At 42.0% G+C, this 118,044-nt stretch overlaps 5 protein-coding genes across 11 annotated transcripts; 4 read left to right on the top strand and 1 right to left on the bottom strand.

Annotated features, from left to right (window-relative positions):
• Window positions 1-11,538: 11,538 nt before the first annotated feature.
• On the top strand, window positions 11,539-21,583 carry LOC135250288 (pantothenate kinase 3-like). Its single transcript, XM_064326428.1, has 7 exons — window positions 11,539-11,961; window positions 13,401-13,753; window positions 14,304-14,542; window positions 16,023-16,199; window positions 16,925-17,048; window positions 17,718-17,846; window positions 19,590-21,583. Exons 1-7 carry the CDS (start codon window positions 11,934-11,936, stop codon window positions 19,719-19,721), a joined length of 1,182 nt encoding a protein of 393 aa, XP_064182498.1. The 5' UTR covers window positions 11,539-11,933; the 3' UTR covers window positions 19,722-21,583.
• A 5,704-nt stretch (window positions 21,584-27,287) lies between these two features.
• Window positions 27,288-49,242, top strand: sncb (synuclein, beta). 2 transcript variants are annotated; one of them, XM_064326430.1, is made up of 6 exons: window positions 27,288-27,672; window positions 28,835-28,969; window positions 42,832-42,861; window positions 43,874-43,992; window positions 46,319-46,396; window positions 48,314-49,242. In XM_064326430.1, exons 2-6 carry the CDS (start codon window positions 28,849-28,851, stop codon window positions 48,347-48,349), a joined length of 384 nt encoding a protein of 127 aa, XP_064182500.1. In that variant the 5' UTR covers window positions 27,288-27,672; window positions 28,835-28,848; the 3' UTR covers window positions 48,350-49,242. The 2 variants fall into 2 exon arrangements, with proteins under 2 accessions (XP_064182500.1, XP_064182499.1); XM_064326429.1 differs by having other exon boundaries at window positions 27,290-27,672; window positions 28,783-28,969.
• Window positions 49,243-55,368: 6,126 nt separating this feature from the next.
• On the top strand, window positions 55,369-60,922 carry LOC135250290 (uncharacterized). 2 transcript variants are annotated; one of them, XM_064326433.1, is made up of 2 exons: window positions 55,369-55,852; window positions 56,659-60,922. In XM_064326433.1, the coding sequence occupies exon 2, from the start codon at window positions 56,903-56,905 to the stop codon at window positions 59,630-59,632; it is 2,730 nt and encodes a 909-aa protein (XP_064182503.1). In that variant the 5' UTR covers window positions 55,369-55,852; window positions 56,659-56,902; the 3' UTR covers window positions 59,633-60,922. The 2 variants fall into 2 exon arrangements, with proteins under 2 accessions (XP_064182503.1, XP_064182502.1); XM_064326432.1 differs by having other exon boundaries at window positions 56,777-60,922.
• A 1,292-nt stretch (window positions 60,923-62,214) lies between these two features.
• On the bottom strand, window positions 62,215-85,175 carry cdhr2 (cadherin related family member 2). Its single transcript, XM_064326434.1, has 31 exons — window positions 85,101-85,175; window positions 83,181-83,245; window positions 82,487-82,552; window positions 81,942-82,096; window positions 81,049-81,099; window positions 80,857-80,943; window positions 80,321-80,410; window positions 79,279-79,398; window positions 78,940-79,083; window positions 78,557-78,632; window positions 77,484-77,602; window positions 76,820-77,047; window positions 76,350-76,499; window positions 75,766-75,930; window positions 75,576-75,637; window positions 75,131-75,377; window positions 74,414-74,653; window positions 74,035-74,104; window positions 73,167-73,757; window positions 72,629-72,700; window positions 72,127-72,176; window positions 71,852-72,000; window positions 71,404-71,509; window positions 70,818-70,906; window positions 70,208-70,276; window positions 69,555-69,693; window positions 67,207-67,328; window positions 65,127-65,231; window positions 64,457-64,540; window positions 63,581-63,644; window positions 62,215-63,202 (listed from the first exon to the last, which is right to left on the bottom strand). Exons 2-31 carry the CDS (start codon window positions 83,221-83,223, stop codon window positions 63,062-63,064), a joined length of 3,894 nt encoding a protein of 1,297 aa, XP_064182504.1. The 5' UTR covers window positions 83,224-83,245; window positions 85,101-85,175; the 3' UTR covers window positions 62,215-63,061.
• Window positions 85,176-91,234: 6,059 nt separating this feature from the next.
• Window positions 91,235-117,016, top strand: rnf44 (ring finger protein 44). Of its 5 annotated transcripts, none has more exons than XM_064326437.1 (11): window positions 91,235-91,521; window positions 104,360-104,557; window positions 105,664-105,886; window positions 106,745-106,912; window positions 108,405-108,578; window positions 109,154-109,315; window positions 109,633-109,748; window positions 110,383-110,470; window positions 110,618-110,739; window positions 110,927-111,026; window positions 112,510-117,016. In XM_064326437.1, exons 2-11 carry the CDS (start codon window positions 104,451-104,453, stop codon window positions 112,570-112,572), a joined length of 1,323 nt encoding a protein of 440 aa, XP_064182507.1. In that variant the 5' UTR covers window positions 91,235-91,521; window positions 104,360-104,450; the 3' UTR covers window positions 112,573-117,016. The 5 variants fall into 5 exon arrangements, with proteins under 5 accessions (XP_064182507.1, XP_064182512.1, XP_064182508.1 ...); XM_064326442.1 differs by having other exon boundaries at window positions 91,239-91,521; window positions 106,745-106,864; XM_064326438.1 differs by lacking the exon at window positions 91,235-91,521 and adding an exon at window positions 101,362-101,969.
• Window positions 117,017-118,044: the final 1,028 nt, after the last annotated feature.

Below are 118,044 nucleotides of genomic sequence, written 5' to 3' on the forward strand. Positions count from 1 at the left end.
ATATATCTCCATTACCTGACTGTGCTTGGAACCTCTGTTTCTAGCAAGAGGGTTTAGTCACAGCAAGCAGATTGTTGCTGTCTGCAGATAATGTAGACATATTAATTTTTCTCAAGAAAAACTTGAAAATTGTGGCACAGTTGCCAGATAAATCTTTTGAACAATGCACTGTCGTTTGTTTAGCTGAGATGACATCTGTTTTTATCACCACATTTTGCTTTGTTTCATTAAAAGGCTACGCTTTTATTTTATGTTGATATATGTTGCCCCAAAAAGGCATTCTAAATGCATCAGACGAAACTCCCTTGTTAAATTACAGTGTCAAATATTCTACTTTTATCATGTCAAATGTTTAAATAAATTTTAAAAATTTAATTTAAAGCATGTTCTCAGACATTCCTTTTTATTTTCACTGTAAGGAAAACATCAAATCGTGAAACTACCATATTGTATCAAATCGAATACTGAATTTTGTGAATCATTACACCCCTATATATATATATATATATATATATATATATATATAAAACGGGTGTATTTGTTTTTGTTGTATGTATATTTATTAATTTTACGATGAACATATACTTCTCTTATTGACCTCCGTTAAGCTGTAAGTGTTAATGCTACATTGAGTCAGCATCACTCGGTGTGTTGCGGGTGACCCTGTGTGTTTGTGCCTGTAAGTTGACCCACAATTTGCATAAAGGGAAAGGGGGTCGGCTGAGGGACGGGCCGCAGCGGCGACTGCTTCGTTTCTCTGCGGTGTGCTCCGTAGCGTTAATGGCTGAATAGATGAGAACGGACACGGCCGAGGCCTGTAACCGGCCCGGAGGATCCCCGCAAGGGAGTCAGAGCCACACAGGCTCCATCTGTGCCTCAGACACACACAGGGCCTCGCTCTCTGCCGGGCGTGAAGGGTAATCCTGTCCGAGATTCTTTATTTTTCTCCCTCGTTATTCGGCAATCTTTCCAAACAATCCGTCTCACTGTTCTGTCCACAGAGTCCAGCAGGAGCAGGACTCACTTGGCACCCGGCCGGCAAGGGCGCCATGTTGGGAAAGATGCCTCTTACTTTAGCCCGATCTGACCCCTCATTTGCGGCAGTGGTTTAGCAGGCCGCATTTCATTGGAATTATGCGTCAGCACCATGACAATTTAAAGAAGGAAAAGAGGAAAATACTTGTGTGCAAACCCTGGCGCTTCTCTGGACCGGAAGGCTCCTCCCTCCAGGATCTCAGTTCGGCATTCAGTCTCTCGGGCGGAAAAGCCCAATGTTTTGCTTTAAACAACAACAAGCAAGAGAACAAACCCAGATTTCAAATGCTTACGATGAAAGAAAGTGAGAGAGAAAGAGAGAGAGAGAGAGAGAAGCACAAAGGGAAAAATAGCAAAGGAGGGATGGAGGGAGGAGGAGAGAGAGGTAGGATGAAGAAAATAGAGGGACGAGATAGATGAGCAATAGGCCTTTGGAAAAGATTTATTTATTCTTGGGAAGTTTTTTAAGCAGAACCTTTGAATTGTTACTGTGCATTGCACCATCTTTGCCATTGGCTAATGATATCCCATTGGAATGTTTTAAGAGCAGCATCCTTCTCAAAGTACCTCTTTGTCATTTTCATTTCTCTGCAACAGAAACCCATAATTCACTCAAACCCAGCTGCTTCCCTTGTCTTCCCTGTGCGAAAACAGTTTCATGGCTGGATTTCCTAATGATCGAAAAACTAAAAAAAGGGGGGAAAAAATTCTAGAAGAGTGCCATTAAGTGTATTTGGTGCAATAAACGAGGCATCTTGGCACTGGAGAAGGAACTGAGACAGACAGATCCAGACTTCATGGAACCCACCAGGGTTCTTAATCATGTCATATTAAGCATACCCATTATTGATGCTTTAATTCTGAATGATGTTTCAGATAATCTGGACTTTCAGCTCTGCTTCAACCACTGGGCCCATTTTATCACGTCTTCACACTGTGATGATGATGATGATGATAATGATGATGGAAGAAGAGTACTCAAACTCAGAATCCGAAATATTTGTTTTATGACAGAGAATCTTGATTTATTGCTGTTTGAGTGCTGTCCTCTTTTTCCACTCATTTGGGCACCATTCAAACTTTTGAATCTGATTGGCTTTGAGGAGCTGTGGCAGAATGCAGAACTAATCTGATTGGCTGATGAGGACCAGTGGCGGAACTAATCCGATTGGCTGTTAGGACCAGTGGCAGAACTAAACGGGGTCTCATTTGCAACGGGAAATTCACAGCAGGGCATCATGCGCAGTGTGAGAGAGAAGTCATTACTACAAAATAACTCTCAGCTTGACTGCAGTGGGAGCTCATTGTCTCCTGTAAATAACAAAAAAAACAGACTCTTTGTAGTGCAAATGATGCCCTCACACACAAATTCACTTTTGACTTATCACGAGGGTGCAGGCTGCTCCCTTACTTTCTTTACTCTGCAGTTTTTTGCAAGCCCGAGCAGGAAACTCTATCCCAGGGCCGTGCAAGAACCTACCTAATCTACCAGTGGCAAATTAACAAAGTAGCAAAGTCATTTCTGTTTATTTATTTATTTATTTGCAAATTCACAATTAAAGCCTGTGTCCATGCATGACCTATTTACAGTCCTTTATCTCCCTCTCAGGTATGCTTGCTGTTCATCCTGCTAGAAAATGTGTGTGTTTGGGAGGAGGGTGCTTCTCCCGATTAGAAATGTCATTATTTATTTAGTTATAATAGATTGCGGCGGTGTTCCACTCTTTGGTGCAGACTGCCTGCAATATGCAAGCAAAGACTTTCTATGTAGGAATTTGTTGAAACTCATAACAACATAAGTTTCTACCACCACTCTTGACTTGAGTCAGAGTCACCATCTATATTAAAATCTATTTTATCAGACAACCTTATCCAGAGTGACTTACACATATTAAATTCTTAATTAAAAAAAAAAAATTTTAAGCAGACAATCCATATATGCACTTGGATATTTACTGAAGCAATGGAAGTTATGTACCTTGCAGAATGGTACAATAGCAGTGCCACACCTGGGAGTTGAAACTACAGATTTCCAAGCCTGATTCCATAGCCATTATGCTACGCTGCTGCCCTTAGTGGCACATACAGTGGGGTGGGGGAATGAACCTGGTGATAAAGACATTTCTCTCTTATAAAACTGTATCATTTGGAGAAAGAATAGCTCATGCTGGTGGAAATTCAAACTACCAGCTTAAAACTGGGTATAATCTGTGCGACATTTGCCACAAGTTTGCAGTCGCAGAAAAATTTTTATCATATAAGATCATCGATCGCCGAAATCAGCCATCTTAGAGCTCCCACTTAGCCTCCGACGGAATTAGCTGCTACAACCACAGACTACGGACTTCTAATGAACTACCAATAGGAGCACATTCTTTTGAACTTATCGCACAAAAGTGAAAGACAAGATATTATTGGGACTACATTGCACAGTCTCACATAAATCAAACTCAAAAGGAGGCCTCCAGTGGCATAGCCCTTAGAGCGCTTTCCACATGCTCATTGCGAGCCGCGATGTCGGCGGTTTGAGTCCGACCCTCAACCTTTGTCGCATGTATTACCCTCTCTCTATCCTCCTAGTTCTTCCTGTCTCTCTAAACTGTTCTATAAAATAAAGCTGAAAAAGCCCAAAAAACTATTAAAAAAAAAAAATCTTAAAAGACAGTACACAGTACACACCCTGCTTAAGATGGAATCTGGCTGAAATCAGCTTCTGCTCCAGGTGGATACCATCTTGAATTTGGTGTAGGTCTGTTGTCTATACCAAGCTGGCCCACCAGCTGAACCTGGTCTTGCTAGCACGGCTGCTTTCTGAACCATCTTACTGCGAACTTGACCATCTCCAAAACAGCTATAAAACCGGCTTGGAACCATGCTAGAATTTCCACAACGGTACTGGTCTTTCCGCCCAACTGGCTCATGCTAAGAAGTCCCTTTCTGACAGTTCTGCTGCTCTTGTGTGGCTCCACTGCAGTGAATTGGGGACTCTACATGGACTGCTACGCCCCATAGCGACGGGTGAGTGACAGAGTTGAAATGGCAACCAGCTTACATCTAGCCCTGCCAGCCAGCAACCTCTTAGTCACAACATTGAAGAAATTCCAGCAAGAGACCTATTACCCCTGCATTTCAATTCCACAAATAAATGTCCTTCAGCATATTTCAGGAGTTCGGTATTTTACAACTGTGAAATTAAAATTTAAGTGTAGGCTTTTGGGAATATTACTGCAAGTAACTAGATATGCTTAGAAATCTACAGGGGCATATTCGGGGCAAAAAGCGAGTTTACTTGAACTTGGTTTGGAACACAGTTCAATAGTCTCTGAAATCATCGACCAACATACAAACATCAATGCAGACACAAACACACATTCACACACTCAGACATACATGTGTACAAACACATTCAAACACAGACGTGCTTCTGCAAAAATATGCACAAAACACACACAAACACACACACACACAGGCACCCACACATAAAAATATTCATGTGCATGTGCACACACAAACACCCACCCACACACACAAGACTACAATGCACCAAGCGATAAGATTATGTTCCCTATTGTTATAACTCACTGATCAATACTCCCCACCCCCAAAGGGTTTATCTCCTCTTCTTCTGCACAGATTTCAGGGACCATGATTGATGAGTGCTGGACTGTTTTGTACCAAACCCACAGTTTCTATAATTACCCATGATACACCTGAAGAAAAGGAATCGGTAGAAAGGAGGGGAAGAAGAGCAGATAAAATTGCTCCCTCCCTCTCTCTCTCTCTCTCTCTCTCTCTCTCTCTCCTCTTCTATAAAACAGAGGGTTCCGCCTCACTTCTTTCTTGGCCTTCAGCGAGAGATGAAAGTCGGGGACGTGTGTCTATGCATGTCTGACAGGTGCGCAGTAGGTTCATTCTAAACTCGCCATCAGCTAGTGGGTTTCCAAACAGACAGGCCAACAGACAGCGGGGTTCTTTCATTGTATCTGCAATGCACCTCTCTAACAACCTGAAATGAATCAGGCTTTCTGCTTGGGGCCGCAATACAAAGCAAACACCACCAAACGTGTGTTTGCTTTGTGCGCAGTCTAATCTAATGAAGAGCTACGAAAAGGATGACAGTTTTGTCTTCAACCCTCTGTTTTTTTTTTTTTTTGGGCATACAAGAGAATGCTTATTTTATGAAATAAAATATTTAGACAGAGAGGCTGAGGGAGCACATAAAGTTCCAGGCGTAGTGGGGCTTGCAGGAGCATAACACAGGCTTGTGTGTTTGATAGCTCTTGCAGAGACATGGTGTGACTTAATCACCAAAAGCAGAATATGAACAATTACCATGGTAACACACTGACAAATGGAACACCAAAAAGACTGGTCAGCCAGCTTCAAACAGACCTCTCTGTGGCTGCAGGGCAGACGTGGGTGAGCTACCGAACACGCCCTGCACCGCACAAACCCTGCGCTGCACACACCCCGCTCTCCAGATAAGCACTGAAGGCATACTGTCTGTGCTAAAAGGGCAGCAGCTCTACTTGCAAAGACGTATTTAAGCGAGTTAATCATGCAAAGGTGCGGACGCAGACATGTGCCGTGAGGACAAAGGCCAATCAGAGAGAAGGTTTTTTTGCCCGGGGCCCCTCTAGGTGCTTCTTTCCCTCTGACGCACGGATTGATTTTTGCGCTGGCTGGACTGACGCCCGACCCGTCTTCCTGGCACAAACTTTAAAGCCGTCAAGCCCGGATCCAAACCCCGGCCAGCCAATTCCGCTTTGTTTGCATGTCACTTTGTTCCTGTCAGATTACTTGTCAGCAATCAATCAGAACCCTTCCCTGAGCTGCCTGAGCCCGATCAGCAGATGCTGCCCATCAACTATTGATGTGGCATGTTAAATTCAGGCCTCCAAAGGAACACCCCCCCCCCCCTTTACTCAGCTGCATGGCAGGGTGTGAATTGGACACGGTGCATCATGGGACTAACACAGCCACCCAGGTCAGGTGTCGCATCCCGTCATTCAAAACTGCAAGTCATTTTGAGAATAGACCCACCCCCTCCTCCCTCCTACCCTGTCCCTACTCCTATAGGGGGTATGTACCCTTTTCCTGCAAGTATGCATGCATGCACAAACGCATTAAGATGCCACTTCATCTTCAGTACGCTAAATGTTCCCTGATGGCTCTTGTCAGCTGTCAGGAGGCTAAGCACTGGGACATCACTGCAGGGGAAACAGAGAGTGCATCTCCACGATGCGTCACACACATTACAAATGGACAGCCCATACTCCTGCAATATGGCAGTAATAATTTCCATGAAGGACCATTATTAGAATTAAGCCTCAAGGCCCAAATTCAATCTTTTTTTTAAATATATGTTGATTGTATAAGGTCATAGATGCCCTGAAGAAAGGCTTTCATATAAAACCCTCAAAAACCCCACACTCTGCAATGGCTGACTGCTGCTGAGAAAAGTACTGCTAATTGATATTGAGAAGAAAAAAAATCAAAGCATACGAGTTCAACTTGCAGAATAAAAATATGTTACATTTACATGTATTTCCAGAGTATAAGGTCATGTTTCGTGCAATAAATTTACTTGTCAAAAAGAGACACAATGGAGTAAAACAATTAAGCCTTTAACTATCCTGTTTTTTATATAATATTCAGCAGATTATTTTGCTCCATATCTCTGTTAGGTAAAATGAATGAATGTGATTTAGCTGCCGGAAACTTTATAAGCTCTCTGTACTTTGTACGCTTCTGTTAAATATCTGAAAAGATCCAAATGATTAATTTCAATATTTTTATTGCTTTTACAGAATTAATGGGCCTTCCATTTTCTCTGGCCACAAGCAGAGTTTTTTTTTCTCTGCATAAAGCATGTTATATCTGCTGACTTGCACTTTTGAGAACATAAAGTTTAAAAACGGTACTGCATTCCCCCATAATTTTTATTAAAGAGGAAATGTGTGGGTGGCATACATTATGCGGGAATGTAAGCATTAAGTTATTATAATAATTTAACAATATTATGTATTATCAGGGCTAGGGGACTCCTATACATGTTAGCATAAGAATTACCCAGAAATAAAACAAGTAGAAAGGGCTTCTTTCTTTTTTTTTTTTTGAATGGTTTCATACTGTTAACTTTCAACAGACTGCAGTACAGGCCTTTCCTCTGTTGTCCAAACTCTTGTATCATAGTATTTGTTATAAATAAATTTGTTTTGCTTGTTTCATTACAGATGATCTAGTTACCATTTTTATTACAGGAAAAAAGAGCTCCTGAACAGTTATCACATTGGTTCTGTTAGTCATACATTCATATATATATATATATGTGTGTGTGTGTGTGTGTGTGTGTGTGTGTTTGTGTGTGCGTGTGTGTTTGTGAGACCTCAAAGTTCCAGTCATTTGATTTAATGTCTGCCTTTCAGCCCTGTTAGAAGTAGGTGCCTTCAAAGGGCTTAATCCCAGACTTGACCATATTATTTCCAAGTTATTTGCACAGTAGATTTCCTTATCCAAACTGCCTCACGTGGCTTAGCTTTTGCACAAAGCCCAATATGTAAAGACAGATTTTTTGATATTTAGGCTATCTTAAGTGCTTTGAGAACTGAACCTGAAATCCACTGGGTGAGATGCCATTACACCAACTTTGTTACTGACTGGTGAAAAGTGTGTTTGTAAAACATCCGTCAAACTATCGGTTCTGACACACCACAGCTTTTAGGTCAGTTAAATCCTTTTATATCCTTTATGTCCTTTAAAAAAAGAATAAATAGGCACCTGAGGAGTAATTAGTTTGGTGTGAAGAAATTTTAGAATTTAAAAGTACTTTCCAAAATAATTTAATTTTGAATGGACTTTGATGGTGAAATTTGCTTTCTGTTACCAGAGGTTTGTAAACTGAAATACCTCGAGCAACCACTGGAGTTTGTGAGCTTCATAGAGAATGGCAATCCCAGGACCCCCGCCTGCAATATTGCGACACTGGAGGGAGGGAGGAAACAAGGTGGTGGTGGAGAAAAGGAGGATCCGTTTTTTGAATATTGGGACGCACCCCCAGAAATCTTTTTGGGCTGCTAATTAGTAGTCCGGCTGTCCAAATAAGGATTTAAATGTAAGCCTACAAGATGGTAGAGCTCCAGGAACAGGGTTGGTTACCACTGCCCTACCGCAATTCACCACCAGAACTGTAGCCCTGGATACAAATCACAACATAGCTATAACGAGCTATAATTTTGCTACATTGACAGGAGCACGTATATAATTTCGGACTGGCAGGATTAAGCGGTACCTGCATGAGAATGAATTTGTTCCTTAAATATGAAATATATTTCTTGATTCATTTTTGCGTTGATTTGCATTACAATGCCAACACTTGCACAAAACAGACTCCCCTGTTAGTTTAGATTTTCACCCTTCCAGACACACCACCCCATTCTGGACTGGTAACAAACTGTCGAAGGAATGTTAAAATGAAGCAGGAAAAAGAATAAAGAAGAACGCAAAAAGTGCGGTCTTTGTCTCCACCAAGTGGTTCTGTAGCGCCAATAATTCCTTCTATTTAAAATGGGCTACGAAGGCTGCATTTACCCTTGGAGTGTGTGTGACTGCGATTTTCCTGTTTGAGTAAGGCTGGCAGCATTCTCAAATCCACTCAGCACAGCATTCCCCTTCCTCTCACCCTTTTAAAAATGATGCGCAGTCTAATGTGTTGGGCACGCTCACGTCGCCGGAACCCACTCACAACCGAAAAGCCTGCATGAAAAAAACAGCTGTAAATATAAGAGGGAGTCGTGACAAGGTGTCAGGATTTTACAACTCAGATTAATGGAAATAAAATAGCGCCGGCTAAGCATGACGAGCACATTGGTGCAATTTCAAAAGTAAGCGGTGAGGCTGCCCTGGAAGATGTGATGATATTAGGTGCATTGGGCACCGAGACTCTCTCCAATGGTTCTGATAAGATTACCGCATATGCGACAGTTGCTGAGGAATAACGTTGTCCTATTCCTCGGTGCGGGTTGCAAGGGACTACCAAAAAAATGGCCATCGATTGCCATGAGTGGGTAAAAAAGAAGGGTTCTCTGGATCCCTTGCATATTGGCTAAATGATGTTCTGCTGCAAAATGGCTGCCTTGCATCACCCAGGAGGGTGTTATGCTTTGGTTGTGCTTTGAGTGGGTCACTCCCTTCCCTCCAATCCTACGGTTGCCAGACATTCGACTGAAATGTCCGGTTTTTTTAATGATTTGTACAGGTCCAGTTTGTGGTCTCGAATGATGGAAGAAATTTACCATTAGGTGTAGTCTTTAATGAATTTGTGTGCCTTTTTCTATGTCTGTGCAAACTGTTTTGTTTGATACTTGATACAATGTTTAGTTTGATCCTTATGATACAAATCTGATTCTGTAGCAGAGCAGCGGTAAGCAATGTAGTAGCCGTGACATTTCCCCTATGGGCAAACTACCTCCACCTGCGTTGCTTTCCTGTGTGCTGTCTGGGTATTACCTGCTTTAACAATGAAGTGGTCTTATACACTTTTCCTGTTTTCTATAGAAACTCTTTGTGACAATGCCTCAGAGACACAAGTGCTGAGTCTCCATGTCAGATCAGATCCCATCAGGGGTATAGGAGTGAGTCTGACAATGGGGAGTGCATTTGCTCCCCAGCCTCTACCACAGCTACCCAGTAGAGCTACTCTACACACCACCTCCCCTCCATCTCTCTACCCACCCTCCTTTCTATACCCACCCAAACGCTCTACTGACGCATATGGAGTCTATCAAATTTATCAAAAAACATTTACATCATTTGAGATCATGACGTAGAGAAATACAGAAAGAAAGATAGGCTGTATAACCATATGCAGACCTTGTTAATGCAGCGCCATAAATTGGACTTTTGTAAATTAAATCGGGCTGTTTTACAGCCTACTTCCATGGAGTAGGCCTACGCATAAAAAGGGTCTGTGTAGGTGTTGTGCAGCATGTGCGGCATATGCAAAGGTTGTCACATCAACCATTAGCTCAAAAGATCTATGAAGAGAGGAGAAACGAAAAATAAACGAAATAAACAAAAAAATCGATTATTCTTATCGATTGATTATAAGATCGATTTTTACCCATGTTTTTTTTCACATTTAGGAGATGGTATAATGTTAATTAACTTCCTGTTCCAAATTTTAAACAAGGACTAGTTTAAATACAGACTAGTTTGATTAAAGGTTAGCTGAAGAGGTTTGACGATACCAAAATACTTTATCAATATTTGAATATAAAAATACCAGAAACGTGATTAGGCGGCCTGCGCAACCTGTGCGACTTGCCGCACAGGTATGAATGCTTAGCCCGTTCGCGAGTGCCGCAAACAACACAAATCATGCAAACTATATGCACATTATGTAATAGTATAAAACAACCTTTACAATCACAAATCTATTACAAGACCTCATCTCACACCTGCAGGTGCCCAGAGCCGAGGAAGACGAGAAAAAAGAAAAAAAAAACATTGTTAGGGGGTTCAAATGGTAGATTAGCAAGCAGAGCAGGAGAGACCGAGGTGCCTGCGTGCGATAAGGAAAACCCCGGCAGAATAAGGCTATGGCAGCATAGCTAAGGGAAACAGAGGCAGGGGCCAACGCAGCCATGAGGGCAGGCTTGAGACAGTCATCACCAGACCATGACCGCTTCAGCTTAACACAGCACTACCAATGATGATCCAGTGACAGCACTAACCGTTCAGTCCACCAGAGACTCTATAGCTATGCCCGCCACCCACTCCTGCCCCTCAAATATGAGAGAGACTAAAAAGATATGTTTTCAGCCTAGCTTTAAATAAGGTGATAGTGTCTGTGCCCCGAACATGGGCAGGCAACTTGTTCCACAGGAGGGGAGCACGATAGGAGAAGGCTCTACCACCTATGGTACTTTTAGCTATTCTAGGAATAACAAGGAGGCCTGCACCCTGCGAACGGAGCGTTCGTGAGGGAATATAAGGAAGAGAGTGGTCAATGTGTGGACGTATTCTATAATTATAATATAGACTGCCAGTAGAGGCAGAAACTCAGGGGATTTTCAAGACCAGGCTTGATTTGGTGTTAAATACAATATAGTCCACAGGTAAGCAGAGCACTAGGTACAATTTAGTCCAGAAAATGGCGAGCATTGTTGGGCTGCATGGCCTGTTCTCCTCATTATTTTATATTATGTAATTGTATGTTATGTTTTGTATGTTTTATGTTGTAATACTGAAAGCACCATTGGCTTTCAGTATTACAAAGAAAATACTGTAGTCAATTCACTTACAGGATCCCATTCATGCAATCAAAATCAGTTTTAAGTATATAGTATGCCTTTAACTTTTGGATACTGGTGTCATTTTAAAGTAAAACTGCTAGCATCTCCGTCGCCAAAAATAAAAAAATGAAAGGCGATACTGGATTCCACAGCCTTGCTTTATCCCGCGCCTGATGTTAAAATCGAAGGGAGGTTCCATGAGAATAGATAGGGAGGGGCAGCCTCTTTCATCCCCGCTCCCGTTCCGGGTATCGCTGAGTCAAGTTTGCATCTTTCGCTCTCAGCTGAAACTTCAATAATTAACAAATGGGGGCAACAGTCACGCCTTTTTCACTCACCAGGAAAACCTGTTTTACAACGGAGGAGCAGAAATATATGTTCTGCATTTACACTGAACAACAGCAGTGGATACAGGAGAAATATATGGACGGAAAGTAACCCTGGCAATTCATCGAATTGTAAACGTGTTTACCAGATGATTCTGGTTGTTGTACCCTGTTAAAAGCCTGAAGGGAAATAATCGTGATAGAGAGCCAGATAGTTGCTGTAAGTTAAGTGCCATTGGCAAGTGCAGGCACGCTGTGTTCCATCCGACAGGAAAAAATGAAAATCGAGGATGGCAAAAGACCCTGTAAGTACCATTCTTTTTTTCTATTTGTAATTCATAGTAAACATAAGAGCAGACATTTTCGTGGGCGCATCTTTTCGTCAAGAGTGATGATGGCGGTGGCTAGCTAGTCTGCTAATGTAAACGATTCGTGTTCGGCTTATAGACTGAAGGTTCTTGTGCTTTGCTATCATTTGCCAGCATTGGCTAGCTCGCCTGTCATGCAGTCATCTATTATCACTAACGTTAGTTTTGTACACTACTGCGTCTAGCTAGCTTTAATCATGCGTTGCAGAAGGATGCAAGCTTAAATTGTTGCTTCTAATAGCTTCTGAATTTATTTTGCTCGTGAAATATAATACTTGATATTATACGGTCTCCGTCTAGCCATCGGAACAATTTAAATATTCCATTATTTTATTTATGCCAAAAAAAACCTTTATATGGTATTGCAAAGAAGAGAGGTAAATTGTGTAGGCTAATTAGCGTGTGAGCTAGATCTCAGTTTAAATCAGAACCCTATGGAACCACAATGTCACTAAAATGTCTTTAGACAGCTACTGTCGTTAGCTGATCCCTTCCATTTTGTTTTCTGACTTAGACTCCAGGTAACATTGACCAAGTAGTGTATAAACTTTGACCAAAATCATGTCACTGTGTTGTCGACATTACGAATGTTCACTTGAAAGTATTTCGGAGGCTTAATACGGCTTAATAGAACTGAAGAAACTGGTCAGGAATGGAAACAGGCAGAACCTTCCTTTTTTCCTGAATTGGTCACAATTAAGAGTTTATTCTGGCATACGCATAGCAGTTTTAGTTTCCCATTTCACTGATTTAGGATATCCAGATCAGTATTATAAACTCTGACACCCCTGGCCTGGGCCTGGATCATCAACCCTTGTTCTGAAGAGTTAAGCGGTCTGCTCATTTTTGTTCTTACAGGACTACAATCAATTAATCATAACAGCTGACGAACAGTTAACTTGCTGCACCTGTCTTTCTTGAGTCTAATTGGTTGTTGATTAAAAAGAAAATAATAAATAAACAGGCCCTGCATCTCTAGGATGGGGTATGGGCAAAATGGCATGCCTTGCTTGGCTGACCATGCTAAACTGCAATTATCTTCTTCACATTGGTGTGATTAGCTGTATATGGAGGGTACAGTCTTTTTTGTACAGCCTGTATATGAAAGGTCCTTAACAACGCAAATTCCTCTCAGGCCTCCAGGTTGAACCAGAAGTCAAATCCTGATCCTGATGTCACACTTAGTCTTTTCTCTGCTTTTACTAAGTAACTATACTTAGGATGTGAAAAGTAGCAGTACATTGATTGATTGATTATTGATGATGATGATGATGATGATGATGATTATTATTATTATTATTATTAGTGGTAGTAGTTGTTGGCTGGGGTGTTTTTTTCCACACACCCAAGACTAATCCACACCATTGTTTTGGCAGCTTTCCCCTGGGTTGGCATGGACATTGGGGGATCCCTGGTGAAGCTGGTGTACTTCGAGCCACTGGACATGACAGCCGAGGAGGAACAGGAGGAGTCAGAGTGCCTGAAGAGCATCCGGTGCTACCTGACCTCCAGCGTGGCCTATGGCTCCATGGGTATCCGCGACGCCCACCTGGAGCTCAAAGACCTGACCTTGCTGGGTCGCCGCGGTAACCTGCACTTCATCCGTTTCCCCACCCAGGACATGGCCACCTTCTTCCAGATGGCCCGTGAGAAGGACTGCTCCACCCTTCAAGCCATGCTCAGCGTCACCGGAGGCGGAGCGTGCAAGTTTGAGGAGGAGTTCCATGCAGTGAGTTTATTGTCCAAGCTTTTTTATGCTGGCTAACGAGATAACTTGCTATCTGTTTGCACATATCAAATGACAAGAATAGGCACTTAGCTATATGGATGGAGGAACTGAGGGGGCTACAAGGGGTAGGGCTGTCACTCAAAAAAAAGAGTTACAAAAATGTTTTTAATTTTCTAGCATCAAAATTTCAATAATACGTTGCCTAAATGTATAATTATTATGGCTCAGTTTTAGTTTTGCATTAGACTTGTAGCTACATAGCTTCAATATGTTATGCCATAACTAAGAATTAGGCCTAATGGCAACAGTGTTTGAAGTTTTTTGGAAAAAAAAAATCCAGTGCCAATGCCAATAACTCCGTAGATGAGCTGTTGATGAAAAAATAATAATAATAATTATAATGCTCAAGTATCTTGTTTTCTTTTAGTGGAAGGAACAGTTGTGAAACTGCAGAGGCTTCACTGACACGTGATACTTTGTGCTCATCTCTCACTGACCTGTGAAAATTGCAAAAAAAACAAATTGGTTCCTTGTTCTGTTCCCTCTCCAGATTGGGAACTTGCAGCTGCACAAAGCTGATGAAATAAACAGTTTGGTGCGTGGGGTGCTGTACCTGTGTGGCCAGATCGAGTGCTACTCCTTCCAGAATGTGCAGGACATGGAGTGTTGCCAGAAGGCTCCCTATGACCTGCAGGACCCCTACCCTCTGCTATTGGTTAACTGCGGGACTGGGGTCAGCATTATCGCCATCCACTCCCAGGATAACTATGAAATTGTGGGCGGCACCAGGTACCCCAGTCTCTTACTACCTGCTGTACTATATAATTATAATATTAATAATAATAATGGTAACAACAGTAATCATTTTACAGTCCCTCTTGCCTTTACCAGTCTGCCGCCCCCTTGGGTGATGCACTGTGGCCTCTATCTGGCAGAACTCTCACCAGATCAGCTGAAATGTGGAGGAAGAGAATTGCATTACATTTAAATGCTGAAACCAGTAAAATGGTTGCAGTTTATTGTGCTATAATGTATGACAAGCCTACCTGCATCAGTATCGGTACTGGTTGAATTGGCCATTGGTGTAAATATTGGTTGTTAATATCAGCCTAGAAATCCTCTATCTTAGATCAGTGCTTTATTATTATTGTTATTATTATTGTTATTGTAAGGAATTGGATTTAGTTGCAGGGAGGAAAACATGTTTATCTGACTCCATTAACTTCAAATCCTGTAAAGTGAAGATGTATGTGAATACAGGATCGCGTACACGTGCATTGGCTGCTCTGAAAAAGGAAAAAAACTTTATTATGACACAATATGATCGTTGGCAATAACCAAGGATAGGCAGTTTCAACGATGGAGAAGGTGAACACTTTAATTCACAAAGCAAGGCAAAAGACTGCTATGAAAATAAAAGACATACAAACTAACAAATTAGGACAAAGAAAAGGAACACAAAGTGAGTATTGATGAATGCCCAAATATTCTGTACAGCAAAGACTATGGTACCAGGAGAACTGCTAAGCAGATTCTCCTCGAATGTTTCTTTGGACTTCCCTTAAATCCAATCCTGAGAAAGCCTTCCATACCCCACAGCTCCCTGGGTTTGCTCAAATAAGGTTTGGACACAAATAGGCAGGTAACATCTGCCCCACCAAGAAACCCCCCTACTCCTCCAGAACGAGAGAAACTGCACTTCCCCCCCTACTCTGTAGACAAAGGAGAAGTATCAAAATCCAGTGACAGTAATAAGATAACTTTATAACTTTGTACGATGGCACGTGATCCTATGATTTTACCTATCAATTCTCCAAATACTTCTCTATGGGAATCAATGGTGGTGACCCATCTGTGACCCAGACACGTATGTAGGCATACCTATGTATAAATATACTATGCTTTATATACTTGTGATCATAACCCCACATACCATGTCATACCCATTCAGTGTGCTTGTCTATGTGCTGCTCTCCCCATCCTGGGGCATTTTATGGCTCCACTCATGTACAGCAGTGGAATTTTTACAACTCCACCAGTGTGCACGCCATGGAAGAATATGTCCCGTTGTGAAGGAACAACAGAGTTGATTGGGAAAACTGAAATTTTACCTTACATTATTATTATTATTATTGATTATATAGGCCTACTTCTGATGTGGAGTGCTTTGTGATTTGGCTTTAAATGAAAAGGGCAATAGTAATATTATATCATATACATTAAAATAAGTGTTAATGTGACATGTGTGTCTCACATCATGTCGTTTCAGCTACGGGGGCGGGTCCTTCTTGGGCCTGTGCAGCCTGCTGACTGGGTGCGAGACGTTCGACGAGGCCATGGAGCTGGCCTCCAGAGGAGACAGCAGTCGCGTCGACGTGCTGGTGCGCGACATCTACGGCGGGGACTACGAACGCCTCCACATTCCGGCATGGCTCGTGGTCGCCAGGTGAGTTTCGGCGACCGGCCGGCAGGATTTCGCCCTCCGGCGCGCGCCGAAGTGTCCGGAGATGCTGTGCATCGCCACTCCCGCTTTCGGCAGTTCCCACCTTGCGGCGACCCTTATTTTTCAGGCATGATTACCACACACGCAAAATCGATATGTCCTGTCGTGAGTATGTGACACTAAGCGCGAGAGTGCGAAAAATGTGGAACGCACCTGTGCTCTATCACCTTGCATAGAACTTTTAACTATAAGTTGTGTAGGACACCTTATTTGAAGTGGATTTTCGTGCGTACACCCAATTTATGCGTTTGAGCTTTGGAACAGTGATGAATCTGCCACTAGCTTCTATACTTGTAAGTGGTCAGGCATATTTGCCTTTTGGAACACCCAAGACCCTTGCTGAACAAAACCAGCGCAATGGAGGAGTGTGTGTTAGCATGTGCGTGCAGATGACAGCATGTGTGAGAGACGTGTGAGTGTTTGCATGTACGTATGCGTCTGTATGTGTATGTGGGTGTTAGTGAACGTGTGTGCGCATACAAGTGTGTGTGTTTGTGTGTGTGTGTGTGTGTGTGTGTGGGGGAGAATGGGAGGCAGGATAACCTTTCATTTACACACCCAGTTTAGTAATGAACCATTCACATTCTAATCCTTGTGTACCGATACACACTGTCTCCCTCCCTCTGTTCATAAGCCACTCAGCTCAACCTGTGCTTGTTTCTCTGAAGCTTTGGGAAGATGATTCATAAGGAGAAGAGAGAGGCGGCCAGCAGGGAGGATCTGGCGCGTGCAACGCTGGTCAGTGTCACCAACTGCATCACCGGGCTCGTCTGTTCCAAAGGCATCTTGAAGGTCAGGCCTCTACTATTCTTCTCTGCTCACTTGTAACACACACACACACACATGCACATTCACTCACATACACATACCCATACACAAACTCACACACGCACACCCCTAAACATTAACACACACACACACACACATGCACATTCACTCACATGCACATACCCATACACATACCCATACACAAACACACACACGCAAATTCACACACACATTCACACACACACACACGCATATACATTCACACACACATTCACACACACACAGACACACACAAACACGCACAGACACACGTTCACGCACACACCGGGCTTTGCGAGGATCTTCCTGCTGTCGGCCTCTTTACAGTGCTGCCTTGTGGCCTGTCAATCAAGCAGCATTGTACAGGGCTATGACTGCACGGAGAGATGGCCGTCTGCACAGAGGCTACGCACTCCTTAGGGCGGTGCCTCCCGGGCTAGGGCACGCACCCCCCCTTCCAGGCTGTAACGCAGCGTTTTTGCAGTGTTTTCACACCAGTCATTTCTCACCTCTTCAAAACCGATGTTGGTTTTGTCTGTGGGTTTGTGTTCGTTTGTGCGGGCAGGTAGGCGATACGTTACTCTGACCGATTGCGGCCGTAACCGCCCTCTGTCTAACGTCACCCGACTGGTGTTTGTGTCGCCCATCCTGCAGGACATCCTTGACCGGGTGTTGTTTGTGGGGAATTTACTGCGGGGGAACACTATCTCCAGGAAGCTGCTGGCCTTTGGAGTGCAGTTCTGGTCCAGAGGTCGGATGAAGCCACTGTTCCTGGAGCATGAGGTATTTTCACTCAACTGCACGCGCTCACTGTAAACACACTTATTACATTACATTACATTACATTACAGCACAGTGACCTACTTGAGATATCCCTTTCTCGTGCACAGCCTACTGTACATTCACACATGCACAGGCTCAGAAACTTTGACTCCGTTACTCTAAAACTCACCCTCACAGTCATTCAGTCTCTCTCTTCCTCACACACAGTCAGATTCACTCGCTTACACTCACATATGTTATTACATATATAATTACATTTTTTTCGAGCATTTATTTCTCAGCAAGCAGGAATATGATTGTGCCTCTCCTACTCCCAGCCACACAGCACTGCTGGTGAAGCATTCTTCTAATACACTCACGCATGAGCCAGAGCCATACCTGTCTACCCACAAAACTACAATGCCCACAATGCACCACTGTCACACCATCTCCATGGCAACAAGTTATCCTCCATCTCAAACTGGAAAATCCTGAAACAGATCCAGAGCTGTACACGCTATTAGTAGGAACATACAAGAGTGCACAGTAGCTGGCAGTATGATTACTGATGGATTCCAGCATGAATGTATTTTACCTATTTTTCTCATTTAGTAAATAACATACATTTTCCTGCAAAATGATCATAAGAAAAAGAAAAGGTTTTGTTACATGAAATTATGAGCGCATTCTGTCAAATAGTTTTTTATTAACACTGTGACAGCTGTAACACTTGACTGTCAGTCCATACACTGGATCCCCCATCTATACAGCAGTTCTTAATTCCACAGCGTCCGTCTGTTATCATTAAACATCTTATCAGTTCAGTTGTCCTGTTGCAGACAGACAGCTATGGTTGGGAATGTCCTGTTAGTATCGTAGTCTCTTCATTTGGTGGTCCGCTGCAGCACCCTATTTATATCGCACCACTGGCATTTACATATTCCTGTAATGCCTCTCATTCCTGAAGCGAAAATTGGCCTTCGTTCTTAGCTGAGCGATCGGCTGGTTTCGCTTGCGATTTTTGCGATCACTGCTCACCGTGTGTGTGTGTGTGTGTGTGTGTGTGTGTGGCCTGCAGCGTTTCAGCATGCGGCGGCTTTGCCAAAGGACACCTCAGCCCTGCTCTCTTATTGCAGTGATTCTCCGTCCGTTGCTAGGGACCTCTCTGCCGTTGCTAAGCTGAGAGTTATTAATCAGCGTGGTTTTTTTTTTTTCCCCTGATACCTGCCTGAGCCTTCAGTTAGTATTTATTTATTTATTTATTTATTTACTCATTTAATACTTTTAGTAATGGCTGTTAGTATATGGACCTTGAGTCCGAAATAAAGTTTGATTGATTGATTAATGAAGTCAACAGCTGGACTGAGTGAATAAACTGGGCTCAGTGAACTCAGATGTTACAGATGCTCTATGAAATGGAACTGAGAGAGAAGAGCAAACGTAAGGGTGCAGATGTTCCATAATAACAGGCCTTCTCCAAACCTTCCCAGCCTAAAACCAAATTGACCGTGTGGCATGTGGTACAGTATGTTATGGGTATGCAGTTGACTTCTTGTGAACATAAGCCAAAATGACTGCAGCCTCAAACTAGCACTGAGTATGTGACAGGCACAGTGTTTTACTGTGGCTGTGGTGTGTGTCTGTGGGAAAGGCATCCGTTCTGTACCGCGGGTATCTTGTGATTGTCCTGGGCCCCTGTTAGGGCCCTGTCGTAACGGATTCTAACTCTTACCCCCCCCCCCACTCCCACTCGCTTTCCTGCAGGGGTATTGCACCGCAGTGGGAGCGCTCCTCCATCGGCTGAACGGCTCAGCCCCAGAAGCCTCGGAGGGACAGCAGCCCGGGTTCGACACTGAGGCCTGCTCTCCTCGGGAGACCGAGGATGATGAAAATTAATTCATAATTAAAGGATCAGTGCTGATAGATAGATTAGTGGAGAGTGCGAAGCTCACATTGACAGGCACACACACACACACACACAGACACACACACAAACTGCACGGGAGGGGCAGGACCAAAAATAAGCGGTCTCCTCACAGTTTATCGGCGCGGAAACGCGCGCCCAACCTTTCGATCCGCAGAGATCTCCTTCAGTAGGGATGATCGACCGCCGCAGCGTCGCGGCGGCTTGGCGGCATTGTCCTGGCAACCACTCTGCACCACATAAACATTACGCTCCCAGCGTTTCTCTCTTGAGAATCCACAGAGCCGTACGTGGTTCTCGGCCAGAGCGTGTGTGCTCTGTAACGGATACTGTATCGGCTTGTAGAAGTGAATCCATGTTATTTATCTGTGCTGGGGGACTATCTGGCTGTTCATGACCTCAAGGGCGTGTTCCCGGTGATCAGCCGTTTGATCTTTTAGTATGTGTGTCAGAGCTGGCAAGCTACGTTTTTATATAGTCACTACGGTACTAAGGGAAGAGTGGAGGCACTACGGAAGCCTAATGGGGCTCCTAAAATTTGTAAAGTTTAAACAGTCCATGACAAAAAGGCCTTGCAAATGGCCCAACCTCTTCCCTCAATGGGAACAGTTATGCTGTTTTGACATTTCACTTTTTCCCTTTTCTCTAATGGTGCATTTATTTTGTGTATGGAAATGGTTTCTCAAAAAAAAAAAAAACAGAAAAACTTGAAGTTCTATTTTTGATAGCATATGTGCTTTAATGTATATCTTAAAATATGCTGATTGTACAAAAGCAGATCTGAAACCTAAAATGGTTGCTGTGCTCAGTAGCAGCCTGAAACTCATATTGAAATTGAATGTTTGATTAATCGCTATGAAAGAAGTGGTGCATGTACCTGGGTTGCAGTTTTGTCCATAGAATTGTGTGCACCTCAATAAGAAAAAAATGGCCTTTTAGAGTCCTTGTTTAGAGTCCACTGTTTAGAGTGTTATTAAAGCTGATAGAATAACAGCCTGCCTTTTTCACATCATTTTGATGCGACCGGTCCACTGTGCTTTGGTTCATTTCTGCTCTCCTGTCTGAAGGCTGTGAGCATGAGAATGGGTGGTAATGATGTGAATATTGGTGCACAAGTCAGTAGTGCCATAATACATCCTGCCTCAACAGATGCAGGCACCTTTAAAATTCAGCTCTAAAATGTTGCCAACAATATTTCTGCAATGCCTACCTCAGTTAAAATCCAGAATGACTGTTCATGAAGGATGTGTGCAACATTTTTAAGAACAGGCAGAGGGTGCTGTTTAACCTCCACTGCTTTCAATTACCAGTAGAGGGCAGTGTGTAGCCTGTACTTTGTGCAGCTGAGACTCCATTTTGCTCTCAAATTTGCCTTGAGTGTTTTTTTACTCTCTGAAAGTAAAACGATCATTTCCTCTTTACTTCTTATTTACTTCTTATAATTTACTTCATGTCCTCTTACATTTTTATATTTATGTGGATGTTTAGAAAGAGGTGACTCGTTTTTAAAAGGGGAGAAATTACAGAATATTACTGATCACTGTGAGAGTTTTGTTAATATATTATTTTTAAATGCTTTGATTTTTTTGTATGCATTCATGTTGTAATGACTTTCCTGTTGAGTCTAAAACTACAATCTAATGTATCAGATGTACAGGTTTGTTTTTTAAGATGCTGCTTTTCACAGTTTTTCACAGATAATCTTTCATTTTTGATTTGATTTCTATTATTAGTCTGTATTAAATACTGAAATTGCACCTGTAATTCGGATATCAAGTGTTTACTGTATAATTAAGTGTGAATGTTAACTTGAATAAATTAACTAAACTTTTAACTCTCTATACTGGATTTGTTTCTTCCAAGCATTACACTCAGAGGATTTAGAAGCATCAGTTAACGAAGGTCTGTTACATGTACATGCACTGGGTTGAACAGTACTGCTGTTAACCGATATGTGTCCACATTCATCAAGTTTCATTGATCATATCTTGTTGCTGACTTGCACCTGAAGATGGTGTTGGAGATGGTTCCATTTACTCGCTTTTGGTTATCACACTGATGAAAAGCTTAATAACAGATCATTGTAGAAGTCTGGTTGAATATTACTGATAGTCAGTTTTCTAGCTAGCTTACCACTTACCATTACGCTTGCTAATAAGTCCAGACAAAGGAATTCATGAGCTTGCATTGAGTTTTGTACACACAGCTGCAGACATGATTGGTGTGAAAGCTCCCTGGTTCCTATGCATACTAGGAACCAGACACGTTTAGTCAGGGGACTTTAGTCTCTGGCTGTTTGGCATGTTGATATCCTTGGGGACCAAGCCGCGTGACTGCATGTGTGCACCACATGACATAGCGCGTGGAGGGAGAAGTGGTTTTATGACACATGGTACAATCAGAGCGGAAACTGCTTGGGAGTCCTCAAGCTTCTGAACCCCATGTTGGATAACGGCATGCTTCATTTTATTGCACGGCTTGCATCTTGTCCCATGTGAGTCTGACTGATTTTGCTTACTCTGTTATGTGCATACACTTGGAAGGATGTGATTTTCCCTATGACTGAAATGCCAACTTGTATTTCCCCCTGTATACTGATTCTGAATAACCATTGTGTTTTCTAATGTCATCCACTTCTCATAGGTGTTTGTGTGTTGTATTAATTTTTTGAATAAATAAAAGGATCAATTTATCAATTTAATGGTACCTTGCTGAATGAAAATATCAGTTTCTTTCAAAAACATGAAAAGTTCTCAGTGATTCCAAACTTGTGAAGGGTAGTGTATGTAATTATTATGAGCTCACTGTGCAGTGTCATTGCAACAATACAACAGCAGAGGGCAGTTTGGGCTGAAATGTGACCTAGAGGCCCTACTGACATCAGCAGAGCGTACCGGAAACAGTGGTTTTAAATGGAGGGCTATCCAGAGACATATGCGCGAGACTAGTATATGGGAGCACAGCAAGAGCTGCTTAGTTCGGTTTAAAAATGTCACCTGCAACCTGCTCCTTGTGCAGCCAACCTGGGAGTCATCCTCTATAGAACGAAGCAAATGTTAAGAGGCAATCCTTTTAAGCACCTTTTCTGCCTCACGGATGCGGTAAAGTACACAAATGTGGTAAAGGAAACAACCTTATCTCACCCCCAAGCTTCCTGTTTGCAAGTACCCCACATCAAATGTCAGATTTCCTCTGTAGAGCAGAGGAAGCAACAAATCAGATCTGTTCTAAAACAACTATCAGATCTGCTCTCATCTCATCATTGTATCAATAATGATGATGATAATAATAATAATAATAATAATAATAATAAAAATAAAAATAAAAATAAAAATAAAAATAATAATAATAATAATAACACTTCAAGTGATCTATATCCTCTTGAGACCCAGCAAAAAAAAAAGGTTTCTGAATTTTGTATGTCTACTGTAGTGGTATAGTAGCATGCATGGCTATGTCAGAAAAACATGTCCTCTGGAGAGGACAAAATTGAATGGCCAGGTCTCAAGAAGATATAGCAACATTAAACATCAACAGAAAGAAATTATGTAATTTTAGCAATATGGTTGTCATGCTCATGGAGACAGGAATAAGGAATTTGATGTCATTACAGACAAACATCCCTGGGGGAGTAGCAGAAAGCTCCCATAAGGGAATATTTTGCTTTACACCCTGGTTTTCACTGACGGTATAGTTTAGAGCAGCCAAGTTTAATTGTAAAGGTGGAGGAGTAGTTAGGGTGTGGGGAGCATGTGGTGTGCAGGTGTCAGTTCTTCTAAGGCATCATGGTTGATTTCTAGTGGACTGGAGGTGAGGTTTGAATATTCCACAGAGATTTAATATTTCTGATCCCAGCTCCCTGGCTTGCAGTTCCGTCTTTCATGAAAAACAAACAAAAGCACTGTCCCACACACATTGTAATTCTGAGAGTGCTTACTACATTACTGTATACAGCATAACAGTAATGACATTCAGTTTCAAAGCCGTCTCATCTTTACCCCTGAACACGGCCGTCAACCACTTCCTTTCCAGCGCTCTACCACTGTCAGAAGAGATGAGCGACAGGAGACACACAAAAATGGACAAGCCAGAGCTGCATATGACATCCGACAGAACAGAGGCGGAGGACGTAGAGGGAACAGAGAGAGCTTCTGCGAGGAATACAGTCAGTTCCACACTCCACTAAGATACCGCACGGAGCCATTTCACAATGTCTTTGGGAGCACAACGGGGTTAGGACTGCCGTGGGTCTGAACCATGGCCTCCACCATCCACACAGGACAATTAGCCCACTGATTACCGAGGTGCAAAGGAACTAATCGCACTCTTAATTGAAACTGCGAGGTAAACTGCTGTGCGTGAGGGTGGCTGTTTGGAGAAGTCTTAAACCTTCCTCAGGAAGATATCCATGTATATTTGTAACATATTTCATTTTTAAAGGGATCCTAATAATTTTTTGCCACCCAGGGTCAGTTTCATAGTCAGCATTAAATAAGAAATGCTGCTGTTATCAGTGTGGATGGTACCACAGTGAAATACACCGGTCAGCCACAACATTAAAACCACCTACCTAATATTGTGTAGGTCCCCCTCGTGCCGCCAAAACAGCTCTGACTCGTCGAGGCATAGACTCCACCTCTGAAGGTGTTCTCTGGTATATTTGGATTTCTGTATATATTTGTATTTACTGTATATTTGTATCTGATATTTTGTATATACTGTAAATTTGTATCTGATTGTGTTACTTTGTTGTCTTGCCGCAACAGTGCAAATTCCAATAAAGTACACTACTACTACTATTTATTACATTATTGGTTTTTATTACATAAAAAATTTGAAATGGATGACATTATTGGGAGTTATTACACTATTGGTAGTTTATTACATTATTAGTTGCTACTGGGCTATAAAAAGCTAAGATATTGTTAGAGGGTGAATTATTTCCACATGATTTTAAAAACTCTCGATGGGTCAGAGCTGATTTGGCGGCACGAGGGGAACCTACACACTATTAGGCAGGTGTTTTAATGTTGTGGCTGATCAGTGTAGTTGGGTGTCAGTGCGGAAGGGTTGCTGAAGACTGTTGCGCTCTGCTGCCAGGGAAATTCTTCATATTGAGCGTAAGCGTATTGACTGGTCATAAAAGAGACTCCAATTAGACTAATTACGCACCAGAGCAGCCAGGTTAATTGCATCACAGATCCTCTGTCTCAGACCTATCACATTTAGCTGGTTTTTAAGACTGCGCAACTTTTGCGTGCAGAAAAGATGTTGGACTAGGTCGGTGTGGGATGCTTCGTATTACGAAGTGAGACATTTGTGACAGTGGAAATCATAGCACCTGATGGCCTTGGAGATTTTGTCTTAAGGCCTTCAAAGAAGAATATTTTTTTCAGACAGAGGTCGAAGGTCAGTCTACCATGTCCATTTTAAGGCATTGACAGGAATATTGGCCTGGTTCATAAGCAGCACATGAGATGGGTCTTTGAAGCTGTTCTACAGTGGATTCCAATTTAGGCTCACGGCAGAATCAATAGTCCAATAAGCCAGCATTTGAGGCCAGCTGTTATCTCTCTATACCCCATAGGATGATAGAACAAAGATCCACAAAATGGTGAATTGCAAATCCTCCCTATATCTTTCTCTTTCTCCCTTTCTCCCTTATTGTTAATTCTACTAATGATGCCCATATAAAACCATGAAAAACACATAAACACACTTAACTGCATTGAACTAGACTGCACACCTCAGATGTTACATTGTGGTGCAAAAAGAAGGGAAAGCTGGCTATGTGTGTAGGAGCCACATACAACCAGGGGCCACCCAAAGCCGCGGGTGTGCCATGAAAATGGCCTTGAGAAAGACATCAAGAGAATATAATTACTGTAAGCAAAACCACCTTGAATTATGTGTACCAAGGAAAATAATAAAATAACGAAGTCTAATGATGATAACTGCCATCCAGCCAATCTGCAGCCGACTGGTCATGTACTTGTCTCCAAAACAATTTATTACAAATACACTTGAATATGAATGTGTAAACCGTATTACTGCCCATTTACTATCTGCATTGATTCTCAAAAATGATATATATATATATATGTGTGTGTGTGTGTGTGTGTGTGTGTGTGTGTGTGTGTGTGTGTGTGTGTGATTCATATTTACAAATCCCAAAAGATACTGTCATTGAAGAAGCGCTCAATACCTGGGGAACAATCTGTTTAAAAACATAACGGTACGCGTCGTACAGCGAGCACCCTCTACCGAGGGCAGGTAGTGGCAAGAGTAATAACACTGATGCACAGTGTGTCTCGGTCAAACGGAAAATCTATACAACATAAAGAAGAAGGATATTATAAAATAATTGTTAAAACAGCATGAATGCGGACAGCAGGCATGTGTTGCGAAATTACTAATTATTAATGGGACCGGGCACAATCCAAGACATAACATGTACACTGTCGTGCCAGCCACAGTCTTACAACACTAAGGCGGAATGTGTGCGTAAAACACGCATTTACGCAGTAAATCTTGGACACATTTGTCCCGCTATAGACCTTTGCACGAACTATCCCTTCCTTGTTATAAATATTTTCTGAAAAATTATTGGATTTACGTGTTGATATGCATCTATGCTGTTGTTTTGTTTGGATTACTGAACACGGGGCGACATAATTGCGTCACCTGACATAAGTGGGTGTTAAGTTAGGCTAACAGTGGTATATTGCTGCTAAGGCGAACAAATCTCATTAGCCTTGTTCTACTTACTGCTCCGACAGCAGCTGTCATGTCGCCACACCATGTAATTTTGGAAGGGCGCGTCATGGATTCCAGGCGCACCTTGGAAAGGACTTCGCTCTGCTTTAATCATATGTGAATAGTTTTGAACGAGTCTGCATTTGATGAATTGAATGGATCGAACTCAGTTCGGTGCTGAGTGAGGTTCGGAAGAGTGGAACAATGATGTGTGGTTCAGACCCCTCTACCCCCCACCCATCTGTTCAACCCACCATTGCTCTCCTCTAAAAGCCAGCATCATGTGCTATGGGATGGGGATTCCTATTGCAGGGGCTTCCGTCCAACCCGTGCACTGTAATTCTTATTGCACATTAATTTTTTTCTGTCTTACTCCATCTGATTACCCCGATTGCTTTCCCGCTGTTTGTAGTTTGGCGGCTGACACCGTGTGTCTCCAAACAGACGTAATGAAGCAGAGATGGTTTGATTTACGCTTGGCCATCAAAATAAATAAATTAATAAATAAAAGCATTCGCAATACTCATGTAATTGCATGATGTATGCTATTCATTTGCATATATAATTGCATAAGCCTACCCTGTAATACATACATATCAGTACAACAATCAGTGCAACCATGATGTGAAAACGGGATGAAATTTCTCACTTATTATAAGAGTTGAGACTTCGGTATGACCAACAGGGATGACTTATTGTGGAACACTGGTTGGGAGGGGGTGGAAGGGGGCGGTGTACCACGTTCATAACGGAATGATGGCATCTCGCTTTTCGTAAACCTTGCACTGAAGCCCGACACTGCAAAAAGGTGTGGGGGTTGTGTTTAGCGTGCGGCGTGTCACTGTGTTAATTACGGGATTTGTAAGCCAGCGTTGATGAAATCCGCAGACTAAGCAGGGCGTTCGTCTATAGGGGGACGCTTCTTGCAACATTAAACAGACATAACAACATAGGTCCATATACAATCTGACATCTTCGGGAAGATCAATGACAGGGTCTGACTAACTCTCTCATCCACACCACGAGAAGGTCTGCAGCTATTGGCTGAGAACGGGGAGAGGAAGTTCCACCTCGTGATCATATTCTGATTTTACCCCCTTCGACGATATTTGAATCTACCGGAGTGCGATTGAACGACAAGGGAGTAGGTCTCACTGTTTCTGAAAGGTACGTTTCTTATATGAATTCGCTTTTCTGTGTGTTTTGCCAACGCTAGAATAGAGACCAAAACTGTATCGTGATGTAGGCTAGATATATACAACATCAATAGATTTTTTTTTTTTTTTTTTTACCAAACATGCCACTTAGCTTTTTTTCTAAAAGCAATAGAAATATCGGTTTGTGATTGACATGGATGTCTCCAGTAGCGGCATCGCAAGTGAAATGAAATGGATCCTCATCAGTCGACGCGTTTTGCTTCACGGGGGTCCTGTGGCCTGATTTTGAACACTTGCAATAATTCGTTAAATATTAAATTTTAATACAGTATTCATTTATATGTATCGATAAATGTCTTGTGCATTGCACGTCTCTCAAATGGACTATTCGTATAGTATACATGTATTAATGTATCTCAGCATATTAGGTTATGTTATGAATGAATATATCATTCCATTTTGGAAACAACACTACAATAATATAATTATGTACACTTCTCATGGGGGAAAAATGAATAGCAAGAGTTTCTTGTCAAGTTGTTTGTTTAAGCCTATTAAATCTCAAAATTCTAAATTTTAATTTTATTTTTGGCTCTCCCATTGTTTGTGTGTACCAATAAAGAAAAAAATAGGATATAAATAATGAAGTCACGTACATCCCTCTGTCAGACGCGATTTGTTTCAAACACGGGGTGCTGATTAAAGTAGTATTACTGGCATGCAACGTGTTCTTGGTTCGTGACAGAAACGTTACTCCATACAGTGAAATTACAATTCATGAGCGCGTGCACAGTTAACCCTTACACCCCCCAGGTTGTTGCTGTTCCCAATGCTTGATATCTAGCATTTATATGATAATTATTGCTGGGAGGTGAGATTTTTGTTCTTTTATTCGATTATTCATTTATATTTCGTGTTTGGGTGAATATACTGGCTTACCTGCAGGACAGCACCGTAGCCTATTCCTCCCTTCGTTAAGGGAATTGGCAAACACGGTAGCTAAGTGATTCCTCGCCTACTTACCCCCCTGTGCCGTGTGCAAATATCATATGGTGGGATAAATAAGGGCGTACATTTTAATTAATTAATTTATGTTTTCTTTTATATTTCCCAAACACAGCTTATTTCCCAATCAACGCATACCCGTGTTACTGAGTCGCTCTCTTCCTCAGCACAAGGAGCCAAGATGGATGTTTTTATGAAAGGATTGTCTAAAGCCAAAGAAGGAATGGCAGCGGCCGCAGAGAAGACCAAGGAAGGGGTGGCAGTCGCGGCCGAGAAAACTAAAGAAGGGGTCATGTATATGGGTAAGGTGCAAATCAAATTATGTTTCATATTTGTGTTAGCAAGAAAACGGCGTAATCTACGAGAGGACCATGAGGGAAGCGACCAATTGCTTGTCCCGGTTGTCGTAGCGCAGTGATGGAAAAAAAATCCTCCTACCTCTCCAGTTAGAGCGACGCAATAGGCCAGGGGATAGCTAATCGTGTTATGATTGTAGATTGGCTGGAATGGGGGTGGAGTGTTCATTATTTTACCATCATGCGTTCCCACCGAATCAGGTTCTCCCGTTTAAGGCTTATATAAATATGTTTAAGAAGCATTTATTTCAACGAAAGTCTGCCTGCAGGGTTATGACACCTTTGCTTCCTTTGGACGCCTGTGTGAGGTGTGGACTCAGCTGTGCTATTCAGCGTGTTGCATTCGGTAGCAAAGTGTTTAACCACAACTCTGTGTGGCATCTCAATAGGCTGCCTCTGAGCCATTTTTACAGAATTTGATGAAGTGGGAGAATTTCGTTAAAGATATTCCACTAAATAGTCGGTTATTTAATAATACAACAGTTTAATTGCGAAGGTATTTTTTTCGACAGGTGACATTGCTTTTATTTCAATTGTAAAATTAAGCGAGTATAAACCTATACCCCATGTACGTAAATCGCACCGTAGGCTCTTCTTGAGGTGCCCGTGCCCTCTACATGTGTGATATGAGTTTGAATAGACCACGAATGAGATCCTCTGCATTTTTCAGATTGTCGGGATGGATCGATTTGGACGATACACTTTTAGACCCTACAAAGATTATTCACAGTTACAAGATGGTGCGCTCTCCTCACCCTTCAGTGACATTTCAGCCTCTTAACGTTGCATTATTGGAGCTCGATGTAGCTACGTCCCCCGATTAACGAAGCACACTGCATAACGTCTTTTTATTGGACGTTTCATTTGTTCACGTTTTATTAGTTTTCATATAATTTTTTAACGTTTGCAAACTGTTGCTGAATCTTAATTTCAGGACACGGTAACGAATGTATGCTGAACACTTAGGAAGTCGCATTTAGAATTACGTGGAATTGTGTGCTCAGCAAAGATAGTGCCTGGCTACTGAAATATAATCGTAACTACGTTAATTTTGTCAGTAGACTATTTTGATTGATTGAGTCACTTACTCTCATCTTGTATTTTAAACACCTGTTCTTTTATCTTTGTTTTCATTCTGCAGTCAGGTACACTGGGCAAAGAATGCTACATTTGATTTTGTTTCTATGATTTATTTGAAGACAATGACCACGCGAACCCCTAGTCTAGGCCGAGAGGAAAGCAGACAAGCTTAATGCAGACTTCCTCTGCCCAGGTTTCAAAGCTGACCGACTTGGCAAATCTTCAGGATACCCGTGCATTATAATCTGTGCCTAGCGGTGCAGTGGGAAAGTGAATGTCTCAGAGCTGTGTCCCGGAATCGTGGCACGCTCTGTGCGTGAGCGTGCTCAGCAGTCTGCACTGTTTTTGTCAGCATGTACACACTGTTGAGCCTCACATACTTTATGAAGCCTTGGACTTTCCTTCACATTAACATAGCTCCAGGCTAGCGTACACTGGCTAGCTACCTAGAAGCTCTGGATTCTTTTAATATTTAAACTTTTCTGTTATTCAGAAATCTCCAGGGGATATAATTCCTTTTTATTAAAATTTGGCTGTATGCCAGGTAATTATAATGCCAGTGTCTAATGTTTCAAGTACATGTCATTTTAAAGGACTTCAGTTTTTCTCTACTAACCTGTAGCTTTCTCATGGCAAATTGCTGAAGTTAAACTGGGGTGGGTTTGGTTAGTAGTTGGATGGGAAAGTTTTTGCTGTGTGTTTCCTGGGCCATCTTCCCTTTTGGCCAAATTAAGCCCAGCGCAAAGCTGTAATGGCAACACTGTGCTGTAGGAGGCAGGGTCTTAGTTTTGGGTGAGACATTAAGCGGAGAGTAGGGGGTTCCTCATTGTTCTTCTCAACCTTCCACCTATTCACCCCCCCCACACACACACACACACATACAGATTTATTTGTTCAGTAATTCCTTTTTTCACTTCATCTGATATGTGATGAGCATTCTCATGCAAAATGGCTGTTGTGAATGATCCAGCTGAAGGCCATAAAGAGAGAAATGATGATGATATGGAGATGAACAGTTACCATCAATACCAATGTAATTATTATTATTATTATTATTATTATTATTATTATATAAAATTATCTTTAAAAATGACCAAACCAATCCAACTTTATTCAATTACGATTACATCACAAACACTGTCATTGCATATTGCTGTTGTAAGGTTTGTATTGACGTGTGGGGAATACATCTATGATCGTTCTCTCTCTCTCTCTGTCTCTCTCTCTCTCTCCCTCCCTCCCTCCCATAGCTTTGGGCTTGTAAATGCCCACCCCTCCCCCTTTACCCTGCACTGTCCAATCAGATGCAGGACACATTCACCATACAAGCCAGTTGTCTCCCAGTACACCCAGGGAGATGCATGTCTCCCATTTGGAGATTAGCACTGATGGTGGTGGTTAGGGGTTGTGGAGTTGATTGTTTTATTGTTTTATTTTTATTTGAATATATGAATTTGGGATTGAGGTAATATATTACTTTCTGTTACCGACACATATTAAGAATGCTCTATTGTTATAGACGGCAAGTGACCTGGGCTTGGGGTTGCGCAGAGAGGAACCCCCTGGTGTGATTGAGTCACATGCCCCCCTCCCCCCCCCCCTTTTCAGCACAGCCATGCACGAGCCACCAGCCTGCAGCATGTCTGCATCACACCACTCGGAAAAGGCTGTATTTCATTTTATTTCATTGTTTTTTCACCCCCACTTCCTATTTTATTATCTCCTGTCATTTGCATTCTAGGGATGCAGCACTACTACAGTCCTGCCCCCCCCCCCCTCCTTCCTCCAGCCACTCCCCCTCCCCCAAGCCTGCTCACACAGCAGGTGACAGTTGTTGGGGGGCTGCAAATTACCTGTAGCCACAGAAGAACAGGCTAAGGCCCCAGTGCACATGTCACATAATATTGGTGTCATCACAAGGCGCAGGTGAAATTTAAGATTGAAGGTGGGGTTTGTTTTTAATTTTGAATTTAAGTTTATGCTCACAAAATTATTATTATTATTATTATTATTATTATTATTATTATTATTGTGAATTTGCTATCTATAAGAACTTGGCAACAAGTAATAATTTTTCGATTATTTTGAATCTTCTGAAAAACACGAAAGAATCTTCTCAGGAACCTAACAACATCTCATTTCCCTAACTAATTTTGGCTGAATGGTGAGCCAATTTAATTGACCTATTTGGCCATGTCCAGTAAAATCCCTGTCATTTATTTCAGACATGGCCTTTGGCCTTGAAACATGTTCTGAATTGAAAGGCATGTCATCCTGAACTAGAGACATGTTGAATGATGTCAATAGCTTGAAAAACATGGTCGCTGTTAAAGAAATGTTATTTAGTATTGTCAGCCATTGTTCCATTGGAAAAAAATAATATTTAAAAATCTTCTCCTGATGAACCGTGCGTCTGATCGCTCTGCCATTTTGAACAAGGACACTTCAACTGCCTAAATATATTTTGAAGGAAAGATTTCTACATTCAAAGATGGTGAAATGACAGTCAGTCATATTTCAGTGTGTGAAAATTTGCATAATGCAATGTCACAGCTTTAATTCTTGGTCTGTTTAATTCCAGAATTTGACCTTGATACACTGAATTGAAGGGCAAATTCTCCTGTACAATGGAAAAATTGAGTGGCGTCAATAGCTTGAACAATATGGCTGCCAGTCTGGTTTTAGTATTCAACATGCATTGGCTGTTCAGGGTTGTGACAATTCATGGTGTTGTTAGATGGACATTTCTGATTTGCAACAAGACAACACTTGAATGATGATGAATATTCAGAATGTTAGGCCATTGTTCCTTTTGAAAAAATAATACTGAAAAATATTTCTCCCATGCAGCATAAATCAGATCAGATGAACTCTGTGTTCAGTGAGCATGGACATAGCTGATTGCAGCATCACAAGCCGCTCAAACTCTGAAATTGCTGCTATGTATTATTATTATTATTATTATTATTATTATTATTATTATTATATGTGCTGATTGCTTTCTGTAGTCCTTGTGCACTGGAAAGCTGTGCCACAAATTCTTCAGCTCACCAGATCCGCATGTGTTCCTTCCATTCTCCCTGCTCCTTGATATCAGGAGATTCCAGACGGTAAAAGGTTCAAAATGTTCAGTTCCACAGTGTTGTACTTGGTCAAGGCCTTTTTTATAAGGTGCATCAAATCACAATGTTTCACCATTGATGCAAAGGAGACAGAATGTTCAATGCTGAACATGTTCAGCATTCAAATAATGTAGAACTGTATCTGGTGAGTACAGAACTTGTGACTGCACTTTGACGCTCTCAGTCAAGAGCTGGAAAGAGGGCAGGGCCATATAGAAGGAGTTGTCAAGATGTCATAGAGTGCAAAGCCATTGGGTGCATTCCAATCACTTATGTTTTTAACTCCTTGCTTCCTTTCCTTGCGTCCTTTCCAACCTCCTTGCTCCACCCATCAGTGGATGCACGGAAAGACGCGAGGACGGAGGAATCAAGTAAACATGTATTCAGCAAATGGAAGGTCCTTGTTCAGACAAGTGTCAGTTCTAAGCCACGTCAATTACAAGTATGGCAAATGTGGAGAGGTAGATCCACAGGTTGATCATTTATATGTTGCACATTCTAAAGAAAATACTAATTAATGCACCCTTCGGGAGTCTCCTACCTCCTCGCTCCTAGCTCCTTCAAGGAGCATTTAACGGGTTGGAATATCCTTGAAGATGGCGGCCCTCAATCGATTTCTGTCAGGCAAGGACCGAGGAGGCAAGGAGGGATAAAATAAGGATTTGGAGAAGTAGCCCATGGAGAAAAATTTGGGAGCAGTTACAGAGAAGGAGGGGTCAAGGAGGGGAGAGGACAAGAAGCATCACATCTGAGGAATATGTTTCTTTTATTTAATTTCGGTTGCAATTAGTTTATTCTCAAATTTTCAATCTTCTCATTTCCGCCTGAGTGACTTTTATCTCAACTCCCGCTCGCACACTTCACTTCTTTTAAAATCTTATATTTATTTGGGGGAGAATGAGGTTAAAGATGTTGGCAGAGGGGTGTATGGAGTGCTTGAATGATGGATGTTACAAGTATTGCTTTACCGCACAAAAAAACAAAAGAAATTAAGTTTATGACAAGCAAAGCAAAAATATCATTCATCACTGTGACTTGCACTCTTATATATTCTTTCCCTATCATTGAAATACTAGTCAAAGTAGAACAAATCTTCCAGCTGTATGTAGCTTCCTGATGTTGTGGTATTGTGGCCTGCACTGATTGCAAAGCATTATGGGAAAATCCTGATGATGATTAAGTGAGGCTGACCAGCTGTCACCAGTTACTAAACGCCTATAAAACAAGTGCCTTTTATTTTCTTTTCTTTTTTTTTGGTGTATGGAAGCACATCTTATCTTGCTTGAAAGCGCATTTAAGACCGTATTCGTTTATTAGATTTCACCCCCTCTCACAAGTGATAAAAAAACAATGGGTCAGCTTTTAAAATATACATGTTTTTGTCTGTCTTTGGGAGTATTGCATCTTACCCATTTCTTCCACAGAGGTGGGGGAAATTTAGTCATTTACAGGCATGCACTTTTTGGAACTGGCAACCCCAGTTAAAAGCTGTGTGTGCTTCTGACATGTGTCTTGTGAGAGAATCAGCCAGGGGGTTCTGTGGAAGGGGGGGCAACTGGGTACATTGTCCCAGGCCCCAAAGGAGGGGGGGGGGGGTAGTAATTTTACCCAGCAGCTCTGACCATACTGCACACCTCCAGCACTGCCAGTTACTCAGTCACCCGAATAGCACGTCCAGTGCTTTGTGTCTGCACACCGGCCCCTCTGAACATCACGGCTGTGAGACCTGGACCTAGACCAGAAGACAACTCTCACGTGGTTTTTTTTATTAATCATTTTTCTGTTACCCCAAGAAAAGCTCCACCTTAACCCCCCACGTCTCCAGCCAGACCCAGCTAACTCTCCTACATCCGGCCCTCTCCGACCCCCAGCCCAGGCAACTCGTTTTCTTTGGCCTGTGCAGTGCACTCCCTCAGCTAATAATAATAATAATAATTGGTTCAGGGGAGAATTTCTTTCATATGATTGTACACTTTGGTTGGCAAGGTTTTTTTTTGTTGTTGAAATGTCTCAGGGAATCTGCAGGATTGTGTTAAAATGTTTCCCTTATGTAAAGAGTTCAGGACTATCACGTATGTATGCACCTGTCCCCATCCTCTCATGCCAGCCATGGAAAGCAGAGAAAAGGGGGGGAATCAAAAAGAGAGAGTGCTCACAAGGTGACTTCACCACAGAACAGGAAGCTCTAGCGAATGATGTGCTTGAGCCTGTGACAGGCATTTAAACTGTACTGCGCGTATGAAGAAAGAAAGGAATGTAAAACATGTGGGCCAGTCCTCTACAGTTCATTTTCTTCCACTTAGACTTGTAGATGTGCCAGGTGAGAATTTATGTTGTGACGTGCCATTGTATCAAGTATTTTGCTTCTGTCACATCCAGTCTGGATGTATTGAATCTATACTGAGTATACTGAAATTATGCTTATATAAAGGAAATAGCAACAGTAATATTTTTGTATATTGTCAGGAGCTGGTCAATATGAAACATAATCCATTGTTTTCAGTGGGTTAATATATTGCCCAATCTGATTGATCCCTCTGTGAGTCTAAGAATGGCTTTTAGCTTGAGCATCACTCTTCTTTTTAAATAACCAGGCCTCTTGCTTGAGTTGGTTATTGTATGCTGGATATGTGCTGTCAGGGTAAAGGTTAAAGAACAGGATTAAGGTTTGATCACAAAAGGGCATGGGTTTAGAACTTGGCATATAGACATGCACTGACTGTACTTTAAGTAAATGGACTGGCTGCACTGTAATTAGCTGCTGCAAGTTTTCAGTCTATGTTGCTTCTCCTCTGTGGATGGTCACCGTGAAATCAGTGTGTGCATGTTTGTCTGTGTGTGGGGAGGGGGCACTGTGTGTGAGGGGCTGTGTCTCCGAGCTCAACTGGCTGTAACTGTTTCCCCAGAGGTGACACTTAAATGAGCGGGGCTTTTTTTCTGGAGGGGGGATACTCCAGTGGTGGGGTCTTGGACTGAAGATCAGGGGTCTGACTCAGCAAGCTTCATCCCCAAGATCATTCCTTCCATAAAAAGCGTATGGCCGCATGTGGCTGTGTGTTCTAGGCATAGGCAACAATGGCGGGCGCTGGGGGTGGCAGGGGGTGGGGGGTGGGGGAAGGAGGACGGAGCCAAACAAAGGAGGAGCAGAATAAAGCTTCTCAGATACTGTAGTTCAGGTTCCGCCAGTATCTGATACTGGAGAAACACACATAGTTTGAATGATTCTTAAGTTCCATGGTTCATTCCAAGTTTGCTACACCACCGTAGAAAAGCCACAGGCTAGACTTTGTTTTGTTATGGAGCTGTGGTGATGTGGAACTTGCTGAGTAAGCTCTTTCCAGGAGGGAAATTGATAGCTATATGACTGATTAAATTCTCCTCTTTCTGGGAACCAAATAGCTAAATAGATATAGAAGGATTTAGATGAACCTGACTGAAATCATTGTGTGTCGGAAAAAAGAACAAATTGGATTATAGGCCTACTTGTTAAAGTTATGCATTACTGTCAAAACTAAAAACCTAGAGGCCCTTCCTGGTACCTCTCCCATATCTGACCCACCTGACAACTCAGAAAAACCAAGCTGAAGACTCAATGTATAGCCGTCTTCTCCGCCAAGAGCTTAGTTCAGTTCTGACTCAGTTCTGACTGGTGCTACTGCAAGAAAGTCAGTTACTCATAATGTTAGAAATATTATTTAGAGTAATGGGCCAAACCCCCTGTGGTTTTCAGCTGCAGTATAATGTCCCACTATTCTAAATAGTATTCCTTGTCCCATTTTCTCACTGAAGGACAAAGCTTGGGCTGTTTGACAGCTGTGTCTGTAACATGGAGCTGTACCTCTGTGGTAATTAGGTTATACCTCAGCAGTGATTCATTAAAGAGGCTCTCTCTCTCTCGTTATCGCCCTCATTATTCCTGGGCACTGAAGCAGTGGGAGGATTGGAACCCGAGCAGTTCTGCTGTGGGCCTGGTGTGAGTCCAGTCCAAAATCGCAATTTTATATCAGCCTGACTGCCCTGCTGTTTCCTGTAGCCTGCAACTTACCGGCTGGCTGACTGGCTGACAAACTGCTCTGCAGTATCCTGGAGCTTGCGGCTTACTGACTGATTGGGTGGCCAGCTGACTTACTGTCTGACTTACATACTTATTGGTTGACCAGCTGACTTACTGTCTGACAGACTGACTGGCTATCTCACTGAATCTGGCAGACTGTTCTGCAATATTCTGGAGTCTAAAACTGACTGACTGAACAACTGTTGGACTGATTGGGCTGAGTTACGGTCTGAGTAGCTGACTGACCACTCACTGTCCGGCTGATTGACTGACTGCTGCTTTATCCAGGATCATGCAACTCACCAACTGACTGATTGGCTGTACGGTTGACTTGGTGACTTGACTGACTGACTGACTGACTGATTGACATTTGTTTGTTACAGTAGATGACCGCACCGGAGTTAAGTGGGCAGGGACAGGCCGTTCCTGTAAACTCTCAGGGCTGGGCTGGTGGCTTGATTTTTAGCAGACAAGTCGTGAGAAGCCAAGCCTCAGATGCTGTACAAGTGTTAATCATCAACACGTCCCATTTCTCTCCAAAAAGTCATCCAGTCCCAGCCTGGGAGCCTGCACATGAAATGAGCTCAAGGTAGGTAAAGACACAGAGATTCACAGCACGGCACGGCACAGCACAGCACAGGGAGATTAGCTAAGAAATGCATTTTCATAGGTTTCGCATGAGCAAAATGCATTTGGCACATATACATAGACAAATACACACACACACGCACACGCCTATACATGTATGCACATGCACACACAAATAAACACACAAACTCACTTGTTTGTCGGATCAATACCCCAGCTGTTATACCTTTTGGCTACCATGAGGGAAAGGGAATTTTTAGGGAGGGGCTGTTGTTAGAACTGAGTGCGGAGCTGCATGAGAGAGACCCATGGGGCTTATGGGTGTCTCCACCCGTCCATTAGACACCCCCCCCCCCCCCCCCCCCCCCCCCGCCAGGTATCCCCATCCCACACCCAACACACAGGGGATAAGAGTGACCCATAGCAGGATTAGGGAGAAGAGTTCCAGTGACACATGCAATGCCCAGACTGTTAGGGGTTTACAGGTGATAAGTCACTAAACCCCTCCACCCTCCATTGCTACGCACACCTAGCTCTTGTCCCACTCTTGCGTCTGTCCCAGAATTCTAATTTTGTCATTTAGATTAGTTTCACCAGTGGCCCCGATTCAGTCACACAGAACACCGTTTAGTGATAAGCCACTACAGAGACTTCCCACCGGCCATTTTGCACACCCATGATTCAACTCTGATCCATTACTGTGCACATACTCTTGCCAATCATAGTAATTTTTCTGTGTTGCTCTTTGAAAAAATAATTAATGTAAGAGCACTGTGTACAGCGTGTGGCCAAATGTTCGCCTGATGTGTTTGTAAAAATAAGTTTCAGAGCATTGGACATAACGGCATCGTAACATCCTTTGCTAAATAAGTTATAAGGTGTTAGATGAGCTTTGTGGATTTATATGGCTGTTATGCCCTTCTCTAATGTAGCATATTGGATGTGCTTGTGTGCTTTATGAAACTACACTTAATGTAGAAAAGCTCTATGGCTTGCTCACTGAGTCAGTGAAGCATATATCCGCGATGCTATTTCCAAGGTAACAGGAAGAGGCAGTCGTGCACACTGGAGAGCGTATTGGAAGTGTGTGTGCCTGCTTGTTTTATTCCCGAAGACCATTCTCCCAGAGAAATGAAACGTTATTGTTCCCTCTCTTTTACCACCAAAGGAGAAGTACAATAAAGCTTGGAGCTGTCAGCCACAGGAAATGCGATAATTGCATAAATAAAACATGAGATGTATAAATAGGAGAAGCTTTTCATATACACTGTCTGAGCCTTCCCACTGCCCTGCCCCCCCCCCCCAACCCCCGTCAGCCACTTTTCCAAAATCCAGCGCCAGGCAAAACAACACGCCAACCCGCAAGTGATAAAACCTGCGACTGCACCTTAGCATTAGAAATAAAATACTGCTTATTTTAAATCATTGCTGCTTAGAAACAGTATGGTGCATCATGGTGTATGTTAATTCAAAAGTGGTGACTGATGACACAGATTCACATCACTTTGTCGGGGCTTAACCAAGGGAAAGATGGTAGGGCATACAGACTTATAGGGATGACTGAGTACAACAGGGACACCAGGCAGTGCACACAGAGGCCACAACACACAATGCTGTGGACATGGACTGATTGGACTGATTTGGCTTCTGTGTCCACGGTGCATTGATTGACAGGACAGGCACTTTGTCTTCATTGTCTGGTTTCTGAAGTTTGAAGTTTGTCCTATGCGGAACTGTAATTCTGTGTGTGTGCATTTGTGACCGCAATTGGGTCATCAGAAACCTCACCCAACTTTATTTTTTTCATTCTCATTGCTTACTCGTTGTATCATTGTATAGAGAGACTCTAGCACTGAACGGCTGTCTATCTGTAAGTGTTTGTGTGTACGAGTGTGTGTGGATATAAGAATGTGTATGTCCTAATAATTTCATAAGCCATCCTGCCAATTTAAACTTTAATATTGCAATGTTATAATATTTCAGGTGGGTATTTTCACTGCATATGAAGACTGGTATATGCTTTTTGGTTGTCCCTTGTGCTCGCATTGACTGACTATGGTGAATCCAGTTCATTCATTTAATCATTAGATGGTAAAAATGCATTAATAAGGGGATATACAGTGCCTGAAGAGTGCCTATCCCCTGCTTGTTTTCCAACAGGATTACAATTGATCTCTTATTACAGACAGATGATGGCCTTGAAAGCGTCTTGAACGGAGAGCTTAATCTGGGCCATGGTCCAAATGTACTTTGACTGTAAAAAATGGCTTAGCTCTAACTGAACCCCTATTAATCAGAGCCTCATCTCTGCAACTCCCTGAGTCAAACACCGTCTGGAGGAGGTGTCTCTGACCACATCCACTGTAAATCAAAATGGCAGTCCTTGGACAGGAAGTGGAACAACTTCAATCAATCAGCTGCTCGATCGGTCAGTTAATCAGTCAGACTGTGTTGCAGAGACCCTCAGAGATTTACAGAGAATTGCACAGAGACAGCATCAGTTGTTGCCAGTATGAACGGAGAGGAAGAGCGGTGAGCTTTGGTTGAAGAAGAGGAAGAGCGAAAGAGAGGAGCGTGAGGACAGAGTGTTAGCGGCAGAAGCAACGAGATCTAAAATGGTTGATTGGAGACAGAGAAACCATCAAAAAACCTTTTAATATAAAAGTGGAAAAAAGAAATTGCCCTCTGTGGCATAATAGCTACAGCATAGCTATTTCGCCTTTTTTCCCTGTGCTGCAATATAAGGCTTCCAGGCAGTTAACCATGAAATGGTTAGGTATGTGCACAAAGGTTAGGCATGTGAACACCAATGTGCACCCCCAAATAATAAGGATCCTCTTTACTTCTGATGCCAGAATGATATTCTGTGCCAGACCCACGAAATGGATGGATCAACCACATGTCAGTAATATCAGAGATGTTATTGACCATTTGTGGGGTATAGGAAGCCTCACTGTCCTATATTCCCACCGCCTCTTCGGGCTTCTAAGCTTGAAAACTCTCCTTATACCTGACAGTTTTCCTGAATCTTAGTTTGAAAACGTGTCTTTATTCCCAAATTTGGAATGCATAATCACATGTCCAGGGGTGCAACTCCCTTCACTAATCCAGCAGGCCTCACATGAGCCTTTATGTCGTAAATATGCACAGCCAGCCGCCATCGCTTCTCTTCACTGCAGTCTGTCAGTGGTACAGCTACAGTAGTACAGGCAAACTGCAGGCGCAGGAAATTAACCAGTGACATCGCTATTGTGCTGTAAGTTGGGAAAGGTCTTGCTGATTTAAACTCTCCCTCCCTGAACAAAGCGATTGGCAATCACATGCTTTCCCTAGGGTCTCCTGGCAACAGTCGGCGCGGGTGTGGTTAAGGACTCGGAATGCGCCAGAGAGCCTAAGCTTCAGCCAGAAACGCCGCCCAGGCGCTTGCTGTTTTGGGCTCATTTTTGATTGTCATGAGAGATTGACAGGCGAGTCCATCTAAACATTCACTTCAGATTCTGTTTTTTTTTAACGCAAAACTACATTTCCTTCATTGTAGGAAAACAGAAATATAGAAACGTACGCGTTTCAGTCTGTCCAGAAGGCTGAGGCCGGAGAGTCAGCTGTCCTCCTGACAGGCGGAGAGCCAGCAGGTCATCCTGCTATCAGAGCAGTGGGGGAGAGGGCTAAACAGCATCTATCCACACAATGATTAGCTGAATCCGGTCATTAAGTCCCTGCTGAAACCAAGGCCTATAAACCTGGGATGGGTCATTGCAATGTTCTGCATTCTCATTCTGTATATCTAAGGCACGTATGCCATTCATTCACAGAAGCATCCTTATACATAGAAGAGCTCATTAAAGCTGAAATTTCATTTTAGTGTATTGTACATCCATTTCGAGATAGAACCCTGTCAAGGAGGTTAAAATGTTTCAAATGCATTCATACTTTTGAGTCTTTACTTACCTTGATAAGTATTCATAATTGTAAGGAGTTAATATGTACTGTATGCAGTGGGATTGGATTTCTTAATCCTTTTTTGCACCCTTTGAGCAAAGTAAATATTTGGGTCGTCAGATTTGAGCTGCGGAATTCAACCTGGTCAAAGGCACCTGCTAAGAAGACAGGTAACACATTTGGATACAGTATAATAAACGGAGGAGAATGCAAATGGGATGAGACACAATGTAGCAGTGGAAAGGATGAGAATGCCAGAGCCCCCCGGGGAAGAGTTTCCTTTTTTATGAGAAACACTGTGAATATGAGAGCCACTGCAGAGGTGTGAACCGTGGGGAGTTTGGGCAGGGGAGACGGTTTATGCCATCACAGCGTCTGTTCGGATGGGGGGGAGGGGATTGCCTCTTGGGGAGGCTTGTGCTTTTTAATACCCATAAATCTGCTGGGAGTCCCCACAAGGTCACCCCCAGGGGAGCAGGGGGTCCATGACTCACACTCTAAGGACAGAGCTTCCAGCTGTGTTTCCACACACTGTTTCTGTCTGCTCTGTCGGTATTCACTCTACAGGATTTATGGGTGAAGAAGGCATGGTTTTATTTTCTGAAATGCATATCGCATTCATATAAATGCATTATTATCATTATGATTAGTACTATTATTATTATTCAGTCAGTTGTGTTGCTCACAGGTATGCTGTGTCTTCCCGTTGAGAATTTCCTACCTCGGAAATAATAACGGTTTTATATTATGACGCACCAATGTTCTATTTTCTTTCGTCTTTTTTTCGTTGTGCAAATGCAAGCATGGAGTGAGAGAGACTCTCACCCCTGATCTTGCTGTCATATGTCAGTGTGTCGTCTGTCACCCCGGCTCTGATGAGGAGCCATTTTGGCTCCAAACACCATGAGAAAATCCTCCCCAATTATTTCTTTTTGTAATGTTGTTGTCCTTTTGTTGTTAGATCATGAAACATTTTTTCATTGTGAATAAGTATTATCTCTCTCTCTCTCGTTCTCTTTCTGCAGGTAACGTCACCAAAGACAGTGTTGCGACTGGTAAGTTTCAGTTTCACAAAGGCAGTTTACACATGGTCTGGTACACACAGACACTAGTTCACTGCAGTGTTAATGCAGAGAGGAACCCTGGAATTTAATTGGAATCTTGACTATTTGAAGCTATTTCGGAGCTGAATTTGATGCATTTGATTTGTAAATGATTACATTTAAATATCTCAATTGAGATTTAACTTGAATTTAGATATTTTGAATTGGGATATAATTAATGGCCAGAGCAAGTCTTACTCCCAACCTAAATGCTGAAGAACCATCACTGCCTTAGAAAGTGCTGTTTCCCCTTTCTTGTGAGGCTGCCATAGCTATTATTAGCAGGGTGGATGATAGAACTGCCTGACGGATTGTGTTTGTAGTTTCTATTTATACACTACGATCCTGTTCCTCGGTAACAGACTCCTCTGTGAGGAGTCACACAGCCAGCTGATTAGATTGTATTTGTCTTTGCTTTCATGTTGAGGAAACATGACTTATATTTAAATTAGATTCACCAGTAGCCAGTGCACATCCTGGTCTGGTAAACGCAACATTCCATTTAATGGATTCCCCCCCCTGCTTAATTAATGCAATTAAGACTGAAATGCATCTCATAACCAGTTATATATCAGGATTTAAGTTGCACTATACCGTGAAGAAATTGTGCAGCTACAGTACAAAAAGACAGTGTTCATCTCAGATAGTGCTTTCTCTCTCTTCCATGAACTACATTGCAAGCAAATTGTAGCATAGCCTGCACAGTTATTTTTTAGAACACCAGCAGAAAATATATCAGCAGAGGTCACTGTACCCACGTATTAGTGATTTTTTTTTTTCTTTTTCTTTTTTTGTGAATTCTGTAAAAAATACTTTTAGCATTTGAGAGCTGTGTTAGCTAAGACTGAAGGTCTGTCAGTGTGCACAGATACTTACCTGCTCTACGGGCAGAGTGGTATTTAAAACTGGTGAGTTTGCACAAAATCTGTGCTCTGTGACACCTTGTGCATTCCCACCCCCTCAGTGGCTGAAAAGACAAAGGAGCAAGCCTCACAGCTAGGGGGCGCTGTCTTCTCTGGGGCTGGCAACATCGCTGCTGCCACAGGCCTGGTGAAGAAGGAGGACTTCCCTGCTGATATGAAGGTAATGCTGACGTAAGAATGTACCATTTCACACTTCCCATGGAACTACTAATACTGCTACCACCATGGCAAAAGCTAATACCCCTGCTACTACTATTATTATCACTCATATTATCACTAGTATTACTACTACTACTACTATTAATAATAATAATAATAATAATAATAATAATAATAAAATAAATAAATAATCATTAGAGGATAAAGGGCTGGGTCATAGGTTCACTCAGAAGGCATGTGGCCCCGGGCCAGCTCTTGTCTCCTGTGTTTCCTGGTGTATCAGAGGGAAAGAGACAGGAGACCTGGCCCAGTCCATCCCTGGGGAGGTATCGCTTATTGCCACATCACCTCTGCTTCTCCAGGCTGCCTCTCCTCCCCTCTCCTCCCCTCCCCTCCCCCATGACCTTCCCCCACCTCAGTCAGCGCCATCGATCCAACACCCACACTGCTCTTTCATGCAGGCCTTTTAGCGTGGACCCAGGGAGCACACCCGTTCAAAGCCGCCAAAGTCACCCCGTGCAGTTAGGTGTGCAGTAAACTGAACGATTGCCATGTTCAACCCAGCACTTCCTCTTAGATACATTTGATTTCCTCAGAAGATCTTTGATTTCCTCATTTGTGGGGAAATGGTGTAAAATAAGATAACACATCCTTAACCAGGCCGGTCGAAAATACTTTATGTGAGATCTTTTCCTCAGGCCATTGGTTGCAAAAATAATGGGTAACTGGGGCCTGCTCAGAATTGCCCAACTGTGAGCGTGCAGGGATGTTAGCTTGCTTAAATAGCACGCCTGTTTGGAATCCCCAGCCTTCATTTACCCAAGCGTTTCCCTTTCGTTCCCTTTCGTTACCCGTGTGTTGTTGGCCTAAAACCCCAAAGAAAATGTCAATAATTACCAAAACATCAATGTTACACAATGCACCTTTTATTATACCATGAAGTCAAAACATTGTGAAATGTTTTAAATTGTGTCTCCGCAGTACAGCAAATAGGATTGATTTTTTTGTTGGATTTTAATTAGAAATTGTGCCGCGAGGTTTAATTGCCGTTCTTAATTTGTTTATTGTTTTTTATTGGCCTTCTCGAAAGGTTGTAATAAAGAATATAACTTTTTCAGAACATTACATTTGCATAATTCAGATGCAAGTAAGTCCCTGAAAATGGAAAATAATGCAGACTGTTCCAGAATATATTTGCCTCGTTCTCACTACATTGCCTAAAAGTATCTAAATGTCATCCATGGGAAAATTGATATTACAGCCACACTGGTTTGCATCATTCTGCACTTCCCCTCTGGCTATTTTCTACTTTGTATTTTGGGGGGGTTGTTGGTTCTTCCCACAACTTGGGGGAGGGGGGAGGGGTCACATGGCACAGGTTCGCTGGGGGCAACTATAAAGTAAAACGCTTGAAAGTGTCAGATATTTGTGGCTCTCCGGCTCCTCTCTCACCGAAGCCCACCTCCGTCTCCACCCTGCCCGGAAGCTCCTTGTACTGTTTCTGGAAGGGGGCGGGGTTCACGAGCTTGAGATCGCATTAAACGCATCCTTCCTGCTTTCCCATGGGGCTGCGTTCCAGGTGTCGAGCGTAAGTAGGGCTGGGCCTCTCCCACGGAGCGGAGATTTATGGGGCCGGTCCAAGGTGACCTCATTGACTTGATTAGCGGAGTTTAAAAATAAACACGCTAACGCTGGCCGCGGTCCACGGCTTAGCTCCAGAGGAACCTGAGGAGCGCGGGCGAGCAGGTGGCAGGTGTTCAGGTGTCAGCACCGCGCTCTGTTTCTCTGGGAGGAGACCGCTTCAGGCCTCCGGCGAGGCAGCGGGACAGTTTGGTCTGCGCCTTCACGAATAATGACGGAGCCGCATTAAGTTAGGTAATGTCATCCAGCTGGAAGGCTTCCGTGCTCTGTTGCATCGTCGAGTCGTGTCACTATGGCAAGCTGTCAATGCCTCCTTGGCGAAGAACGATGATCTTCATTACACACAGAACACACGTGTTCAATTATGCATGCTCCCACTACTACGCAGTCAGTTACATGAAGGTACACAGATATAAACTGATAGAATATCATTCCATGTGGGTCTATTGCACATTCCAAAGCATTGAAGCCAATGAAGGATGGTTCTGAGTGAGAACTGAAGCTTGGAGAAGGACATACGGATGCTTCAGAGGACCGTTGTGCTGATCGACGTTTGATGAGTGACTCCACTTTGTGCTTAAAGCAGCCTGTAGTACTAACTGTGGGAGGGTACTCAAGGGTCGAGTTAGACTGGGGAGAGAGCTGTCACTCAGGCTGGTGCGTGTGTGTGCGTGTGTGTTCCACAGCCAGAGGAGCTGGGACAGGAGGCCGTGGAGGAGCCCCTGCTGGAGCCAGAGGGGGAGACATATGAGGAAGCCCCCCAGGTAAGAATTCACACTGTCATGCACACATTCTCTCACGCACTTTTCACGCACTCACACGCACTTGACATGCACACATCCACACAACTAGTCACACACACACTCGCCTGCGCACACGCTCTCACACACTCACAAACTCTCTCTCTCTCTGTCTCTCTCTCAGACACATACACCCACTCTGACAGACACACACACACACACACACCCACTCGTGCGGTAATAACACGTGGGCACACATGCGGTGCCCTCACATGCTGCTGACACACACAAACAGACGTGCGGTGCGCGCACACTGTCACACAGACTGTGCTCACAGCTCTATGCTGAGTGTGAATAAATAAGCCAGGTCAGGTGTTCTTGCTTGCTAAAGAGAGAAGAGGCCATCATTGTGCTGCTTTTCAGTTATTCCTCCTGTCTCCACAGGCACTCAGTAAGAAAACAACACTGCAAATTGGGTTATATACAGGTCCAGCCAACTGCAGGGCATATAACTGCATTTTCAAACTTGATAATATATTAGCAAAACTGTCCTTCATGTCTTGGTATAACCACATCCTGGCAATGTAATTTTAAAGGGTAAATACAGTTATGCCCACTTCACTCTGGCTAAAGGAAAAATCCACTCTCTGATCTGGCTTTGGCTGTCCTGCTGTCGACCCCCGTCAGTGTGCTATGGAAACACCCCAGGATCACCCTTGGTGTTACCAGCCAGAGGCTTATGAGGGTCAGGGGATTCAGGGATACTGAGGCACACTGCACAGGCTTGTAGATTCGCAGGATTTTTAAATATTTTAGCGAATCAAAGCTTTCCCTCGAGAGCAGAGAAAAACAGCCATGCATCCCCCGCCCTTGATCCAAGACCACCCCTCCCCCCACCCCTACAAGATCTATTCCCCCTTTTTTATTATTTCTGTCCACAGCACTGGACATATTGTAAGAAGCAAATTCAAAGGAATGGCTCCTAGCTGACATGAAGTGTGCTACCTAAACATTAAAAGTGAGAGGCAGAGAGAAAGAGAGAGAGAGATAGCTTGTGCTCCATTGGAATGAATCCCCGTGGTTTTATTGAATGGGTTGATAGTGGCTTAGCCGTACTAGAAAGGGGATTTTACTCTAACTGGGATTTTTTTCTAAATGGAGGCTGAACACAGAAGCATGCAGCGATGCTTAATTAAACTGCACATGGTGACCCAGATAGAGAAAATGAGCATTATAAAGATGTGAATTTACACCAAAAAAAAAATAAAAAATCAGCCTAGGAATGACAGAGAGGTCGAGGCAAAAAATAAAAAATAAGAAATGGAGGTGCACCGATCCTCCTCTCTGTCTTTCTTTCCCTCGCCCCCCTCGCCTCTCCATCCCCCAGCCTATGAAGCTCTGCCTTGCCCTCCCCCCATCTCTCCACGCACCAGCGGGCTGTCACTAACTGTGTGGGTGTGGCAGTGATGCAAGGCCTCACAGTGCATTGTGGGTAGATGAAGAGACCGCCCCACATTTGGCTGTGAATAGGGAATCTCACTGTGGACGATCCATACAAACGTGCAGAGATTCTTTTTTTTTTTTTTTTCCGTATAAAGCAAAAATATCCCAAATGGGGCTTGTCATTTCACCTGCCATCCTTCTTTTAACCTTTTTTGATGCCCCAATGTGTGGATGAACAATGAATAAGAGGGTTAGAAAGACAGCCGCTGAGATTGCTGTTAGCGTCTCGGGGTCGGTTTCTAAAAGGAACCACTGCCCTCTGGTGGCAAGCAACATATATTACATTCAGTAAAGCAAAGCCTTGTGCACCACTCACGCTGCACTGAACAAAAATGGTTTGCAGTGAAGATAAAATAGATATTCAATAAATTTAACTTTATTTTTAAGTAAGTTGGCCTCTGCATCGTAACTGTTTTTTCTTCTCCTTTGTTTCTTCAGCAGGAGGAATACCAGGACTACGAACCAGAGGCGTAAAACCAGCTATCGCAAATTTTCAGTCAACCAGCAGCACAAAAAAATGAATAAAAATAAATCAAAGTTAACAAGAAAGGACAGACGCCAAAACCCACACACACGAACCGTTCTAGCAAAAAATAATAATAAATAATAAAAGTTTCCCACGGATATGTTCTTCCTGAAAAGTTTAAGAAACTAAAAAAATTAATCTTTTAATAATGATATATTGTAAAATGTCATGTTTCTCCTGTAATGTGTTTGTTGTAGCTGTTTATTGAATGCCTGCTCAGCCAGATCTCACGTCTTTGTTTCCCTCCCAAAGATGTGAGACCTTGTGCTGTTTGTGTTCGTGTACTTGTGTTTGTGGGCGTGGTGTGTAGGTGTTTCACATCGTCAAATGAGAATGAGAGAAGTTGCAATGCCCTCTGGGAAACGTGTACAAGAACAATAATCCTATATAGCTGTGTACAATGCCTGTGTGTTGGATCTCTTTTTCTTTCTGTTATTAATGATTCGGGTGTTTAATGGATGTTTCACATGTTGGGTTTTTATACATGGTATCTTTACAGTTGCTTGTGAAATCATTCCTGTGAATAAAAAATCAGTTCGATATGGATATGGGCAAAACATGTATATGTATATATGTGTCTGGGTGTGCGCGCATGTGTGTGCTTGTGTATGTGTGTGTGTGTGTGTGTGTGCATGTGTGTATGCGTGCGTGTGTGTGTGCACATTGATGATTTAAAAAAAAAGAATTAAGTAAAAGTCAGTGTAAATGTGTCTCAAAGTTATTCTGGGTGTCAGTTACAAATACGTGCTTCGAAGAATGCAGGAATCCACATTGTCTTTGTGTCGAGCAAAAATAACAATTTTCTCTGTAAATAATAAAAAATGAGAAAAGTTGGGTTTTACGGTTGTTCTGTACATTTCGTTTTTTGTTTTCTCCTTCCACCGTTGGATCTTCTAGGGTGCGGCTAGCATAATTATTCCCTCCATGTGGTTGTATACCAGAGGGTATACAGAAGAAAATCAGATCTCAGTATAGGAGCTATTCTCTCCCAAACATCCTGAACTACAAGTAGGCTGAATTCAGGGATCCATCTCCAAGCAGACAGTGGTCGGGGAACTTGATTTGCAGCCAAGGTAAACATAAGTTCTATTGGCTACAGGTGGTGGCCCAGCATCCTATCAAATGATGTTACGTTTAATATTTGTCACTGGAGAACTCCAATCATGCTGCTAGATTTGGGAAATGCAGGACTTTTGGAGGTGGTTTACTCTTATGCTGCAATTGCGGTTGCTACTGTACTTGTTTTTCTACTATGATTTCACCATGTTGAATGTTTGCGTAAATATGTGCAATGGACTATTTTTAAATTAATCTAATATGATACAGGAACTTCATTGCACTATCTGCCAAAATGGAAACATTTCTCTGACAACACCTGTTTACTTTTGTTGAATGAGAATTTATCTAGATAATTTCATAAGACTCATTTAAATTTCATTTCATTTTGAAGTCTGCTTGCTTCACTGAATCCAGGGGCACACGACAAAAGCAGACAAACTTTGGTGCATAATTATCAAATCAGCACAATGACTTATTTTATGTATTTTTCTGTATTTTCATTTCAGCTACAGGTGCACATACATCCTAAAAAAAAAACATTTTACTGTGGTCTGACACTTGCGTGAACCAGACATGGTGAGATCAGCTTTTACAATATTATGGCAGAATAATTGGTTTGAGCCAAAAGACATCATTCACACTCTGGCCCTGCAGGAATGGATCTGCAGACTTCTGCTCTGAACTCGCCCTCTAAAGTTCAACAATAAAAGCTTCATATGATATGACCATTTGAGTGCACTGCAACGCCCAGACAGTAACCAGGGCAACGGCAGCTGAGTCCCCAGGGGGCACATTGCTTGCGTCACCATTACATCATCATAGGGTCAGTTGACCCATTACATCACCACAGGGTACATTGTCCTGCAGGAGACACCAGTCTTCTGAGGAGATGTTGAAGTGGGATGCTGATTCATTATTTGAAAGACTAGGTGGTGGTAGCTCCATAGTTATTACTAAACTGTCTATTTACACCTGGTCACTTAATCTTCTTCATTATTCCCGATTGGTCAGCCATGGATTTTGATAAAAGATACTACATTTAGCCCTGTGTTCTTAGAAAGTTGTATTGGGATAATCCCTGGTATGATGATTCCTATTGGATTATGCAGTGTATGAAAAAGCCTTCCCATGTTCCCAAATTAATTTGTCCTTTTGATTTTTTCTTTTTTATAAACCCATTAACATGACATAATTATCTAGTCATGTATTGTCTCTTCTGTAAAAAAAAATAATAATAATTATGTCAAATCAGGGAGTAAAATGGCTTATTTCAATTCATATGGCCCTGAAATACAAGCAGAAATGTATGATTGTAAAAGTGTGCCTCTGGGAGTCTGATTAAATATATATTACCGTAACTGATATTCTGAGCTTCACAAGCCAACTGTGTCACCACTTTCAATTGACAGCACTACTGATGGTTTGCATTACAAAACATCAAAAATATTATGGATGCGCACATTTGCATGAGCAATGTTCTCCATTTAAATTATATTGAGGCCTTTTAGATCCAGAATGTGATCATCAGCACCATCTTGACTTTGCTTCTCTGGTGAACTCATCATTATTCAGCCAATATGTTAGTTAATTCATCCACTTGACGATGATGGAGTCAAAGGACAGATTCCCTATAAAAAGCATAAAACGTTTATCATTTAGCTGTGGCAGACATAACAGGCCACCCCCTGTCTCAATGAAATGCAATACAAAGCATTACTACAAGACCTTTAACCAAAACATATGTTTAGACCCTTTTAATTGAAGAGCTACATCATTGTTGAATTTCACATATTGCCAGACTCAAAACCTTTTATTTCCAAAAAAATAGAAATCTAGGGAACACAAAATAACACTGAGAATTTACCAACATAACATTGTTTATCCATAAGGGGGTTTTGAGACAACTGTATTGGTTATAGGCTTATTCAGGATTTACGGCACAAGCTGCAAAATAACTGTTAATTTACATCACTTTAAGACAAAAGCCTTTTTACAAGTAATAAACTAGATTCCAATCTGGCGTTTGCATTGGCTCTGCGTGGGAATCGTTGGTTTTTAGCTTCTTTATACGAGAGTAGCATCTGAGCTGAATCTGCCATTTTGGAAACCAGCTCCAAGCTGCCTTCTGCATTTCCCTTTCAGTGTGTCCCCAGGTACCTGTCATGTCTGACACCGGATTCTAAAAAGTAAACAGTAGCCAGTGTGCACTCTGTGTTGAAGAGAGAAGGTGAGCAGTGATGGAGGAAGAAAGGAGTCTCTCACTTTCTCTCCTGTGAATGGCCTGGTAATACAAGAGAGTCTCAGGAGCGCTCTACGCCCACACATCCAGCCAACATTCAATCCAGCAGCATCACAAACACCCAACTACATGGCTTTAAAACGACCTCCAGCTCAAATGAGTAGGTGTGCGAGCATGTCTCAAGTGTTTGTTTGTGCATGGAAGTGTGTGTGCGTGTGTGTGTGTGTGTGTGTGTGTGTGTGTGTCGGTGTGTGTGTTTGTGTGTCTGTGTGCATGGAAGCAGTGTTTGTGTGTGTGTGTGTGTGTGTGGGTGTGTGCTTGTGCATGTGCATAAATGTGTGCATGTGTGTGTGTGTGTGTGTGTGTGTGTGTGTGCTTGTGCATACATGCATGCATGTGTGTGTGCTTGCTTGTGCGTACGCGTGACTGTGTGTGTGTGTGTGTGTGTGATATTCTCATTCTGTTTTTGACATGCACTGAACATTAGGCACAAGCTGGGGTGGGGGGGGAGGGGGGTCCTTCTGAATAGAGGCACTCCATTTGCAAGGCCATACAGAAATAAAAGCAGAGCACTACTTTTTTTTTTTTTTAAACCTTTCGGCAGAATGTATTCTGTCACTGGTAATCTGTGCTTCTGTGTTCATCAGAGATTGTTCCTATCAGCCCCATCACATCACACAGTAATGAATGTATTTATGCATCCCTGCTGGTACACAAACAGAGCTCTGAGTGGGGATGCATTAAAATCACATATTTATTGGAACCTTACCAGAACAACAGATTTTATATCAGGTGCTCTCAAAGGATTTCAGATAAATTTGTAATTCACGGTGCAAGAAGACATTTTGTGAAATTCAGGAGATAGAAATTGGATTTGTAACCAACAACACAGGAGTAAAATGAACTTGCAAAATTTAATGAGCAGGTTACACTTGTCTCCACTCACTGTGACCACAAAATTATTCATATCACCGCATGATAGGAAACAAAAACGCAACGTTAAAATATTGACATCCTTTCTGCCTCCCCTTGAAAATGGGTGCAATTAAAACGTGCAGTTTAAAGAATGCCATTGTTGTCGGACCACTTTACTGTAAGAGCGTGCAGGCCACGTCACACGAGCTGGTATCCGTAGCGTCACTCAAAAGGCCAGTGTAGACTCATCTGTTGCTCGTGCGAAATGATAGGTGGTAACGGGTATACATCTACGTTTCCTTCCGTTAAGAAATCTCTCAATTAGGAATCTTACCATGTATGGGTAGCAGTGTATTCAAGGTTAGCCCAGTTTGCCATTTTAGCCTATGAATGTTCTGCTAGGGAACAGTATATGATAAATGTCTGTTTAATTTAAGGATGTGTGAATGCCAATCATGTCCCTAACATGAAGCAATATAATATGTTTAAGATGTTTGACATTCGTTTAAAAACATATTTATACGCTCATTGACATGCTGTAATTCACACCGGATGTCAAAACCATGTCAACACATACTCATTTGCCAAAAAGACACGTGTTGCGACAGCCTTTAGTGCCTCCTCTAGCCTTCTCCGTCTTGATCGTTTTATTTAAAATCGAGAGTTGTTTTCAGACCACAAAATCTGACCCGTGTTAAGTGAAATTCATCCACCGACAATCAGTGTGAAATAGAATTAAAAATCAGTGGCTAGCTTCATACTTTTTAAACACTGGTGTTATTTCAGCTGTTTACTCGTAGTGTTATCACAAGACCAAGTCACCCACTTTTCGCAAGGCTGGTTGCTAGGAAACAGGATTCTGAGGCAGGCATGGATTGGTGGAGGCGTGGAGCCGATGATGAGAGCGCAGCTGACAGAACACACGGCTTGCAATGTTGCCTAGCCTAGTGAGATTTGACAGAATCAACAACATAAAATGCTTCTGATTAGGCTACAACTAAAAGGAAATTGTCTTTATCCTACTGTGTCGTCAAAAGATGAAACCAACCAAATTACAAAACAAAAAAGCACAAATAGGCATCAGTTGTGGGCAAATGCCATCTGAAATCCTACTTAGTTGGAATTCGTTTAAATATTGTTACATTTTTAACCACATTTTGCATGCTGAAATCTGTTTTTAACTTTTTTTTAAATAGGAAAAGGTTGAGGCAGTAGGCTACCTACTGTCTTTCCAGCCTTCCACTACGTTGTCTTACTCACATTGTGCCTTGTCTGTGTAAATATTAACATTATTTTGCGCTATTATTGTTCGTGTGCACGTTCATTTTCTTCTTGCATTTCCGTTTATGCTTTTATCAGATTCTCTTATTCAGAATGACAAACAAATGTGCAGTGGTCCCTACAGTGTAAGGATTCTCTTCGCTGTCAGTGAAATGAGTGGCCGTATAAGGGTAGAAAACAGTTGCTTGCCATTGCGGCCGAAGTGCTTGTGGGTTGATTGGATTTGGGACTCATGGCATCTACCCATAGCAGTCTAGGCATATTGTTTTCTACACACAGATACAATTACGAAACGGGCTGTATTCATAGTGTTCAGTCACGTGACTACTACGAAGGGGTGGCAGCATGGACGACAGAAAAGGGGAACAAATCCATTCCAAAATCGAACATAGAACTAAAACTACCCCTCTTGACACAACTTGACTGCAGATTTACCGTGAGAGTTGCCGTAAATTCGCTAGCTATGTAGCTAGCCGTGCTCTACCAAACAAAGCAACCTTATGAGACAATGATGCTTCTTTTTTTCCATGATAAACATTGGTGACTTTTCTTCAGGACACTCGCCCAAGTTCTTGTTATTTTGTAATGAAATCCACAGAGCAAACACTCACACAATTTATACATTGGGATATATCAGTTAAACAGTCCAGGTGAGGTAGCCTCCCTTGCTCAAGGGTACAACAACACCCCAGCTGGGACTCAAACCCACAACCTTTGCATGGCAAGCATCAATATTGTGCTATACTGTAGCATCCCAAGCAACAAACTGCTTTTCATTGAAACTGCATGATGGTTTCATTTTTTGGTGACACAACGCAAGGTGACAGCCAAGCAGTCAAGCCCTTCGTAAGTTGTATCTATTATTTACTGTCCATTGGAGAGGCACAGAGTGTACTGGTTTATGTTTTCATATTCCAATCTGTCTCCTGTTACTGTGCCTTAGATCAATACCAGCGAGACAAAGTGGCAGGCTTGATAGATTAAATTTCCACTGTGAGATAACTCCCCCCCCCCCCCAAAAACACACACGCACAATCAAACTCTTCCTCCGACATGCACACTGGTTAATTGGTTAATGTTGCATGGGTTGCTAACATAAATGGGCCCATGTTCATTTATACATTCAATGAATTAGCATCAGCTTCCAAAGGACTTTTTCAGTATTGATTTGGATTCAAGAAGAAGAGTGTTACTTTCAGTCACTTAAAAGTGAACATAGGAGAAGTCAGGGCACCAAAGTTTCACAGGAGAAAATAATTAAGTTCCAATAAATAACAAACTCACAGTGGTCAGCCTTATGGGATTATATATGGGAAATATGTGAGACATACAAATATAAAAATTCCCAATACAACAACATATAGTTTCCCTTAGATAGTTTTCGGACAAAAGCGAAACCGTCCCAGTTTACAGCTCAACTTTGAGGGACTGTCATGATCAGTAGCAATTATTCTAGACGCTGCTTTTAAAAATTCACCCACGGCATTCTTTTCCAGCCTTTCTTCCGGTTTTCGGCACGCATCACCAATGGCCGAAATGTGTGTCAATAATTTATTATCACTTTTGAACATTTAATTGTTTTGTGGCAGAAATGCAGCGGCTTCACGACAGCACCATCACGCGTGCACCGTTTACCGTAGCTTAAACTGTAGTGTAGGCTACTGGAGAGGGCTGTTGTTCTTCAATCACCGTACATTGCCAGAATGGCAGCCAGTTTCCAGGGAGACGGAAAAACCAGAGGCTTTCAGTGCTCTCACCCGCAGCAATATCCAAGGATTTTCAGAAAGATCCTTGTGGTGCTAACTCTACCTCACAGCACAGCCGTTCTATACGCAGAAGCACGGCTACACGCTCGCCGCGATCAGCGATAAACTACCCCAGGAACACAGGGCAGGAGCAGTCTGGTTTTACCCCACAAATGGTCTGACTTCCCCCTCAGCTACGAGCTTCTGTGGCGGTATGTGCAATTTATATATTTCAGTACGTCAAATGGTATATATTTTTTCTTAATTCCTATTAAAATGAGTATGTTTGGTTAATAACTTTGATCAAATATTTTTGTTTGCATTTGCGTATACATTTTTTGTTGTGTTGTTGTTGCCTTTTTTAAATAAACTCTGGGCAATCCGGATGCTCTTTCACTTGTGGAGAAAAAACGGGAGCATATGGTGGAAGGTTTCCATGGCACTAACCTCTGAAAGCATTTTTACAACCTGTTTCTAATTTGCTTGTAGTTTAGGATGGAGAGTGTAGTGGATGCGTTTGCAAACTGGGTCTATTCATTTAATTGAGGGAGTCAGCGTTCTCCAAAGTGCTCCTCTGAGAAAGATTTTCAACTAATGAAAATTACATCTGTTATATGTTATTATGCAGGAAATGCAATTAAATGCAATGTGGAATTGTTATCTCTCATAGCAATGGAACATATAATATCTACTGTAATGATGCAGAAAGAATAAGAGGTCTTCATTGCAGGGTTTGGTTTGGAACTGAATTTAATAGTTTTTTAATGCCTTCTAGTTAGTTCCAAACCAGAATGTTACCTGTGTATGTGTATGCATGTCTGTCTGTGTGTGTGTGTGTGTGTGTGTGTGAATGTGTGTAACGTGCTGTTATTGCACAGATCAGGTTCTTTCTTGTCCTATCCAGAGACATCTTGCTGTTCTATCTTTGCTTTGTTCTTTGGTTCGTTGCATAACGTGGCATTTTAATTTTCTCTGGTAGAAGTCAACACCTCATCCTGTCATTTCCATTACTCCTCAGTCTCATGTGATGTCACTTTGGATGAAGCAACATGGTTGGAGGCTGAGATTTTGTACTGTCTTTGCTGAGCAGTAATACCAGATGAGTGCCTGTGTTTCCCTCTCAATATGTCCTGCAGGTAACTGTACATCTAGAAACATACCCCTTCTCCCCCCCCCCCACCTCCTCCAAAAGGCTGTGGTGTGAAATTCAGGAACCTCAAATCTCTTAAGGGCAGGAATCTTGTGGGGGTTTGGGTGGGGTGATGATGGAAGGTCCCACTATGACCGAAAGTGGACCGAGCCTCGACCGCCACTGCAGCCAAGTACTGGAGGGTGCAGGGATGTGTGAGGTGAACTCCAGCGGCGACCTGTCTCAGTCTGCCGCAGGTGAGGGGGGTGAAACCAGGCCCTCAGAGTCCCGGTTAGTGGAGGACGCGTTCAAGGGGCACAGCGATGGGGGTACCCAGCCCTCCAAGCATGTAGAACAACCCAGGATGAATGCGAATGAAGAAACAGCCTTAGAACATTTCTCCATAGAGGATGGCGCACCGCAGGCCAATCCTGCTTTACCAGTGACCAGCGGCATACCCAGCGAGCTCCGAAAGGTGTCCACGGGCAAAGGTAGGGGAGAGGAACCTGAACACAGCACAACACAGCAGAAATCTGGGGAGGGCATGACCGTGACCAACCAGGAGCCAACCATACTGGTGACCAACCACGACTCCCCCAGTCAAGAGGGGGACGAGAGAGAGACGTCATCGGAGAGCCACTCCTCTGAGCCCGAGGGGAGAAAGGAGGGCGGCACGGGGCCTGCCAAACCCGACTGTGAGGCGGAATGTTCTGGAGACGCGTTACCACCACTCAACACAAGTGTGGGAGAAACAGTGGCTAAGGAGGTGAAGAAAGGGGAAGAGGATGTGCTGGCAGGCATTCTAGAGGGTTCAGAACAGAATCATGCCAACACGCCTGGGGAAAAGGTAACGGGAGCCTGTGGCTTGAACATACAGCCCTACAATGCACCTGCAGAGGAGGCAGGGGTGGGGACGGCGGGTTTGCTCTCACCCCTGCTCTCTCCCGCCCCTCCCCCACCCCCCCACCACCAACACATCCAGACGCAGGTGAGCCTGGAGACCCCATCCTGCCACTCAGTTGCCACCAGCCCCATGACCCCGCCCCAGGGCTCTGGGGACTACTTCTTCCCCTACTCCTTCAGGAAGGCAGGGCTCGACAGCGGCGAGCTGCCCCAGCCTCTCTACCGATCCGTCGCCACGGCGCCCATGAGCCCCCTCACTCCCACCATCACAGTCCCAGAATCCCCCTGTCCTGAGATCACAGTCACAAGGGCAGGAAATGGGAGCAGCCAGCAGGGGCCACCACAAATTGCACATGGGGGTATTCAGAAGGGTGTGGCCCCACAGGTGGGTGGGAACACTGACATGCTCATTGGGGGGCCAAGACCAGCAGAGTCAAACATCAAGAGCACTGAGAGCATAGCCCCTGAAGGGCCCTCAGCCACGACCTCAAGTGCATCTGGCCCCACCCCAGGTCAGGAGACCACAGAAAGAACGCGGGACCAGTGCGTCAAGCCTGGTGCTGATGCGGGCGCCGGGCAACCAGGCCCTTCACTGGCAAATCACGGGACTGTCTGCTCTGTCACACCACAGGGAGACACCAGAGAAAGAGGATCAGCACCACAATTAATCGAGCTTGATACGAAGGCCTCTAAAGTACAGAGTGTTGACCTCGGTCCCCAGAAGAGTGGGGGGCATGCTACAAATAGGGCTGAGGGTGTGCCAAACAAGTATAGTGGCAGGGGACACTGTGACCTAGGGGAAGCCAGGCAACTCACTGTGGAAGACTTCACCTTTGATGATGGGCAGTCCCATAATGCACCTGCAGAGGGAGTATCAGAGAAAACAGCTGGCCTGCCATCGCCCCTGCTCTCCCCCGCTCCTCCCCCACCACCTCACCACCATCACATCCAGACGCAAGTAAGCCTGGAGACCCCATCCTGCCACTCAGTCGCCACCAGCCCCATGACTCCGCCCCAGGGCTCTGGAGACTACTTCTTCCCGTACTCCTTCAAGAAGGCGGGGCTCGACAGCGGCGAGCTGCCCCAGCCTGTCTACCGATCCGTCGCCACGGCGCCCATGAGCCCCCTCACCCCCACCGTCACAGTTCCACAGTCCCCCTGTCCTGAGATCACGGTCATGGATGTCAAAGGGGATGTGGATGGGGTCACAGAGCTGGGGAAGGTGAAAGCAGGAGATGGGCAGCAGGAGGTGGTGCAGGCGGTGCGCTGGGATGAGAAGGGCATGACCTGGGAGGTGTATGGGGCTGCAGTGGAGGTGGAGGTGCTGGGCACAGCCATCCAGAAACATCTGGATAAGCAGGGGGAGGAGCCAGGAAAACAGCCTCCGCCCCTTTCCCCTCCCGTTTCTCCTCCCCTTTCCCCACCTCCGGCTCCGCCCGTAGATCCACCGTCCTCCCCTTCACCTCCCACATCCTCCCCTCCTCCTCCACCTGACTCACCTCCTGCCTCTTCCCCTCCTCCTCCTGCTCCTCACTCACCTCCTGCCTCCTCCTCCCCTCCTGCTCCTCCTCGCTCACCTCCTGAGCCTGTCTCTGTGCCCAGCAGCAACGGCGGCAAAGTGGAAGGAGAGGGTGTGGCCAGTAAGCCGGACGTGGGCGATGAGGTGGGAGTGACCAGTGAGCCGGGCACGGACGGTGAGCCGGGTGTGGCCAGTGAGGTGGGCATGTCTGAGAAAGTGGGCGTGGAGGGAGAGGTGGGCGTGACGGGAGAGGTAGGCGTGGTGGAGGAGGTGGATGCGGCTGAAGACGTTGCCGTGGTCGCTGAGGCTGGCATCGGCGAGGAGGACGTGGGCGGGCAGGAGCCGGAGGAGAAGAAGAGGCGTCGGCGCAACCCGTTCCGTGCCATGTTTAGGAACATACGCCGCCCACGCTGCTGCTCCAGGACTCACGCCATTGACTGACAATATCGCCGTCCAGCAACAATGGGCCTTTGCTAATGCCCAAGGATCGTTCAGAGCAATCAGTGCATCCAAGCTCACACACGGCTGTGTGTACAGTGCATAATGGTGCAGCTGTGTGGAGCATTTAGATGTCTTTGTGTAGACTGTAATTCTGCAAAAGTCCTCATGTTAGAACAGTATATTTTTCTAGCACTGTATTTAAAAAGGTATGTGGACTGCACTAGCCAGGGGTGCAATATCCTGTTGCTATGATTGATCACTTCTTTTTTGTGATTCGGATGAGAAAATTTAATCTGAATAGATTTGATTTGTTCAAGGATTTATGGGAAGGGGAATTTGGGTGGGGGGGGGGGGGTGTTGGCAGTGTTGTCTTTTGATCGTCTTTCTGGATATTCTGGGCATTGCTTATTTTCTGAATTCTATAGTTTTAGTATAGTTTTTGCTTGAGTCTAAGAAACATTTGTTCATGTTGTTTTTATTATCAGAGTTATTCTAGACTGCCATGAAACAGAATTAGTCAGAAATGCCAGTTTATGTATTTTCTCTGTATTATTATTATTATTATTATTATTTTGTATCTCCACAAAGCATGTGATAAAGATCTTCATAGAAAAGATCCGGCTTCTTGGTTATGAAAACAGCAGTACATTCTTTGCAGTTTTGTCCACTTTGTCATTGTTGTTGCATCTGGATTTTATTAGTGGCATTTGGATATTGTTTTAAAATGTGAAGTTTGACCTGTTATTCTGTGCACAATAATAAATCATCACTAAATCTAATCTATGTAAAAAGTGTATGACCCCCTGCTTCCCAAACAATAGCTCTATGCTTCTATTTAAGTCTCAAACAAAGTATTTTTGCCTGTATATTCCTGCACACATTCTGGGAGAAACAATATTGTGTGTGTGTGTGTTCATAACATTAAATCTTAACAAATATTACCCTTTAGCTCATTAATTCAGCTTGGATCTTTCGGGACAAAGAAATGAAAGAAAATCAATTATTTATAAGTTTTCAAGGAGAGTTTTTTAGAGGTTGTCTAGAGCAGTGGTTCTCAACCTTTTAGACCCCAAGGCTCCCTGTGTCCATGAAAATATTCTAGCCCCCCCCCCCCCCCCACCACACACACACACTCACAGAAGACATGATAACCTGTCAGCCTGTCATCATCATGACTCTGTATACACTCCGATGCAGTTAGTCAAGCTGATTCATTTTACCCCCTGAAAGCATAAAAGTGATTTTTAAAATGTGTCATTGTAGTAATATAAAAGATTTTCAAAACAAAAATCCTTTGTTTCCTTTTCCCTATTCATAGCAAACAGGAGTGTGTGACATCTGAAAGAAAATAAGAGGGCTAATAGATTTTACATACTATTATTTGCTTGCTTTGTGTAATTTATTTAACTGAATAATTACTTATGTCTTGATGTTTTGTGATGGAAGCTTTCAATAATTTCCAGAAGTCATCTCCAGAACCCCCTTGTAGCTCCCCTGGCCCCCCTGTTGAGAACCAATCTTTTTCATGGCTGTATGTTCAACAACATGTTTTGTTGAAAATTTTCAGAAATGTGCAGGAAGGTTTACATATTTTTCCAATTTATAAAGCGTTGTACACATTTGACCAAAGTCTGTTTCAGTGATTATCCTCAGATTGTAGATACTGTAGATCAAGGTTGGCCAACTCAAGCACTGGAGACCCTGCGGCTGTGCTGGTTTTTGTTGTCTTTCAATGCTTAGCTGACAGATTGAAGCAGTCAATTTCACACTTACCTCGCTTGCTTTCTTGGGTCTGAATTTGTTATTGATTTGAAGTTTAAATCAAAACTAAAACCAGCACACAATGTAGCCATCCAAGACCAGGGTCTGGGATGCTTACTATAGATGAAGAGTCATCATTCAATTCTGTCAGTGTTGTGAAAGCCAGACGTATTTTAAGATATCTGGATTAGTCACTGGAACAGTAGCTTCACGGTCTGTATTGCTTTTTGTACCTACTGAGAACTAACAGTTCCCGTCACGGCATACACGGATACTAAAATCATTTAAAATATTTATATTTTATATTTATTTTTGTACAGCGTGATTTTTTTTAATTTTTGGAAATGCTTGACTATAATGCTTCACTGGCTGATTCAGACATTTTTCAGTGAATACTTTGGGGAGAGGAGGGGTGTCAGCAAGGCCTTTCTTTACCAGGACCCCCATTAACTGAACTCCATCGCTGGGAAACAAGGTTATGTCCACCTTTTTATATATAAATTTGGGAGTTTGACATTCACACTGTTAAAGGGACCTGGTGGACAGTAAGTTATGCTAAAAACACAATAATCATACTTAAAACAGCCTGGAGTTGAGGGAATTGGTGTCACATTTGCATTTAGGTACATTTGTCCTGCACACAGAGAGAGAGTGGCGCTAATGGGAATCACAAAGTTTCTATTGAAGTTCCACACTCGATAATAATACACATACAAAAAGTATAACTTCATCAGAATTTTACCAATGTGTTGTGTTATTTTGAAAAATAAAATACCCCCCAGACACGATTCCTGTAGTTAACATGCAAGCACACAGCAACCTTACATATTCTTATAATTTATTTGCCAAGCAACGTAAGACAAATGCAATCTGATGCCTTTATGACAGGTGTTGTACACAGGCTGCATGATTACAGAACTGAAATCGGAGAGAGAGAATTAACTGAGAAGGTTGCAGTCAGACTGCAGCAGTGTGCCGTCGGGCACTGTACGGCAGAGCTCGGGCAAAAGGTGAATCTTTTGTACCGGTGAATCATCTACCCTTAATTCACAGACAAATCTTCGGCTTCGGGGGGGCTTTTCTATTTTTTCTTCTCCTGTTCTCTTCGCCGCCATTATTCTGGGTCAGAATAGCTGACATTTTGCTCTCCGTAACCGGGGGTATCGGACAGAGGAGCGCCGCCATTAACCGCCACCCTTCCGCTGGCCAAACCAGCCTCTTCACCCAGCAGGTTGCCCGTTAAAAAAAAATCTGCAACCCACTAATGGTAATTTGTCCTTTCTTCTGTGAGGGAAGTGTGAGAGGAAAAAAAGGTGCTTGGTTCCAGCACTAAAGAACCGTTTTTTTTACAAATAAAAAAATACATTTTTATATCATTTGGTAAAGCACTCTACATACGAGGATTTAAATATGGAGCAAATATATTTGCATTCGTTCAAAAAATAAAACATAATTCACATAATAGCCAGTTTGTCCCTGGTTTTGGGGAATGTATGGCCTTCATAAATACACGAATACAATTACAAATTTTCAAAACTTGGATTGCTTCAGATTACTGGCAAATTGATGTTTGCTTTACGGGCAGTCCATTGGCAAGGTACACATCACTGTATTGGTGTCATGTGGTGGGAGACCGAAAAGGTATGACCCTTGACCCCCAGGCAGAGGTTATAGGTCAGTGGTGTCAAGGGTGGGGTTTGTGAAGCCGTGGGGAGCCGCTGGAGCATGCTTCTTGTTCCCACGTGCAGCCAGAGCAGCGTCCAGTGGTTCAACGTGCTCCTCCATCTCCTCGTTCTCCTCCTCTATCGGCTACACACACACACACACACACACACACACGTGCATAATTAAGCCTCCCAGCAGATATATGGATTGCATTGTGTCAGTTGAAGAATTTTCCAAACTTGTTCTCTCCATTTCATGCTTGTGAGATACAGAGTAGCTACTGCATTTTCCATGCAGAAAATATAATGATCTTACTGCAATACTGTAATACCTCCATAGACAATAGCACAACCTGATCTCAGTAGCATAAAATCTGCATGGAGATTAGAACAGTATGATCTCAATACTACTATATCAGCATAGAGAATGGAAATATCTTGTTGGGCATGTTTGACATCCTGAAAAGCTTACAGGCAGATGAATGTGACAGAGGGGCTGGTTTGAGGTAAAACGAATGCTTACTATCATGGGCATTGTGTCCTTCTCAGTCATGTTCATATCAATGTTGTAATCCAAGGAGTTCACGCTGAAGACAAAGACAAAACCCAGAGAGATATATTTTAAAACTCAGACAAAGCTGCAGGAAGAAAAAGGATGCTACTCTCAAGGGATGTTAAGAGAAAATAACAAAATGGTGACTTGAAAGAAAACCAGAGGAGAAACTGGATTTAATTAAGGAGAGCACATGCACAGAGAGAGAGAAAAACATTTACTAGTGAAATCCTGAGAGGCTTATTTCTTAGAGTTATTCAAACAGGGGTCCAACCCAGAACTAAGATTTTTTTCTGGCCCAAACAAAAATCTTTGGAGAATTTTTTGGAGAAAGTTTGTTTTAAGCCAAAAACCTTGTGATTGCTACAATAGATGTGTAGCTGAACTGCATAAAAGATGACAACTCATGGTCTAATAGCAGTGGTACCCAAGAAGGAATCTAAGGACCTCCAGGGGTCCATGGCAAAATGGGAAGAAATATTTAACTTTAACAAACTGTTTTTATATTTTAATACTTAAATAGCATATTTTATACTTTGGGATAAAATACACCTTGTCTGATTTATATGTTCTTGGTGTAATTGTGACCATTGTATACAGTATATTAAATATTCACATTGTAATAACTAAATTTTCATTAACAAACATGAAACTGGTCCTCAAGCCCCCAGAGTTTATTATTATATTTCTCAAGTCTAGAGATGCTCAAACAAGCACTGCAACCTGTAAATTTCATGTTGTTTGTTGATCTACAACATCCTACACAGTATGTAATATAATTCTAATAAGTGCCAAATAGCACACATTCTCTGTTACATTCACGTTCCGAGATAGATGACATCCTACCTCGCTCTGTCTGTGCTGGAGTCTTCCTCATCAAAGCCAAGGTCTGTCGATGTGTCAATGTTCAAATGCAGCACAGGGTTAGCCCTTGAGTGAGTGATTAAGTGAGAGAGAGAGAGACAGAGAGAAAGGGAGAGAAAGAGCTCACATCAGGGTTGAATCCCAGTGATCCAAATCATACAGCGTACAGAGTACAGTACATGTGTGATATTTATTTTCAAATGTCGTAGTACAGTATGGCTGACATGCATTTATTAAAACCAGTGGATATATGTGGAAACTGCAGATTCCTTTTAAGAGAACATTTTTCTTGGCCTGATACAGTACATATCTTCAGGAAATGGCATTTTTGATAATTATGAGGTGATAATTATAAGTGACTGCACAAAATAAAGTAAAAGTCTATTCAGATGACTGACAACCCATCAAGCTAATAACAGGCATTTAGTAATTGTCTATCATGTGAGGACTGTGAAATTCCAAGTGCAGGATGAGAATGCCGCACCCCCTCCCTTAAAAAGGTGAAAAATTCAACACAATGAAGCAATGCTATGAGCTCTGTCCACTCAGCTCTTTCATTGTGGACCGAACTGAAAGCTGCAGGCTGAGAGCTGTAGCTGCGGACAGACTTTTGGACAGACTTTGTATCTCTCCCGTGGACACGCTCACTCACTTCATTACGTTGGTGCCAGGGACGATGGCGCTGGGTTTCTGGTTTTCTTCTGCCACCATCGACGCTGTGTTCAGGGCCTTGGATGCCTTCAGTTTCCTCTTGTAGCTGAAACAACAGACGGGAGCCATAGTTGGCCGCAAATACACTGGACTGCAGACACGCGCCAAACACGGTTGGAAACAAACCAAACTGTGAACAGATGCTAGCAGTAGTTAGCAGCCAAAGATACTGAACTACAGACAGATGCTAGTGGCAGTTGAAAACAAAGACACTGGACCGAACTGAGATGTTAGTATCACCGCAAAAATGGCACTGGAATGGAGACAGATATTATAACATTTTGCAGAAATTAAACACGTTGACAGTACTCGCTCGTAAAATATTATTGCATTTGTCTGTAACTACACAAATATAACATGCTACTTTGTATATGCATTATTCATAAAAAAAATAATCACCTTAAATGAGGTGACATTATAATGTGATGTGTTTCTCCTGTATGCTTCCCACAGATTAAAAATTACCTGCCTATACTGATCCATTACCCATCTAGCAGTTTACATAAGATGTAAAATCATTAAACACCTGTATCAACATTCAATAAAGCTAATGTAAGTGCACACTGCTTTTGGCACATACTGTAGACAGACATAGTATCCATTACAGAAAGCAACAGCAACGCCACAATATCTTTTTTTTCTTTTAATTTTTGAGCACATTAATCAAATTCTCTCTGATAAGAGTATTTGCTCAACTAATAAATATAATTAAAAAAATACTAACAGAAAAATGAAATGAAACGAGGGCAATGGTTCTGTGTGCACTGTGATTCTACGTGTTGAGTAAGTACGTGTAAGCGACAGTTTGAGTAAGAGTGTGCGCGTGTGTGCAAGTGTGGATGCCTGCGGTAGCTTAGTGTTCTGCAACACTGGAGAGCCACTGGTCTGCCTTTATTTCCTTTATTTACTGCCAAAGGTGCAATTATTTCTTTGGCTGGGAGCCTTGGTCTTCGGCTCAGCAGGTTTATATCTCCCGTTGATGCGCCCGCACCAAGTTCCCCTTCAGCAAAAACCCCCATCAGCCCAATTACACATGCAAAAAGGCAGCTTGATTTTCACAGCAACAGCTTTAAGCTCAAGCACCAATTCAGATTTAAAATAATTAGAAAATCTTTGAACCACCCCACAGAAACCGCCCTATTTTTAGCAATTTTCTTATGTTGAATTTTCAGGTTCCACTTGACCCAGAATTCTTTTAGCATTGCTCAGTGTTATGATTATGGTCGTGCTTTAGATTATAAAAAAACAATTGTGGTATCAATATCCATGCTTTGTAAGTATCAGGTTTGAGTGTAAGCCGCCCCTAGTATCTTCACACCCTCTGGATGTCAGGCAAGCCAGCTTCCACAATAAGAGATTTTTTCCTCCATACTTTTTAAGAGCTGCTTGTTACCATAGCGACGGCAAAGGCTTAGTTCCAAGTACAACAAGAACCGGCACACTACTGTCACATTTCACGCTGAAATGTTACACACTGGCTTCTATTTTTTTTTTTTTTTTTTTAAGCATTATGCAGAATATAAAGTATTCTGTGCCAGTGTGCCATTTTTCAAGAGACGTCCTCAGAAAATCTACATTCATCTTTGCATGTAAACACTTCAGTGTGATATTTTATTAGCAACCTTCATTTCACCATCAAAAGACTGCAACTGAATGCACGGTATATGAAACATGCACTGTTTCTTTAGAAAAAAAAAGCAAATGGACACTGTGGATACCCTGGGGAGAGGGACAAACTCTTTTTTGTGATGTGTGCTCTGATTTACATCAGCAGTTTAGTCATGTGTCTGATCATCCTTTCACTCCTGATCAACCTCCGCACGGTCACTGCACAATGCCCTGCCTACAGCGGCCTTGCTCACGAGAGAGCGATAGAGTGAGAAAGAGAGAGAGGAACAGAGTCAGAGGGAGGGAGAGGGAGGGAGACAGAGAGAGAGAGAGAGAGAGAGAGAGAGAGAGAGATGTCTTGGCAATGCCAAGAGCTGGCTATGTGCTAGGACACACCCCTTCTGGTTACTCACTTCCTCTGGGTGCAGACAAGGGATGTTATCATGACAACCAGAACAATCAGAAGACCCCCTACCAAGCCCAGCAGGATGAAGCGCACAGGGTCAACGACCCCCGGGTCTGTCGCTCCTGACACCTGAAACAGAAGAGGGGGAGGAGAAGTAGGCGGAGCTTCAGTGACATAACCATAGAACCCAGATTGCTAGCACTGCATGGCTAGTAAAACTACCCCACAGACACAGCCTGCTTAACAGTCATTCAATGGAGAATACTCAAATCATTATCCTAAGAGTAATCAAAGGTAAAACTGAACAAACTAGGAAAATAAGATTTAAAAATGAACGATGCACTCTAATTATAAAATTAACTGCACTACACAAATGAGGGTTTCATTACTTTAAGTAAATAATTTGCATAAGTAAATAAGGCCTAAAACCTGAGTCAGAATGATGATAATTGTTATCTGTTTGTTTGTTTGTTCATTTGTTTGAGCTCCTGAAATTCCTTGGCCACCTATTCCTTCTGTGCCAGCTGTGATTTTTAAAATTTCCCTCACACCGTTTTAGAGTATAAAGAAAAAACTTCATGAGAGTTTCAGAAACAGTTTAGCCATGAACACCCTAATCGAAAACATACAAAAAGGTGCATGAATAAACGCTTTGAAAATAAAATGCACACACCTAACTGGCAGCTTGTGAATAATCTTACAATCAAGCTGTAGGCCTACAGGCAAAGTATGTACAGTGAGCTCCATAATGTTTGGTACAGAGACAGTGTTCCTTGATTTGGCTTTAGATTTACAATCAAATGATACACATGTGGTTAAAGAGCAGATTCTCGGTTTTTATTAGAGGGTATTTTAATGCATCCTAGTCTCACAATTTAGAAATAATTGCTCTTTTTATACATAGCCCCCCATTTCAGGGCATTATATGTTTAGGAGAAATGGGTTCACGGGAGTTTCTGATGAGTCAGGTGTGTTCAATTTCTTCTTTAGTGCAAGTACAAGAGAGATTTCAGTATCTAGTTTTGATTCTAGGCTTTTGATTGCTTTTGTAGCCTGTTATTGACGTTTGTCAGCATAAGGACCAGAGTTGTGGCAATGAAAGTCAAGGAAGCCATTATGAGTCAGAGAAATATGAAAAAAAAAAACAGTCAGAGAAATAGGCCAATCTTTAAGCTTACCAAAATAAACCGTCTGGAACATCATGAAGAAAAAAGAGAGCACTGGGCAACTCAGAAACCGCAAAGGGCCCGATAGACGGAGGAAGAACTCCACAATTTATGACTGAAGAATACAGAAACAGCCGTCTGACAGATCAGAAACACTCTTCAGGAGGCAGGTGTGGATGTGTCTGCAGAAGACTTACGGAACAGAACTACTGAGGCTACACTGCAAGATGCAAACCTCTAGTTAACCACAAAAACAGGATGGGCAGGTTACAGTTTGCTAAGAAGTACCCAAAAGGGCCTGTAGAGTTTTTGAAAAAGATCTCGTGGACCAAAATTCACTTGTATTAGACTGATTGCAAACAAACAAAGGAAGGAGGCCAAAAGGAACTGCCCAAGATCCTAAGCACCCCCTCTCCCCTTATAGGTGAAACATGGTGGTGGGGGGTATTATGGTTTGGGCATGTATGGATGCTTCATGTACTGACTCACGTCTTCATTGATGATGTAACTGCTGATAGCAGCAGCAGAATGAATAGGACAGGTGTTTGGGGGGGGGGGTTTCTTCTTTATTCAATTCTTTGAATTTCATCAACTCTAAAGGTCTTCCTTGGCATATCAAGCCCTTTGGCAGTACTGAACTAACCAGTGATCTCTTTCTTCTAAATGATGTTCCAAACAGTTGAGGTTAGCCTAAGATTTGGCCTCTGACTGTATTCTCTTCATCATATTTCTCTGCATCATGACGGCTTCCTTGACTTAAATTGGCACAACTCTGGTACTCATGCGGACAAAGGCAAAGAACAGACTCCAAAGGCAACAAAAAGACTAGATACTGAAAGCTCTCTTATATTTACACTAAAAGAAACAATTGAACACACCAGGCTAATTAGAAACACCTGTGAAGCCATTTGTCCTGTAATGGGGGGCTATGCATCAAAAGTGCTGTTATTTTTACACATTGAAACCAACATGTATTAAAATATCCTTTAATAAAAGCCGAGACTTTAGCCACATGGGAATTGTTTGCTTACAAATCTAAAATTGTGGAGTAGAGAGTCAAATCAAGAAAAAATATGGCTGTGTCCCAAACATTATGGAGCTCACTGTACATGCATTCTCCCAAAGCGGAGAGGACCAGCTGAATTTGAGGGCTGGTCGTCACCTGTCACTCTAGCGCACCCAGACTTACAATGCCTGTGAGTCCAAAGTCTTTGAGTATATTTGCGTGGTACAGGTCTTCCTGTAGCACCTTCTCAACAGTCTCCGACTGGATCGCAGTACCGTTGAGGTAGACAAAGTAAGCTTCCAAAAGTGTGAGTGCTGTGGCTCTGGAAAAAAAATAGATATAAAATAGGAAATAGCTGAACAGCAGTAAATATCAACAGCAAGCCTGGATGCATTTAAAAAAAAAAAAAAAGCTTTCTGTGATTCCAGTGTTTATTTATTTTGAATTTACATTCAGGCTTTTAGTACAGCAACTTACAAAACACACATTCTGCTCATTTTTAAAGCTGGATTTATTTTTACTGATGCAATTCAAGTGCAACCTCCAAACAAACATAATGCCTTTAAGAGACTCGACAGGCGCTTTTTTCCATAGCGACTAACAAGGCTTACATTCTCGATCAGATATAATCCATTTACACGGCAGGATTTTTATTGAAACAGTTCAGGTTGAGGACCTTCCTCAAGGGTCCACTGCCAGTGCCCCACCTGAGAAGCAAACCTATAACCACGCAGTTGCAACCCCTAACTAGTCTGCCCACAGCTACTTCATAAAGCACTGCAACATGACACAAGGAAATGCAACACAAAACAGCTTTATTCTTTCAAAATTCTCACCTTTGTGCAGAGCTCACTGCCGCCGTCCTCAAAATATGCACTGTGGCCTTGGTCGCAGATGACAGAGTCCTGCGGTAAAAACAGAGATCACAGCGCTGCCATAGTAACACCACTTCTTAAATCAACAGGGGTCAGAGGGGGCTGAGCACAAGGGCTGTTTATTGGCGAGGTTAATCTCAGACATAGCTAATCAATTCAAACTAAAGTACAGCCAGCAGCAGGAGCTAGACCCCAACCAGGCAGTGTCCAGATGCAGTTCACTTGTTCTCCAGCAGAGGACTCTGTCTGTCTGCTGAACTCCCCCAAACTGGATATGGTCAGTAGCACGGTCCAAAGTGGCTCTCAATCAATCAGGTTTGACAGAACCATAAATTGATAACGTATCTCATAGCTCAGGTAGACTAAGACACAGCGTATCAATGAACATTTGATTGGCTTAAAATCTGTGAGTCACTGAAAAATGGGGTAGCTCCACCAACCCTGGACTCCGTGAAGCCTCACTCTCAAATCACTGCTCTAATGGGCCACATTCAGACATGGATGTAGGCATGATCACATGCAGGCTAGGTATGAGTGTGGTGGTAGAGACAGGGGTGGGGCAGGGTCTCACCTTCTGATTTCATTGATGTTGTCATTGATTTGATCCACAGAAGACTCAAAGTAAAGTTCAACACGGAAACTGCTGTCAATGGTATAAATCTGACAAAACAATCAAGCGTAATTATGGATGCCTTAGAATGTGTTTACAGTACAGTGTTTTTCTAGTTTTTGTATTGCAAACAAGAAAATTTCGCATTCTCAGATACTGTACCATGCCCTGCAAAATGTTCATGGATGAGTTGTGTTGAGACAAGTTTCAGCATTAAAACCTGCAATGACTAAATTAAATATTTTATTCATATTCCCTTATCATATATTACAGAATAGCATGGAAACTCTTACTGTTCCATTTAAGTGAAGACGAATATTAAAGTCTCCGCATTAGTTTAAAGGTTTAATAATATCAATTTGAATGTGTAAAGTTAAATGACAAATTCTGATATGCTCAACATGAAAAGAAAATCTAGACCTGTCAAGACATGCATAATGGCTAAACTTTATTATACATAAGATACTGGCCACCATTAATAAATATGCAACAGTGGTCAAAGGATTTACAAGTGTGTTTATCTTAAGAAGTAGAAAAGAAAACAAACCTCAAGCTGAGTGGAGTTTTTGAGCTGCGGTTCCACTGCTATGTTTGCCGCTTCAACTGTGACCAAATATTTCCCTTTCCTGTCACTGGCTAGACTTCCGATAGTCCTAAAACAAGAAGGCAGTATATTTTCAGGACACAGTTTAACAGGATAACATTTAAATGTTTCAGCAATAAATAAAGCAATAAAATGACTATGCTAGGGTCTAAGTTGTTAAACACAGGTATTGTTTTCACAGGTTAATATGTCTAGGTAGGTCTACAGAAAAAAAATAGTTATTTGCTCAGTAATTTTTGCATTTTCACTACCGTTAATGGTCACTTGTCTTTTCTTGTGGCTTAGGTCTTTTGAAAACCAGTTTATCCACCACCCCCTCCCCCAAAACAAATGTTACGCAATGTGACATAATGTAATGGCCATAAAACTGATCTTCAGCTCAGATCTTTACTTGATTGTTCCAACGTAAGCATCTTGTTCTGCAACCGTGTCAACATAGAAGAGGGATTCTTTTGAGATCTCGTTATCTGAGCTGATAAACTCTGTGGTCAGCACGCTGAAAGTTATCTCCTTGTTTTTGCCAGAATCCAGATCGGTTGCCTTCAGAAGAACAGAAAACGAAACACACAGACAAGGGTGAAGTGTTGAGGGTGAACTGAGCATGCAGCCAATGAATACCAAGACAGCTTTTCAGTATTGAGTGGGGCCAGGTGGGGGGTAACTTACAGTGACAACCGCAACTGAGGTCCCTTTCTCTGTTTTTTCATTGACAACAACTAGAAGAAAATATTACAATAAAATGTCAACTGATCAGTGCATAGGTGACTACATTGAAAAATATTAAAGCAAGCTACCTAAAAGCACATGAACACTATGCAGTTTACTTGCACGTGTTCAGCTCAGTAAATCACTATAAATTCTCCTGTAATCACATCATGTCCTACAAAAATGTGTTTTCAACGTTGAGTATTTTAACCCTTTAGACACAAATAGAATTCCTCCTTTAAAATGATTGTACATAGTGGTTGTCAACATATTTCACTGAAGAATCTCAGAAATATGTAAGAGTATTTCAGGGATATGCAAACATTTTCTGACATCTTAAGTGTTAAAGTATTTAAAATAATATTTAACCCTGATCTGGTTTTCTCATTCAGTTCACACAAGCAGTTTATCAAAAGAGCAGCTACCAGAGAGCAAACAAAAAATATATTAAAATCATATTTACTAAAGAGAGCCTCAGAGATGATGAACTGCGGCACATTGTCATTCATGTCCACAATGTCAATTTGCAGCTGACCTGGGAAAACAAAGCAAAATCTTCAGCAGCCAGAACAGGAAGTAAAACGACAGTCCCCCATTTAAAATACAGTGGAATAACCCTTGTGTGCCAAAATTAAATTTACACCACAGAGAATAATCTGGAGCACCTTGGCAATTCATCATGAGGAGCAAGAATGAATCAGAGTTGACCTTTTTAAAGTCCTATTTCGGGCATTGGGATTTCTTAATTTATTTGAGGCCATGTTTGACGTATCTAACTGAAAGTCAAACGTTTGCCAGTGCATTGCCGGTTTTCATAAAATGTAAGCTGCAATGTATTTCAAGCATGCATATATATATATATATATATACACACATATGCATGTCGTTGTGGAGTGGCTAAAAGTATTGTCACACATCTGATCATACTGTGGAGATAACTGGCATGTTTGGCGAGTTCCTCCCAACGCACGATGAACCCGTCACGTGCAGAAAGGTCCCACCTGCAAGGCTGTTGTTCGGCCCTTTCTCCGTAAAGATGTCCACCACTTGGGCGTCCAAGATGACCTGGTCGCACTTCTCATAGTCGACGGCAAACTCTGGGTTAACGGTCACCTCGCCCGTGGGGAGCAGTTTGAACCAGTCCTCCGGGCACGGCCCCATGACGCCTTCGCAGCGGCACTCGGCGGAGAGGAGCTCGTACGTCAGGCTGTGGTTGCCGTCCAGGTCTTTCCCTACGATGGTGCCCACCACGGTCTCGTTGGTGTTCTCGTTCACCCGCACGGACTGACCGGACGGAAAGATGGGCCGCTCGTCGTTCACGTCCAGGACGCGCACCTCCACCCAAGCCTCGTCCTTGTTGCGGCCCTCGTCTCTGGCCTCCACCTTGAAGACGTAGGGCTCTTTCCGCTGCTCGTAGTCCAGCGCGATGTCCTGGTCCACGGATATGTTCCCCATGTATCCTTTCCCATCCCCTTCCTCCAGGGACACGATGGTGAAGCTGGCCAAGCCGCCGCTGGTGATGTCGAAGGAGATGCGGTTGTTGAAGACCGCCTGATCGGCATCGTAGGCTGACACGGAGCCCACAAAAGCACCTGAGGGAGCAAGTGCACAGGTAACACAGGTGCACAGGTGATTTTAGGACAGGAATAGAAACAGCGACAGGACATTTTCAGGCAATTAATTTTCGATTGTCAGCTCTTTCTTTAAATGCTGACAAAATTGAGAGCAAATAACCACTCAAATCTACAAATTTGACTGGACATATACCTGTCAGAGTGTCCTAATGTGTAACATATCTACCAAACAGCACCCAAGGTAAGCATTAGCTTGTAATAATACAGTTTTTAAAAATTAAAAAAACAAGTGTACCTTTGATGCTTTCCTTGACGTAGAATAGGTAATTTTTCTGTCTGAATTGAGGTGTGTTATCGTTGATGTCCTGAGAAGAAATTTTGTTGTGAAGTGTCACCTTTGAATGTCTTTCTGTGTACTCTTGTACTTGGAGAAATTAATATAACCACCTTAGCAGACACTCTAATCCCCAGCAACATAAAAAAAATTTGGTCCACGCACTTACAGACCTTCATTGACACGTTAAAATTCGGAACTGTTTCCAATTGCATTCTGGACTATTTTAATTGAATTTGTCCTTTATTTACTCAGGAAGAAAAGCCATATTGTAACTGCTATCTCTTTATCATCATCTCACACGTCAGTACGTCAGTGAACTTGTCTTGCTGCGCCTCACCTCTACATTGATCAGGACTGTGACCTGTGATGACAGGCTGGGCACGCCCATGTCATACACCGTCACATTTAGCTCGATGACGCCGTTAGCCGAGGGGTCGATAGCCTCCCTGTCCAGCGGTCCGATGTTCTCCAGTTTGCCCGTGTTCTTATCGATGGTGAAGTTCGGGCTGAATTCACTGGGCATGATTTCATAACAGATCCTACTGTTGTTGGTGCCTTCTTCATCATCATCACGGGCCTGCAGAGAGAGAGAGAGAGAGAGGAAAGTAAAGAAAGCCTAAAAAAAGCTCCGCCCCTAGACCGCCATTCACACAGCAAGGAGGAGGTGCCTTGGAGATCCCTGTCTCCAGAAAACTATCTCACCTACAGTCTGGATGTAACTATGGCAACAAGACACAGCTGGCCTATTTGCCTACTGGTCAGACATACAGAACTCAATGAAATATCATGAAAATGTGAGATACACAGATAAGTATACATTGTCTTAAGTATATCTCTATAACTGCAAGGAAAGGGGGCTGCCAGTTTCTACTAGTATTTTAGGCTTCTTTAAAGTAACATGCTACTGCTTACAGAAATGGAATGCACAAAAAATGTATTGAAATGAAAACATTGGAACCCTTCGCAATATATGGGCACCTATACTGATACTTGCTTTATATAAAATACTTAAGTTTCACAATATATAATATTTTTAACAAAACTCAGTCCCAACCTGAATCTGAATCTCCAGCTTTTTTCCGGGTCCCTCCTTTATAAATTCCTCGTACTTGTCCCGCATTATTACGGGGGCGTGGTCATTGATGTCCAGTATGGTGATCTCCAGGGTGGTGAATCCCATTCTGCCGGCAGTGTCAGAGGCTTGCAGGGTGGCTGTGTAAGAGCTCCGGATTTCCCGGTCTATATTCTCGCTGTTCACCATGACGGAGCCGTTCTTCGGGTCAACGGTAAAGTACTGCAGTCTAAAATTAAAACATACGTCTGATGAGGGAATCTCCAGTATCAATGGTGGAGCTAATGTGTGCTGTCAATCACAGACGTATTATTATTATTACATTTTTTGTAAATAAATCCTTTAAATGTTCTGCTAAGTGAATGTGCACTTAAGAAAATAAACCAGTTAGAGTAAAAGTCCAGCCCTTGCAGGGAGGACCACATACATGCTTCCCGAAGCCAGCGAGTAGATGAGCTTTCCCTCGTCCTCAGTGTCTGGATCTGTAGCCTGTATGTCAAATTACCACAGAAGGAGAAAAAATGCATCAGTGTGTGAAAAGAATAGGGTTGTCGTCATTGCCTTTTGTTTCACGGGACGAGCGTGACATAGATGAGGTGTAAGTAGAAAGAGCCTACCGTAATGGTGGCTATGACAGTGCCCACAGCACTGTGCTCTTTGACCTCCAGCCTGTAGCTCTCATTCTTGAAAGCTGGGGTGTTGTCGTTAATGTCGTTGATCTGGATGGTGACCGTTGCTGTGGAACAGCAGTCTTCGGGTATGGAGGCATCCGTGGCAACCACCTGGGGAGGGAGGCGGGGAGGGGGGGGAGGGGGAGGTGGGGGAGGTGGGGGGGGGAAGCCAAGGCACTCGTGGGGAGTTGAGGGTAAAAATTCTTTTCTTAGGCGCTCTTATTACATTTTAAAATTCTATGAAAATCTTCATATTTAACAAAGAAGAGAATTCATGTATATTGTTTATACCTGTATTTTTTTGTATGTTATAATATATTCAATATATTTCACAGACATCATTACTGCATATTCCATCATATTTTTCCTTATTACATATTCAAAATGCACTTTAGTTCTCTGTAACTTTGGGAGCAGTTAATCTTAAACGTGTTCGTCTTTCTTACATAAAGCCTGGCTTAAGCTGGGAAAATTCAGCAATAATTCTTAGCTAGTTTGGTGTATTGCTTCCATTATCACCGAACCCTCACCTGCACGGTCATGATCTTTTTCTTCTCATAGTCAACGTCTCGAGGCCTCTCGATGCTAATCTGCACAAATCCGGTTAGTGGGAGGAGCGTGACCGAAAACGCATCTTTGTCCGGCCCCTCGAGGTGAAGAGTGAACACGGCATTCGCACCCTGGGTGTACGGGAACGCAAGGTGTTGTCATTTCATGATGTCAAGATTCAGGTAGCCCGCATTCACTTTCTATTCAGTGGCGTTAACCCTGCTGCAGGTTTGCTCAATCAGAGTACACATTTTGATGATATCAATCATCATAGACTCTCACAGAATTTCCGAAGTTCTGAAAATGTCTGAAAATTAATTTTAAATTGAAAGCCGATTTTTAAAAAATGCTCACAGACAAAATAAATAGGCTTATATCATAGCAGCCTACATCCAATTAAACACTGTGTAGTGAAAGAACGCAAAAAAAAAAGATGCAAAAAAGTTCTGACCTCATCCAAGTCCTTAACACCCATGTTCAGCCCCGCAACGGTCACGCCCCTAGAGGACTCCTCATCAACGTTGCCACTGAAGCTGTGTGCCACTGTGGTGAAGTCACATGGGTCGGCATTGCACGCATAGAACAGGGGTTTGTTGTCATTGATGTCCAAAATCCTGATTTCCACTTCGGCCGAGCTGCTGGCCTGAATCCCGTTAACATTTAGGTTGCTCTCTCTGGCCTAGGGGCACAGACAAGTGAGATTACTACCCAGCTCAGAATACGTGGTTCCCTGAACACTGGATCTAGAGGAAAGTCAGGGTCAACGTTTCCAGAATGTAATGCTTAATGCGACTACTTTTCTGGATATCTCTTTGACATTACCTAGAAGTCAATAGGCACATTGTAAAAATGGTTTTAGAATGTTGTTGTGTTGATATTGAACTTAAAAAGAACCTGAATTGTTGACCAATTCAGGGTCCAATTTTAGAATAAATGTTATTTATTTATTTATTTATTTATTTGCCATTTGAATCACTTTATTTGGAACATTCTCAAAATGTAACTGGCACACATGCTTCATAATGTTTTCTTAATTATGTTTTTTAGTTAGTAAATAAGTTGCATCAGGGAAAGGATTCTGCCAGGTGTAAGGGGCATGTGGGCAGGAAACTCACCACAACCTGCAGTATGACCGTAGCATCAATATCCAACAAACTTTCACGGTCAAGTACGCTTCTGACTGATATAATTCCGCTGCTTTGGTCGATGCTGAACAACTCTGGTGCAGTAGAATCTGGATGACAATAAAAGAATGGATTATCGAACTGCAGCCAATCTGCACATAAACTATATAATGCCAGCCTAAATGGATTTTAGAGCGTTCAGCTGTGCATAATTACTTATTTGGACACACTTAACCCTTGCGTTGTGTTACTAAATTGGGTGGTTCATTTTCATAAAGCAATCATAAAGCATTAATTACCTAATGTTGTATTGCACCTTCTAACCAACTTCATTCCCAGTCATTTATACATCTTTTTTGAAATTATTGGCCTATAGACTTCATTTAAATAAAATTATACCACTTTTTTTGTAAAATAAGCACAATTTATGTATTATTTTGAATTCAGACTGGTATGTGGCAAGGTATAACCAGAATACTCTGAAATCACTTCACATTACATTTTTTGTAATGGTGCCACATAATCTGTTGTGTTTCTGGTCGAAATTGACCAATGCAATTTTATTAAAAGAGAACAATCATAAAATCTAAATATTTCTGAACCAATGGATACTAGCAGTCGACCAGTTTATAGAATTGAAAAATCACTATTCGGTCAAAAAAAAAATGAATACCAGAATCAAATTCCTTTAGATAAGACCTACAATTCACCTAAATATCTAAATGTGTGTGTTTTCCAACTGTTGGACGAACTTAATACAGTCTCACCCATTAATTTCCTATGGCCGGCCATATTTGACCAGAAACACCAGAGATGTACAAAATTTGAATAAAACACCTAAACTTTAATGAAAGTGGTACTCATTACTTTTTTATGTGACCAGATGCCTAGTATGGAAAGATTCATGGAAGCTTGAGGCCATTAGATGAAAGAGACCACATTTCTGATACAGAAAGGTTGTATATCGGTCATATTTGACTGGAACACAACAGGAGGGTTAAGATACTTTAAATTATGTTTACTGTGCATTTGTTGTATAAGGCTTAGACTACTTATGAACTCACTTGAAATACTGTAGAGGATAATGTCTCTAACTTCCGTGTCTGGATCGAAAGCTTGCACTTGAAACACAGAGCGACCCTAACAGGAATACAAAAATGTGTTAGAAAAACAAATAATTGCCTTGTAATTAATAATAATGTTGCTGTTGTTGTTGATTTTGCTGAGTTCACATTTTTCCCAACTGAATAAATTAATGTTAATATTGGAGTAAAGGTATGCATATCTGCAAGCTTTCCGTATTTCAAACCCTCATCCTTTCACTATGAAGAGCAATGAAACCCTGTTAAAAGTGAACGACACCTGTTTCCCGTTAACTTCAAAACCCCATAAAGGAAACGCTTAAGCAATTGTCTGGCAATAGCAAGATTCTGTGCGTAATACTCACTATGATAGCATGTTCGTTCACAATGGCGGAATAGGGAAGCCGTAAGAACTGGGGATCAAGGTCGGGAACGTCCTTGACCTTGATGAAAGCTCCCGTAGTGGTCCACCGAAAAACTGTCTGCCCTTCAAAGGGACCCCCGCCATCCTGTAAAGGCAGATTAAGTCACTTTAACCAGATTCTCATCTAAATCACTTAAATAGCCAACAAATCATGTAAATTGACGAACCACATAAACAAAAAAAGATGATATATAAGTTATAGTTAAGCTATACAATGGAAATGCATGTGAATGAGTGGTCATGTGCATCCATTTAAGCTGTCATTGTCAGAAAAACTCACAGTGGCATTGATCTCCAACTGGTAGAAACTGCTTTTGCTGAAGTCCAGTTTTCCCATGAGCCTGACTTCACCGGTCGATGGAAAGATTGAAAAAAGTGACAGGCCCTCCTCTGGTATAGCCTGTGGACAAAAACAAACAAACACAAATAATATAAACACACCTGGAAACACCTCACTACACTGATAATAACACATCTGGACACAATCCTCTGCATTAATAATAACACACCTGGACACAACCCATTGCATTAATTATAACACACATGGACACAATCCATTGCATTAATAATAACACACCTGGACACAACCCACTGCATTAATAATAAGACACCTTACTGGATTAATAATAGCACACCTCACTGTGTAAAGAACAACACACCTCACAGGATTAATAATATCAACTGCACACAACTTTCTGCACACCTTATTAAGTCAAAGATAAGACACTTCAATGTATAAATGATCTGAAGAAAAACACGTTTTCAACAAACGAAAACACCAAGCTACTTGCACATACAGTCCAGTAGGTAACATTACTATCTAATGTTATAAGTCTATAATGCCTATAAGTAATTTATTCAAACTAGCTAAATCTAGCCCTGCCATCAAAAGTATTTATATCAAAAGGTATTGATATCAAGTTACAAGAAACTAAATGCAAAAGTTTGGGGCTTTATTGTGTGGATGTGCAAAGTTATTTGTGAATTCTGTCTGTTGAAATGAGGTTGCACGGTACAGAAATAAGTGTTTTTAAAAGTTGAGTGTCTGTGGTCATTATGGTTATTTCTGTAGGGAACCCTGAGAAGTGCCAAATTCTCGGTACTGCATAGGTATAGGGCATGCTGCTCCGCCATGGTGTGACTTGGCGGGAGGGATGGCATATCTGCCATCCCAATAACATACTGGTACAAACCTACACACCTGAACAAACATCACTTGCATTATTAATGACATACCTCGATTATAAATTATAACACCTGTACACTCCTTTCTGCAAGCGAGCAAGCGTTAAATAGAGAAAGGTAAACTGAAGTGTGCTTACTTTTGAAATAGAGTACGTCACAGCTGCCGCTGTGTTGAAGTCAGCGTCGGTGGCAATTGCTCGGAATAAAACTGTGTCTACTGCTGTGTTCTAGAGAGAGAAAAAACATTTAGATAAAAGCCAGAAAACACCTGATGTTTGACTTTTACAGTTTTGGAGTGCCATCAATATAATATAATATAATATAATATAATATAATATAATATAATATAATATAATATAATATAATATAATATATAGGCAATGAAGTTTTCTTGAATAAATGTCCGATGTCTACCTTCAACACCAAGCAGTTAATACAATACTTTCAAAAACCAGTTGTTAAAAAATCTATTAATTCAATTATTACATGGTTGTCAAATATCATTTAAATACGGTGAGGTGGGTACAATGTTCTGCTCTAATCTAGTAATGTAACACTCAATTCAGTTCATTAACTAATTGTGGTCTTATTCAAGAACTTGATTGCTTAAAATAAAAAAACTCATGGCCCTAAATAAACTGTTATGTGGAGTACACAGACAGAAATCACTCACTTCTGGGACTTCTTCATTAAAGGGCCCATTTTGGAAAACAGGCCAGTTGTCATTGGCATCCTCCACAATTACAGGAATGACTGCTCGCTATGCAGACATACAGTATCCATTAGAAAAAAAATATGTAAAAATAGATGCACAGGAAAGATAATATATACAATTTTATTCAATTTTTATTCGGGCTTGACTTACATCAATTTCGCCACTGGAAACTTCGACTTGAACTCTAATCACTGGTTTAGTCTGGAGAAGAGGGGAAAAAAACTTACTTCACCTTGCAGTGCCAAGGCAGCCATTGTTATTATTTAAGAAGACCAAACTCCTGGTTTCTATGCACTGTGAGTTTGCCATTTCTCCTGTTGACCTTCCAGGTGGGTGTGACTGTCTTATAAAATTACTTTGGATCAGGTTTACTTTAATACACTTTGGGGGTGTTCCTAGGTTTCGTTATGCCTTTGAGGGGATGTCTTAGCCAAATGAACATATAAAGTATTTAGTTCATATTAAAATAATAATAATAATAATAATAATAATAATAATAAAACAACTGTTGTTAAATAAAGTTAAACATATTTAATACAATCTTCAAACGCTCCATAGCGTAAGCACATAGCTTCTTTCTACACCTCATGTTAGCGAGATTAAACAATAAATTCAAATTAGAAAAAATATGTTTTTATCATTAACTCTAGGCCTAGGCCTACACATAACGGAAAACTCCACCAGTCCGTTAACTACCACATTAGGTTTAGGCATGTCCTGTAATAAAGGCTATCTAACAATACCTGCACTTCAAGATTGTTTCACTTACAAAATATGTGCATTGCAGATCTTTGCCATGAGTAGTACATATCCAATTTCTTTATGCTAAATTTTTAAAAAGCCTATCACTAGCCTAACTGCGGAGAACTGACTATATCTGATCATAATGAGTATTTTCGCGAATTGATCGTTGTATTGTCAGACTATTGAAGGGAAATGACTGAAAACAGCTTGAGACCAATGATTAGTTTCAAGGGAAGTTTTCCGCCCTGCCGATTTTCATCTCAGCAAATGCTACTGTTCACCTTAGGAAACAAACTTACTTCTCTGTCCAACTCACGAAGGACAGTAACTCGTCCTGTATTTGCATCTATTTTGAAGTAGGATGCACCTTCTCCAAACTCCCCCGTTGTTATAAATTTGTAGGTTAATGGCGCTCCGTTCGTATCAGTAGCTTCAACTTGGAAAGCAAAATCACCTGATAGGGAAAATACATGTTAAAAAGGCAATGTTTTCCTCTTAATTATTTTTATAACCTTACATGTAAACATGTTTGATTTGTACTGTATCTCCAAATGCAGGGACGGGAAAAAAATCCTGGTAGCAAGCTCAAGTGTAATGAATACATAATCTCTGCGGTGTAGAAACCCGATATGCATGAGATGAGAATGTGAGAATGATAATTTAAAAAATGGTGGGGAACATGTTTAATAATTGAGTCCAATACATTGGGAAAATAATATGATGTTCAACTGAAAGATTCTTTGTAAAACCCATACATTTAAAATACATTACTGGTCATGAGCAAGGCATCGCTGATAGCATGTAAATGGAGACATGAGAAACTCCCAAAAACAAAGGCACGGACCTGGGGGAACGTCTTCCAGCACTCTTGCTTCTATCGTATTTATTTCTGGAAAGCCTTGAACATATCCTGACACAGAAATCCAGACAGGTTGGTTAAAAACCACTTTAAAATAAATACTCAGCAAATAAACCATTTTTATTAATGTGAACAATATGCTAGTTTATCGTGAACTGAAGTTATCTCCATAACTGCACAGATCAGATAGTTGTACAGTAGGTAAAACAGGAAAAACGTACGCTGCAGTTATTTTAAAAAATACCACCAGCCCTGGTTTCTTTAACTATTTCATCCTAGGGGCTAGATTTTTATTTTTTTTTAATGGTGCACATACATCAGACATTTTCCACAAACTACGTATAAATAGTGTCAGAGTAAGACATGTTGTACATAAATAATTTAAAATAGATGTCTGATAAAAAAAATTTTTTTTTTTTTTTTTTGTAAATATGAATGTTTTCATAGTGATCAAAAGGCCACAGTTGTGTCTATAGCTATGAATGCTGTCTATGGGCTAAGGTTATGTCTCTGGTCTACGACAGGGTATTTCTCAGTATTATTGTTTGTTATTGAGGGTTTTTTTTTCTTTTGAGGCATGATTACAAATAATATTATTCTCTTATTGAAAAGAATAGTGCAGGTGCTCCTTGATTGATGGACAGTTCACCTCCCACATAACGTTGACTCAGCTACTGACCTGCAAGCATTGGTGCCAAAATTAGCAGCCGAACCAACAACATCTTCACTGCTCCAGTCAAAACTCTAAAAAACAAAACAGAAAGTGTAGAGTTGGTATAAGTGCTCAAATTACACACAGTACCGGTATAATCTTGCATGTCAGTATGCCACCATTTCAGTAAGTCTGTTTTATGCCACCAGGCTCACACTTTGGCATACTGCACAGTTTTAAATGTTTATGCTAACACCATGACACAATAATGCTTTCAAATCTTGTTAAAGTCCATTCATTTGAAATAGTGATTTGGCATAGGCTGCTCAATACAATTAAAATAAATTGTAGAACATGACTTTAAATTATAATGACTGTAATGGTTTGTCTTCAAGTGTTCGATATATGACCTGTGGGATTAAAGCACCCGACAGACAGAGATTTCACATTTGGTTGAACACGCCAGGAATAATCCCTTTTGATGGACTCTATTCAATGGCATATGATAGAGTGGCATGGCAAGAGCTGCTCTAGTGTAAATTGGAAAATGTTGCTTGTTCCACCAATACCTTAGGTGGGATAAGTGGGGGATAGTGGAAGTAGGTGGGTTAAGCTTTGTCCCATTTTCTGTGCCACATAGTACCCCAATAAACAGGTCATAAATAAATGGGAAAAGCTATTATACCAAACTATTTTTCCATACCCCCCTTTGTGCTCTGCGGGATTCCTTAGGGTTACCAGTGCTGGTTCACCCAGTCCCTTGTGCCTACAGCCTACACCTCTCTTACAGTAGGCTTTAGCTCTCCTGCAATAGTTCTACAATTACAATAATTATCTTGTAGTACTGACAGCTCCCTTAGCACGGATTTACCGCTCTCCAATCAGCACAGGCTGTCCTGTAGTACTGATACAACTCTTCTCAAATAAATTCTAGCGGCCCTGTTGTACTCTATAGTCCCTGGTGTAAGAAGCAGCCTGTGTATTACAGGTCAATTCATCACACTATTTCACGTAGAGAGATTGTACACACAAAGCACCTTTTTGCAAAACCTAGTTTTCTCCGAAGATAATCTCAGAATTTCCCTTGGAAACAATGTTACTGTTTCAAAGAAATTACCATCCTCGTATGTCACTTTGCTATTTGTTTCTTTGCGATTTATTCATTTTATGGCAAGTGTTAAGGCACCAAAAGTTTTTTTTAATAAAAGGTGTAGTTGTTTGACAAATAAATGTATTATCTGCCGTTTATTGAAGGAATGATTTTGGCGGAAAGATGCCTGCATGTGATTGGCAGGGAATATTAACCATTGCTGATTTATTTCAGACTGCAGCTTCCGTCTCCTGAGATATCAGCCATCTTGGCTCTTTTCACTTTTCTCAACATTAAGGTGATCAAGCAGCAGATATGGATGCGAGAAAATGACAGCTAAACATCCCGTTTCATGCTTAAATTATAACTGATTTGCTGCGTCACCAAATTCAGGATGTGCATTCACAACAGTGATTATATCTTCTAAACCCTCTGTGGAAAAAAGTCAATTATAGATTCTGTAATTATTTCTATAGATCATTTTGTAAAGATATGTATAAAATCAGTATATTAGAAACATTATTCTTTATTCTCTATTTAAAAAAAAAAATCTTAGTTCTAATATGTAATCGGTTTCTCCCTTTCTGTCATAAAACTGAATTCAGAGCATCTTACAAAAACTGAAAAAAAAAACACAAAAAGGTCATTTTTCTTTCAAAATGTATTCTTTTTGTATCAAATTTCTGTTTACATACACATACGTTTTGAAATGCATGGTATTTTGAGGTTAACTTTTTTCATACAACATATAGCAATTGACTAGAAACAGGAGCCACGACTATGTCATAAGCATAACATGCTGAATTTTTAACTGGTAAATATAAATGCAAAAATCCACAAAAAACGCATTGACTTACTCAAGAAGGAAGGACGGGTGTTGCTCTTAGCTCAGGATAGCTTTGTTAAGTAACTGGAGAGTTAGGGATGCAAACGACCTTTGCCTTTGCTGCAGTAATTAACTGCTTTTTGCTGATTGCATGATGAAGGCCATAAATGTGAATTATTAACTCTGAAAAAGATATACGGGGGACAGTGTAGTGACTCCATTTGTTTGAAACACATTAAATCTGCTTAGGCCAGAGATGCTCAGAGCAGAGAACCAAGCAATTTGTCACTGATTGGTTCATGGTACCTCACTTAGCTGCCATTATTCAGCAATTAGATCACATACAGCTTTTCCACTGTGTTTCCACTATTAGGATGCAGGACACTTGCCACAGTAAAATGCAATTGTAAATTGCACAGGGCCTGTGTTGTGAAGTCAAAATGAAAACTGGCCACATTCACACATAAAGCATAATAAATGACACTCATTTACACATTCATAAATTCAGTCATTCACTTACACAACCATTAATTCAACCATTTACACATCCATTGATTCACATAGTCCCTTTCTTAAACATCTATTAGTTTACTCAACCACTTATACATTCATGTTTTCACCACAGGAACCACCACAACTTTTCCTTCTGTTCAGGCAGGGTTCTTACAACGTCACACTTTAGTAAAAAGGAGGAACTCTATTCAATCCTGTTTTCACTGCTGATACTAAGACAGCTTCAATAGTCTGAACATCATGTAGTTTCAAACATCTCGGTGAGTTGAATGCTGTGCTATGGAGAGCAACATTGCTAGCTTCATTTGAGTCAGTGATTGACAGCATGCTCCACCTTCAAATGGGGTTCTTGAAGCCTTACTCCAACCTCTACTAGTATGGTCTCCATAAGCAGAAAAGAACAGCCTTGTGTGAGCCTTAAATATGAGGCTGTAAGGCAATAATAATAATAATAATAACAATAATAATAATAATAATAATGTTATTATGTGACTGTGCCTATTCTAAAATATTTTATTATAATTTGTATTTTTTTTTAATTTTTTATTATTATTATTATTATTATTATTATTATTATTATTGTGAAGGCAATATGCTTTGCTGTCACTAATTGTAAAATCCCAGCCATCCAGGGACTGTATTTTAGGATAATGAGAAAAAAAAGACTTCCTCACTATGTTCTCCTGGACTGTTTTTTTATGGCACTGAACATTTATAACCTGTCAGACCCACCCTGGCTCTCTGGATGATTGCTTTAAAACAGGGAAGTGATCGCTGCAGTTTCAGTAAGGCCTACAATTAAATCATACAAAGAGTTGTGTCACAGTCTGAAGTTCAGAATTTATCATGACATTGCCTTGGTTCAGAAAAATTTAAATAATGACATTACCAATATGGGTGATTTTAATATTGTGAATTTCAACTGTATTTCAACTGTGCCTCATCAGACAAAAATAAATCAATGAATAAACTGGTACAATATTACAATTCATATTTCAGAAACTTCTTCTTATATAAATGTCGCACCCTGTGATTACAAACATAAATTGGAATACCATTTAAAATGACACTTTGTAATTCTTACTTGTGAAATTACATAATTACTTAGGTTTGTAAACCCAAAAATGTTTTGTATTTTTTTATTCAAAGGTTTTTTATTCAAAGGTCTCCCTTGGTTCACTTTTATTTGTGTAGCTTAGATGCACCTAAACACCGGCAGTTATGAGGGTCTAAAGGTTTGCATTATGGTAGCGTGTTCTGATATGATGTGGGTGTGTATGGAACGGAATGTGGTATCAACAGTGCTGACCCCACCTACTGTGAAAGATAAAGAGAGCTACAGGACACGTGAGAACATAAGTCAGATTCACACCATCCAAGCCTCTCCCTTAACACACACACACACACACACACTAACTAAAAATTGCAAAAATAAAAAATAAAATATTGGCTAGGACAGCTTCGCTGACATCAATTATCAATAATCACTCACATTGCAAAATTAAATGATCAGTCTCAAAACTATATTATTAAAGTGCTTCATTAGCAAAGACTTATCCATATATTATTATATAATTCTCAAATTGCATCAGTGGACCTTCTGTGGTATTGCACACACAGGTGAAAATATAATAGTACATTGGATCTCCAAAAGAACTGTTATCTGACAGTGTCTATATATGCGAGGTTGCTGTCCCATGCCAACCATTTATTTCCATGAATATCAAACAATTGACAGATATGTGTGGTCTACTGTACTACACTACAACTTTTGACTATGGCAAAGACTGTGTACAGCGGCAGAATATCAATTGTGCAGGTGCTGCCCCCTATAGAAATTATTGTGCACTGCACAATACAGTAACACTGAGGATATTAAATTATTTCATTTTGAAAGAGTTATGGGTGTTGAAAGCAGACATAGGTGCATTAAGAGCACGTGTATTGGAAACTTTACGCAGTTTAGTCCTTTTTATAATATCAATTAATACATTTAAGAATGTATTAGTAAACACTACGCATGAGGGTAAAGGACACTAGATTGCCACGTTGTTTTACGCAGTGGATTAACCTTGTACAATATATTCAGAAACCGTTGGGTGAAATCATATCCTCTCAGACATAATGAGCAGGCAAGTTGTGTTAGACGCAATTCTCCCTGTTGTCACTTGGATAGGAACGGCACAACTTCTACTCCAGGGTTAAGATCTTTCCGATGGGTCAGTGCACCACCCTGATGGGAGTCCAGCATGAAAGACGTGAACCAGCGGATCATTTTCAGGGGAGTAACAGACATATAAACATTACAGAAATTATATCTCATTTGCAACAGTGTTAATTTTGATATACGTGTTCACTAACTTTGGGCCATTATCATCAGCCAATGTAATGACTGTGGAGTCGTCTAGAAATGGCCTTTTCAAGGTTAAACGTTTTTAACTCACTTTCAGCTTTCAGACTCAGTAAGCTTTGGTGGGCTGCATTAACATTAATCCGGCAGTAATTATATTTAATTCCTTTTTTTTTTACAATAAAAATACATTTATTGTAAAATCTTATAAATAAATCTTATAAGCGAGAAAAAAATGCAAAGAAATGTCCCCATCTAGAGGCGGAGATATGACATGAAAGCTAAAACTGTGGAACGTTTGAGACTGAATGTGACATCTAATCATCCACCTGTGTACGAATAGGCTAGAGCAAGAATGCATTGCATTGCATTGCATAGCATCATGGAATTATTTATGTAGTGTATCAGTTTAAAATTACGACAGGCATGTCTGCTCCTATTATTTGTTGAGAAAAATGTCACATTTAATATCACTTTATCGGCCTCAGGGGGAAACCATTAATTAGCCAACTTGTTTGTCAGAAAATCTAAATTGGCGTCCATTAATTTGTAGGCTATATATTTTCAATGCTAAGTTAAAACTTACAAAGATATACGGTCTAACTAATGTTACTCTTTTTATGTAGTTTTTATTTAATTATTTATTTTGCCATGAAAAAAAAAATATTTAGCCTTATTTGTCCAGGAGAAAAGGGAAATTAGTAAAATGAAGCATTGAGCCTGACACCTCTTATTCAGTGTTACCTGGCTCTATCTCAAGTAATTAAAGATCTCTTTCCGTTTGTAACAAAATGACGTTCCCTATTGCCCAGGCTAAAAACTCAGTGTGGCCGTCTAATTATCCTCCAATCAACAGTTTTAACAGCTCTAATGTGCCGATTTGTCAGCAGTCTTCATGCGCAAAATGGCTGCTGCATCACTGCGCACTAAAGTCGGTTAAAGTATGGTTATAAGCCCTTATATATTTGAAGATTATTAACCTACAGTTCTTACGCAATTCATCATGGTGTTCCTAGGCATTATCCAAAAACCATAAATAACGCATCCCTTAATTAATAGGATCAGCTATCCTTCTGATTTTCTTCAAGTGGCCAAATCCTGGCCCATTCCAGCTTGCGTTTCTTGACTTTTCACGCGTAGTACGAACCGACGAGTCTTTAGCCGCGTTTCCACCGAAATTACCCGGAACTTTCAGTCCCAGGAACTACTTTACCAGGAACTAAAAGGTTCCTTCAGCCAATGGTTGTCTGCGTTTCCACCGGGGTCTAAAGTACCGCGAAGATTAGGTAAATTAGCCCACTGACGTTGTCGTCGGTCCATCTGTCATATGAGTTCTTCTGTAACCCCATACTACCACCGAAGTAGCCTACATTATTTTCTAATAACCGGGACAGCCCGGAGGGGTTTATTCCACTTATATACAACGGGTTACCAACAATGACTATATATGGTTACTTTTGTATTTATTGATTTTCATATATCCTCTCAAACACATTCATTAACAGCAGAAAACATGCACACGTGTAAACAATTAGCTGTTTTATTACTTTCTCGTCGTCAATTCCATATAGGCTAATCGCAAAATGACAAGAATAGAACGAAAACTCGGACTTGCGTGAAAATGTAAATTAGTAGTGGTACAGCCACCGTTTGCTTTCCTTCGAAGTTACTGCTAGCCGAGCAGCGACGTGTGCCCTCCAGATGCGAACCACGCACCATAAATGAGTCCATAGTCTTCCTGGTCTTTTCGTGGAATTGAAAAATGGCAGTAAAATTGAGTAAAATTACGGCAGTCTGAAAAAGCTAAAGGGAAGATTACTAGAATTAACCTGTTATTTTACCCGGATAAAAAGTGCGGAAGGTGATTTCCAGTTTGCTTGTACTGTATCACCAATGTTAATTATGCAGAACTACCGCATACCTCACATAACTGTATCAAACGTTTTGAGTCAATTACAACGGGCTAACAAAGAAAATCCGGAAGAAAATATTCAGCAACCGAATTAATCCGTTTGAATGTTTTGGTAGCCTACGTAATATGCTGTCCCAGCACGAATGCTTAGCATTTTATAAAACGAATACTAAAGCAAGAAAAGAACAGAAGAGCACACGTTATAATTCCAAGACGTTGACAGGTTATAACCAAAAGTAGGCTACTGCGCCGCATAACATACAAGTTTTATTTGAAGTTATTATGAAAATAAATTGGTTTGCGCTGCATATTTTCAAACATGGCGGGTAATGGCGGAAAATAAATACAACACAAACGCTACGAGTACTCGACCAATCAGAAATGTTCAGCGATGCAAGCTCCACCCAAAAGGTTCCTGTACTTTCGGAAAGTACTACCCCCCGAGCAGGAACGTTTTGGGGGGTAAAACAAAGCCCCCAGAACTAAATTTAGACCCTAGTTCCTGCGGTGGAAACGCACTGAGTTCCTCAAAAGGTTCCTAGTTCCGGGGTATAGTTCCTGCGGTGGAAACGCGGCTTTTGATTTGTCAAATGACACCTGGAACTGTGCAGCGTGCTGGATAAGATAAACATTTATGATGCTTCCTGGGAAATTTTGGGTCGCTTTCAAAAGTGGTTTTAAGAAATACACTAACACATAAATACAAAATAAACAGCCCGTAGCCTACATCTATTCTTTATGAGAGCTGTCTTAAATGTATTCAAGGATTAGTTTATAAATCCATAATCAACGCATTAAATGATTGGTTTCTTAAATCTTATAAGCCAGTTATATATTTTACACAATGCTGTGAGAACCTTAATGAGTGAGATGTCTAATTATTTTCCACATGCTAATTGGATTTTCTATTCAACAAATTCACGTCTGTTAGTGCAAGCGTCGCCTACACGCCACAACAAGAGGGCAAAGGTTGTTGACAAATACCACTGCACAGTGGAGATCGCATTGCGATTCTGTCGCGTTGTTAGTGCAACTGGAAAGGAATGACCTCAGTCTAGCTCAGCTGCATAAGCGCTGGAAAGCAGCAATCGACCAACAAATAACCTAAATGCGACTGCAGTAGGGAAAAACGGTTGCTACACATGCATTTCTCAACAAAAAAAGAATGAATAAAAATAAAATATTTGGGGACAATTCATTTGTATCTAACCGCATTAAATGGTACAATATTCAATTGTCTCGGTTAAATAAATTTGCTCTTGACAATCGAAACATGACATTGGGATCTCAGTGACTTTAATACAATCATTACGGTAACCTTGTCACAACACACTGCGCTCTCTCAAATGCTCGTAGAAGGGGGGTGCAACCACAGAACGGACGGCACTGGGTACAGTCCCAGGTCACACACCCAGCCTTCTTCGATGGCTAGACACTCAATCCTATGAAAATTAAGACGTGTTTTAAGCGTGGGACCTTAATGGCGTACAGATTCCAAGCGCTGGGAGAAGCTGATAGTAACGTGTGCACCTTTCGCCCAGTAGTGGTCAAATCCACGGAATGTTCCATTTTCAGGAACGGCTCAAGATAATACCGATGCACTGAAAATGTGAACGAGATGTGGAGGATTACGCTGGGAGAGATGAATGAATAAAATGCTTGCAAATTAACAATCAGGTAACCGATTTTGGGTTATATTTATTCATCGCTTCCGCCTGTGCATGTTGTCTTCTGGGGTTGTATGCGCGCGGTTGCACAAGGTAGCTTGCCATCAGGGTTTCTGTGGCTTGCATTTCGGTCCTGTTTGTCTTTTTACCCATAGCCTTGAGCCCCTCCTTGTTTTGTAGCTAGCTATCTTGCAATGTTTACATTTGGATCAGCTTGTAGCTATAAAGGTACTGGACACCGTCCCTCTGTGGATGTATAAGGGTCCTTTGTGTTCTCCAAAAACTAAATAGAGAGGGGAACAGATTCTCTTAAAGGTTTTGTCACCTCAACAATGGCAATATTCCGGTCTGCAACATTGCAGCGTTTTCCCTGCATTAAAGCAAACGGAGAGGCCTGCGATGCTCAGGTGCAGCTAGTATTTAGCCAGCTAGTTTTAGCTATACATTGAACAAATTGCAAGGAAACAGGGCGAAATGATCCATGCAGTCGTAACTTGAACTGCCAAGATAGCAAAACACGTTAGCGAGCGAGCTAGTAAGCTTTGCAATTAGTTCAAACCAGCAAGTCGTATTGCTTGTTAAAATACAGAATGGCTACCTGCTAGAAAGCTGCAGGAACACGAATAGAACATGGCTTGTCACTGTTACCACAACTGCTTTATAAACTAACGTTAATCGTTTATTTCCGTGCCTTAATTACTGATGCAGGTATATATGCTGCGTAGCTTTTCACTAATTTAACTTCGCTAACTAAAAATGAAACTACTAGCTGTAACCTGTATCCACGGCAAATAGCTAGAAAAAAATCCTAGGTAAGTCGGGTAGTTATGTTAAGCCTGTGTTTTATAGTAAGCAAATTCAGTGTTTCGCTTATTATCTAAGGTTAGTTAACTGGACTAAAGTGTCAGGTATCATGAACATCCAACCTATACCCAACCGCAAACAACGATTTCGGGTAATGTGTTCTGTACCCAGGCATACATAATCTACGTTACCTAGCTAGCTGTCTGACAGACGTGCGGGCTCGTGCACACACTGATAAGAAGTAACAAGAAAGAAAACTGTTGTGTATTAACTAGTTAGTTAATTCTTAAATGTGTGTATATGAGTCCTGTGACTTTGCCGACTAGCTGGCTAACCAGCCTGTATCATCCCACGTTGCCCGTTCTTCGGATGCGTTGCCACAGTCGAGGCATGTGATTAAATATGACACGTTAGCACGTGAACTCGTTTATTAATTAATTTATTTATTTATTGGTTAGGCGGCTATATCTTTACACAGGTGGGCAGATGCAATGGGTCGCCGTTGCTAGCCCACTCGCAGAGTAAAAGGGTCTATCCAGCCAGTCAACTTTCACATCATCGAGGAACATACTTTTATTCGGTGATCTCCAACCCAATGAGCTTCGTTCTTCTTATTGTGACGGGAATGGTGAAATAGTGATGTAGATGTGTGCATCCCGTGTAATGATAGCTAAATATGCTCCATGTAAGCTATCCAGGCCTATAGCTGTGTCTATTTTTGCATGGCCATTTGGGAACCTGCCATGATTGTCAGTGCAAATTGTAACTTACATTCTGTCGTCAGAGTGTTAATTGCAAATTCCCATTAGACTGCAGCTGACGATAACTAATATGGATAGGCGTATGTTATTATTATTATTATTATTAGCCACTTAGGGTGGCTGACAATACATGCTGTCCTTACATTGGTAGGAACACAGAAGATGGCGTGCATTTTACAGGATGCATTTTCCATTAAAATTGTGAAAATAGGTACTGGTTTTTTTTTTTGGGTTGCTTTTTCTGTTTTATTTTGTTGTATGCAGCTTTAAAGAAGCCACAATCCTTCTCTTTGTTTGTTGATAATAAAATTTAAAAAAAAACAGATCAGCCATACAGGGCTAAACGGCATTGGTTTCATGGCTATGTCAGCAGTGGTATGAAGTAAATGTAAGAAAAGGTCTGTGCTCCCTTAGACCAACATGTAGGTTAGAGAATGCTTGATAAATATTCTTGTTAAGACTTCACTTTGGTTCCTGTAACCTAAATTACATCTGCACTTAGCGCCACTGTCCAGGATGCTTTCTGTGGATAACATTACTTCTCAACTTGAATTTAAAGCAACATTTTAATGATCGCCTTGTTATTATTGTGAAGCTTCAATGTCAATAGCCTAGGCAAAATGGAGGAGATCTGAGGTAACCACATTTATTCCCAGACAAGAAAATTGTGACTTTGTAAATATGTATGTATCTATGTATATATTTATGTATTTATATATGTATCTATGTATGTATTTATTTATGTATGTATGTAAGTAAGTAGTATTATAGTAAGGGTGTGGATTTTAATCTGTTAAACCCTAGATGTAGGTCTACTTATATTTGGTTTGTTGTTGGGATTACATGGCTGAGTCAGTAGTCAAGGTGCCCTTGAATTCTCATTTATGTAGAAATACTTTTTTACTTGCAGTATTTAAAAGCATCAACACAGGCTCCTGGTTCACGTCAGGCTAACCACTTTTCGATGTGTAACCTTTAAATACAGGGAATTATTCATTGTGGTTTAGCGGGTCTGCTGTTGCTGTGGATATGTGATGGCTGGGGTCCTTCCACAGGGGGCTTTGACTGTGACCAGGGGTGTTTAAATGGCTCAGAAACAGGTACTACTGGTGAAGCTCACATCATGCAGACACAAATGTGCACAAGAGGAAGTGGGTGTGGCTAAGTCAAGTGTATTACCAGCTTCCTATTTTGCTAACGGCTGCCTGCTTTGTAACTTCAGCGGCTTTTGAAATGGGTGGTGTCCCTCGCATGCTGGGGGATGGGCTGCTCCCTCAGAGTAACTGCAGTACCTTAATTTAACCGGTAGATGATGAAGAGGCACATGAGGCCATGTACTGTAGTAAATGCAGCCCCTGAACAATGTCTGTTCTTGTTTATCACAGGCCTTTAAATAACAGCGCTCTGAATATGACAACGGACTCAACGTAGTGGTAGCAGTGCAAATGATTTTGTAATATGTAATGATATTTAATGCAGTGGCAGCAGACATGCACATTTAAATAATGCTTATTTGGAATTCAAACAAATGAATGGAGCTGGACTTTGAGTAGAGGGCTGAATTAGGTCCATCACGACTGATCGTTTTAAAGATGTTATTTGCTATTGTATACTGCATGAGGGATAAACAATAAATAGGCTTCCTTTGAACATGGTATTGTGTCAGGTTTTATTCTGTTAATAATATGTAAAAAAAAAAAAAAAAAAAATTGGTAAGCAAATATTGTTGCAAATTGTTAATATTATTCATGTTTCCACTTTTTTCTATTTGGAGTGGTCAATTGTGACTTTCTGGGGTCCTACCGCTGCAGAGCTGTGTTGTTATTGTTATCTAATGTAGAAGCCCCAAATTGACCCCATCTGTACTGATGGAGCCACCTGGGGGCTGTTCACAGGCTATATCTTGGCTAGTGGATTATATCTAAATGTACGTTTACATTGTTTTATATGCAATCATATACAGGGTATATGATACAGGGTACTTTCTGAAGCAATCTGTATTAAAAACCCTGGCTTAAGGGTACAACACCAGTGCCCTCTCTGGGAAATTGAACCTGCAACCTCTGTGTTACGTAATGGCACACTGCTGCCCTGTCTTGTCAATCATGGCGGCGATATAGTTTCTCTATATCGGGTCCCTGTGGCAGTCTTTTTCGAAACATTTAAACAGGCGCCGGTTCTATGTCCTGATCTTTTGTAGTAACAAGTAAAATTGTGGGGAGACTAGCGAGGTGAAGCTTGACAACAAAGAAAATGTAAATCTGTGTTCCCAGGTAGCCCTTGAAAACACGCACCACTCTGTAACTTCAAAGCCACCCCCTACAGTGGACACAGATTGCACATACTTTTCACACACTCCCTATATCAGGTCGTACCCTTCCAATTGCAGACAGTCAGGCCTGCATCCTGCCTGTGCGGAGGAGTGTGTAGAGGAGTACTTGGATCAGAGGGTTTTGATGACTGTCTTCGAGGTACCGCACGTACGCCATCTTCAAACGCGTTTGCTCATTTCCCTTTCAGATCAGCTCCGCAGTCACTGGTGAACTGCTACTCTTCTGTTTGTTATTGCACACATGCCGCCGTTGTCAGTGCTTGTGGGCAAATTTCAGTTGCTTGTTCTTTTGGAGAAACAGTACCTGCACGCTAGCATTGCTCCAAAATGGCACGTGGCCAGAAGAACAGTGTTTCAGCCACACTGCTGCTTGTCAGGTCACATCCCTCCAACATTTGGAGGCAGCAAGAGTTAGAGAGGATGGGGCTTGTCCTCACTGTTTGCGTAGTTGCATCTGTAATTATGTTTAATCTGTGTACACCTTGCTTTGTTCGTTTAGTTCCTGATCACACATTTTGGGTCATTGTTTTTGGTGTGTCGTATTAGACGCCAGGGGAAGCAGACTGTGGATTCAGAAACTGACCTGGATTTTCAGTTTTTAACCCTCCCTCTGGAAAATGGCAGGAAGATGTTTAGATACCTAGTAATTACTGGGAATTTCCTCAAGAAGGCCCCCAGTACCCCCTGGGTCAAATTTAGGGTGGGTGTTGAGGTTCCAATCCACCATGGTTTTTAAATGCTTTTATATAGGAGATTATGACACATAAATTGCTCCAGACCTGCCTTGTAGTCCGTAAGTATTTGGACATCGTTTTTGTTTTGGGTCTGTTCCCCAACACATTGGATTTGAAATGAAACGGTGCGGACTGTCAACTTTAATTTCAGGGTAATTACATCCAAACTGTGAACAGCGTGGGAATTGCAGTGCTTTTTATACATAATCCCACCATTTAAGTGCCGGAGTACAGAGCCAAAACAGCAAAAAATGTGTCACTGTCCAAATACGGACTGCATTGTATACGGATTTACTATTGATAGGCTTCAGTGTGAATGGTTCTTGAGTTGCTCTCACTGGATGAGTGGAGCCCAGAATTCCTCAAAGTTGCACCTGCACTGTGAGGAGGGGCATGGAACTCACGCGACTGAAGTAAATCAGGGTGATGTCAAGCATGAACACACCTGGGTTTTCCCCGTGGAAGCAAAGGCTGATGCTCTTGCTGACAACACGCTTGCGCTTGATTATTTGTGATGTGACTTTTTGACAAGTGCGTAGGACTATTTGCTGTATTTTATGCCCCTGATAGGGTGGTTTGAAATGTATTGCACGTGATGCAGTGTGATGGTGTGTGTGTGTGTGTGTATGTAAGGACTTGTGTGTGTTCACGTGTGCATGCATGGGCTTTTTAGCGCTTGCATGTATGCCTGTGTGTGTATGCCCTAGCATCCTGCCTGTAGTCTCTACTAACTTAAGGCTTAATTTATGTTTCTATTTTAAAATGCCATTCATCAGTTTTATCACCTCATTCCCAATATGTCAGTTCAGCCTCAAGACAGTTGGTGCTTTCCTAGCTAAATGCTAATATTGATTTTCATGGGACTGAAGCACATAAACATCAGGATTTTGCTCATAGGTAATGAAACTTCAGTAAGCTCAAACGCTGTCATTGTAACAGTAGATGTTTGTAGTGCTGGAGGTAAATCTGGAGTAACAGAGCACTTATGTGGTACTGTATGTAAAGTGAGATGCATATTGTTAAGGACATGACTATTTCATGTGGCTCGGGATCATTTTCCTTGGTGGCTTTTGGCCATGGGCTGAAATACTGTGTATTTAGTGTCCCTTTATATCATGCTTCTCACGGGAAAATGGCGTGGAAAATGAACACATTAAAATTCAGTCCACACAATCCTGATCAAAATCCATCTATTGGACAGCTTTGGAGATGATTGTACTGATGGCAAACTGTCATTCCCATCTTGTTAGGAAGTCGCATTGCCGCTGCTAATGTAGCCAAATTCATAAGCGCCTTGCTAGTCAGCAAGGCAATCATATAATCTCTTATTGGGGAATGGAGAAGAATGGTGTAGGAAACCTGTAGCAGATTGGCCCCCTTACAGTATTATGAGTGTTGTTGAGTTACTCATTGCAGTTACCCAGCTCCCTGTGTGATAATGGACATCCCTGAAAATAACAAACCTGCTCTTGTCCTGTGAAAATGCTGCAGATATTTCAATAGAGATGCGTGAGCTGCTCTTTGTTTTTTCTCAGACAGGCCTCTTTCTGAAATGTATCAGCATATGGAACAGAACTCTTCATGTTCCCTCTGGCACTTCTGCGCAGACGTGGCAGTTGTGCCACTGTATGGGCTGTGATGTCACCAAAGTGACCTCACAGGTGGGTCCCTTGGTCAGAAGTAGTGAAAATGGTGCCTTTAAACAGGGTGGAATCTGCAGGACTGAAGAAAAATCAGGGCCTGTATTCACAAAGCAATCCTAGAGTAGGAGTACAGATCTGGCATTTTTAGCTGTTCTTTGATGGTAGGAGTTAATGCTACCTGAAAGAACAAGTAGGCTATTCCATAGCTTTCCCAAGCACTTTTTCTGATTTTTTTTTTATAACCAAATGTATCAGTTTATTAGAAACTACTGCTAGAAGTAAAGCAGGCCAGGAATAAACAAGATCAAAATCACCTTAATAATAGAGATATTTTGTTGTTTTAGGTATTAATATGCAAGTTAGAGTCAAATAGATTTCTGTGTCTTTATTTTAAGGACATGGACTGCAATGTTGTTATTTTGATTAGGGGGTCATAATAAAAATAGGTTTGCAAAAATCCAGTTGGGAGAACTACCCGTATGACCCTTCTGTATGCATTGGGAGATGGATTGCCCAGAATTTCATTAATCAATCAAGGCTAGGGGCTTAAAGTAACAAAGGAAAAAGGAGAGCAAATGAACAGACAGTCTGCCTGCGTGCTGAAAAGCACTCGAATAATCCGAATGCAAATGAGATGCTGGAGCCTCATGAGAGAGCGCGAGCTCGTTGGTGATCATAAATTTACCTGGTAGTTTTTTTTTTTTTACATGATGGGTTTCAGCTCTTTTCTTCTTTTTCTAGTTTGCATTCTTTTTAATATAACAATACCAAACGCGTCACATAACTCTGTGAAACGCTTTGGGAAGGCTTGGCCATGCTGGCGAGCAGCGAGCCCCTTTCTGCGAGCGCTTGAGGGACTCTGACTGCAGACGACGTGACTAACGCCGTCCCCTCAGAGCGATTGTTCCCCCAGACAATGGCTCCATTGTGCGGGGCCAAAGATAGATGGAGGGCGGGGGGGGGTCTCGGGTTCAGATCGAGGAGCGCCCGGAACGGGGACCCCCGGAAGGACGAGGCTAAACGCAGGCTTCGCGTCCTGCAAATTTCATCTTTCAGGGGGGAAGAGTAGGAAGGCGGGATATGACATCAGCCCCGCTGACTATGCCCTGCCCCCCCCCCCCCCCATTGCCCCGCCTCCTCCATTTCATTTGATATTCTCTGGGAAGCCACTCTATCCTTCCTGTGCTCTCTCAAAGGCCTGTCTTTTAAGGACAACAAAGCAAAAAATTTAAATAAGAGGAGATACTGTGTTGGTAGGGTTTTTTGTCATTCATGCAGTGATTTTAGCGGCTGTGTCACACTGTGTCTACTTTGACCTGACATAAAGCAATTTGAACGATGGCATCTTTTGAGCCATTCAATCTCAGCATAAACCTCTGTAATCGTTACTGCTCATCTAGATCAAATTTAAAATAGGACCATACATTCTGTGTCTCTTTTTCCCCACCATGATGAGCATTGATTTTCCCTACCTGTGACAATGAAGATTATTTATGTGCTGTAGACATCAGAAAAAAAATCTTATTTAACCAGTTCTGCATTTGAATGATCCTTTTGCTGTCTCCCTCTCTTAGCAGTCTTACACATTGAGAAATGGTTTTCTGCAGCTCGATTTATGAAGTAATCAGGAGTGCTCGCTGATGCCCTCAAACAGGCTCTGGTTGCTGCTGTTCCTTCGTTTTGTTGTTTTCTTTCCCTACACTTGTTGAAAAAAGGTTGGAAAACAGACATCCTTGATCCTATCTTGAATGACAAATGAGAAGTGGTTAATTGTCATTCCTTATGGAGGGAAACTGGCCTTGCTGTGATTGGCTCGTAAACATCCTCTTGGTTATGCAATTTGCTCGGAATAGTAAGCATTTGGAGGCCCCACATTATGTTGTATCAAATGTTTGTTTGATGTCCGGCTTTGCTCTAAGCTTGTACCTTACCTTTCCTAATACCACATGGTTTTATTTCCATTTTTTTTGAAGGATGCCTTTTTCATGCATCTGAGAGGATGCCTTTTTCATGATCCCTATTAAAGATTCTGCAAAACAGATCAAGATGGACCACTGCAGCCCAGCTGGTAGCAATAATATACTTCATACTGGGGAAAAAAAAGTATGCAGCACTGACCGTGAGAACCAACACACGTTGCCATAACTCAGAGAACAACCTGACCTTGTATGCAATGTGTATGTACCGAAGATTTGAAAAATGGGGGCTATTGAGGAGCTCACATTGTTAAAGCAGTGTTCTGATGCTTATATGGGCCCTGGTACTGTATACGAAGCGTGCAAATTCCAGCTGTGGCCAGAAGCCCTGCAGGGCAACACCCAGTTGGCCCTAGTGTCACCCAGGGATGGAGGGTTTCCAGTAGGCGCCGATGGCAGCATCTCACTGCACACCAGCAGCCCTCACTGGTCGATTGGACTCCTGCAATTTCATCTGTTGATCTGCACATGAAGCGTCTTCCTTGGTCTCACGTCTGTGCAAGCATGACCTACAAAGCGCAGTGTGATAAGAAGGAGCGGCTGACATCATCTGCTTCTGAGGAATCGGCAAGGGAGGTTCTGATGAGTGTCGCAGTGTGAGCATAATCTGGCATTCCAAATTGCAATAAGGAAATTTTTTTTAAAAGGATGCGAAATGGATCACTTATATGAGAAGACAAAGAATGATTTGATTGAAAACATGATGCCTTGGAATCACAGTGGAACTACCTCAGAGATCCTGAAAACCAAATGAGCTATGAAATCGGAAGAGAAGAGGATTGGAACAAAATGCAGATGACCACATTTTGATGTCTCTGAATGGGGAGGAGAGAAATTGCTACGGGACACAAGCCAAAAATAGGAGTAATAATAATAATAAAAACAAGCAACTTGAGTCAAATCACTCACAAAAAAAAGAAATAACATTAATATTAATAACATTAATAGATGTATTAATAGAAAGAAGAGCCTCCTGGAAGCATAGCTTAATATTTCTTTTTTTTAAGGGAACTCTTCACCTTACAGGAACATATAGCTTACATATAATGTATATTTTTTTCTAATTTCGGACAGTCCATCTTAATATTTGTTCTTAGGGAAACAAAATTAGTTCTGTGACCAAATGTCAAGTTTAAATGGAACTGCAGTGGTTCTTGACAAGCACTTGAAAAATAATAATCTGAAAAGAAAATGGAATGTGTGTGTGTATGTATAAACAAGGAGCGTGCCTCCTACTCTATAAGAGAATGGTCCAATTTACGTGAACAAAACCAAAAAATCTGAAGAACTGTAAGAAAATATCGTGGACAGTATGGAAGCGTTGTGTTTTTACATGACAGGAGTCTGAAGACGATGTAGGTCCATAAGCCTACCAACCTAAAAGACGGCTGCACTCGTCAAATGACCCCTGACCATCATACCGCAAGATTGCATTAACTGCAGCAGATGTAATTATGTCCAAACCAGATCTGCTGCGATCAGAATTTCTCAAAGTAACAAAACCGCTTGTTTTTTTTTGTTATTTTTAAACAACGTACCTGCGAATTGCCATTGGAACTGGACTTGTACGGCAGAATGAGGAGGAGGCACCTACATCGAGCACGAGTGCGTGGTTCTACGTGAACGCGCGCAGCAATACTTTTATTTCCTTGACTGTTCTGCGGGGAACGACTGCACGCGCACCCGAACAGACAGAATTAAATTGGTGCTGGAGTGCGACTAATAATTCCAAAAAAAGCGGTTACAAACAATTTAAATAACGGGTGTATAAACATGAAACCCATTATTTTTATGGGCCAAATTGACTAATTTTTATGATGACAATATCGGACTTTTGTTGCATCTCGTAGAAGTAGCAGATAGCTAACATTAGCTTCGGGTAGTTGCGATCAGCTAGCTAACAAGAGACAATATCGACTGCTGTTTTGGCTAGCTGGCCAGCTAATCTTAAACACAAGAAACTGGAAGATCGGTGCCTGTTTTTTAATTTTTTTTTAGGGAGCAACGAGCGTGCACGTTTTGTGTATACCTACTTATGGTGTCGCAACCGTAACAAGTACACTTGGGGAAACCCTGCGTTGGTTAGCTAGCTATGTAGTTGGCTAGCTTGATTTTTATTTCCTTGCAGAGAAACACATTGGCCGACAAAGGAAACGGAATATTTTGTACATGTCTCACGTTAATTACCCTGCCCAAATCACAGCGAGGGTAAGTAATATTATCTAAATTACGTATAATTTGTATACAGTGAGCTACCAATTCAGCTACTTAGCAAGAGAAGTAGCTTTGTTTTGTTGAAAAATCAAGCGGAATTCTGTGCATTTCTGTTGATGGCCTGACATTGTTGGAAAGGCGCATTATCCCACAGGTTAAGTTACCCAATAATTACCTCAAACTGGCTCAATTGCTCGATTAATGTATTTCGACTGAACTGCATTACACGTGTAGTTAGCCAGCTAGCGTAGCATTTAACGTTATGCCTTTGTTGTAACTGCAAATGTCATGACGGGATGCCATCTCAAATGTTCGTTTCTATCGTGAGTCGAAACATTGCATGGTTTTAAAATGCCTATGTATCGAGCAGGTCGAACGGATTAAGTACGGGTATATAATTTGAAATAAACGGACTCCCATGACGAACTACATTTTGAACGTTGATCTCTTTGTGCGGTAAGGTTCTTTTGTTATTGCTTTGTTTCTGTCTGAGAGCACATGGCCTGGCCAGCCTTCTCTGTCTGTTAAAGTCGCAGTACCCGCTTTTTCACTCATTCGCGCAGGATTCTGCAGCGCTTGTCTTCAGTCTGGTGAGCGTTTGGGAAAATGTAAAACGGCATGCATTGCTGTAATTAATATGTGCGTTTTATGCATTTTTCCCCCCGAAACGTTTTTGGTAACTTGACTTTCAATGAGCGAGTAGCCCTGTGCAAGCTTGCTAGCTAGCCAGTACTCGCTCGCTGGAAAAAAAAATCGGTGGTGCATGGGTGCAAGGATAGATGAGTAGCTAAACAACATATTTAGCGAACGCTATGCAGTCTTAACCGTCACACAGTCGTACTAGGTATAATATACGGGGTAACGCAACTAGACGCAGATGCTGCCCAAGTTACTGGACGCCAACTGTGTTGGTAATGTTAAATTTGCTTGGCTAACCAACGTTACATTATACGGGTTGGGAGAAACCATTAAGTTAGCCATCTTATGATAATGCTAACGTAAAAATTCTTGTAGATGTCAAAAAATCGAGTGCAGATACACCTTGGTATGTGTTTGAGAAGGTGTCGGTGACGTCATCAATTACGTTATTTCAAACCAATTACCGCCTTTTCATTGCTCAACTGAACTGGAGCCACAGAGTGGGCGTTGCTTTTTTCGCGCAAGACACATTAGAGGCCTCGGCCCCCCCATGTAACTGCTGTGAGCCAATCAGAGGCGAGTGCGAAGAGGGAACCAACTGGCCCCACTGCTAATCTGTTTTTTTCTAAATAACAATGTTTTTTTCGGGGAGTCTTATTCATCCAGAGATTGACTTGCCACATCTTCTGTGTTCTAATATTATTATCAGTGCATTTTGTACGTCTTTTAATTGTAATCCTTCTAAGAATTCTTACAAGACGTTTAGATATGTTTGACCTGAAGCAGGTTTTGTAATGCATGTCTTTTTAAAAATAATAATAAAGCAGAGCAGTGTTATCACGATTATCCCGTGTCCATGGAGTGTTCATAAGCCCAGGATACATCACACTTTGGGAAATGTAGGCAAATTTTATTCTGAGCCAGCTTACATCACTCTTTCTCTTGAGAAACAGGACAGCATCATTGTTTTCACAATTGTTAGAGGAAATGGTACACTGGCAGAACTCTCAATTATATAAAAATGGGAATTTGACAGGACTGCCAAGGAATGAGATTTGCTAATGGGTAAAATTGGGAGCCCTGGAAACCCATATAAGTGCTGGCTAGCTCCATCCTCTTCTGATCAGGTGCAGCTTTACCATAGTGGCCTGCTGTCCTCACAAATGAAGCCATAAATCCAGGATTATATCGATTTAGCAGCATGCAAGCTTAGTAATCAGACTTTGTCCATTCAGTATATTATTGTAATATTTGGCACAGAATTGTTTTGCATTTTTATGCATCTGACTCGGTAGAAAACATGTTTGAGGCCTATCATGCTGGCCTGCATTGGTGTTGCTGTATAACTGTGTATGTGTGGTTTGATTTTTACTAGCCAGCTATGGAGTTTAGTGTCACATGTCTACAGGTACTGCCATCTGTCATATGGCTGGTTTTTCAGGATGTATTGGAGCTGGTTGTAAAATTGTCCGTTTAGTAACCTCAGATGTCCTACGAGGGGTCAAAACAGTGTATGAGCAGGCATGGGCAGTATTTGAAATGTATAAATTTGAAATATGTATTTTCATGTGTACCTTTCATATATAATAAGGGTTGCCAGATTTTTTATCTTCTCCACACTTTTGACTAATTTGCAGATAAATTCTTAAGTTTTCAGTATTTTCAAATAAGATGAATGTTTGTGTATTTTTGCCCGTCACGAGTGGGAGTGCCCGTAGAGTAAGCCCGTACCCCCCTCTCTGCAGGGTGAAGACAATCCCAGATTTTGAGACACAAGTGCCTCCTGTGCTCACGTTCTCCCGCTCCTGAGCGTGGCTCGTCCTCACGACATCACCAATGCGACCATGGGAAATCGCAGTGAATAGGCGGCCACCAACAGCCCCCTTAAACCAGAGGAGGTTCCCAGGGGAACCCTGCAATACCCCAGTGCATCTCAGGAGAAGGTGAGCGAACCCGACCGCGACTTTGACCAGGATCGCGACAGCTAACGAAAAAGAACCCGAAGCCACAGCCCTCAAACGTTCAGAGGAGACCTCGTCTACGAGTCATGTTGCTTGCATTTGTTTCCGATTGTGGTTGTCCACAGTAATAATGACAATAATAATTATAATAATAATAAAGGAGTGCATTTATTTAGGGCTTTTCAAGATCTGATTGCTTCATAGTGAAGGGGGTTAAAATGTCCACAGTCACCACTGACGTTCATGGTAATGGTTTAAATTAAAAACAACAACAAAAAAAACAACTAAGAGCCCTCAGTGTTTCCATGTAATGTTGAGGTAAAAATAGTAAAGGGATTTGAGCAGTGAATTTTCTTATTGTACAGAATTCCACCCATTTCAATTTTAATTGCACTCCTGTCATTCCTGTACAAAAGCATTTTTTGCGGCCAAAGTTCAGTAATGCTGTAAGAAACGAGCAAAAATAAGAAAACAAACATTGCACTGGCTGAGTCAGCTGTGTTGTTAATAGACACGTAAAAAGATTTGAGCAAAAAAAGAATAATGCAAACAATTATGTAATCATAAAAGTTGAAGTGAACTTGGTTTAATAATAACCGTAAAAATTACTATATGGTTTGGGTTGTGGCAGTGTTCTCTAGCCGGTTGCTAGGATGCTTCTGTCCATGTGTTTCTCAGTATCTCTGAGCAGAAACTTTCCTTGTGCTGTCCTCAAACATTCTCTATGACCAGGAGAGAACTCTGTTATATGAGTTTATGGGTCAGTTGGCGACCAGTTGATATGTCCCATCTGCCCATTGCTGAGTGCTTTTCTCTCTTACTCTGATGGTTTTAAAATGGTTACATGTACTCATAGGTTCTTTTTTTAGGATAAACTCCATTACTGACAGGACAGTAGTTTCTGAAACTGTTCACCTTGATTAGTAAAGGCTAGTTTTATCAGATAAACTGCTTTGACATAGCCCGTAATGTGTCTTGGTCATAATACATGTGACTTGGATTTACCTGCTTCTCCTGTGTAATACCCAGCTGTGTGCGTGCGTGCGTGTTTGTTCGTTTGTGTGGCTATCTGTGTGTTCTCTGCTTAGTCCTCCCGGGAGAAGACAGTGGGGGAGGAGAGACAGGCCCATACTGCACAGCTCCCTGCCCCAGGATGAGAGCTTCCAGCACCCCCTCTTCCCCCAGCATCAGCAGCACCTTTCCTTAGATGAGTCCCGAGCGTACAGCCACACCAGCGTCCCGCCACGAATGCTCCACCCTGCTGCACACCCCCCCCAGCAGAGCCCCATCATGGTGGACCTCCACGAGCAGGTAACCAACCTCCACCCCCCCCCCCCCAAAAAAAACTTCAGTGTTCCCTTCCCATAATCTCAGTGATGTTCTGACACCCCCCACATAAAGAACTATAGTAAAACTCATCTGCCATTGTGGGATTCATTATTATTTGAATTTGCCCCAACTGGAAAGATCCTCCCATAATAGTGTTTACCAAAACAAAATGAGTAAAAGAGGTCATTGTGGGGCCTTTTTTTAATACTTTCATGTTTTCAGTCAAAGTGTAGAGCGGGGGTGTCCAATTAAATTCCTGTAGTCGTGTCCGCAGCTGTTTATGGTTTCCTTTTAATCGGCTGCCAATTAAGGCCTTAAAAACAAGGTGTGTGGATTCTTTAGCCAATCAATGACGTGAATGAATCACTGGTGCCAAGAATACTCTGAGAATTAGCGTACACTTTGGCCTTCCAGACTGGAGTTTGACGCCTGTGGTGTAGAAACATGTAAAGTGACACTACCTCACTCATAAATGTGCTGCTGCAATTTCCTGTGCTGTCCACCATGGCCCCACCCACATGACTGTGTCCCCAAGTTCGAGTTTTGTTCTTAGCAACCTGCTTCATTAGATTTGCTTTTAACCGTAGTTGTTCCCTGGCTGCTAATCTGGGAAACTGCAGCAATGCAACGTGGGCTGCGTTATCTGGGCTTTTCATAAGCTTTTTAATGTTAATGAATTATCTCCATTGCACATTAGGGTGCTGATGAACATAAAGGCCTCTAATGTCCCATTTTCTGTGCTCTAAAGTGTGTATATGCAGTGCGTACTGGATAAAGCAAACACTGGCTTGGCTGCCCTTCATGTGTACACACCTTTTTTTCCCTGTGTCTGTCTGCCAGATGCACCAGGGACCAGTGCCCATATCTTACACGGTTACCACAGTGACGACCCATGGGTTCCCCCTCCATGCCGGCCAGCCTATCCCAGGGTGCAACGCTCAGCAGCTCCCAGCATGCTCGGTAATATTGAGCGGACAGCACACTCTGCTCTGCTGCCTACCTCCTCCCGTGAGTTTGAAAAGGAAGAGCCGGCATAACAATCAGAAACTACCGGGCAACCAAACGCAGCTGTGAGACCCTAGAAAATGTATCATACCAAACAAAAGCACAGCTATGATTCCTGAATACCGCAAATTCAGCTACATATCACACATAGCCGTGATATCAAACACTGTTAGGATAGCAAAAGCACGGCCATGATGCTGAAAGTACATTTACAGCTCCTTGTTCATTGGTTCCTTACCACAGAACCACGGAACCATTGGTAGCTAATGATACCAAACCCTGGAATACATTTGGTTCATTTGATGTTGGGTTATCTGATAGCTGAAAAGCAATAACTGAAACTAGCACGTTCGTCACTATCTGCTAACTGCTTATTTACTTGACTAAACTTTTAACTTTTATTCTGTGAGTTTTTTTTCATAAGGCACAAATTAAAACGCACTTGACGTGCAATGTTTGTTACATGAAATGTGGCCGACCTGGATTGATGACCGCAGTGGACACGAATGTGAGGGACCAGGAACTTTCGGTTGCCCGGAAGCTTTTTGTCGTTACGCCAATTTCAGTGCATGTAGAGCATTACCACCACCCCCCCCCACCCACCCACTTAGAGATTCTAGGGTTTTCATTCGCTCACCCTGAATCACATGACCATAAACACCCACTGTGCAGCACCCACACTCTGTGACATCATCATTGTATTATTTCAGGATTTCTCCGTGGCTGCACTTTGAAATGACCAATCAAGTGAGCCTTTAGTTGACCGCTGTGATTGTTGATCATCTCCACCCCACACAGTTCCGTTCACCATTGTGTCGCACGTTGTCCTGTGTTTATCTTGCGCTCGGTTTGTGATGGTTCTGATGATGTGGTTCACTCTTTTGTTTCTGGTCATAGGGGTCCCCAGTCCTGCTTGTTGGGGTCCACAGTCTTATCTCATATGGACCTGTGTGTGTGTGTGTGTGTGTGTGTGTGTGTGTGTGTGGCCTTTGGTACCAGCCCAGCACTAAAACACCGAATTCAACTTAGCAAGGTCTTCGTGGAAGTGTGTCATTCGTTGCGTAGTCGAATCGAATGTTTTACCGCTGGGTTAGAACAAAAGCTACACCCACACTGTCCCTTCTGAAAACGTCAAAAGAGACTGGGTGGGCCCTGTGCTGACTGTCACAGTCACATGACCCAGCGGTCTTTGCTTTCGGCTAGCGTCTACAAAATTGTCCCACTGCATCTGATTCCGCACTGTGTGTGCAGTCTCTTAAAATCTGAGCATGTAAATGAGACCGCTTCTTTTTAAGACGCTGTCACTGATGTGGAATAAAGCTCCTGCCTGTCGGAATGAACGGGCAGATTTCCCTCTTAAACCGTTAGCGGGCTCTGAGTCCAAAGGACTGCCGAGTGCTTTGAGGGGATGAGAGACTAACTAGCGTAACGTTTCCTTGTGATTGACATGCAGTTTTTCTTGTTTTTTTTTTGTGTGTCTGCTTTGCCTCCCCAGTTGATCCAAGCCTGTACGATGCAGCACATGCCAGTGTCTTACCAAGCCTTTCCGCCTCTGATCTCCAGCGAGCATTTTATACTGCACCCCCCTCCCCCCGTACCCCCCCACCAGCCCCCCCACCTTGCTCCGCTGAGCCAGTTCGTCCCACTGCAGCCCCAGCCCCCCCGCATGGTAAGTACGCCTCTCGAAGCGTCTACAGTGGATCCCCAGACTACACGCCTTCAGGTTTGCTCAGAAAATCCACCAAGGGTGCCATGCAGAGAGGGACATAGTGTGCAGCAGCCCCCAAAGGCCCTTCAGGGAACAGCTGAGCCAATCAGAGAGCAGGAAAGTTGGGCAGAGCAGATTTGCATAGCTTATAGACATGCTCAAAAAGAAACACATTCAGATATACTTAATGTTATATATTAAGTTGTGTGTATATTTTTGTACTTAAAAAAATAAAATAGAATGAAAGAATTAAACCGTATTTTAAATAAAACTGTTCCAGCGATGGAGTGGACTCTCCTAATTCAGTTAAGTTTATCAGTCTGACCAACCTGCATCCGATAAAATTTGAACTGCTGTGCATTTAGTATAATTTCAGTCCCGGTAGTGTAGTATAATTGCAAACATGATTTTATGAATATGATTTAAATTAATAGTTATTAGTCTTTAAGCAAGGTTAAAGATCTTGTTTGGAGTGCTAATTCCATCTGTGTGCTGATTGGTGATCTCTGACCACCCCCACACCCTGTCTTCTGCAGCCTCTACAGAGAGTGGACAATGAAGTGGAGATGAGAGGGGAGCAGCACCCTGTCGGGGGGTTCTCCTACAGCCCCACCCATCACCCACCAGCAATGCCCCCGTCTGTGCCCCTCCAGTACCTCCCTCAAGACCCCCTGCACCAGGACCTGCCCTTCGGAGTGGTGAGTGGTAGGAGAGGACGCGGCCCTTCTCAGGCTCAGGCTAATAACTTTATTTGTACAGCGCGCTGCATACATGGTGCTTACAAGAAAGCATTGGCGGCCTGTCACTTGCTTGGACGGATTGCTGGTTCAGACATACTTTTGATTAGAGTGAATTGGAATGTGTACATTAGCATATTTATCCAGTAAGAGTGATGTCATCCATCCATCGTTTGTGTTTGCTCACTCTTGATTTAAAAGCCATTGGTATATAATATAATCCTATATATAATATAATCCTCAGATGATGATCATTCTCTCTCACTCTCTCTCTGCAGCCATACCCCCACGTGTTGCCACGACGAGTTAGCGGACAGAGATACCGTCTCCAGCAGCCCTTGCCCCCGCCGCCCCCTCCTCCACCCTACTACCCAAGCTTCCTGCCCTACTTCCTGTGAGTGACACCGCACAGATTAAGATGGTCGAAGAACTAACAAAATGTCTGATGGAGAATGGCGTCTGCAGGTTGTAGTCAGATTGTAGGCAGTCTTAATGTGTGCTTTCATGAATATTCAAGCAGCCCATGGGCATTAAGCCAAGCAAAGATCTTGAGAACCTGATTGAAATAAATCTAGCTAGCCAGCCAGCCAATTTATTGGTAATGCAAGGAAATGTGATGGCATAAATGAATGCATTCTTCAATCTGGCAAGGCAACTTCCCAAACAAACGTCAAACCTACACCATAAATACTGCATGTGAGAGGAAGCACTGTGGAAGGGTGGGTAGTGTCATAATGCCCAAGGCATTACTAATCAGTTATTCAAAGAAATACGGCTAATTTAGTTTATGTGCAAAATGGCTCAGTCGTGACAAGGCTGGACAAAATCCAACTGATTTCCAGTCAAACACTGGGATAGCAGAATGCTGCTTACGATGCATAATGTTGTGGTACACACAGACAGAAAATCCAGGTGCAGTCTTTTTCTCTGTGGCACAAATCCACAAGAAGGCCGCACGAGTGCACTAGCCGTCCCATCTGCGCGCTGGTAACGGAAAACTGACTGACTTTGTTTGTTCGTCTGCGCAGCTCGATGCTTCCTGTGCCTCCGACTGCAGTGGGGCCAGCCATCAGCCTGGACCTTGACGTGGATGACGTGGAGATGGAGAACTATGAGGTGTGCGAGCGTGTTTGCGTGTGTGTGTGTGCAAATGTGTATACACGTGTGCTGCCCACTGTGTGTTCAGTGGACACGTAGTGCACGTGTTCCACCGTGTCTCCCAGACACAGCTGTGACTGACTGCCTGGCATGGCTCTGTTACAGGCGCTACTGAACCTGGCTGAGAGGCTAGGGGAAGCCAAGCCTCGCGGACTCACCAAAGCCGACATAGAGCAGCTTCCGTCCTATAGATTCAACCCCGAGAACCACCAATCTGAACAAACTCTGTAAGAAGTTCATTTCAATACACCCATGCATTTATCCCTTCATTCTTTCACTATGCAAATCAATTGATTCCGATAGTTTATCCATTAAAACAAGCAGTGCTGCAGTGGTTATTTATATGTGATCTTGGCTGAAGCTCAGAATGTAGGTGCTGTTTTTCCTCATGCTCTCTGGTCTGATTTCTTCCAGGTGTGTTGTGTGCTTTAGTGATTTTGAGTCGCGGCAGCTACTTCGAGTATTACCCTGTAACCACGAGTTCCATGCTAAATGTGTCGACAAATGGTTGAAGGTGAGACTTAATTAAATTCCCAGTTTCCTGCAAATTCCAAAAACATGGAGACAGTGGGAGAAACTGCTTGGGGGGAAAAGGAGTATATGTGTATTTTTAATGACATTTGTATCTTTTTATGGCTCTGTTTATTTATTTGCGCTTATCTAGGAATAACAGTACGATTTACCCTTAACTTTTATAAAGGGCGATGCATTTACTGTGCTTACTTTGTACTGTTATATAGTGAGTGTTCAGCAGACAGAGCAACTTGCTATTGTTCCTATTTAGAGCTTGCTGTCAGTTAGCTATTATAACAGTTTAGCGATATAGCAAAGTAGCTATTCCCATAGTCCCAGTCAACCTGACAGAATGGTGAGCATCACAAATTATTGGATGTTAAATGTTTTAATATCAGTAACAAGTAATTGTTGAACATATAATTGAAAACGTGAACATGAATTTGATGAGTTAGTAGATGGTGATAAATTATAGGATGATATTTAGGATTCCTCAGTAGGAAGTTATGTAAGACATTTTGAGCCTGTCTTATGTGACCCAGATGGAATAATGGAATAGTTTGTAATTTTGTATCAATTAAGTCTATGTAGCCCCTTCGTGCCTGGGGAAGCTAACCTTTACCCTAAGCCCTCTTTGGAATTCTCAGGAAGTGTGCTATTGTGACATCACAATGGCCATCACTACTCAGAATTTTCATTCATAGTTGCTGCTTTGATGTTGTTCTGGTTCCATTAGATTTACTGGCCTCTCTTGGCTGTGGCATTGAAGTCATGACGTGTGCTTCCCTGAGCAAGTTGTTGAAATAGTTCAATTTCTATCTGCAAAAGTCAAAAGTTTAGATTGCTATGCTTTTTGAAAATCTCTGCCAGAGAGCACAGTCACCCAAATAGTGAGTGACGCACTTTTTCTGTGAGTGCACCCTTTTGTTGTTTCCAGCCAATCTGTTGCTCTGAGCAAGCTGGTTTTTTATATATAATAGCTGTAATAAAAAGATGCTGCAGCATTGCTCTCTGGGTTTTTTGCAGCAGGTTCACATCTCAAATAAACAACACAGAGTTTGCTTGACTCTGGGGAGGAAGTGAAGCCTTTCACCCTGAGTAGGATAAAAATATTGGTATAAATATATTGATGAATCATAATTTGCTTGTGTTCCTATGCAGCTCTGCATACCAGTGATAATTAACATTTACCTTTTAAAAAGCGATGTAAATGATAAATAATGCAGAGGTAGGTACAGGTATATTGATGGTAGGCTGTCTCTGGTCTAAGAGTGTTGTTAAAATCGCTGTTGCTAATATAACTGTAGTTCTCTTGCTTTATAAGTCCCTTGGGATAAGAATATCTACTAAATGAAAGTATTGTAGCATGAAAGAAGTTCTCTGGTGTGGCTGCCTGGGAACCAATAAATGGCTTTGGTTCTTGGGTGTGACAGGTTGAAATTTTGACATTTGGCATCGCTAACGTCCCTCTCCCTGCATTGCAGACCAATCGTACCTGTCCAATCTGTCGGGCGGACGCATCGGAGGTCCACAGGGACGTCGAGTGAGTCCAGACTCCAGTTTGTCCAATGGGAAAGCAAGCGCGTTAGTTGGAGCATGCTCCATTTGGGATCACGGGACTCCGCCCACCTGTCCCGAGTTCCCTCCCCCCCCGCAAAACACACACAAAAAAAAACTCCCGCCCCCCTCCCCATCTCGAACAATACTCAATCTCGGATCGTGTTTGGGGCCCTCTTTCCACCTCTGCTGTGCGTTGTGTGAGTTTGATGAAAGCTACTGCCTAGTATAGCCACATAGCCACAGAGCTCTGGAGTTGTGTAGTGTGTACTTCTCTCAGTTTTTCGCCCTTGTGTTACCGATACTCCAAAGATTTAACCTGTAATATCTGTTGTTGTGTTTTAACTTTAAGGGAAACAAAATTAGGCTTTTTTTCTTCTTTGATTATTTTCTAGTTGATATTAGAATCATTCCAAGTACTTCACCAGTGATAGGGTTACAGGAGTGTGGGGCTGTGAGATTGGCAGACCAACACAAAGATGAATTTAAAAAAATAATAATAAAAAGGTTAATAGGAACCTGAAGCATTCCGCTGGCTTGGAGAAAAGGCTTGACCATCAGAGATGCATGTTCGTATAGGTGATGGGCAAAAGTGACTTGTTGTTAATAATGTATGTTACGCAATAATGTATTGATGATTTTAATATTACTTTCCCACTTTTTTCTTTATAATTTTTTTAAAAACCTGCGAATGCTATTGTGAACGTCTGACTTGCTGTGGTTAAAGTTGCAGTATCTCTTTAAGGCCTGTGGTTAAAAAAAAAATGGATTGGAGCTGATGGACAGACCTCGGTTCAGTACCCTCCACTAGCTTTCCCTCGGCAAAAAAAAAAAAAAAAGTAGCTGAAAGCTGTTTGGAAGAAGGAGCGTCGCAGTGGAGTTTCTGTCGTTGCTCTTGCAGCAGGCGTTCGTCCCGCTACGGTTGGACAGACGGACAACGCGGGCACAGAAGATCACGTCCTGCAAGCGCCACGCCCAAGCGCCACGCCCTCCGGCTCCGCCCCCCCCCCCCTCCCCCCGGCTCCCCGAAGCCGAGCTTTTGGCTGAGCACGGCCCGCAGGATCCAAGGGGAATTCCCGGGGGGGTGAGGGGGTTTGCATGGACTGTTGATTTAGATTAGCAATATTTAAATCAAGAATCACCACCGTTTAACCATTAACAGAGAAAAAACAAAAAAACAAAAAAAAAAAAACAACAGCAACAAAAAGCAGAAGAAAACACACACAAACGAGGAATACTAGATAAAACCAGGAGGAACCGGGTCTGAGGGACGGCCGACGACCGGCCGCCGTCTGCACTTGTGCGTCGGGGGGGAGCGGCGGGGGAGGAGGGGCGCCGTCGGACCGCTTTTGCAGAGAGCAATACGTGCAGCGAGTGCCGGTTTTCAAACCGAACACTTCCCTCCGTTCGGGGATGGCCAGGTTTGTCCTGGTTCGTGAGCCAAATATTCAATATGCTTTCAGCTCTGCCTTCTCAAGACCTTGACAAAGCACAAACATCACCAATCTTAAAGAAGAAAAAAAAAAAAAACCTCTGTCATTTCCACTTGTTTTAAGAGTGTAAGGTTTTTAAAATTGTCATGGGTTTTAATCTTTAACGATAGAGGACAAGAAGGATGAAGTGACAGTACTAACATGGTATATATGTACGTGTGATCCCTAGGCAAAACTTGGTCAGGTCTCGATCCTTGTGTTAGGTGGTGTAAAAAGATACAGCATTTTTCAGCATAGCTATCGTGTGAACGGCTTAAATTATCGTCTTGTTTTTGAAGACAGAAGAATGTTTTAAACGGCTTGAATTGCATTGCATATTGAACCTTGTGTGTGTAATTGGTGGCAGTTGTACAGTGGGGGGAGGGGGAGGGGGTGGGTGGATGAGGGAGGGATTTTGAGTGACAAAAGAGCTGAGCGATGCACTGGACTCTTCTGTTCTCAGATCAGCTGGCTCGGACCTCCGCTGCTCAGTCCGGAGGCTGAGGGGAATATGAAATGCTGTTCTGGGGTCTTTCCAAGTGCTCTGTAATCAGGGGGGACTCCGTAGTACCGCCCCTTAAAAAAAAGCTCTTCTCCGCAGTCTTAAGATGGTGGCTGTCCTGCCCAGGGTTAAGGAACCTCGCCATGTTTTATAGAGATGTGTCTGGTGCCACAAGTGTGTCCGCTCGAATATAAGCCATTTTAACAAGTTTAGCCCACAGTTTAGGTAACAAACCTAAATATACATATCTGTTCACTGGCATATATATTGTGAGTTAAAAATAGATTTCACTCAGGGCCGTTCAGCTGATTTAAAAAAATATATATATAGAATAAAGGAAAACAGTTGATTTCAGATGGGGTTGATGCCGCGATGGAGACAGGTATTTTTTTTTTTTTTTGTTCATGGTGGTGGTTTTCCTCAGGCCGTATGTAGTTTCTAATATAACCAATTGAACATGTACTCCTAATTTTTGCCAAGTGTAGTGGATATGGCATCTTTTAAAGACAGGCATGCAAGCAAAAAAAGTACAATAAAGAAGTTATAAATAGAGAAAGAAAAAGAGGCAACGTGTCACTGCGACCTAACATCAGAACGTATGTTAATCAAACTGTTAAAGTTCGGTTTCTGTGTTCTTGTATTTGAATGATATACATATAAATATATATATATCTATATCTATATCTATATTTACACACATACACACTGGTCGTGTTTCTATTTTAAACGTGTGCCTTTGCACACACTATCCTACCTAAACCACTTCCAAACTGATCCTAAAGGTGTTTGCATGATTTTAAAAGATTTTAAAAAAATACGAAAAAACGTGTGTATTTTGAGTGAAAGATATCTAGAAAATGGGGCGGGATGTTATTTAACTGTGCACAATATGCATGCGTTTCTGACCAGGTCCCAGCTGGTTTTTAGCTCTAGTTGGCTTTGGGTGTGGGAGGGGGGGGTGGGGGGTTGGGGGGGGGAATTTGAGGGTGGGGTCGGGGGGATTTTTTGCTCAGCTGATGACTGCCACGCACTGTACTGCACACATTTGTAATATTCCTGAATGACTACAAGATTTTATTGCTGTAGTAGTGTCATAATTCAAGTCTTTTGGAACTGTGAAATAACCTGCTTTTGTAATTTGGCCTGTGCGTTAGGGGCTGAGACCACATTGGAACCTCTTATCACTTCAGTGACTGAAGATGACAAGCCTGGGAACTAGATATTTGAAAGCCATATAGTGAAAAGGTGCTAGATGTTACATTTTAGCTATGTTGCTACTCTTCACTTAGCGGAATGCAATAGTTTGCCATGTAATCTAACAGCATGCAGTGCTAATGCCCCCCAAGAAAATGGTCATCTACAGTCATGTGATTGTGTCCAAGGGAGAGAGGGTATCAAGGAAGAGATTCTCTTGTTACAGTGGCATTCAAAACCACGAAAATCGAGCTTACTGTCTGAGAAACAAAACCAACTATTGTTTTTTTTTTCCATTGATCTCACACAGGTAGTCTAAAATCACCTACTCGTAAAAGTCTGCCTTAAATTAGTTGGATTTGTAGTGTCCAGGACATGTTACGAAAATGTTACGTCTGTCGTCATACTGCCACCAGTCTGCTTAGAATCAGTGTTTGACCCAGCCTTTGTATCTTAAGGCTTTTAACAGCATTGCCAAAATTTTTAGCAGTTTGGAAAAGGCTGGCCGTTTAGATGATGCCGTCGTTTGGCGTTCCAAAGGATTCCTCACCAAACCCTTAAGTCTCCGCTCACTTCAAGTGCCACATTTGGGCTGGTGGAAGTTTCGTTTAGAGTTGGGAAAAATCAAATAGAATCTTGTAGTCCTTCTGTGGTTCAATTAATAAATAAGTAATCTCACAGCTTGTGTGGTGCAAACTTGTATTCCAATAAGCAGCTAAAATTCTTTAGGATTTTGTGATTTGTTGATTGCTCCGTAGATGCCACTGATTGTTTACCAATGATTTTTTGCTGCGGTGGGATAGTGGATTGTTTACTGTTGTAATACTCGCCCTGGCCTCTAGGGGTCCTCGCCTGAACTCCAGACTACCCGCCCGCCAACCGGACCAGGGGCACGTGTTCTGTGTTAGGAAGATTTTTTGCTTTGGTACTTGCACATTTACAGTTACCTCATTTTTGCCATGTTTGTATTTGGAAGAAAAAAAAAAAGAAAAAAAGCTAATATATATTATATATAGGAAATGGTTCTTAATGCTATAATTTTTTCATTCCATTGGAATCATATTGTTTGTAGCATTTAACATATAACTAGTTATAGTGTATTATATATACATCTGTATACTGATTGAAATTTTTAAGATTTGTACTTTTTTTAAATGAAAGTTGCTAGTTCTGCTTTACCGAGTAGTGCAATCATATTTTTTTTAATTGTTGTGGCTGATTTGAGAGGGTTGTTCACTAATAAATGTATGATGTATACCAGTATAACCATGACTACTTGTTCTCATTAAAAACCATCATCATGAGATTCACTGATCCTTCAGTAGTGTTTGGTATTTGCTTTAATACTGAGTGCTAGCCATTTATGGTTTGTTCAGCATTTGCTCTTCCACACAATGGGTGACATTCAGTAGTTATCTGATAGATGGAGATGAACCATCTGGTTTTTAAGATGATGTTTTAAGATGCATGAAAGACTACTTGCAGTAATACACTTTCCATACGCATTAATACCAATCTAACCAACTACTGTGCACAGCTCTGGTTATGTGCAGCTATTTTGACATTTAAGACTCCATGGGACATGTTTGGCTACATTTAACAAGGGGTGGATCACAAAAAGTTTTACTCTGTGGGTTGTGGGCTTGGTAAGTTACATTACATTACAGGCATTTAGCAGATGCTCTTATCCAGAGGAACTTTTACAACATTTTACAACTTATAAGTATGGGAACTACTGCTGTGGACCTTAAGAGGTAGTGGTACTTTGACCACAGAACCTGGAAATCGATGGGTTTAACACCACAAGCATGCCGCTTGCCTGGGAGGAAGGAAAGAAATGGTACGAAGACCAGTTCAGTCGAAGCCACAGCGCAGGTAGTAGATCCGTTTCTCCGAAGTGGCTTGCTCCAGAACCTGATCTCAGTGCATGAATCCAATGATTCGACCCAAACGCTGCTTTGGTCCGTGCAGGAGTCACTCGGCAAGTTCCCTCCTCTCCTGAGACGAGGTCGGATGCTCACAGACCGCTGTTAAACGTCTGCTCTGCTGGAGTGCAAACAGTACCAGAGCCAGGTTACACAGTGTGTGCTGATGTGCCCCACCCTCTGAGAAGAACAGCTATTCTCCTAAATATCCCTGCACCAAAAACTGTCCTTGAACAGGCAAAGCAGATGGAATCCTTTGATTTCACCTTAAATTGGCAACCAATTAAGACCGTTGTAAATTTTCTTAATTTGCAGAATTCCAATGAGATGAAGCCAGAGCCACTTGAAAATATCAGTCTGAAATTTAAG

The sequence above is a fragment of the Anguilla rostrata genome, chromosome 3 (genome assembly GCF_018555375.3).
Source record: "Anguilla rostrata isolate EN2019 chromosome 3, ASM1855537v3, whole genome shotgun sequence".
Classification (NCBI taxonomy): Eukaryota; Metazoa; Chordata; class Actinopteri; order Anguilliformes; family Anguillidae; genus Anguilla; species Anguilla rostrata.

Bases quoted from the DNA above. Each gene is read 5' to 3' on its own strand.
- LOC135250288 (XM_064326428.1), top strand. From the start codon at position 11,934: ATGAAAATCGAGGATGGCAAAAGACCCT. The intron at 13,754-14,303 runs GTGAGTTTATTG...TTCCCTCTCCAG, and splicing joins TTGAGGAGGAGTTCCATGCA to ATTGGGAACTTGCAGCTGCA. The intron at 16,200-16,924 runs GTGAGTTTCGGC...GTTTCTCTGAAG, and splicing joins GCATGGCTCGTGGTCGCCAG to CTTTGGGAAGATGATTCATA.
- sncb (XM_064326430.1), top strand. From the start codon at position 28,849: ATGGATGTTTTTATGAAAGGATTGTCTAAAGCCAAAGAAGGAATGGCA. The intron at 28,970-42,831 runs GTAAGGTGCAAA...CTCTTTCTGCAG, and splicing joins AGAAGGGGTCATGTATATGG to GTAACGTCACCAAAGACAGT. The intron at 42,862-43,873 runs GTAAGTTTCAGT...CCACCCCCTCAG, and splicing joins CAAAGACAGTGTTGCGACTG to TGGCTGAAAAGACAAAGGAG.
- LOC135250290 (XM_064326433.1), top strand. From the start codon at position 56,903: ATGATGGAAGGTCCCACTATGACCGAAAGTGGACCGAGCCTCGACCGC.
- cdhr2 (XM_064326434.1), bottom strand. From the start codon at position 83,223: ATGTTGTTGGTTCGGCTGCTAATTTTGGCACCAATGCTTGCAG. The intron at 76,500-76,819 runs GTCAGAACTTTT...CCGTACACCCAG, and splicing joins GTGTTAAGGACTTGGATGAG to GGTGCGAATGCCGTGTTCAC. The intron at 63,645-64,456 runs GTAGGATGTCAT...CTTTGTCTTCAG, and splicing joins TCCAGCACAGACAGAGCGAG to CGTGAACTCCTTGGATTACA.
- rnf44 (XM_064326437.1), top strand. From the start codon at position 104,451: ATGCGACCATGGGAAATCGCAGTGAATAGGCGGCCACCAACAGCCCCC. The intron at 108,579-109,153 runs GTAAGTACGCCT...TGTCTTCTGCAG, and splicing joins AGCCCCAGCCCCCCCGCATG to CCTCTACAGAGAGTGGACAA. The intron at 110,471-110,617 runs GTGTGCGAGCGT...GCTCTGTTACAG, and splicing joins TGGAGATGGAGAACTATGAG to GCGCTACTGAACCTGGCTGA.